This window comes from Lissotriton helveticus, chromosome 8 (assembly GCF_964261635.1).
Source record: "Lissotriton helveticus chromosome 8, aLisHel1.1, whole genome shotgun sequence".
Lineage (NCBI taxonomy): Eukaryota > Metazoa > Chordata > Amphibia > Caudata > Salamandridae > Lissotriton > Lissotriton helveticus.
The window spans coordinates 1,431,469,013-1,431,613,191 of NC_136069.1; positions in this window are offsets into that span (position 1 = coordinate 1,431,469,013).

Genomic DNA, 144,179 nt, shown 5'->3' on the forward strand with positions numbered 1-144,179 from the left:
CACTTCCTGCACACAGCAAAGCACAGCCCTCTCGTGCACTGGCTTATTGGACACTTTGGCGCAGGCTGGGACCTCCCTTCTTTAGTGACCGGCACTAACAGCAGCAGACCAGCAGCAGGCCAGCAGCCTGCCATTTTTAATAAGCGCCTAGCCTGGCTTCGCACTGACCTCGAGGCACTTCTTGCTTCGCACTGGCCTCCAAGGCACTCTGCTCGGGTCACTTCTCTGCGTGCCCCGGTTGTGGGGGATTGCAGGGACTCCCGCTCAGCTGCTGATGCTCACCCCAACTCTGGGGAGGCAACTCTTCACCCCTCAAGCTCTGGCTGCTGCAAGTCTCCTATTGTGTGTTATAATCAAGAACAGGCCCCTAATCTGCAAACAATGTCCATGCCCCGCCCCTCTGTGCCTGCGTGTAGAAGAGAGAGTGAGGCGAGGGTCCGATTACTGCCCGCGTCCAGGGCCCCTCATGTCACCGGCCCGGCTCTGTGCCTCAGCCGCCTCCTCCCTGATCCCGGCCTGCCTCGGACAGCCGAGAGAGGGGGGGCCCGGACACTGGGGCTGGCACAGGCCATCAGCAGCAGCATCTTGCAGCAGCTCCCCAGCCTTTGGTGGGGGGTCCTCTGTCCTGTCTTAGGGCAAAGGTTTTCTTCACTTTTAAACTTACAGTTGAGGCCTGCGCGTATTGTAAACTCCATGCCGGTTTCTTTCTTTATCAATAAACCCCCCCCATCTTTGCATCCACGAGTTTCTCGAGTGCAATCCCCATGTACTTCCTGTGACCAGGAGGCTGCTTCCTACTCATCTGCTGCTCTGATCGGTCTCTGACCGTTTATAAACAAGAGGCATGTGAACTCGCATGGAAGCCCCACACGGTCGGCCCCGCCACACACACTAGGGTACACAACATCACATTTTTGCAAATGGCAAAAAAAAATTGCGATTTCGCAGGAAAATCCACAAATTCGCGGATTTTTTTGCCATTTCGCGCGAATTCGCGGACCGCGGATCCGCAAAATTCACCCATACTTACTAGCAGCCTTGCTTGGTAAGCTTAGTCTGAACAGTGAGTGCCGAGGCCTTCAAGGTTATTTCAACACAGTGGTTGTTGTTCAGACTGATCAGCGTATGTTCTAGACATAACAGATATGCAGCTGTGGCCACCTCTGATTTTGGCACGTTTACTAATGCACTGCGTAGGCATTCTCACACACACTTGGAGAACATTCGTATGCTGAGAGCTTGTGCAGAATTTTATGTGATCCATTTCTGCTAATACCAGAGGTATGGGGCCACCTATGTAATCCCAAAGAGACCTTCTGGTGATATAAAATAACCTACTAGCAAGGGAGGGTGAAATATAGGTATATTTTCAACCTGTTTCCATTTAGCATTATAACATGCTTTCTCCCTTTGTATTTTATGAAATAGTAACTATGCTGATAATCTTGTTGCTTATAATATGTCTGCTTGCATTATCTAAGATACTGCGCATGAGAACACGGCATTAGAAATAAATATTTCAAACTTGCACGTGTCTTCATTTGCTCCCTGTTTTGGACTGGTTTGTTAGTATAACAAAAGAGTGTTCACGTGTCCCACATTGCCTGAGGTAATCTAAGTTCCATGTTCTGTGTTGTCTAATCATTGAGGTTATGGAAGAGCCAATGAGACACTGAAGCTAGTCTGGTAAGGAATTTGGGGTAATAAGGTGAGTTTTGGCACACCCTAATTCATTGAGGTCCTGAGTCTCTGTGCACAGTTCTGTGTAGGAGCAGAATCCCTGCTACAGCTGCTTCACAGTAGTGCATTTATTTACAGGTGTGTACATAGAAATTTTTTGGCAGTTCTTGGAACAACAACCCCAACATTGTTCAAGTCTAAGGATGTCCAGACAGCATCCACTCACACCAAGGGCAGAAGATGTGATTCCCCTGTCCTCATCAGCATGTCAGTGCCCGCAAGAAAGGCAGCACAGTGCTGACAAGGGCCTGATGAAGTCTCATCAAAGCAATAACGTCGCTATGGAATGCACCCATTGATGCAATGTAAAAGTCTTGATTGTGCTCCATGAATTGGAGGATGGAGCAGATGGCCCCCAGCTGGGTGACTTCTTCACTGGTCAGATTGGCTGGGCTCTTGTTGTTGCCTCTGCCTTATGACACCAGCAATATCAGCTAGAAACTGTTCCATTCTACGGAGCACTGGGTAGGTACCTTTGATTGCCTCAGAGGTGTCCTTACAGGGACTGAGGCACCCATGGACACCATCTATGGTGCCTGCGATGGTCTACATCCCCGCAGGCACCTCATATACCAGCTGCCACTGGACTCCTACCATTCACCATTGAAAGTCAACTTGGGGGTGTTCAAAGTCCAGAGCTGGGCTTGGGCTGTCACATGGGCATGTCCAGTGGTAGGTGGTTCCTCTGGAAACCCAGAGATTCAGTCATACCTTGTCGTGATCAGAGAAGGTGTTTGAATGGAGTCTAGGAGTTGCTCAAAGGGGTGAGTTGTCCATGGGGGGCAGGATGTCATCGCCAACAGGTTGGTTATCCAGGACAGGTTGGTGGTCAGGAGGATGAGTTGTTTCTTCCTCTGCAATGAAATTGTAATATATTAATGTTGATCTATGCTGGATGTTGAAATGAGTAACTTTCACTGACATACAGATGTTATTAATATTCACTTTTAATTCAAAATTGATGTGTAGGACATATGTTACTAATAGGAATTGAGACCAAGTTTCACTTAGTTGCCTCTCAGATGGCATTATCTCTACATTGTTCACAAGACCACTGTGTGGCCGAGGTGAATGTTTGGGTCATACCACACATTGCAACACAGTTGGTCAGCTTACTGGCCTGCCCTGCCGGGGAGGGTAAGTTGAGGTAAGGCCACATTTGGCTTGGTGATTGCTTTTCTCTTTCTAGTTGACTATACTAAATAAAAATGTCACTTATTGAAACCACTACTCTGCACATTGCATTAGGTTTCCATGGTGCCTGCATTTCCTCCACCCACTACTCAGACCACAGTTCCTGAGAAAGTATTGTGGCCTTGCTCATGTATTCCTTTCAATTCTAAACTTTGCCTTTCACACAGCACATGACACCAGTTTGCCTTGTTGTGCTGTCTTGCATGCACATTGTGCATTCATGTGGCCAAGGGCTCATAATTGACATGCATCCACACAACTCTTACAGGTAACAGCCCTATTATACTGCAGGTATATGTAAGGGCATGTACCTACCATGGGTTTCATATTCGTGTACACTCATTATGATTTCAGTACACACACCAACTCTGAGGGGTTCAGCTCAGTCAAACTAGGAAGGTTGCTACTACTGACGCTCACCTCATTTCATCATTGCCAGATTTGGTTATCTGCAGAGTATCACACATCGCTCAACTCAGCCCCACTCACTTGTACCTGTAAATGACTCCCCTGCAAATCTTCTTGTCAGGGAAACAACTTTCTGTAACTCACTGATGGCACACACATCATCCACTGATTCTCATGTGGCACCAACACGCCCAATGTGAGTCACTATTTGCAAATAACCAACATGGCTGCCTGTATCTGAGGGCTATCAATTAATTAATCAGGAACTTTAAAGCACACTACTCATCCGAGAAGTAGCATCCAGGCTTGTCGCAGACGCCCTGAAAGGGGGTGATGTCCGTGGTTTGGCTGCAGGGTTTGGTGAATTCCTGGATGACGCTGAAGAGTTGCTTGGAGTTGCTGTAATTGGTGCAGATTTTATTGTGGATAAAGTTCCTTTTGGTGGTTCTGATGCTTTGGTGGTATTTCATCATGGCGTCCTTGTAGGTGGTGTAGTTATTTGGTGTCTTGCTGTTTTTCCAGTTATTTTCCAGGTGTCTGCAGGTGTGTCTGGCTTCTTGGAGGTCGGTGATGAACCAGGTGGCTTTCTTGGGGTGCTGTCTGTCGGAGTGGGTAGTGGGCGAGCTTGTCTGCGCAGTTGGAATTCCCTGGCTGTAGGTTTGGCTTTGGTTGCAGCAGTGGGGGTGTTGCTGTTGAAGGTGGAGTTGAGTTGCTCCTCAGTGACTCTGCTCCAGTTCCTTCAAGGAGGCCACAGTGCTATGGATCAAGCTGTGGCCCATATGCTAGTAGTAATGATATTCTGCGACATGTACCTAACCAGGTTGGCCACACAACCAGGCCCATACACCTCACCCTCCAAATCACTAAGATTTGTCCAATCGATGTGGAAACCTATCTCATTCTGTCACTTCGCTATTCCCTGTTTGACATTCTCCTGCTCTGACTTATGTGACATTGTCTTACATTTCTCTTTTAAAAAACCCTCCTGATTCGTCCTACATCTTCACCAGGGTCCACGTCGCATGTGGGATGCAGTACACCAATGCCCTCTTCAATGGTATCCCTTCCCAGTTGCATTACAAGTCTGACACTATCTGACAGAGCAGTGTACGACTTTCGCCCCGCTACCTTTCAGGACACATGTCTATTTGTGTGATTCATTGGTGCCCAAAGTGCAAATGCTCCTTTTTCATGGTACTCTTCATTACCCAGAGGACCTATTCTCAGAACTGGAACACCTTTTATCCAAGTCACCATTGGGCACATTTTCCCTCCTGTTGGAATGACATTTACTACATCCACCATGTAGTATTACAAAAGAGAAAGGTGTGCCCACGAGCATAACAGTATGTTCTGCTCCAGGAACCACTAGGGAATAGTTGGGGTGGCGTGAAAAGTGTCCAAAGAATCAGCTCTGTGAAGGGAACTGAAAAATAGTATGAATAAATAGGAAACAAAGGCACATTTAGTCTATTTAACTATGCATGGTGCCTGAAAGTGTGACCTGGTGCACTTCCTCAGTACCCTGTGTTCCCTGTTCTGGCACAGATTTCCGTCATGCCTTCAAAGAAATGTACCCAGACTTAACAGTGAAGACAGAAGTAATAGGTGATTTAGTATCGTAAATAGATGCAGTGTTTCCATGTGTGCACGTGCTGGTTTTCAGGATATCTGCATCAGATCAGGAATATATAAACTAATTAGAATATGTGGTGATATAAAGATTGTATTCCAAACCAGCTGGATGTTGAGGCAAGTATGTAATTATGATTGAAATCTGTGAATGAGTGCTTGTTGGAGTTCTGCATGACTCTGCTTATGTCATTAATTGCTCATAAGGCCTGTGCTGTTGAATTCCTTCTGTGCATGTTGTATGTTCTGTGGAATATGCAGAAAAAAGACATGACAAGCCACATGCACTCTGAGGACATCATTAGCTTGCCATTTATTCCTGCTGATAGATTAGTGTATTTCTGTTAACATGGTATGGGGCCTGTAGAGCCTTCAAACTTACACCAGGCTCTAATCAGCAGTTGTTAGTAGACAAGGATTATGTGGTTGAGTCAATGAACAGTTTTTGGCACTGCTGGGGTTGGGGAGATTTGTGGTACTGGTGTCTCCCAACATTTTTAGTGCTATATTGACAAATTTGGTGAACCCAATAATCCTAGCCTGTTCCATTTTTCCCGCAGTAAAGACCGCCTGGCTGTGAGCATTGCGGGACATACACAAACTATGTGCTCCATTGTTTCGGAATGGTAGCTGCACATCCTGCATTTAATGCTGATACTGGGTTGGCGCTGTTCAGGAATATTCTTTAAAAAAGGCCACTCGCCCATCCTCAGAGCAATAAGCATTTGTTTCCAAAAAAGTGCAAACATGCTTGATAAATAGGGTGACTCAGCGCCTGGTTTAAAATCAGAAATCACTGCCCAAGCGTGTTTCCTTCTTGACAGTGTTTCCCTGTCTGAGTGAAAGGACCACATCCGAACGCTCTTCTTGATGACCGTCTTTAGCGCCGGCTGTATATGTAATGCAATATGGCAGGTCTCTGGATGTATATCTTGCAATACCTTGGTTTGTGGTGTGCCAAGTTTGCTAAGTATATATACTGTATTTTTTATCATTCTGTATTTGATTTCCGCTGAATAAAGCAAGCTTTCATACCACTCTTCTTATGGAAGGTTTCTTATATGTTGCACTATAGGTGTTTGGCCCTGGAAATGCTGTCTAAATGTGATTTTTGTGTGTTTTTGATTTTGCAAGTGTCCTGTGTATTTTTGATTATGCATGTATGCATTTGAGACCTTGGAGCTTTTTAGCCTAGTCTACTAATAATTATATATTTATATATTAGGGTGGGTGTTGTCAAGCCAACATGGTGGTAAATTAAGGTTTGCCGTTGCTTTTGGTGAAGATGGTGTATTAAACAGCTTCTTCTGTACTATTTGATTAATACATATTCAGTTGGTAAAAGAAGAAACCTTTTTGACTACGTGCTCCAAATGCATTATTTTCACTAGTTTGACATTGCTCTGTTGTGCCACATTGCCTTTGTTATTAGTCTGTAAGGCTTAAGAAAAACGTATAAAATCATGATTTGGTAATTGTAAAAACAACATCAAATAACGAGCTCGTTTAAAAATGACCTACTGATCGCCTGCTGTGGGGTTTGAGTCAAGACTCCAGAGCCCAGATCTCTTAAGATCATTTAGTATAGAAGCTTGCTGTGTAAGTGTATATGATGCTATTGTTTCTTGCAAGGATCCCCACTTAGGGTTTGGTTACGAATGGCCCCTGTGATCCGGATTGCGCCAGTTAACAGGGATACTGATTATTTCATAAACTACAAGGCCCTTGGAGTACCTGGACATCTTCAAGGATTTCAGGGACTGAAAGTCGCCAAAATCTTTCAGAAGGGGGGCAGGAGGGAGGTGAGGAGAGGGATGAGAAGTTATCCTTTTGACTTTAAGGGGGTTGTAGAGTGCTGTTGATAAGAAAGACCTTGCATCTGTATTGATGACTGGAGAAGGCATCATGCACGTTCCCCAAAAATTGGAAGGGGGTCGAGACGTCACACGAACCACGTGACTGTGTGATATAGTTCCCTCTGTCGTTCTGGTTGTCTTGCATCAGCCGCATCAGAAAAAAAATGCAACATGAGTATCTATTTTATATTGAAAACTGAAGTAAATGTGTAAATGGATGTGGAGTGAGCTATTTCTCTGGCGCATTTTAGTGCACTTAGAACGGGTTGCAAAGATGTTGTTGTCTGGATATGGCGAACAGAGGCAGCCCCTACAGTGATGCAAGCATTCACAAAAATACACCTTTAGCAAAAATGCATAAAACGAAAATAGTTTTGAACATTGAACAACATATAATTTGAGGCTAATTACCTTAATGGAGAGAGAAAGCACTTTCCGAGGAAATGTAAAAACAGGATAGACTAATAAATAATCTTCGAATATAACAAGGTAATTGAGGCTAAAAGCTTTCTGGTGATCTATTAGAAAATTGGAGTGGAGCACAGAATTGTGTATGGCAGTTCAATTAGATACATGTTTGAGAAAATACTTGAACTAGTTAAGCTGACAATGACAGCATAGCATCTAGCCAAAGACCAACATAAGTCATTTAATCAGATAATGACCCAGCTTTAATTTTCACAAAAATCACATGTAAAAATAGTGTGCTTTAAATTTGCCCAGCGCATGATTTGCCTTGTAAAGCGAAAAATGCTTTGAAATAAGGGTTTCTTTGTGAAACATTGAAATTACATCTGGATCATGCTCTGCAGGCTTCGCACCCAGGAAATATGGAGCAACTGTTTCACGTAACTCTGTGCAGGTGGTAACCTGCCTTCACTTTAAAGAGGGGTTAGTGTTCCCCAGAAAGGCAGGTACAGTAAGGGACTGTAACTACCTGCAGGGGATGCTTAGAGGGGTCCATGGGACCACCTTCCCCCTCCAGAGGGCTGCTCTCAGGGGGTGCACTGACAGTGCACCACATTTATGTTATGCACTGTGAGTCTGTCTCCTCAGGAGCTGCTTGCCTCTAAGCCCACATCCATATTACAGCAGGGGCGCAGGTGCAAAGTGACTGCCTCATTTGCCTGATGCCATTCCCCCATTCAAATGAGGATATGCCCTTTCACGATAGCACTGATGTTACATGTGTATCAGCACTGCCCATATTATAGAAGGGGCCTCACAATTGTGTGTGGCCTCTTTTGTTATTCTGTAGGGCACCTGGGCACACAAGGTGGGTGCACATGCCTGTAGCACCCCCAAGGCACTAGGGGTAATATGGCACCAGGTAATTACCCTGAAATCTATAGAAGTAAAAAACGAGCAAGGAATTTAGTATTAATGCTAATGTTCATGTAAGCAAATGATGCTAAAGTGCTACCTGCTGAGTGCTGGCATAGGCCTCTAAGCACTAATGAACCCATTCACAAACAGCGTTTTATAGTGTATTTAATAGCACTACAATGGTGCTAAAGTAGTGCAAAATGCAATTCTCAAACCTACATGAGGATGTTTTTCATCCTCCTTTTCTATCTCTTTATGTGTTGATCTATCCACCACAACTGCAAAGTTTCCAGACGTATGTTTTAGAAGCAATTGTAGGAGATACAGAAAGCAGTGGTGCGAGAATGTGGAGTACTAACTCCTACATCAAAGGGATTAAGGAAGGTGTAAGGAGGGGGTTTATAGATGTACCTGCACCAATCCACATAAGAATAAACCCATTCCTATTCACAATCTGCACCTCTAAAGTTAGTATTGCTGGAAAGGACCCAAAACAGTCTTAAAGGTATTCCAACTGAAAGCTCAGGTAAGTCCTGCAATACACATTGCCAAACACGGTACTGCAACACCCTCCTGTAGAAAATATTGATGGCAAGGGCTTAAAATCAAACTTATTAGGAAATAATGTTAATTTGAATTAAAGTATTTAAAGTAATTAAAATATAAAGAAATGTAATACAATATATATATATAGTATAGTTAGGACCTAGTTTCCATAGGAAATCCGCAACATTCTATTGGGAATAACTTTGGCGCCGGTTGATGAATCTTTGAGAATTTCTAAAAGAAGATGGCCCGCTCCGCTCCGCTCCTTCCCTGAAAGTTTTGGGGGGATTCGTGAAGTGGGGGTTGAGAAAAAAGGGGTGTCCCAAAACGTGTTTTCCCCATGCAATTTTCCATAGGACGATTAGAGACGGCTACAGCCCGAACGGCTGAACGGAATTACAAGAAATTTGGCACAATGGTAGAGTCTGATTCGCAGATCGGCCTTTTGTTTAAATGGTGTAAATCCCTCCAGTAGTTCCTGAGAAAAAATGCATATATCTGGGCGGAGCCTAACCACACATCTCATCGTGAGATCTGATTGGCTATCAGCACTTCACCCAAGAAGTGTTGGCAGCCATCTTGGGACCAATGTACATGATAGCTCCTCATTAAAAAGCATTGCAGTTAATAGTAGGTTTTAGGACTTTAGTTACATTATAAATCATTTGTTGATGGTACCATACTCATTTTAGGAATTGTGGTGTGTTTTAAGGGGATTTTACCACGTGAAAAAGCCTTCTGCTGGGATATCATGAATCATGTTTGAACGAAAACTATTATCTCATGCTTTTCCCACAGTGGTTTGGAAGGGGTTCTATAAGCTAAACTGAAAGCATATTTTCTGTAAATTCACATTATCTTTCTCAGTCAGGTGAGAATGAAGTCTAACATTCTCAATAAAAGATGTGCATCCATCAAGGACAGAGACTCTCAGTTGATTCCTTTGTGTTCCACTGCAGCTTCCCAGAGTATTCTAAAGAAAAACTAGAGCGCTAACAGTCCTACTTATTACAGAGGTATGGCACACCTGAAGCCTTCTTGATTGGAATAAAGTGGTAACTCTTAAAACATTTAATTTAAAAAGGAACAAAATGAGGGGGTATATTTTGCCATTGAAAGTATGATTAGTGCTGCAGAAAGAAAAATTAGGGCACATTTTGAGTGACTTCTCAAATCCTCTTCTATTTCATACAAATATTCTGACATGCAGGCTCCCAAGATGGCCACCAGAGACAAAAGAGCCCAAATGTAGCCCAAATATCACCCAGATGTAGCCCAAGTATAGCCTAATGACAGAATGTCCCAGAGTGTTCTAAAGAACAACTAGAGCGCTAACAGTCTTACTTATGACAAAAGTATGGCACACCTGAAGTCATCTTGATTGGAATAAAGTGGTAACACTTAAAACATTTAATTTGCAAAGGAACAAAATGAGGGAGTTAATTTTGCCATAGAAATTATGATTAGTGCTGAAGAAAGAAAAATTAGGGCACATTTTGACTTCTCAAATCCTCTTCTATTTCATTAAAAAAATTCTGACATGCAGACTGAAACATGCACTTTGAATACCAGCAGCAGACTTCCCTGGTGAGCAGTAGCTTTACTACAGTGATCTAATGAGCAACTAGAGTGCTAACATTCAGAATTTATGGCAAATGTGTAACACATCTGAAGGCCTTCTTGATGGAACCAAAGTAAACAAGCATTGAAAATGCAATAGATCTCGCCCTCGTTTAAGTTAAAGCCATTCTGTAATGAGGTGGCTTTTTAGCTTTGCTTTTATTAGTGTTTTTCAAACTTTCATGTAAATAACATGCATATGTATGCATATATGTATATGTATGCATGCATTTATATTTGTATTTATATAGATATGCAGATTATATATGTTTATATATGTATGTATATATATATATACACATACATATATATAAATGCATATGCATATATATGCATATATATATATATATATATATATATATGTATGTGTATATGTGTGCGTGTAGAGAGAGGTAGAGAGGTAGAGGTGTAGAGGTAGAGGTGTAGAGGTAGAGAGGTAGAGGTAAAAAGGTAGAGACTAGTAGAGAGAGAAGTAGAGAGAGGTAGAGAGGAAGAGAGTAGAGAGTGAGTAATAGAGAGTAGAGACTGAGTAGTAGAGAGCAGTAGAGAGAGTAGCAGAGAGTGAGTAGTAGAGAGTAGTAGAGTGAGTAGTAGAGAGTAGTAGAGAGTGAATAGTAGAGAGTGAGTAGTAGAGAGTAGTAGAGAGTAAGTAGTAGAGTGAGTAGTAGAGAGCAGTAGAGAGTGAGTAGTAGAGAGTAGTAAAGAGTGAGTAGTAGAGAGTAGTAGAGAGTGAGTAGTAGAGAGTGAGTAGCAGAGAGAGAGAATAGTAGAGAGTAGTAGAGAGTGAGTAGTAGAGTGAGTAGTATAGAGTAGTAGAGAGTGAGTAGTAGAGAGTGAGTAGGAGAGTGAGTAGCAGAAAGTAGTAGAGAGTGAGTAGTAGAGAGTGAGTAGTAGAGAAAGAGTAGTAGAGTGAGTAGTAGAGAGTAGAGAGTAGTAGAGAGTGAGTAGTAGAGAGTAGCATATAGTGAGTAGAAGGGGGTGAGTAGTAGATAGAGAGTAGTAGAGAATGAATAGTAGAGAGTGAGTAGTAGAGAGTAGTAGAGAGTGAGAAGTAGAGAGTGAGTAGTACAGAGTAAGTAGTAGACAGAGAGTAGTAGAGAGTGAGTAGTAGAGAATGAGTAGTAGAGAGTGAGTATTAGAGAGTAGTGGAGTAGTAGAGAGTGAGTAGCAGAGAGTAGTGGAGAATATTCCAAAGTTTGGCACAGCACCACTTGCACAACAAGTCCAATCAAATCATATCACTTAGAGTCCTTATTGAAGCGCTGAATCTTGGTGTATATTCAAAGGCTTTTATTTTCCTTAAGTTTATGTACCACAGCCAGCCGACGTGTTTCATTCTGTACAACAGAACTTCTTCAGGGCGTTCTTATTTCCTTCAAGTTATGTTGGTATCCTGTTGTCATATAACTAGATATTTCTTCCAAATGTTAGACAAGTCATAAGTACATTCTTATTCAAAGTGACTAGGTATCAATTTTACCCACACAATTCGGGCAGACTTGAGTAATTTATAGCATCCTCAAAGTCAGTCTTTCAAAAATTCCAAAGTATAGGACATGATAATCCAAATCCAAATGTTTCTCACGAAAAGTCATTTTCAATCATTCGGAATATCGGCGTTTGGGCAGATATGACCCACGTACACGGTTTATTACTTTTCTTGAGAAACGTTTTGATTTGGATTATACTAGTGTGTGATGAGGTGTATTTGATTGTCACATGGATGATGTCATCAGTGATGAGGTGCATTTGATTGTCACATGGATGATGTCATCACCTTCCCGTGCACGAGCTGCATGCTGATTGGCTGCCACTGTCAACACTGTCAACACTCCAAAACAGAAATTGATGGCAGCCATCTTGTGCCTCGGTAGACTGAGGCACACGAAAGCAGAAAAACAAATGTGTAGAACTCAAAAAGGGGGCAGGGTAGAAGCACCCTGACCCCCTAGGCCTGCTCAGACAATATTTAAAAAAATAAAATAAATGTAATATGACAATTTTGTGATTTACCAAAACAGAATGAAATATGTCAATCTGAATGTCATTTTACTGTTGTATACTGCGTGATGCTCAACTTCCTTTAAAGCCTTGACAAAAAAACTAGTTGTTGTGACCAAGAAACTGTGTGTGGTCGAAACAAGTTTTTTTCTGCGGTAAAAAATACCTGCATTTTGATCTGGAGTGGCTCAAAACTTTTGCCGTAGTTGGAGATTGTTCTTTATTGGTATATATATATATATATATATATATATATATATATATATATATATATATATATATATATATATATATATATATATATATATAACAAACAACACTCTGAGATCAGGAAAATCTTTAATAAGAATTGGAATTTGGTGAGGGGGGACCCAGTAATTGGGGGTTTGGTGGCCAACAAACCTGGATTGACATTCGGAAGATCCCCTTCAATGGCCAATGCCTTGGTCAGCAACAGTCTTGACACTACAATTTCGGGCACTTGGATGGCCTTAAGCAAAGGTTTTAAGAAATGTATGTCGTGCAAGGCTTGTCGTTTTGGCATTAATAAAACTCACTATTCAAGTCCTTTTAAGAGTAAACCAATACCGATCAGCAAAAGATTGACATGTAAAATGGAATATGTGATCTATGTGCTGCAGTGTCCATGTGGGCTTTTCTATGTGGGAAGCACCCGTTTGCCCGCCCATAAGCAGATTCTGCAGCACATTAGAGCCATTTCAGGGAAAGACCAGGCATAACCTGTGGCCCGGCACTTTGAGTCTAAACACGAGAGTGACCCTAAAAAGCTCCAATATTTTTTAGTTGACACCATCTTAGCCTTGAAACGTGGAGGAGATAGGGAAGCCAAATTACGTCTCTTAGAGACGCGCTATATATTGGAGTTAGACAGCAAAAGCCCACGGGGATTAAATGCCAGCGAAGATTTATACACCTGTCTTTAGATAAAATTGGTCTTCAGTAAATTTGAATTGCATGAGGAGTTGCGATGGAGCCATGGCAGTATGTCTGAGTAGCAGGTTAAGAGAGTGACCATTTATTTAACTAGGACAATATCACAATGTGTTTATTGCCTAGAAAGATGTTCTAACATTTATGTTTGGTCAATAACAGATTCGGTTGTTTTTAGCACTGTAGAGAAACATGATGGTTTTAAAGCACTTGCACTAATGAAATACACACACACGATCTACAGCACTCTGGGAGGGCATTGACATAAGGTTATAAGAAAATAATTTACTGGATGCTGCTCACAGGTTGAAAATGCTCACATGAGCTTAATTACGAAAGCTTACTGGAGGTACCTGTTAGACTAGTTGGCCCCTAGGGGACCTCTGGATTGAAGAAGAATTAATTCCCCAACTTAAAACCCGCCACAGGACATGTTTGCACACATACCACTTGTAGCGCCACCCCCTACCTTCACCACTGTGCAAACATGCCCCGTACCGCATTCTTAGTTGGGGGATTAATTCCACTTGCATACTGGGGGTCCCTGGGGGCCAACTATCCCACCATGAGCCTTCAGTATGGGCCAGGGGGCTCCCTTGCAGAGAGGTGTAATGAGGCCACGCCCCTTTTTACACCTCTCTGCAACGCAGTCCCCTGGTGCACACTGGAGGTTCCTGGTGGGCTAGTTGGCCCCCATGGACCCCCAGTATGCATGGGGACTTAATCCCCCCAATTTAGAATGTGGTATGGGGCGTGTTTGCACAGTGGTGAAGGTAGGGGGCGGGGCTAGAGGTGATATGTGTGCAAACATGTCCTGTGGCGCGTTTTAAGTTGGGGAATTAGTTCTTCTTCAATCCAGAGTTCCCCTAGGGGCCAACTAGTCTAACAGGTAACTCCAGTAAGCACCACGGAGCTGCGTTGCCCTGAATACCTGTTTGCAACGCAGCTCCCTGGCGCATACTGGAGGTACCAGGTGGGCTAGTTGGCTAACGGGGGACCTCAGGATTGAAGAGGAATTAATTCCCCAACCTAAAGGCGCCACAGGGCGTGTTTGCACACATGTTACCTCAGGCCCGTCCCCTTCCTTCACTATTGAGCAAAATATTCCTGTAAAATCAGCCGAACTACGAATTCTGGTTTTCTCACTTGTTATCACGAGACGTCAGTACTGCATCCTTAAGCCCACTACTGATCCTGAAAAGTAATTCTAACCATACTTAGAGTAACTTGAATTTCCTTCCATAGGCTAACATTGACTGGTTTCACTTGGAAATTCTGTGTGGAATTTTGGAACTTTAAAAAATTCCTCTAAAATCAGCCGAACTACGAATTCCAATTTACTCACCTGTTATCAGGCGAGAACTCAGTGCTGTATCTTTCAGCCCACTATTGATCCTGAAAAGTAATTCTTATCGTAGATACAGTAACTTGAATTTCCTTTCATAGGCTAACATTGACATGTTTTACTTGGAAATGCTTCCAAGTGTGGAGTTTTGGAACTTTAAAAAATTCCTCAAAAATCAGCCGAACTACGAATTCTGATTTACTCACCTTTTATCAGGAGAGACCTCAGTGCTGTATCTTTCAGCCCACTATTGATCCTGAAAAGTAATTCTAATCATAGTTACAGTAACTTGAATTTCCTTCCATAGGATATCATTGCCTCCTATATAACACATATATAAATTTAAAAAATATATTAAAAAATATTAAAATTTCAATATTTTTAAAAACATTTATTTGTCAATTTATATAAAAATAAGTAATTTAATTAAAATAAAAAAATATGTAAAAATAAATAATTGAAAATAATGCTGTAAATCAGTATAAAAAGAATATTACAATTAATACATTTAAAAATTATAATTTACAAAACTTTTCAAATTCACAAAAAAAAACATAGGTTTCAGCCACGTTATAGTTAGGAATTAGCATTTAAATAACCTTAGAAATTCAATGAATAAACCATAGGTTTCAGCCACGTTATAGTTAGGAATTAGCATTTAAAAAACCTTAGGAATTCACTGAAAAAACCATAGGTTTCATACATGTTATAGTTAGCGGGACATTTCACGCATACAAAGCCATTGAAATTCCCCCGTTATAGTTAGTTCAGCTAACTATAACTCGTGCGCCTGCAATGCACTGCTGATGACATCACATATTACATCACTCATGACATGGTCAGTGACATCACTCATGACAACACTGATGACATCTCAAATGACATCACTGATGACATCATCCTCGTGAAAGAGTGGCAGACCTCCTCTCACCCTAATATAACCTTTGATACACACATTCAAAAATAGAAATGGAGATACCAATACCAGTTACAACATACACATACACTCATTCACCAATAGTTCTACATAGTCACTCACACATGTACTCACTCATCATATGTACTCTACACCTATACATCCTGTTACACACCGACACTCATCCATAGAGTTACTCACACACATACTCACACATGCAAATAAACTATCAAACATTAATTTACTTACATATACAACTATACACACACCACTACACTTACTTCTACAGAAACATACACATAGTTGTTCTCTTAAACAATCATTTATAGAAACACATACTTATTTATACAGTAACTCTTCCAATCTCTCACTCTCACATATACTCACTTATATACATCAATACTCACATATACTAGTTTAAAACAAACTTACTCATAAAGACACTATTGAGACAGTCATTCACTCACGAACACACCCATACACAAACTCAATCACTCATACAGTTCTGCACACATGCTGTCTTCAAAACACATACAAATAGTGACTCACTCATTCATGCATCTATGCGGTAAGTAATATCCCCTATCGAACCATACAGACACTCATACTGATACTCAAAAAAACAACTAATAACCCATATACCCACTCATGTAGCTAGTCACCAACCCATGCAGCCACATATACACAAAGTGAGACACTGATACAGATATTTACATATTTAAACATTACTCGCTAATACATGTATTCACTAAGATACACTTAATAAGTCAGTCTTACAATCATTTTTACTAAAAAAATCCATTTAGACACTTATTTACACATTTATTCTTCCATCGACCTTTAGATATACATATATAAACATATTTATTTTTCAGAAAGACACACATTCACTGGATGATGTCATCAGTGATGTCATTTGAGATGTCATCAGTGATGTCATGAGTGATGTCACTGACCATGTCATGAGTGATGTAATATGTGACGTCATCAGCAGTGCATTGCGGGCGTGCGAGTTATAGTTAGCTGAACTAACTATAACGGGGGAATTTCAATTGTTTTGTATGCGTGAAATGTCCAGCTAACTGTAAATGTACGAAACCTATGTTTTTTTCAGTGAATTTCTAAGGTTTTTTAAATGCTAACTCCTAACTATAATGTGGCTGAAACCAATGGTTTTTTCAGTGAATATATATATGATCAAGAGGTTCGGCAAGAGGCTTTTTTTTACCCTGCTGGGCACCTGAGCTGGAGTGTGGCCCATAACCAGCAATTTGGGGCATCACTTGATGTTAGAAGTACCTCTGTCACTGTTCAGACACTGCTATGGGCTACACCTACCAGCATGCATCTGCTCGACAGGAAGAGCGTGAGGGGCGAGTACATCCTGCACTGGAGGAGGAGCTCGATGACACCATCATGGGAGCGGTCTAATTACCACCTATATGTCATCTGACCCCCAGAGCGAGCGTGGAGTTCGTGGAACCGTCCTGAGCGTTTCAGGAACTATTAGCACCACGCGCCAAGCAAAATCAATAAAGCCACTTGCCTATATCCTCAGAGTTGTGTCGTGCCTTATCCTTTCCTGGGAGCGGGCATTGGACCCATATATATATATATATATTCACTAAAAAACACAGATTTCAGGGACGCTATCGTTACTGCGACATTTCACTTGTACAAAACCAGAGAAATGTGGCCGTTATAGTTCGTTCAGCTAACTATAACTTGCGCCTCTGCAATGTACTGCTGATGACATCACATATTACATCATTCATGACATGTTCAGTGATATCACTGATGACATCATCCAGTGACTGTGTGTTTCAATAAAGTTTAAATATGTTTTATATATGCCAAGGTGTATTGAAGAATGAGTGGGTGTATAAGTGTCTGGATGGATGATTTAGTAGGTGCGTGACTGACTGTATAAGTGAGTGATTACATTTGTCTTACTAAATGCATGGGTTAGTGACTGATACAGACATTCACACGGTTTAGTTTGTCAGTTGGTGTGTAAGAAGTTGCATGGGTTGGTGAGAAGCTAAATTCGGATCTATATGAGTCATTAATTGGTTGTCCGAGTACCTCTATGGGTCCCTGTGTGTCTGTGTTGTGACTCTGTGCATAGATGTATGAGTGGATGATTCACTGGGTGTATGGGTTCAAGAGTACATCTGTGAAGGGCTGTATGGATGGGCAAGTGTGTTGTCTTAATATGTGAAAGGCAGTATATGTGAGTATTTGACTGTATAAATGACTATATGTGAGAGTGAGTGATTGTGAGAGTGGCTGCATGGATCCGTATGTGCTTGTCCTAGTCTATATATATATAAACGAATGTATGTCTGTCTGTCTGTCCTTTATGCATTACTACACCATTCATCCGATCGCCATAAAACTTTTTTTTAAATATCGGCCCCCCAGGGCCCTCATAATCCTTCGAATACTGATGTATGCACCAGATGGAAAAACAACACATCGTGGCCGCAAGCACTCGAATAAATAAATAGAATTAAAACACCAGTCATCCGATCGCCAGGAAACTTTGGGAAGTTGTTGAGTACACTCCCGCGAATGTTTCTGGCATACATTTTTTTTAAATATCGGCCCCCACACGGCCCTCATAATCTTTCGAATACTGATGTACGCACCAGACGGAAAAACAAAACATCGTGTATCCACAAGCACTCGAATAAATAAATGGAATTAAAACACCATTCATCCGATCGCCATGAAACTTTGGGAAGTTGTTGAGTACACTCCCGCAAAGGTTTCTGGCATAAAATTTTTTTAAATATCGCCCCCCAGGGCGCTCATGATCTTTCGAATACTGATGTACACACAAGACGGAAAAACAACAAATTGTGTATCCACAAGCACTTGAATAAATAAATTGAATTAAAACAGCATTCATCCGATCACCAGTAAACTTTGGGAAGTTTGTTGCGTACACTCCTGCAAAGGTTTCTGGCATAATTTTTTTTTTAAATATCGGCCCCCCCCAGGGCCCTCATAATCTTTCGAATAATGATGTACACACCAGACGGAAAAACAAAAAAATCGTGTATCCACAAGCACTCGAATAAATAAATAGAATTAAAACAACACCTTGAAATGTTTTCCATATTAAAAAGAATAAGTTTCAATAACAATGACACAATGTAAATTGAATGTTATCATAAGGAGTTTCCTTGAATTTCCTTTCTTCAGAGATCACAGCTAGTTATTGTAAAAGAGTGTAAGTATGTGTTTGTATATATTTGAATAAGTGAGGTGGTGTGTGTATAACTGTATGGGTGAGTAAATGGGAGTATGATTGATTCTTTGCATGACTGACTAGATGTGTGAGTAACTCTATGCATGAGTGGAGGTGTGTGAGTGTCTGTATAGATGTGAGTGCATATGATAATGCCGTATTGATGGTTGACTGCATGCATGAGTGACTGTATGGGTGAATGAGTGGATGTGTGTGTAGACCTATGATTTAGTGAGTGATTATGTACTAACTGGTATTGGTGTGTCTATGGTTTCGGAAATGGTAGTCTGTATTTTAGAGTGGGCGTATCAAAGGTTATATTAGGGTGAGAAGAGGTGCATCAGATTGTCATGTGGATTATGTTATCAGTGATGTCACCAGCGATGTCATTTGAGATTTCATCAGTGATGTCATCAGTGATGTTAATGACTATGTCAAGAATGATGTAATATGTTACGTCATCAGCAGTGCATTGCGGGGTGCGAGTTATTGTTAGCTAGACTAAATATAACAGCTGAATTTCTCTGGTTTTATACTAGTGAAATGTCCAACTAACTATAACGTCCCTGAAACCTGTGGTTTTTTCAGTGAATTTATAAGGTTTTTTAAATGCTAATTTCTAACTAAAACGTCCCTGAAACCTATGTTTTTTCTGTGAATTTCAAAGGTTTTTTAAATGCTAATTTCTAACTATGCCTACATAGGTAGCACTTGTGAAGAAAGAGGAAGAAACTCGCTGAAAGAAGCAAGACAAATGCAGAGAGAGGCAACAGAAGTCCAGAAAGATGAAGAAAAGTGCAGGAAGAAGCAAGAGATGTGCAGAAAGAACCAGGAGAGGATGCTAAAAGACACTTTGAAAACAGTGAAAAAACCTACATACACCAGGGAACACAATGCTTTGGGGTACCCCTGTGATTAGCATGCCCTCCTCTGTATTTGCCAAGAGTTAGTGCCTGGGTCATTGCATGAGTACATGAGTAGTGACTGGATGATTAGAGTGCTGCAAGGACAGTGCATGGTGATTTTATAACTGCTTGGGTTTTGGCGGAGTGATTGGATAAGTGCATAGTGCTGGCTGGTTGATTGGAGGAGTGCATGGATAGTGACAGGACGATGGCTGGACTGCATGGGTACTGCCTGAGTAATTGCAGGAGTGAATCAGTAATATGTAGGTGGTTAAAGGTTTGCATGGGTAGTACACAGGGGATTGTAGCAGTGCATGTGTTAGTGTCTGGATCATAGCATAAGGAAATGGTTACTGACTGGATGAAGAGAGTACTGCAAGAAGAGTGAATGGTGAATGTATAAGTGCTTGCCTTTTGGCGGAGTGATTGGATAAGTACATGGTGCTGGCTGGGTGATTGGAGGAGTGCATGAGTAGGGACAAGGAGATGCCTGGACGGCATGAGTGGTGATCAGGGTATTGTAGCAGTGCATGTGTTAGTGCCTGGGTCATTCCATTAGGACATGGGTACTGACTGGAAGATTAGAGTGCTACAAGGAGAGTGCATGGTGATTTTATAAGTGCTTGGGTTCTGGCAGAGTGATTGGATAAGTACATAATGCTGGATGGGTGATTGGAGGAGTGCATGGATAGTGACAGGGGGATTGCTGGAGTGCATGAGTATGACCTCGGTAATTTCAGGCGTGAATCAGTACTGTGTAGGTGGTTAGAGGTCTGCATGTTACTGCACAGGGGATTGTAGCAGTGGATGTGTTAGTGCCTGTGTCATTCCATGAAAACATGGGTACTGACTGGAAGATTAAAGTACTGCAAAGAGAGTGCATGGTGAATTTATAAGTGCTTGGGTTTCAACGGAGTGAATGGATAGGTACATGGTGCTGGCTTGGTGATTGAAAGACTGCATGGGCAGTGCGCAGGTGATTGTACCACTGCATGTGTTAGTGGCTGGGTCTTTGCATGAGTACATGGATAGTGACTGTATGATTAGAGTACTGCAAGGAGAGTGCATGGTGAATTTATAGGTGCTTCGTTTTGGTGGAGTGATTGGCTAAGTACATGGTGCTGGCTAGGTGATTGAAGGAGTGCATGGGTACTGACAGGGCAATGGCTGGACTGCAGGGGTAGTGCACAGGGGATCGTTGCAGTGCATGAGTTAGTGCCTGGGTCATTCCATGAGTACATGAGTAGTGACTGGATGATTAGAGTGCTGCAAGGTGAGTGAATGGTGAATTTATAAGTGCTTGGGTTTTGGCAGAGTGATTGGATAAGTACATGATGCTGGATGGGTGAATGGAGGAGTCCATGGATAATGACAGTGGAAATGCTGGAGTGCATGGGTACGACCTGGGTAATTGCAGGAGTGAATCAGTTCTGTGTAGGGGGTTAGAGGTCTGCATGGGTAGTGCACAATGGGATTATAGCAGTGGATGTGTTATTGCCTGGGTGTTAGACCTGGCACCTTGGCGTGGGTCTCCCTTCCATTTTTTGCTGTTGCCTCATGTGTTCTTGCTGGTGTTAGATGCTTTGGGCACTGTGCCACTGCTGTCCAGTGCCACAGTTCAAGTGCCCCCTATGGTAAATTGATGTATGCATTAGTGACTCCATAATTGCCTGATTTGGTTTACTTGTCTGACCCTAGTACAGTGCACAGAGTGTGCCCAGGGCTTGTAATCCAAATGCTGCTTGTGGACTTGCAGCACTGGCTATGCCACGCACAGAAGCAGCCTTGTAAAATGAGTCTCAGGTCTGCCATTGCAGAGCCTTTGTGCAGTCCGGTACTGCCATGCAGACTGGGCAAGTGCACCCACTTGCCAGTCCCTAAACCTTCCCTTTTCTTCATATCAGACACCCCTTTGGTAGGCCCAAGAACAGGGTGCATTGTAAGTATAAGGTAGGACAAGCCCTGATGCGTGTAGCATGTCCAAATAGTGAAGTACAGCTATTTTCGTTTTTCACTATTGCAAGGCTACCTGTTCCCCATAGGTCAGAATGGGCAGTTTGAATATTACATCTTATATTCCTAACTGACTCAGGGAACTAGGGAGAAATTCGAGTTTTGTATGCCTGAACTCAGAATGATAAAATACATATTTTAATGAATTTGGTTTTAACATTCTGTGTTTGGAAAAACCACTTTTGAAAAGTAGGAATTTTCTTGTCTAACTATCCAAGCCTGCCTCTGCTAGGTTGTGTATTCCTTGCCTGGAGTTTGAGTGACAGGGGCTGGGGGATTCCAGGAGACAGGGTGAGTCAGCACAGGGCTGAATAGAGAGATCTACACGTAGATGGGTGGGAAGAGTTGCACCTGGGACCTGAATAGGGCTGTGCCTTCCCTACACACTGCTGGCTCCCCCTCCTGTGGTGTGTCTGATGTCTCTGCCCTGCCCTGTGAAAGGAAAGAAGGAGACAAGTAAACAGAGTGCTCCAGGACTGATCAGAACTTGGTTGGACTAGGCAAAGGCCTCTCTGCCTACAGAGAACAAAGAGAAACTTTGTATAAAAAGGGGGACCCAGACCCCAGAACTTTAGATTACTTTTGGTAAATGAGAAGAAACCGTTGCTGAGGAGAGGAACCAGAGAGACGGAGGAGAAACTATCCCTAAGCTGAAGTGCTGCTTGGGGGATTGGCCTGCAGTAGTTGTCTGACTGCCAAAGAAAGGAGAGAGGAACTTTGTGTGTACTTTCTGCAACTTGAAAAGTATCTCCAAGGGCTTGAAAAAGAACTTGCTTCCTACTGAAGTCTCAGGGACAACAGACTTCAACCTCCAGGTCCCCAAGAGTTCTTTGGAAGTGCCTGCAGTTGTGTTGGGCTTTCTGAGGGACTGCGTGTCGCAAGGAGCTGGAAGCGTGCCGCCGCCACAGCCGCTGTCATCGCATCACTGAACAAGGGTGTCTCCGCTGTAGCTGTCGCATCGCAGAAGCATCTTGCAACACCCTAGAAGCGTGTCACCACCACAGCCGCTGTTGTCGCAGCACTGGGACTCCAACATGCTGTATTTAAGGCGATTGAACATGGTACATGCATTTGAAAATTGGATATAACTGGTTTCACCATATACAAAACGGAGAAATAAAATGAGAATCTTGTGAAGAAATTTGGCGTGAATTTGATTAAATCGATTGTTATCTTCACCAAATGGTGGCAGCATCCCGTAACTGGTATTATGAATTTCAGCGACCTCTTGTTTCAAAGTATAGCGCTCCGAGGACAAAGCGCATTCCGGGACTGCTCCTTTGAAAATGACAAACTTGTGCATTTGAACCAAATTGGTGTGCGGGACATACCTTATTTTTTTCATTCACAAATGCTTTACACACAGCCTCTGAGATAAGCCTGTCTGATCGTGCTAAGCTACCAAGGGGGTGAACAGGGGTTATTTTAGGAGTGTACCCCCTTACCCTGACTAGGTGCAAGGGTTCCTATTTGGTCAAAGGTACCTACCTCTGCCAACTAGAGACCCCCAAATGTAACATTGGTAGTCAGTGGTGAGGATTCTGTACTTGCATTTGTGACTCATATACAGGGATTGGTGAACACAAGTGAGTGCAGACCAAAACGCAACCACATAATTTTTGGTAGATTGTTTTTCAGGGATTTTCTATTTTTGCAAACTGCCAAGTTTAACTACCATGGAGAAAGAAGCATTCAAAGCATCTGTTGATTTTGATTGGGAGAGGGAGAGACTATAATGGTACAATGTGAGACAGCTGAAGCGATTCTGCAAGAAATTTAAAGTTGTAATAACCAGGCTCACCAAGAAGGATTAGTTCCAAAAGGCGCTGAGGGCCTGGATAGAAGCAAGGAAAACCCCTGAGAATGAGGAAGGGGATGAAAATGCACATGAGCAGCTGGATGGGCCATTGGGTCCATGGGGGAGGAGAGCCATCTCCCAGCAGGTAGCAGTGTTTCTGCCAAAGGTCTGTCCCCAGAAGAGCTGGAGGACAGTGAAAAGTATAGGATGCTTGAGATGGAGCTGACCAAGCGCAAGTTAAGTGGGCAGTTGGAATTTGAGTTGCATACTAGGAAATTGGCCCTAGAGGGAAAGAGGATGCAGTTGGAGCAGAGAGAATGCTCTTCTATTGTGGGCTTGCGGCAGCAGGCTGCAAGCCAGGCAGCAGTTGATCAGTCTGGATCACATTGGATATACTGGGAGAATGGTCTCCTGTTTAGTGAGCCTAAGGTTGCTGAGCGTGGGTCAGCCCGTGTGCTGGTGGTACCCCAGCGCTTCAGAGCCTTCCTCCTGGGGCTGGCTCATGATGTGCCATTAGCAGGACATTTGGTACAGGACAAGACCTTTGAGCGGCTTGTCACCCACTTTCATTGGTCCCAAATGTGCAAAAGTTCAGACACTCATTGCAGGACATGTCAGACTTGCCAGGCAAGTGGAAAGAGTGGGAGGAAGCAGAAGGCTCCTCTTCTGGCATTCCCTGTGGTCAACATCCCCTTTGAGTGGGTGGGTATTGACATTGTGGGGCCATTGGACCCCAAGACAGCCATGGCCAACAGGTTCATCCTGGTCTTGGTGGACCATGCCACCCGGTACCCAGAAGTCATACCTCTGAGGACAGTGACGGCCCCCATGGTGGGACGGGCACTGATGGGTATTTTCTCCTGAATGGGATTCCCTAGAGAGGTAGTGTCTGACAAAGCTACAAACTTCAATTCCAAGTATATGAAGTCCCTGTAGCAGGAGTGTGGGATAACCTACAAGTTTACCACTCCTTACCACCCCCAAGGAAACGGGTTGGTTGAGAGATTGAACCGAACCCTGAAAGGAATGATCATGGGTCTTGAGGAACCTATGAGGAATAAGTGGGACGTCCTCTTACCATGCCTTTTGTTTGCATACCGTGAGGTACCCCAGAAATCTCTAGGGTTCAGTCCCTTTGACATTCTCTATGGTCACCCAGTGAGAGGACCTCTGAGTCTGGTCAAGGAAGGCTGGTAGCAATCTCCCAGGAAACGTCCCCAGGATGTATATAGCTACATGCTGGCCTTCAGGAACCAAACTAGGCATTTCAGGCAATTTGCTGAGGGGTTATCTGGAAGCCAGCCAGGAGGAGATGAAGCAGTGGTACAACGAGAATGCCACTCTGGTAGAGCTTCAGCCTGGTCAGAAAGTGTGGTTCATGGCCCCAGTGGAATCCTGCGCTCTTCAGGATAAGTGGACCGAACCATTTGAGGTGGTGGAGCGCAAGAGTCCTGTTACCTACTTGGTAGACTTGCGGTCTCCCAGGAACCCCTTGGGGTTCCTGCATGTCAACCGCCTGAAGCCCAACTTGGAGAGGTCCAAAGTGGGCAGGCGCTTAGTGACAGATGCTGGAATGGAGGATGACTGAGCCTCTTCCTCACCTCCTGTTGGTGACAGAGGAAGATGGGTCAGTGGATGGTGTGAACCTCTCTTCCACCCTGACCCCTGAGCAACATAATGACTACCACTAGTTGCTGGGACAGTTTTCTGATCTGTTCTCCCTGATCCCCAGTGTCACTGATTGATGCATCCATGATGTGGACACTGGAGATAGTCTTCCTGTAAAGCACAAAACTTACAGGGTGACTGACAGGGTGAGAGCTTGCATCAGGGGGGAGGTCTCAAAGATGCTTGCGTTAGGGGTGATTGAGTCCTCTAACAGTCCTTGGGCCAGTCCAGTGGACTTGGTCCCAAAGGCTGCCGCACCGGTTGCCACACTGGAACTCCGGTTCTGTGTGGACTACCGAGGGCTCAATTCAGTCATGAGGACTGACGTGCACCCCATCCCCACAGTTGATGAGCTCATTGATCGGCTAGGGGCTGCACAGTACCTCAGCATGTTTGAACTTACGTCTGGGTCCTGGCAGAAAGCCTTGACTGATGGGGCAAGAGAAAGGTCTGCATTCTCCACACCAGATGGGCACTACAAGTTCCGGGTTATGCCTTTTGGAATGAAGAATGTCCCTGCCACCTTTCTGAGGTTGGTCAACCAAGTGTTGACTGGACTGGAAAAGTTTGCGCCGCCTACCTGGATGAAATCACAGTGTTCAGTAACAGTTGGGAAGAACATCTGCGCCACCTCTGGGAAGTGTTGATGGTGCTGTGAAAGGCAGGCCTCACGATCAATGTGAGTAGGTACCAGATCGGGCAGGGTTCCATGACGTATTAAGGAAACCAGGTTCGGAGTGACCAGGTGGCGCCCCAACAGCCCAAGATTGAAACCATCCTGGCTTGGGAGCCCCCGAAAACCCAGACAGAGGTGAGCGCCTCTTTAGGACTCACTGGGTATTACTCTAGGTTTGTCAAGGAGTATGGCAGCACTGTTGCACCCTTGACAGAGCTCACTTCCAGGAAGCAGCCCAGGAAACCTGTCAGAAAGCTTTTGAGGCCCTGAAAACAGCCATGTGCACAGCGCCCATGCTTCTGGCACCCAACTTCTCCAGAGAAGTTATCTTTCAGACACTTCAGAGCATGGTGTGGGGGCTGTTTTGTCACAGATGAATGGGGAGGGCCTTGATCAACCCATAGCCTTCATCAGTAGGAGGTTACTTCCACTGGAACAGAGATGGAGTGAAATTGAGCATGAGGCATTTGCTGTGGTCTCAGCACTGAAGAAGCTGAGACCATACCTGTTTGGGACTCACTTCCGGGTTCAGACAGACTACAGGCCCCTCAGATGGTTGATGCAAATGAGAGGTGAGAATCTAAAGCTGTTGAGGTGGTCCATTTCCCTACAGGGGACGGATTTCACGGTAGAACACCGCCCTGGTACAGAACACGCGAATGCTGATGTTCTGTCCAGATTTTTCCGCCTTAGTGATAAGAAGTCCCAGGAGGTAGAGTATTTCTCCCCAAATTTCAACTGGAGGGGACACATGTTAGACATGGCACCTTGATGTGCATCTCCCATTTTTTGCTGTTGCCTCATGTGTTTTTGCTGGTTTTAGATGCTTTGGGCACTGTGCTACTGCTGTCCAGTGCCACAGTGCAAGTGCTCCCTATGGTAAATTGATGTATGGATTAGTGTCTTCATGATTGACTAATTTGGTTTCCTTGTCAGACCCTAGTACAGTGCACTGAGTGTGCCCAGGGCTTGTAATGCAAATGCTGCTGGTGGGCTTGCATTACTGGTTGTGCCACCCACAGAAGCAGCCTTGTAAAATGTGTCTCAGGTCTGCCATTGCAGAGCCTGTGTGCAGTCTGGTACTGCCATGCTGACTGTGCAAGTGCACCCACTTGACAGTCCCTAAACCTTCCCTTTACTTCATAACAGACACCCCAATGATAGGCCCATACTTACCTTGTAAGTATAAGGTAGGACAAGCCAGTGTGTGTGGCATGTCCTAATAGTAAATTACAGCTGTTTTCATTTTTCACTATTGCAAAGCTACCTGTTCCCCATAGGCCAGAATGGGCAGTTTGATTATGTTATGTTATGTTATGTTAATGGGCATTTGTTAAGCGCACTGTCACCGTGGGTTTCCTGGCGCTGATAGGACACTGAGACTTAGCAGAATGAACTTTATTGGGGATGTGAAAAGAGCAGAGTTTTTAAAGACTTCCTAAATGATGCAAGGGAATATGAGGATTTAAGTGAGAGTGGGAAAGAATTCCATAGCTTAGGGGCCAGGTGAGAAAAACTACGGCCACCTAATTTGGTAAGCTTAAACCGGGGAGTGACTAGGAGCTGGAGGTGAGTAGACCTCAGAGTTCGGGAGGGGCAGTAGGGGGTGGCCAGGGACTTCAAGAAAGCAGGAAAGGGACCAGTCAAGGCTTTGAAGACCAGGCAGCCGACCTTAAAGGCTATTCTTTCTCTGACTGGTAGCCAATGTAATTGATGTAGTAGGTGTTTGGCCGACTGCCATCTGGGGATTTTAAATGCCAGTCTGGCAGCCTGGTTTTGAATGATCTGTAGCCTAGACAACAGGGATTTAGAAAGGCCGAGATACAAAGAATTAGAGAAGTCCAGGCGAGACATCACCAATGCTATTAAAGCTTGTAGCAGAGCTTCAGGGGTCAAGAGGTGGGCGGCTTTCCGTATCCTGTGTAGTTGGACCATACAGGAAGATTTTACAGCGCTCACCTGGGCCTTAAGAGTGAGCTCAGAGTCGATAATGACGCCGAGACTCTTTACACAGCCAGCAGGGGGGGGAGATGGACCAAGCTCAGGTGGCCAATATTGAGGGCCCCAATGGGAAACGCTTCTCCCAGGAAGGAGGAGCTCAGTTTTCCCAGGGTTGAGCTTTAGCTGATTTTGGTTCATCCAATGCTGGATGTGTATCATGACCGCCTTGAAGTTGGTGACGGCGTCAGGGGAGGAGAGGGGAAAAATAATTTGTAAATCGTCCGCGTAATTAAATACGGTGACGTCCCAGCTGCCCAGGGAATGGATAATAGGCTGAAGGTACAAATTAAAAAGGAGGGGGGAGAGGGAAGAACCCTGAGGGACCCCACAAGATGAAGGTGCACTGGTGGCGCTGAAGGGGCCCAGACTGACTGCTTGGGATCTACCCTCCAGGAAGGATTTAACCCAGGACAAGGCAGGCCCGCGGACTCCGGCGGACTTGACACGGTGGAGTAAGATGTTGTGGTCCACCGTGTCGAATGCTGCCGACAAATCCAGTAGGACCAATGCCTGGGGGCGGCCTCTGTCAGCATTACATCGGAGGTTGTCCAACACGGCAAGGAGCACAGCCTCGGTGGAATGGGCTGGTCTGAAGCCGGCCTGGTTCATTTCCAGGAAGTTGGACTCCTCGATGAATTGCAAAAGGCAAGTGGTCACATGTGCCTCCAAGATTTTTGACAGGTAGGGCAGGAGAGAGATGGGCCGGTAGTTGGCGAGGACAGCTGGGTCCGCGCCAGTGCTTTTTAGCAAGGGCACCAGTACAGCCTCCTTAAAAGAACTAGGAACTGTGCCGGAGTTGAGGGAGGTGTTGAGAAGGGGTAAGATACAGTGCGGAAAGGAATGACAGATGTCGCGGAACACAGAAGGGGGACAGCAGTCCTTGGGGGAACCAGATTTCACCCGAGTGGCCAACTTGGCTAAGGAGTCGGGATCAAGTGTGGGGAAACAGATCAAAGTAGAGGTGTTGATAGGAGGAGCTGCAGCTGTTGCTGAGGGAGGGGAGTGAGAGATGGAGTTTTTAATTGCCAGAATCTTATCAATGAAAAAGGTGTTCAAGGCATTGCAAGACTCTGCGGAAGGGGGCAAGTTCGGGAGTGTCCTGGTGTCCGATGTGAGTTCGCCGAGGACCTTGAATATCTCTTTGGATTTGTTGGGAGCTGTAGATATTCTGTCCGAAAAATAAGCGACCTTGGTAGTGGTGATGGCTTTTTTATATGCTTTGCGTGCGAGCAAGTACACCTCCCTGTCTATACTGAGATAATTGCGCCTCCACCTGCGCTCCAATTGGCGCAGCTCGAGGTGTTGTAACTTCAGAGTTGAGTTAAACCATTTATGAGATTTACTGTGGCGGGAACGGGGAAAGCGAGACAGGGGGGCGAATTTGTCACTAGCGGTAGTAAGCCAATGGGCAATATTGGCGTCCAGAGTGTTGACGCCAGAATTATTGCTGGGTGGGGGCTGAGTCTCCGCAAGGAAGGAGAGAAAGGCAGGGGAATCAAGGGCGTTCCATTTCCGAGCAATCCCGCCCTCCCGCGATGGTGGTTTGGCCAAGCCCTTTACAGAGATGGAAGAGTCGATCACCGAGTGATCGGACCAGACGCAGGTCTGGTTTACATCTTATAATCCTAACTGACTCAGGAAACTAGGTAGAAATTCGAGTTTAGTATGCCTGAACTCAGAATGACAAAATACATATTTTAATGAAGTTGGTTTTAACATTCTGTGTTTGAAAATACCACTTTTAGAAAGTAGGTATTTTCTTGCCTAACCATCCAAGCCTTCCTCTGCTACGTTGTGTATTCCTTGCCTGGAGTTTGAGTGACAGGGGATGGGGGATTCTAGGAGACAGAGTGAGTAAGCACAGGGCTGAATAAAGTGATCTACATGTAGATGGGTGAGAGGAGATGCACCTGGGACCTGAATAGGGCTGTGCCTTCCCTCCACAATGCTGGCTCCACCTCCTGTGGTGCGTCTGATGTCTCTGCCATGCACTGTGAAAGGAAGGAAGGAGACAAGTAAACAGAGTGCTCCAGGACTGACCAGAACTGGTTTGTAATAGGCAAAGGCCTCTCTGCCTTCAGAGAACAAAGAGAAACTGTCTATAAAAAGGGGGACCCAGACACAGAATTTTAGATCACTTTTGGGAAGCGAGAAGAAACCTTTGCTGAGGAGAGGAACCAGAGAGACAGACTATTACTAGGTTGAAGTGCTGCTTCGGGGATTGGCATGCAGCGGTTGTCTGACTGCCAAAAAAAGGAGAGAGGAACTTTGTGTGTATTTTCTGCAACTTGTGAAGGATCTCCAAGGGCTTGAGAAAGTGCTTGCCTCCTGCTGAAGTCTCAGGGACAAGAGACTTCAACCACCAGCTCCCCAAGAGTTCTTTGGAAGTGCCTGCAGTTGTGTTGGGCTTTCTGAGGGAAAAAATGGATACAATGGGTTAATTATCTTGCTGCAACAGACGTTGAATACGTTTTGACCCCTACTTGAAGACTCAAGAATTTCTCCAATATGAACAAGAATGTCCTCTGCCCACTGAGATTCTGCCTATAGAACAATACGGATGTATAATTTATACAGACGGATCAGCACAACCCGCGATTGGGGGAAAACAAGCTTACAGTGCTGCATGCACGATTGTTAAAGGTCGCTGGCGCGATGGTAAATTCAGACCTATGGTCACAAAAACTCAATCCCTAGGAGACTGTACAGCTCAGCGAGCTGAATTACAGTCTTTCAAGATGGTGCTGAAAAATACAGATCGCGAATTCCCTACACTCATAGTGTGCGATTCGTATTACTGCGTTCAATCTTACATTGAATATCTGCAGAACTGGGTTTAACATGGTTTTAAAAACACAAAAGGTGGCACAATCAATCATAAAATGCTTTAGGAACAAGTAGTTCAATTACTGAAAGAACTACAAAAGACTCACGTGATCCATACACTGAGTCATCAGCGTGATGGCGTTCACGTTGAAGGGAATTCATTGGCTGATGAAGCCGCGAAGGCAGCTGTGCAAAACTGCTTCCGTAGCGGCAATCACTCGTTCGAAAACAAAAATAGACAGTGATATGATGCAAGCTGTCACTGCTTCAATAAAAGACAGAGGTAAATCATTACCAAAAGGCTTTCCACTCAAGTTCTCATATATAACTGATGCAAATAATGTTCCGTTTGCTCGAATCCCTGGAGTGGGGGGATAGAGTAATACCAAACATGGAACATAGGTTAGGACTAATATTAGCAGCACATGAAGGGCTCGCCTCTGCACATGCAGGTGTTTCTGCTACAGTGTCGTTATTAAAGCAAAGATACTGTTGGCCGCGCATGAGGAAACAGACCAGAAACTATGTTTTGGAATGTGAAATCTGCCAGAAAATGAAAGTTTCAACAGTGAAGCGCCCGGCGCAGATGCCCCTTCTAAATTCAGATAAACTATTAGCATGTGTTTACCTGGACCACTGTGGTCCCCTACAAAGGGATGGTAACTATAAATACATCATGGTCGCAGTGGATTCATGCTCAAAATTCATTTGGATGTGGCCTCAGCGCTTGGCTGATGCCCAAACTGTTATAAAAGATTTGCAAGTCTTTATCGGCACATACAGAATCGGCATGCTACATTCTGACCAGGGTCTAGCTGTTTAGCTCTAGGGCTTACAAGGAGGCCATGGCCAGCTTGGGCGTTGCATTGCGGTACTCAAGTCCATTCCATCCTGAGGGAAATTCGAAAGAAAAAACCGTGACATAAAGCAATCTATAACAGCTAGGGTATTAGGTTCGGGTGATGGGTGGGTCAAACATCTAATAAGTGTCCAACGTAGTCTTAATAACCTGCCAAGAAATTCTCTGGGTGGAATCACTCCATATGAAATCATTTTTGGTACTAGAATGATGGTCGAAGACCTTGATCGTCATACTTCAGTGGTAGAACAAAAACCCTTTGATATCAAAGATCGTTTGGCTGTTTTACAGGACTTAAACGAAACAAGAAGAAGTCTAAGCAACACCGTACAAAAGTCAACGACCACTGAAGAAAAACCACATGTCCCAGCAAGACCTATCTGGATTCCAATGATTTGGGATCTGGTCAGAGAAAAAATAGCGGATAAGAAGGAATTTGGGTCTTCTTACAGAAAACCAGTACCAGTACTAGCAATCCACGGATCAACAACAGTGTTAATGCCGCCACTTGCTGGAAGAAAGGAGAACCGGTCTGTATCAATTGATCTGATAAAACCACACCATGTGGCCGATAATAAGTAGTAGGCCTAGTGGTCTCCAAAGATGTAGTAGATGACCAAATCTTGCTACCATCCAAGAGGTTCAAACTGAAAGACTCATCACTTCTGTAGAATCTGCAGTGAGAAAAGAAGGATTATGCAACAAAGCCATGGAACTTGTGCCTCTTGAAACCCAAATAACAGTTTGTCAAGAAACTTGTGTCTACAATGATGTAGCATCTGACTATACTAACATGTCAAGGGAACAAGCAGCTCCAGTGATTTCCAATAATCCGGATGCAATACCAACAATTGATAGAACTGCCTCTGGCTATTTCATCAACTTCTTTACCTTTGCTGAGGATCCCAGTGAGCCTGAAACCACGCCAACAAACAAAACTTTCAAGGAACAAGTAACAGAACTTTTTTGCCAGCTTACAAATACATACCTGGTATCACCATGAGCTGAACTTTGGATTGTGTTAGGTGTACTTTTTTCCTATTATGGCTCATTCTTGTTTTGAGTTTCGGAAAGCTGATAGATAGGAAATATGGTAAAATGGACACAGAAAGTAAGAACATCGACTTGCTGCTGAAGCCACACAAATCATCTCATTGTGAACAAAGAGATCTGTCATCAGTGAACATCACAGCCGTTCCTTTACCTGGTGAAATAGCATGGGATAGAACTGATTATGACATTTATGGCCCAGTAGAGCTGCTGAAGATTCTACGCCAATTTAAGGTTTCCTTGAGCGATTTTGTTTCACCGAGTACATTTTCTGATGATTGGGACTTTTAAACTGTTAATGACATGATGGCAGACTTAGAAATGTCAGCAAAATGTGCATAGCATGAATACTTAAAGGGTTCATTAAATTATGAAGAAATGTATTGTTTTAATCATTTTGGTCATCATTATCTGCACAAATCCGCAAATCCTAGAAATGTATTAACTTATAATCAATGGGAACATTGTCCAACGCCACCAAAAGGTAGCTCTAGAACATTCTATGAAAAATGTAGATACTTCTCAGGCTTCAATGTCACAAATCCAGAAACTTTTTACTTTAAAAATATTAATAAGACAGGCATGAAAAATATGTTAACTAATACTAAGCAAATTTATTCTGCGGCCTTTTATGCTCAATTGTCCACATTAGGCTTTGACTTTTGGAAGGACAGCATTGAGCCGAAAACTGTCTGGGGCACAAAATACTGCCAGGTACAAGGTTAAGAAGCATTGTTCAGAACATGCATCATCCCAGAACAAATAATGGTCTTAAATGAAACTGTTCAACAGACATCTTGTCTTGGCCTGGTTAAGATAAAAGATTTAAACAGGCCCGCCATACCTAAGCCCACACCTGATAGTAATAGAACTACAGATGAGGAGGTAGACGTAAATTATATTTTACAACAAAACAGAACTAATCCGGAATGGAAACAATGGTTAATCTAGCCCACAGACACAAATATTTGTCAAGATAGATTTCTGAACAAAACACAAGGGTTTACAATAACTAGGCCAGATCCAAGATATGTCCAGAGACAACATCCAGGGATAATAACAACTTACAGGAAAACTGTGCCTGGAATGGCTACAAAATTCCACACTCCCAGAAATAACACAACACTTAACTTTACTTAAAAATGTCATTGACTTACGAGAATTCCTACTTGGGCCTCGCAAACCACGTCATAAACGTTTCATATTCAGCGGTATTTACGCTGCTTATAATGAAGCATGGAAAGTCACACAAATGAAAACTGCAGAACGAATACGAGAAATTGATTGTATTAATTTAGAGAAAGCACTCTCTGTAGTTGACAAAAGATTAACAACTCTGTCGTCCAGTATTTATTCTTTGGACAGCATTGCATCCTCTGCCATAGACATAATGGAACAAGACTTGCTAATGTTACAACATGGTTAGTCTCAATTACGTTCTATAATGCTGCTAGGCTGAACGCTACAAAACCTTTGTTCTGGCTATGTGCCTTGGTGTCTAATCAACACCAACGTCATTGTTTACTGTATTTAACCTTACAGATAAACACATCTCTTTGGCACAGAGAGGAGCAGAATATACGGTGCTGATCATAGAAAAACTGGAGAGATTACCATTGACTGTTTCTGAGAAACCAGCCGTTGAATGGATAATACATGACACCATCATGATACCAGTGACGATTTTCCAGTTTCAGTATTGCTTAAAACACATACCAGCAGGCCTGTATGAAAGGTTGGGTAAAGAGTACATAAAGTCGACCTGGCATTTACCATACACACACAAATGTTGGAGTGGGGAAAAGGAGGTATTTCTTAGTGGTAAAAATTGCAAAACCACATTAAGTGGAACACTTCTGTGTCAAGGCCTTAATTTACATGGAGCCTGTGAGGGTTCTTCAAACAACTTATCATGCCACCTGCAGGGTTCCTAGGCAGCAGTGATAGATCCAATTTTTAGGCAGCTTTCCAATGGAAGCTACATAATGCTGAATGATCACAGCTGTTGTGGAATGGTGCCAGGGACAGCCTATCTCGTTAGTGTGTCAGCCAGGGTCACTTGTTGTATGCAAGTATTGTTTCCAAAAACTAAGACAGACGTGGAGTCACCACTATGGCCTTCACTGAACATTTCTTCTATACGAATTGATACTTTAAGCAGAATGAAAGCCATGCTTTTACAAATAAACTGTGCCACTGACCTCGTCCAGAGAGACGTATGATCTGCAAGTTTCAAGGTCCTCTGCAGGGATACATGCATTATTATCAAAAACTGCCCCATACATTTCTCAGAAATGTTAGGTCGTATCTTAAACATGTCCGATACCAGTGGCATTGTACATGTGTTTAAGATGATTTTTTAGGGACTGTTAGCACCCTTTGAAGCAGTCCTGGGCATTTTTCCTAACTTCGTGCACTCTGTGTTCGGTGGCCTGCCTCTCATCTTGAGATTGGTAGCAGGGATACTATTTCTATTCCTCATGCTCCGTCATGGCAAATACAGTCACTAGCGATACCCAAATTACCATGGAGAATGCTCTTCTGGTAATGCAGTATCGTGAATGCATAATACAGATCCTTCGAGTGGCTTGTTTGAGAGATCTGAATACCACATGGTTCCTGTCATTCAGACCAATCTGGCAAGATTGCATCTTACCTGTTCTACGATGCCTGCTTTGTGGAGAGGAATGCGTGTTGGATATCTGTCTAACACTTCCATCTGCTATGCCAACGGATGTCGACGCGGTACTTGGTCCGGTAATGGCTCATGTATTGTGTTGGCCACAAAGGCTCCCAATCCTGATGACGGCATTCATTGAGATCTCACTGGCAATTCCAGCTGTAGGTGTGATGCGAGGACCACCAGGCACACAGGTACCATCAACTGCAAACATTGCTAATGTGACAGACACTGACGGCGATGCTTCTCATCTGTGTATGATTGATCTACTTAATGAAGGTTCAACTTTCATCTACTGTGGTAGACGATTTCTTTGCCAGCCTAGACAAATTAATGTTTTCTCCTGACACCGAGAATAACTTTTGAAGTTAGCACACAGCATTCTTTCAACTCTGAAATTCGACCTTCAGTTTTTCATAACAAACCTTCTAACATTGGGACTCTAGCTTTTTTTTTTAACAAAATATTTTGGCCTTTTTCCAAACACAATGAACTTTGGCACAAAGCAATCTGGTTAAAGTAGAACTATTTGTACAGAACAAGAATTTGTTGAATACTTCCTAGAAACAATAATTACCTAATTGACATACCAAAACAGTTTGTATATTCTGCTATGGGATGGTCTCGACTTTTATTCTGTAAATAAGAGCCATTTCATAAATGTAATTTCGTGATTCATTCGGTTAGCATTTCCAATATGATATTATGTGCTTACGATGACATAATTGCCTTTTTACGCGATCAGTACAAATGCTAATTTTTCTTTCTTCGTGTACAACCATTTCAGAATGCATTTTGTATGTATCTTGTGGTGGGATTGAAAAACACATGCTCTAGAATATGTTTTAGTGCTTGAACTTAGTTGAACATGATAAACGTGGAGTAGCTGTTGTATTGCATTTTAGGACCCTACTGTAATTTTCTCGATTCATGCCCTTATATAGGTATAAATCACCATATCCTTATATAGGCATAGAAATCATAACCATATTTAGACATAGCTCATGCAGTCCAAATAAGGCAGGTCTACTTCCACTAGTTCTGAAAATCCACAACGATTTCTTGGAAAACTCGACTTCAGCAGCTAGGGACTTCCCCTTGCTCGCATACTGACTTGTCCAAGAACTCATGGAGTTTTCAAAGAACTGAGACTCTTTGATGATGTTATTATGTCCACCTTTACGTCAAACTCAGCATCTTCAAGGTATGAATATGCCCACACTTGCCATAGCAAGCACACGTTGGTTTGGAGCAGTTCGACTCTCTACTTGCCCGGCACATCCTGCTACAGCAAGTGCCAAAGGAAGCCGACCCTCCAGCAGACGCACTGAGAGAGACGCTGTCTTTTCTCTTGCCGAGAAATCCAACTCCAGTGTTAACAAGTTACCCTTGCGGGTTGTTAGGAAATCGAGTCCTGAGCCTGACCTTCTTCATTCTAAACTAAGGTACGGAGCTGATCTCAGGTCCTTTTCCCTGACCTTTCCAGCCCCCCCCCTCTTTCTTCAAGTATGAGCTGTGGTTCCCTATTTCGATAGGACCGTCTTCAGACTGGTTTTTGGTAGTTTTTCATAAAACATAGGGGTATTGTGACCTTGTTTATTCTAAATTCATCCTTCCTTTTCTTGATTATAATTTTTTGATATCTAAATATTTTCAGTACTCTGGACGTGATAGGAGCTGACCGTTACTATCTGCTCACCCACTATAATCGCGGATTTGTTTGTCCACTGGAGACTCCCTTTTTTTATGGTGAGTGTATTTCACTTTTTATATTCGATCGACACAGAGCGTAGGGGTTGGTGTATTTTTCCATCCTTGCCAATGTCCCCCTCCTTCCTTTCTAATATTTATTGGAAAACTTGGTTATGTTCCATCCCAGGCTCCGAGGATCACCCAATTTGTGGGATGACCACTTTCCTTCTTTGTCTCAGTCTCCGATCGTGCCGTATTATGCCCATGGTGTTCTATACAGAGCAAATACATATCTCTCGATATCTTTTTCTTTATTCTTGTCTCCTTTTTTTATCTTGTCTTCATATTTTACTCATTCTATTTTTCTGAACTTGTTCCTTCTCGGTTTTCTTTTTTTATTCCTTGGTATTCTAGTTTCTCTGGATTATGTTGTTATCTTCTTCTGTTTTGAATATTATGCATTATTTGCAAATGTCCATTTATACCGAGCTACATTATTTGAAAATAATCCTATGGATTATAACATGAGTTTGCATGACTTTAAGTAAATATGATCTGCTCCTATATAAGAACATTAGAGCTATTTTTGTACTAGAACTATGTTTTTAGCCTGTACATATATATGTGGTATGTGAATCATGTACTTATCTATGTTGATATTTGTATATATATATATATATATATATATATATATATATGCGTGTTCTTTATATTTGTTTTAAATGCACATAGTTTGGTGTGAGATTTAGTTTGTACAGGTATTCTATTGAACCTAACTTCTCTCCCATTGATGCTGTGTTTTTAATCCCATTCTGTGTTGTATATATTGTAATGTATATATGTATGTCTTGTGCAATGTTCAATGTGTAATTTATCCATTTGGGTCCTTTCAGCCCTGACGAAGTTCCGCCAAGGAACGAAACGCGTTGGCTGTATAATCGGTTTGGTATAATTACCACAATAAAGAATAGAACTTTTTGGACTAAAGAAGATTCCTTGGTTATATGTCAATGAGTGCGCCTTCCGCAATTTGAAGAAAATTTGTTGACCATATTTGTGCCTTGGGACGACGGGCACGGAAAGTGTGCTGCACCAGAGCTAAATTTACCTTACTTGTGTTGTGGTTGTGCTGAACCTTGGTCAGGTTGTCTTGTTTGTATTTCACAAGGTACAGAGCTGATTAGACCCTTAGAGAAATCTTGGATAGATTCTTGGCAAAGAATACTAAATTTATGCTACACCTCACTTAATTCTTCCCTCGTACTAGACTTAGGTTAGGTACATCGGGGTAGGCATATTTTAGAAGCAGAAGTTGAGTACTTTTTACTTAAACAAAACAGGTGTGTGGAGTACTTTTTAGCCTCTGTTATTTATATATGTATTTATCTATGGTCTAGGAGCCATACAATGCTTGAGAAAGAAAACTGTTCAATAAATACTTTTATTGAAAACGCCCGTCTATCTATTTCTCTGCACCTCTGGTGAAACGAAGCATGCACAAATGACTGAGTAAAATTGTTTCCATGAATCTGAAGATCAGTTTTATCTTGGGGAAACAAAGTTGTCATGTTTACGCGGTTGACAGAAACTAAATCCCTTCTTGTGAACTCGAGAAAGTTTCTAGTGACCTCTGACGTAGCTGGCACTCACAATTAAGTCTAATATACTCGATAGAGACCTAGTAGACATAAGTCCTACGTCACATCTATAGGTATAAGAACTACACTACAATGGAGAGTAATAATGTGGTATGGTAGTCTGTTTTGTTGAGGGGTAACTTCAGGATTAGTCTTCCTCATTTCCGTAGAAGCTAACTTATAAACTCAATGAGACAAAAGAAAAGGAACCACTGAGGAGCACTACTGAACCTATGCAAATTCCAAATTATACGACTATTTGGCTTCACTGACTTTTCCACAATTATACATTTTCGACATTTACCCCATAATCCATCATCTGCTGCATAATCTGCAGATTTGAACAAAATAAAATTGTTTCTAGCTCAAACTTTACAAAAAATGCAGCAACAAGTTTTACAGCATGGTGGAAGGCCCTTTGCAAACCTAGAATGTTCACCTGTAACTTATTACTAAATGTAGGTATTAAAGTGGTACTAATGGTGTGCAAACCACTCTTGCTTCTTTCTGTACCACTCTTCCCTCTCTGCATTTCTGTTGCTTCCTTCTGCACCTTTCTTCTACTTTCTGCACCTCCCTTTTTTCTGTACCTCTGTTGCCTCTTTCAGCACCTATCCTGCCAGTTTCTGCAGCTCTCTTGCCTCTTTCTGTACTTCTCTTGCCTCTGTATTTACCACTGTTCCCTCTTTCTGCACCTCTCCTGCCTGTTTCTGCACCTCTCTTGCCTCTGTCTGCACTTCTCTTGCCTCTTTCTGCACCTCTGTTACTTCTTTCTGTACTTCTCTTGCCTCTGTCTGAACCCCTTTTGCCTCTTTCTGCACCTCTGTTGCTTCTTTCTGCACTTCTCTTGCTTCTTTCTCCAAGTCTGGGCATACCTGTCCCACTCCGGGTGACAAATGCAAAAAGAACAATTGATGGACAGAATGCAGGACAATGTCATACACTCACTCCTGTACAGAGATCTGGGCCTAAATCAATTGGTCTTTGCTTACCATGCCATTCCAGTTTGGACCCGTCCATATGCAAATCAGCCTTGACCCTGTGCCCAATGGGAACAGTTCAGCCCAAACTACCAGGTCATGTTTTCCCTGGACTGGAAACAAGCATCCTAGGACCGGTTGTAGGCTTTCATCCCTCATCATCCATGGTAGCTTGACTCCAGTGGCATGGTGAGCACCGGACCCATATCTGGGCATACCCGTCCCACTCGGGTGACAAATTAAAAAACAAAAATTGATGGACAGAATGCAAAACAATGTCATAGATTAACCCCAGTACAGAGATCTGGGCCTAAATCCATAGTTTTTTTGCTCACCATGCCATTCCAGTTTGGACCCAGCCATATGCAAATCAGCCTTGACCCTGCGCCCAATGGGAACAGTCCTGCCCAAACTACCAGGCCAGGTCCTTCCTGGACTGGAAACAATCCTCCTATGACCAGTTTCGGGCTTTCAGCCCCCATCAGCCAGGATAGCTTGACTCCAGTGGCATGGTGAGCATGGGACATGGAGCCCGAAACGCGTCTGGCATTCCTGATGGAGGGAGAATGCGCTGTGCCTTTGTCCACAATAAATGAAGGAGATAATTTCATCTGTGTAGGCATCTCTATTGAAGGGCAAGTTGGTGTTTGGACATTGAATTTCCGGCGTACCTCGCCGCAGAGACACCCAGCTGCTCATTCAGCGGCTCTGCAGCGCCGGTAAAATTAGAGCTTTGAGGAGTTGAAATGCCAGTATTGTGGAAGAACGACTACAAATGGCACTACGAGTTTCCCCCTCCACAGAACCCACTGGGGGAATACAGTTTGCTTGCATGCAGCCCCACAGCACCCACTTTGGTAATGTAATGGACTATAGGACCCATAAAGCAACTCTGCGATGTGAAGTCCCACTAGGGCGGGGCCTGACTGTTTAAAGCCCACACAGCTGTTGGGAAATTGTTCTCAAAGTGCCTGTGACCAAGGGCATGGAGCCCGAAACGTGTTTGGCATTCCTGATGGAGTGAAAATGTGCTGTAGCTTTGTCCACAATAAATGAAGGAGATAATTTCAACTGTGTAGGCATCTCTATTGCAGGGCAATTTGGAGTTTGGACGTTGAATTTGCGGTGCGCCTCGCCACAGAGACGCCCCGCTGCTCATTCAGCGGCCCTGCAGCGCCATTAACATGGGCGCTTCAAGGAGTTGAAATGCTGGTATTGTGGGAGAACGATTACAAATGGTACAATGAGGCTACCCCTCCACAGAACCCACTGGGGGAATACAGTTTGCTTGCATGAAGCCCCACAGGACCCACTTTGGTAATGTAACGGACTGTACAGACCCATAAAGCAACTCTGCAAAGTGAAGTCCCACTAGGGCGGGCCTGACTGTTTAAAGCCCACACAGCTGTTGGGACTTATTCACAAAGAGCTAGTGACCAAGGGCACGGAGCCCAAAATGCGTCCGGCATTCCTTATGGAGGGAGAATGTGCTGTGCCTTTGTCCACAATAAATGAAGGAGATAATTTCAACTGTGTAGGCATCTCTATTGCAGGGCAACTTGGTGTTTGGACATTGAATTTGCGGCGCACCATGCTGCAGAGATGCCTCGCTGCTCATTCAGCAGCCCTACAGCGCCCGTAACATGGGCGCTTCTAGGAGTTGAAATGCCGGTACTGTGGGAGAATGATTCTAAATGGTACAATGAGGTTCCCCATCACAGAACCCACTGGGGGAATACAGTTTACTTGCTTGAAGCCCCACAGCACCCATTTTGGTAATGTAACGGACTACAGGACCCATAAAGCATCTCTGTGAAGTGAAGTACCACTAGGGTGAGGTCTGACTGTTTAAAGCCCACACAGCTGTTGGGACTTGTTCGCAAAGTGCCAGTGACATGGAGCCCGAAACGGGTCTGGCATTCCTGATGGAGGGAGAATGAGCTGTGCCTTTGTCCACCATAAATTAAGGCAATATTTTCAATTGTGTTGGCGTCTCTATTGCAAAGCAACTTAGTGTTTGCACATATATATATTTATATATATATTACCTACTGGCGATAGCCAGTAGGTATATATAGTTTGGATTGTTTTCCATAGGGAAATCGCAACATTCTATTGGGAATAACTTTGGCGCCGGTTGAGGAATCTTCCTGAAATTTTCCTTAACTTTGCCTCGCTGCGCTCCGGTCCTTCCCTGAAAGTTTGGGGGGGATTCGTCAAGCGGGGGCCGAGATAAAAGGGGGTCCTAAAACGTGTTTTCCCCATGTTAATTTCCATAGGGCGGTTGGACTCACTTTTAGACCGAACGGCTGAATGGTTTTCCACCAAACTTGGCAAAATTGTAGGGACTGGTAGCCCGATGTGCCTTTGCTATGTCTCAAGATATCTGCTCCAGTGGTTTTTATGAAAATTAACTTTGAAAAAATATATATTGGGCTACATTGGGCTATATATATGTTAGAGCCCAAATGTTGCCCAATGTAGCCCAATGTAGCCCAAAGATGGCCACCAGAGACAAAAAAAAACAAATGTAGCCCAAATATCAGCCAGATGTAGCCCAACTATAGCCCAATGACAGAATGTCCCAGAGTGTTCTAAAGACAACTGGAGCGCTAACAGTCTTACTTATGACAAAAGTATGGCACACCTGAAGTCATCTTGATTGGAATAAAGTGTTAACACTTAAAACATTTAATTTGCATAGGAACAAAATGAGGGGGTTCATTTTGCCAAAGAAATTATGATTAGTGCTGAAGAAAGAAAAATTAGGGCACATTTTGAGTGACTTCTCAAATCCTCTTATATTTCATTAAAAAAATTCTGAAATGCAGTCTCACAAGATGGCCACCAGAGACAAAAGAGCCTGTGCTTAAAAACTCTGTTAGCAAAGCAGGCATTTGAGATTTAAAAAATGTTTTAATATATAAAAACTTTATTCGCTTATAGAATTAGCATTTAAAAAACCTTGCAAATTCAATGAAAAAACCATAGGTTTCAGGCCTTATATAGTTAGGAATTAGCATTTAAAAAACCTTGCAAATTCACTGAAAAAACCATAGGTTTCAGGCCTTATATAGTTAGGAATTAGCATTTAAAAAACCTTTGAAATCCACTGAAAAAACCATAGGTTTCAGGAGTTATATAGTTAAGAATTAGCTTTTAAAAAACCTTTGAAATTCACTAAAAAAACTATAAGTTTTAGTGGTGTTATAGTTAGCTGGACATTTTACTCATACAAAACCATTGAAATTGCTCCTATATAGTTAGTTGTACTAACTATATTTCGCGCACCCGCAATCCACTGCTGATGATGTCACATATTAGATCATTCATGACATGGTCAGTGACATCACTGATGACATCTCAAATGACATCACTGATGACATCACTGATGACATCATCCACATGACAATCACATACACCTTTTCATACACTATTGCAATTGTTCATCACTCTTTGTAAAATACAGAGTATCATATTTAAATCCATTGTCACAGCAATACAAGTATCTAAAAATCCACTCAGTGATTCATAGATGTATACACACATCTAATCACTTACCTATGGATTCACTCATACATGCTGTCAATGAACAATAGAACACTATCAAAAATACTTATACATCTATATTGACATTAAACAACAGCACGCATCCTATTCACATATGAAGTCATCCTACTCACTTATGCAAACAATGAATCATACTTACATATTTACTTAGCAAAACACTTATACAAACACCACTTCTTCTATTCATTTAGATAGTAAGTCATACTTAGTGAATTATAAAATCATTATTACAAGTATACAGTTATCCATACAGTCACTCACACAATCATTGTGTCTTATGTATACTTATTTATATACAACAACTGACACATACACTGCCTTTTATTTTTCTAGTTTGTTGGACCTGTACCATTGAGAAATATATTTGCTCATCACCACACCCATAAAGATATTCACTCACCCAAACAACTGTTAGAACATGTAGTTTTAACTTCATATATCTACTGAATCAACTATTCACACATCTTTGGACAGTCACACACCCCCCACCGAACCACACACACTTTCACACTCCCATACAAATACTCAGCTAACTAATCAATAACTAATATAGACTTTCACATAGCTAGTAACCAACTGTAGAATCAGTTTACACAACAACTGACAAAGTGATACAGATATTCACACAGTTTAGTCACTATCCACTATATTTAGTGAGACATTATAAATTGGTCAAGTAAACAGTCAATTACACTGCTACTAAATCCTCCATCCAAATATTTATTTATATATATCCACTTATTCTTCAATGCAAATTGCTATATATATAATGCATATTTAAATAACGAAGCAAACCACATTCACTGGATGATGTCATCAGTGATGTCATCAGTGATGTCATTTGAGATGTCATCAGTGATGTCACTGACCATGTCATGAATGATCTAATATGTGACATCATCAGCAGTGGATTGCGGGTGCGCGAAATATAGTTAGTACAACTAACTATATAGGAGCAATTTCAATGGTTTTGTATGAGTAAAATGTCCAGCTAACTATAACATCACTAAAACGTATAGTTTTTTGAGTGAATTTCAAAGGTTTTTTAAAAGCTAATTCCTAACTATATACCTCCTGAAACCTATGGTTTTTTCAGTGAACATATATATATATCAGCTCCGAGAATTCCCCCAAATAGTTGAAGGAACGGTCGCACTCTCGTGGTAGGTTTGGAATATTCTGTTTTATTTTCACAGAACAGCAAGAAGCGTTTCGGCAATCAAGCCTTTATCCACTGCATCTAACAAAAAGTAAACAAGCGCCATTTTATTTACAAATCTCCCGCCTTATTTGCTCGGTGCCTTCCATAAAAATAGAAAGTGGACTGCCGATCAGTGTAGAAATAAGCGCCATCTTAGAATATCTACATATGTACACTATTTACATATAAACCAATCTTATACGTTGTGATTTAAACAAATTATACTAATTCATTAATACATACTATGTATCAATGTTATGGCGCGCAATTGGGCCCTGATTGGGCATAATTACATACTGGCAGTTAATTCCACTTTATGTCACATAATTGAGCCCAGGATGGGCATTCCATAGAAACTCATTAATAAGAACCATTCTCTTTGAAATCGTATCAGTTCGGAAGTCATGATTTCCTAAATTACCAACCAATATATATAAGTAAATACTAATTTAAGTCAAAAGAGACCCTTATGCAGATTCATACAGTTTCATATACACGACAATAAGGCGGGTCTATCCCTTACAGCTTCAAATTTAATAATTACCAACTTCAGTCATTCCACAAACATGCTAACCTAAATGTATTGTATGTATCAAAAAGGACTAGCTAATTAGGGAAGATAGAAGACTCAGGTTTGTACGTAAAATAAGGAGAACGTAGTTTTCCTTATAAAGCCCTCACCCACCGACCTAGTCTGTGGCATGCTTCATCATCGGGCCCACCACAGTGGCACCGAATGTATTGACAGTTCTTCTTCGGTATTCAACCCAAATGGTATGATTGAATGTAAGTCAATAGTATATCTTGATTCAAGTCTACGCAGACTCAATTCCCTGTTTCCGCCACGTTCACTCATAGAAACATGGCCGATACAGAAGAATTTGAGAAGTGTGCGATCACTGTTGTGTATTTCGGAGAAATGCCTCGCTACAGGGTATGAGGGATCCTTGTTTTCAATTGCAAGAGCGTGCACTAGGATTCTGCGTTTGGTTGGATGGATCGTGCTGCCTATGTAAATTTTCATACAAGGACAGACTAGGCAATAAATGCAGTATGGTGTATTGCATGTTAGAAATGTGTTAATTTTCTTCATGCCTTTCATACCTGGAACCTGGTAGGATAATACCTTTGAGGTACTTCTACATGCTTTACATTTTGAGCATGGGAAGAATCCTGTCAGTGCGCTCAATCTAGGAATAAAGGGGACTGGTTCGTAATGGCTCTTGACTAAGTAATCTTTAAGTGACCTGCTACGTCTAAAAGTTACCTGAGGATGTTTTGGTAATCCCTTACCAATTACCAGGTCAGTTTCCAAGATATGCCAATTGCGATATAAAATTTCTTTAAGAGCCCCTGATTCAATTGAAAATGTTGTAATAAATCTACAAGGTTCACTCTCACCCTGAGTAGGTTTCTCTTTATCCTTCAATAAGGATCTGCGTGGAATTTTGTTTACTTTCTCAAATGTTTTGGTCAGTAGGTCATGTTTGTATTCTCGTTCCTGAAATCTGTCGATGGCATCTTTTGCTGCAGCTTCAAAATCATCATTATTGGAGCAATTTTGTTTCAAGCGAATCAGTTCGCCATATGGTATGTTATTTTTTAAGCTCTTTTGGTGGCTGCTATTTGCCTCTAAGATAGCATTACCAGCTGTTAACTTTCTGAACAAAGCTGTACAGATCTTGCCATCTCGGATAAACACTCTCAGGTCTAAGAAGGATATTTCCTCCTGGCTCATCTGCCCACTGAAGGGGATATTAAGTGAATTCTGGTTAAGTTCTTCAATATATGCCTCTGCTTGGGATTTAGGACCTTTCCGTAGGATAAATAGGTCATCTATATACCTATGCCAGGATATAATACAATTTAGCCACTCGTTGTATTTATCCGACCAGGCCACCTCCTTCTCCCACCAGCCGATGAATACATTTGCGTAGCTGGGGGCGAAGCAGGTGCCCATCGCGGTCCCTCTTACTTGACGATAGTGTTGTTTGTCAAAAAGGAAGATATTGTTATTAAGAACAAATTCTGCAAATTCTAATAACATTTCATTATGGTCATTAAGAAATATCATACAGCTTGTAATCCTTTCGCATGTTCAATTACTGTGTAAAGACTAGTTATGTCTAACACAATCATTAGCATATCCTGTTCCCATGTGATGTCCATAATACTCTTGATGAAGTGCGTAGAGTCTTGTATATGAGGGCAATGTTCTTACAAAATCTGACAGGAAATAGTCCACAAATTGTGACATAGATTCAGTCAAACAACCAATAGAGGAGACAATTGGTCTACCAGGTGGTCTCTTAGCATCTTTAGGAATTTTGGGTAGGTGGCAAAAGGTTGATGTAACTGGATGTGGGCAAGAGAGAAATTTAAGTTCATTTTCATTTATCATACTTCTGTCTGCCCATCTCGTAATCAGATAATGATACTGCTGAATGCTAATGGCATATTCGCCTTTTGTAATCTTCCGATAGCAATTTTCATGTGACAACTGGCGAAGTGCTTCTTGAGTATAGAATTCCCTTGTCATCAACACGATATTACCACCTTTATCTGAAGGCTTGTAGATTATATCCTGGTTATCTCGTAGTACTTGGAGTGCTTTTTGTTCTTCTCTCGTCAGGTTGCCTTGTGGAGGAAGTACTGAAGCAGTTCTCTTTTTGAGAAGATCTTGATTAACCGCCTCTTCAAACACATCAATGGCATCATAGCTGGACAAAGGTATATAGGTTGATTTAGGTTTAAACTTCATGAGTACTGTTTTTTGATTTATGCCAAAACTCCTTACTTCTAAAAGATTGGATGTTGGATCTTGGGAGCTTGTTGGTTCTTGGCTAGAAATTACCTGAAGAATTCTGAGGTCTGCACCACTTAGTGTCTCAGTATCTGGGTTGTCAATCTGTTCTGCAGGGGCAGGCATTTGATGTGGGCCCCTTAATTTGAAAATTTCCGCAATTTCAGTTTACGAGTGAACAGGTACAGGTCTATGCGTGTTTGTGTATATTCAAGTTTTTTGGCAGGGCAAAAAGTTAGGCCTTTCTTTAGAACGGATTCTTGACCTTTGGTTAAATTAGTTTTTGTTAAGTTAATTATTGTAAGATCCTTATTTGACTTTACTTCCTGAGGCTTTTTTTGCTCCGGGTTTGGCTGGCCATTCCTTGTTCTTGTCCTGAAGCGGCTGCCTCTTCTCGTCTTTCTGTGACTCTGCCTCTTTGCCCCTGGGGTCTGCCTCTCCTCCCTCGTTGTCTGGAGTTGGCATTAGTTGAAATTCCTCTAAAAAACGCCCCCTGGCACTTAGAGTATATTCTGATGTGCCTGACAATTCTTTCCCAGATAATTCTGTATCAGTACTTGCAGCTGACTCCGACGTCTCCTTTGTTTGAAATTTTTTTGGCCAGCACCTCTCAATACCTTCCTTGGGGCATCAAATTTGCGGGCAAAGGTCAAGATCCTCCCTTGCTCGTAGTCTCTAGTTACATTTAGTATGTTTCCTTTGCTTGATTTTATCTCGGTATGCGATTAACCATGCCTTCATTTTTTCACGTAAATCATTTTTAGCCACTGTGTCTGTACTAGCATCAATTAGTGCTTCCATCTCTGCTATTTCCTTAAAACACTTCTTGCGGTCACTCCAAGCAAACTTAATGAGTATCCTTAACATTCCAGCACTTGCCTCTGAGGTAAACTCTGACCATTCCTCTAATAGTGCGGGGTCAGGATTTTCATAAGATGCAATTGTATAAATTCGTAATCCGCATGGGATGCGTTTAACCTCTAAATAATGTTGCAGTGAGGTTGCCTCCCACCATTTTCGAATTTCACGCTCTATCATGCGTTCTAGCTTGTTGAATTGCGCTTTTAAAGTGTTTGGAGTGCTGTTTGTACTACTTTTTTCAGATCGCTGCATTGGGTCACATTTAAAGACATCTGCTGCTTCCTCGTTGCGGGAGGCATCCGAAAACATTTTGAAATAAGCGGGGCTTAATGTGCGTTGAGTGCGTATACTTTTTCAGGATTGTTACAAGATTTCAACAGGATTCCAGAAACCACTCACTCCTGCTACCGTTGTTACTCTTGCAGTAAACAATTCGAGATACCAGCTCGTATTTAGTTATATATAGTCTTGTTTCACTAGTCACTCGACGGCAGGCAGGCGCGTTCACAGACTCACCGACCTGACAGTCTACCGTAATCCAGCGACGCCGGCTCCCAAAGCGTAGCGGTGCTGTCGCGGCAGTGCCAAAGCTCCAAAATCCACCCGGTCGCCTTGAGCACTCTGGAATGGGTGCGATCCAATAAGCGGCGGTGTATCCGCGAAATAAATCAGCTCCGAGAATTCCCCCAAACAGTTGAAGGAACGGTCGCACTCTTGTGGTAGGTTTGGAATATTCTGTTTTATTTTCACAGAACAGCAAGACGCGTTTCGGCAATCAAGCCTTTATCCACTGCATCTAACAAAAAATAAACAAGCGCCATTTTATTTACAAATCTCCCGCGTTATTTCCTCGGTGCCTTCCATAAAAATAGAAAGTGGACTGCCGATCAGTGTAGAAATAAGCGCCATCTTAGAATATCTACATATGTACACTATTTACATATAAACCAATCTTATACATTTTGATTTAAACAAATTATACTAATTCAATGTTACATACTATTTATCAATTTTATGGCGCGCAATTGGGCCCTGAATGGGCATAATTACATACTGGCAGTTCATTCCACTTTATATCACATAATTACAGATAGATAGATAGATAGATAGATAGATAGATAGATAGATAGACAGACAGACAGACAGACAGATAGATAGATAGATAGATAGATAGATAGATAGATAGATAGATAGATAGATAGATAGATAGACAGACAGACAGGTAGGTAGGTAGATAGATAGATAGATAGATAGATAGATAGATAGATAGATAGATAGATAGATAGATAGATAGATAGATAGATAGATAGATAGATAGATAGATAGATAGATAGATAGATAGATAGATAGATAGATAGATAGATAGATAGATAGATAGATAGATAGATAGATAGATAGATAGATAGATAGATAGATAGATAGATATAGATCCTGCTAGTGGTCGCCAGTAGGTAGTTCAGTCCTAGTTTCCATAGCAAAAGCATTTCTTTATTTTGCCAATAATTTTGGCTCCATTGAAGGAATCCCCCAAAAATGTTTAAACTAGTTTGGCATTCACTTCAGCTGCTGTCTTGAATATTTCAGGGTGATCTGTGGAGCAAGGCAGAGAAAAAGAGGGTGTGCAAAACATTCCTTTCCAATGCAATTTCCAATAAGCATTTTAGACACAACTACAGCCCGAATGCTGAACGGAATTACCAGATTTGGTAGAAAAATTAGCTATTTGTCAAGAATGTGAACTCTATGTAAATCGAGGTAAATCTGTTCAGTAGTTATGGAAATAGTAAGGGAAATCCAAATTTGTATACATAAGGTTGTGGACAGAGCCTGTGAGGAAATGTGATTGGCTACCACCACTTCAACCAGGAAGTGTCAGCAGCCAACTTGGGACTTGGCTTCAGCAGGGGCCCTGAGAACACATCTGGTCTCTTTGGTCTCCCTGGGTCCCCAACAGAGACAAAAAGCATGCTTTTTTTCATTTTTGGGGGAAAATCCCAGCGGATCCGCAACTCCGGTGGAAATTAAAAACATAAAAGCGCTGGGTCCGACGCTATTTTTTGTAGGTCCCAGGAAGAATTCTATTTAAAAGAGGGTGCTCATGGGGCCCATCTCCTAGGACTTATTATTGCCCCAAGAACCACCACCTTGACAGTGCTTTAAGTTAAAAATTAGAGGGGATGCGTGGACTCCCCCAGCCCCGAGTACCATACCTCCCTGGCTTGGGCCAAATAGTTTTTTACAATGAAGGAAGGGTCTGCGTAGCTCCCTATTAGGCCACATACAGCCCCAAGGATCACTGCCTCCCTACAGTGGCCTGAGAAAATAAAAAGGAGGGGTTTTGTGCAGCCCCCCTCATGGAGCCATAAATGACCTCATCGTCCACAAACCCCCAGGGATGGCTCCTGCTATGTCCCAGGGAGCCCAGTCCTGGATATAGTTGTTTGCTTTTGCTTGACAAGAGCTTTGACAGCTCCTGACAAGCAAAAGCAAACCCTCAAGTTGCAGTGGGCTTGAGTTGTCAAATTGCTCCCACCGGCTGGAAGCAGAGGTTTCATCTCTTTCCCTGTTCACATACATGTGGGAGGGGAAAGAGATGAAACGATTGCTCCTCATGGAGGGAGCTATCTTTCCAGCAGCTCCCTCCATACAGCAGCAATGCCAGATCCCGCAGGAGGCGGGAAGCCGGCTGAAACCGCGGGTGCCTTATGGCTCCCCCGTGGTCCCAGGGTAAAAGAACAGAAAAAGGCAATTTAAAGTTCAGAAAATGGCAGAAACGCACAGAAAAAAGGTGAGAAAAGAGCAGAAAGAGGCAGAATGAAGGTGAGAAAACAGCATAAAGAAGCAGAATAAAGGTCAGCCACAAGCAGAGAGTGAGAAAATAAAAGTGATAAAGGGGCAGAAAGAGGCAGAATAAAAGTCAGAGATGAGTAGCAAGAGGCAAAATAAAGGTGAGATACTAGCAGAAAGAGATAAAATAAAGGTAAGAAATGAGCAGGAAGAGGGAAAATAAAGGTAAGATGAGAAATTATCAGAAAAGGGCAAAATAAATGTTAGCAATAAGAAGAAAGAGGCAGAATAAAGGTTATAAGAGAGCAGAATGAAGCAGAATCAATGTGAGAGATGAGCAGAAAGAGTCAAATTAGAGGTCAGAAACCATGAAAGAGGTGGAAAAAGAGGTCAGAAACCAGCAGCAAGAGGCAAAATTAAGGTGAAAGAAAGCAGAAAGAGGCAAAATAAAAGTCAGCAAGAAGCAGAGAGAGGCAAAAGAAAGGGCAGAAAAATTAGCAGGTCAGGCAAAAGAGAGACAAAAAAACAATTAAGAAAGGCAAAACAGGAGTCTTAAAAACATTCAGAAAAAGCAAAGCAGAGCAGAAGAGGCTAAAACAGAGATCACAAAGACACTCACATGCCCACTCACAGACTTAATGAGACACTCATGCACTCACTAACACATTCACTGTCAAAGGTTAGTGGTTACATTTAGGAATAAAATTTTAAAAGCTCTTAGAAATTCACTAAAAAAACAAAGGTTACAGGAATGTTATGGTTAGGAAATAAATCTAAACGACCTCCGAAATTCACTGAAAAAAACAAAGGTTACAGGGACATTATAGTTACGTTCAGATTTCACTCGTACAAAGGCTATGAAATTCTGCGGTTATAGTTAGCTGCGCTAACTATAACTTATGCACCCACAATGCACTGCTTATGACCTCACATATCACATCACTGATGATACCACTCATGACATCTCAAATGACATCATGCACAGAAGCACGCACATACCCACTCACATTCCTATACAACCTCTCACACACCCACTCACGCACCCACACAGCCACTCACAAAACCATTCACAGATCCATACAAGTATTTACACAACTACTCACTCATCCATAGAGCTACTCATACAACCAGTCTCTTACCGATAGAGCCACTCACACAGCCACACACTCACCCATGCAGCTACTTACACATCTACTTATTAATATATACAGCTACTCACATACCCACACACTTACCCATACAGCCTCTTAACACAGCCACACACTCACCCATACAACCACATACATATGTGGGTGGTCCAGTGTGTGAGTGCGTAACTCTGTTATTAGCTGCATAGATGAGCGAGAGGCTGTATGAGTAGCTCCATTGATGAGTGACTGCTAGTGTTGGTGGCTGTATGGATGAGTGAGTGGTTGTCTGATTGGCTGCAATAGTATGTGATTGGATGTATTGGCGAGTGAGTACTAGTGTGAATGGCTATATGGGTAAGTAAGTGTGTGTGTGTGTGTGTGTGTGTGTGTGTGTGTGTGTGTGTGTAGCTATGTGGATGAGTGAATGGGTGTGAGAGTGGCCGTATGGGTGAGTGAGTTGGTGTTTAGTGGCTAAATGGGTGTGTCAGTTGCATTGTGAGTGGCCGTATGAGTTAGTGAGAGTGTCTGTGACTAGTTGAATGGGTTTCTGAGTGGCTATGAGTGGTTGTGTGGGTGCATGAGAGGTTGTATTTTTTTGCAGGTTAATATAGCTCGAGCTTGACCTGAATGTATTGGAGTGCTTTACATGAGCATCAGTTATGTCACACAAGGACAAATTTGTTTTTTGGTAAGAACAGGGAGATTAAGTGATTTGCCCAGATTTACAGGAAACTGAGGCAACGCCGAGGCTTGAAAGTGGTTCCCCAGCTCCAAAGTCAGCACCTCTGATCGTAAGACCACAACATTTCCCCTCTTTCTTGTATGGGGCTGTGAATGGGTGTGTGAGTGGTGCTGTGGATTTTGTCATCTGTGACATCATCAGTGATGTAATTTAGGATTACATTTAATGAAAAATAAAATGTCCCCCACTCGTGGGCATTACCAGCCTTTTTTTCTTGATACATGCTCTGAGGTTTCCAGGAGGTTGAGTGCAGCATGCTATTGGACCCCCAAACATAAAAATAAACATGTGTGTCAACTGTAGAGAAAGGCTTCTGCACACATACATTTATTACATCAAATCAAAACATTATTAATTAATCTCTAAACTGTAAATTATCAAACTGTACAAAATTAAAGAGAAAGTGAAATTACATGCTTTGCCAAATGACCAGTATAGAGCAATTTTTCCCACAAGTCATTTATTAGTAGATGTTTTTGGGGTTATGGAAGTTCAAGCAATAAATAAAGGTGACTTTCAATCATGTATTTATCTTGCCACATTTACTGTGTCTCTAACACAGAGGTCAACTTTCAGGCTTTGTCTTCTGACAAATTGCTTTTCATTTTTTTACCATAGGGAATGGTGTTGACAAATACCTTTCACTAGGCAGTCTGAGAAACAAAAATAAAGTGAATGATGCGACAATCCTGCTGAGGTACACAAAGTCCATGAGGAAAGGCTGTAGGGTGTCTACAAATTGGGTTGTAGTTCTAAAGGTTTTGAGATGGGGCTTGGGGCTAATTTACGAGTCCCCTGTGCTACTGAAGCATCACTTTTTGTGATGCTCCAGCAGTGCAGATTACAAACTCATATTTATCAGGCAATGCAAAGCCACAATCATGGCTTTAAAACAGACAACAAGAAAGGCAAGACAGTGCAAATTGCTGTGTTGCTTCACTCTGCACTCGGGGGGCATTCCATCAGCATTGCAGTGGGTTTTCCCATGCAACACCTATGGATTTTTGATGCTACCCCATAGTTACAAGAGCATGTAAACCTAGGGAAGCCCCAAATCCTTGCGCCTCACAAGGTGATGCGTAAGGAGGTGATTGTATACTTCAGCACTTATTGAAATAACTGATGCAAGAGTGCAACATAGCAGTCAGACTACTCTGTTGCATCAGTGTCTCACAGAAAAAAAGTACAGCCAAAGAAACTACAGAATACTGGAAATGCAAAAAATGTTAAGCACATTATTTGCATCAGAGCAGTATGGATGCCGCATATAAATACAGGGTGAGCAGCACCGATACAATTACAATCCTCCACCCAGGCGCTCATGGCAGCACAAGTACCAGCACCAAATGTACTCCCTGGCCTAACAGCAAGGGCGAGTGAGGGATGACCCAAGTACCCATCCACTTCTAACATGAGGTGTGCAGCATACTTTCATTCAGTGATCTTGCTGCACCTGTGAGAGCTGCTCTGATGTGCGTCACATAGATGGGCAAACTAACCAACTATTTCATAGCAACAGGAGAGACTGAACACAGAATCAGAAAAAATGCCTAACGCCTGTTAAGCTAGCGAAGAAATTGCAAACTATTCCATATTTTACTGGACAAGGGAGATGATAATGACTATGATGCAGTTTTGGCAGTGAATGACGCATATTTTAACTCCCAACTGAATTCTGATTACGAACTGTTCATCCTAAGACAAGGCAAGCAGTAGGAAGGAAGACAGTTCACACTTTAAATGCACATTAAAGAGAATCAGCGAGAACATCCGTCGACAATGACACCAACAAAGAGGTGTGCACCCAACTGAACAAAGGTTTCAGGTCAACAGGCCTCAGATGATAAAGCCACGAGCGGACATATAGGTACTGTTTAAGATATTGACACCCTCACCCCGCAGCAAACTGCCTGCTGCAAGACAAGACCTGCTCTGCATGTGGGTACCTGATTAATTTATTACAAGTATATAGAAGAGGGTGTGGATAATGGGCTGAGTGAAGGTGGTCATTGCCTGCAATCTTAAGATACGTGGACACTGAAGATGATGCATCGTGGTGGACAAAAAGTATGTGGTGCTGTGATGACACTGGAGAGGTGATCAGCAGAGGGAAAAGGAATGAAGACATATCCCTCATCTCATCTAGAGACCAACAATCAATGAGAAACCAGTGTTAAGTCTTCATCCACTGAACAAGAGTCACTGCATGTTAAACCTGACAGGCTTGGTGTGGTCTTCCCCCAAACTTTTTACCTTCATTCCTCCTTCTGCTTGTTGAAATTAGTTTTTGTAGGCTCTCAGGACTCAGTGCACGTTATCACTACCAGGGCCGAGCTGGGGGCTGATGTCACTGTGGTGGGGCTAATTTTGTTGATAGAGACCTGCGTGTGCTACGAAATAAACAAAGTGAAACAAATTTCATTCAGCACACGCAGGTCCCCATCAATGAAATCAGCCCCCAGCTCGGCACCATGCAAAAACGCCCAGTAGCCAGTCCGGCCCTGATCACTACCAATAAGTGGTAAAGTGCTGGTTCTCATTCTTAAAAACATGGTAAATTGGCTTACACCCAACTGGCACATCTATTGAATTAGAAGTGCCAAGTAAAATGGTACAGCTTGTACTCAGAGCCTGCAAATTAAATGCTACTAGTGGGCCTGCAACACTTGTTGGCTCACCCACTTAAGTAGTCCCTCAAAACCTGTCTCAGGCATGCCATTGCAGCCTGTGTACAGTTTTAAACTGCCATTTCAACCTGGCAAAATAAATCTCTTGCTTTGCCTAAAACTTCCTTTTTAATACATATATGTCACCCTTAGGAGAGACCCTAAATACCCCATAGGACAGAGGGCAGTGTATTTAATAAGTTAGACATATGCCTTTAAGTTGTACATGTCTCGATAGTGAAAAACTCCTAAATTCATTTTTGATGTGGAACAGGTATGAATGTCATGTGAATTTAAATGAATTGTAAATTAAAACCCTCTTTAATGGTAAAGTCAGATTTGAAATCACAATTCTTAAAAAGACGTTTTTAGAAAGTTATACTTATCCTAACCATTTGGTGCCTGCAGCCTGTATCCCAGGTCGCCTGGCTGGGTGTAGCTGGCAGTGGCATTTGTGCATTTCTTCCACAGAGTGATAAAAAAGGGGTAGTAGGTGTTGGCAGGATGAGCTATCTTGTCAGGATGGGAGGGACGTAGCTGCCCCACTATAATTTCAAAGGAGCTGTCTCAGCATACTCTCAAAGAACTTGAAACCAGGCTATTGTCACCCCAAACCCATTGGTGGACTGGCCAGGGGAAGGCAGGACATTTCAAAGACAGATGTGTGGTAAGTTTAGAGGTTCCTCCTACTTCAAAGTTGGCACCAGGTATAAATATTAAACTCCTCACGCAAACTCTTCTGTACACTACCCAAACTATGGACATTACAGAAGGACTGCCCTGCTGCTTGAGGCCTGCCCTGCTCTCTGAGAAGGAATACTAAACCTGCTCCAATCATCCAAAGCTACCTCAGTGACTCCAGGGTTCAATTGACTTACTTCCTGTTCTGACGCACAGGGACACATAGAGCTCCAGAGTTATACCTGCAACTGCCCAGCTGACCTGCTGCACTAGACATGCCTAAACCTGCAACTGGACCTGCCTGTGCCTGCAGGCCTCTGCTGGAGTGAGTCCCTAATCCCCAAGAGGTGCCTCCCAGAAAGTGGCCCCTTGCCTGGCCTCAGCAAGTACTCCTCCCTGCATAGCTTTGAGTTCCATAACAATCAATTCAGGGCAATACAACCAGAAGTAGGACTTGTCAAGACCTTGCATCACAGCTTTCACAGCCCCTGATTGGTGGATTCATCAATACCAACACCGATCAATGCAACCTGACACAGGACTTTGCATCCCAGCCTTCGCAGCTCCTGATCAGTGGCCTAATCCGAACTGATGCAATGTGAAAATATTTGACACCGGACCACGCATTACAGTCCTCACTGCTCCCATCATAACTGATGCAGTGCAATGCACCTTGACTCACTCCTGTCAACAGCCGAAGTAAAGTTCTTTCTAGGATTGGAATGAGAAGGGGGAACCCTATACATTAATGGGAGTATATTGGAAGTAGTTTCTCCATGAGGCAAGCAAGGAGAAAGAAAACTAAATAAAATAAAAGTGCGAGTCTGCTCAGGCAAAGACAATTTCACATGCACTCATCTACATTAAGTAAACTTATACATGTGATTTGGCTTCCATCCTTAGAAAAGAAAATCCACACAACTTTTCCAGAAGCACTACTAGAGCACTGGGCCTGTTGCATAGTTTCTTTGAGTGATCTTAGAAACGTTTTGGAATTCCTGATGTTTGTAAATTTGAAACTGGGTAAAGTTGTAAGTGTAGGTTCAAGAATTGAGAGCATTGTGCCGAGGGGCGTAGCTAGAGCTTGTGGCGCCCGGGGCTACCCCTCAGATTGCCGCCCCTCACTCGCATGATACTACTTCACAGCAAAAGACTACCACCAACCATCACCTCTCTGCTACCCACCAACAACACACTAACGTCCCATTGGACCGCCTTAAAATATCTCTGCATCACTTTGCCACTATATCATCTCAATACTCTCCCACACCACCACGCTGGCAACCCCACCTCAGCCCTAGACACTCCCCAATCAACACACAACCACCTCAGCACTACCACGTAAGCACCTTCCAGCACCACAACACTATTCACTACCACCCAATGCAAATCACAAGTAAGCCAAGCACTACATTTCTCCAACAATATAATCTAACCACATTACAGCATGGCACAGTCGCAAAATAAATGCCCTGCTAACCCCGACTGCAGTAAAACTGGTCTAACAATACCACCTTCCTCTATTCCACCACAGCGCTATCACCAGTACCATAGCAATACCACCTGAGAGACCCATATTACCATCTGTCACTACCAAACTACGATTCCCCATCACTCCACTACATAATCCCTTTCTATTACCATGTCATATCACAAGCAGAAGCACCCCCTCACATTACAACCACTTCACCTCTGACAGCCACACTATCCCTGTTACACTGCCACCTGACTCCCAGCTCAGAGTACCACACACCTACCCCACCACTCCACTAACTTCCAGGAAAGTCCACCACTGAGCCCCAGCATCACACTGCCACCTGGTGAAGTAACAGTCCAACACTGCACAACTAAGCTAGCACAAAATTAATGCATCCCTCACCCTTACAACGCCACCACTACAACCAGCAAACCAGGTCTTTCTGCTGCCGAAGCGACGTGGAAGCCACCAGTCTCCCACCTCAACAGGACTTGGCAAAACCAAGCAGTGGCTGGTACTCAAGGCAACATGGGAGCATGGGGCTGGTGAATGGAGAGGACAGAAACGATCTAGCTTTTCCTCTGGATTATCGTGGAGAGACTGGTGTGCTCTGGATTTCACAGGATTTCTTGCTTATTAGAGAGAACAGTGTTAGGCGACACAGTAGCCACATGAAATGACACACAATATGACATCCCATCCTAATAAATTACCAAGAAACAACATGCGATGAACAGTGGCTTGTCGACCCAGCGCTGTGTCTTATCGTCCTTGGCGCTCCCTAAATGTAATCAAGATGTTTGCCATTCATATTCTTAGTGATGGCACTGCTTTTGTCCACGTTCGCTATTTCTAACCAACTTAAGATAGTTACGGGCTTTTTAGGTAGCACTTTTTCTACTCTTATTAATGTCCTATTGCACACGCATGCAATAGTGTCAATATCATTTTAATGTAATTTTTCCTTGCAGGTTGTCCAAGGTGAATTCTGCAGTAACATGCGTTTTAGAAGTGCATAGATCCAAAATCTAACGGCAGAGTGCAAAACGAGTGTGGGTGCTTGTTGGAACCGCTAAGTAAGAGTGTAACTTGGTGCCATCGTGCACGGTGCAATCATTGTAATTGGACGGACGGTTCTTTATTCTTTCTCTCTCTCACCTTGAATTATGTCATAGTTGCGTGCCGCAGCCACAGACAGTAAAACAGCAGGCTTCAGGCAAGAAGAATGATCTCCACGCACTCCGACTCCTCGACACCACGAGGGGCGAGCGTAGGGGGCGGTGAGCGCGTAACGCGTCACACTGTTGCGGTGCGGCGATGGCTGGCCAAAAATGTCCTCACAGGGCCGTCATTGGTTGGGCTCGCGCGCGCCGTGCAGGCTACCACTGATTGACGGCCCTGGAAGACTCGTGTGAGCAAGGCTGGGAGGGGGGAGCCAACAAAGGTCTGGTTCACAGATTGGTGATGAGTTGATTCAAACCCATTTCAAGTTACAGTATTTATTCAATTGCATTAATCGATGTATTCAGATATAACTTTATGCCATGCAATCCCTAGAAATTGTCTGTGCTAACTTCAGATGGCTGGGTAACGGGTTTAGCAAAGTGATGTGTAAAGCGCCCTACAGTCACAGAGGCCGCCGCGGCCGCAACGGGCCTCGGCCTCCAGTCCAGACAGTCAGTGCCGGCCGCCGGCGCCTCAAAAAAGGTGCCGCCTCAAAAAAGGTGCCGCATGAGGTGGACCGCCCCCCCCCCCGCCCTCCCCCAGCTACGCCACTGATTGTACCCTGTGCTTCTGGGTAGAGATGTAAACCAGAAGAAGAGATACTTCAGTCCTTTTGACTAAGCATGGCGACTCAGAGGAATATATTCTTCAGGCCGAAGATTGGTAGAAGTTGCAGGTTAGGGACTGGTGTACCTAGGCAGTGTTGCAAATTGATGAACCATTGTCCCTAGTGTGCCTTTTATTGTGGTGAATAGATTTCCCTAGGATACAGGTATGAGGTTAGTTCTCTTAGGATGCAGTGCAGTCTTTTTGGTTAACATAGTGCGTTGTGTTATAGTACCCTATTATGCAATATAATGTTTTGCTTTACTATCACAGCTGCTTCTCTTTTCCCAGCATTGTACTCCACTGCATTCATGTTAGGGGTCAAAATGTCAGCTCCCCGAATGGAAAACGTGGTCATGTCCCATGCCCATGGCTGTCATCTGTGCAACTATTGTTAATCATCTCACTGACTTTAATAATGGCTGTAAAAAATTGGGTTACTGGTTGAAGGGGGTAGAACCCTACTCCAGCAGCAACCACAATCCTTGTCATGGTGAACTCACAAGCAAACCCAGAAAAACTTGGGCTCAACCCTCTGGTAGCTTGGCACTAATCAGTCAGGATTGACTTAAAGGTAGAAGACTTCATGCAGCACTTCAGACAGTAATAAAGTGAAAACAACACAAGAGAAATTCCACACCAATTTTGAAAGATAGAGTAAATTTTAATAAATACATCGGGATCAAAATTACAAAACTTCAATCAGTAGAACTGGAAATATCCAATTTTAGAGACTTCAATTAAAAAAGCAACAAAAAGCACAAAGCGCAAGCTGTGGTTATATGTTCACGCAAAACCGGGACAAGGTCACAAGTTCAGGCCAACTGCAATGGAGTTCGAGTCAGTTATAGAAACCCACATAGGCCCGCTGAACAAGAGAACCTTAAATCATGGTGGCGAAGGGATACTGAGTCCTGTGCTGAGGATGTGTAACGCAGCAGAGGCGAGGCGATGTCCGGGCGAGGAGATGTATTGAATAGCAGGTTCTGGCACTGCCTTGGATGAGACAATGTCCTTGCCAAGAGATGCGTTGCCCAGCAGCAGTTATGAGGCGCTGCATTGGGCGAGGTGATGTACTTACATGGAGATGCATTGCATAGTGATGGTTCTGATGGGTTGCAAAGGGTGATGCGAAGTCATTGCATCAGAGCATCTGTGCAGCTAAGACGATGTATCAGTTCAAATGGTGATGCATAGAGCAGCTGATGTGATGCTCTTGTTCTTTTTCAGGAGAAGTTGGTTCCACAAAAGGGCTGGCAGTGCCCTCTAAGGGCCACTTCCAAGGGTCTAGGATTGGGATGGCACCACTTGGGAGGGCATGACTCACAGATGGGAGTTTCCAGGTGCTGGGTACCAAGTTGTTGGAAGCCTGTTGTGTCCCTGAGCAAATAGAACAGAGCCACCCAATAATCCCCCCGGGACTGGGTATCATAAATAGTAGAAGCAAAATGCCCAGGAAGGAATCATTTCAGTATTAATTCAACGTTATTTGTGTCACAAACGTGCACACTCAATTATTGTAACCTTAGGGACTCAAATGAAAAAACTATAGTTGTATCAAAAATATATACATTCTTTAATTCTCAATACACAGGTAGCTTTTCTCAAAGGTAAAAGTCTGGCAACAAAAATACTACCAAAATAATCACAATAAATACAGTGGTAGTATAGAAAACACCTTTCGCATACAATGTGGACAATTAATACAACCACATTCAAGTGAATTAACACAGTAAAATTCACACAATATGTTCAAACGAATTTAAAGGTTTTTTGCAAAAAAGGCGTTATGCGTCGACGTTTCAGTCCTCGTTGGTCTAACTGATCCTTAGGACCATCTTCAGGACAAAACAGTTGCACAGGAATATCTAATATAAACATAGTAACAAAAACATAAATAATACCCTAAGGTACAAGGAGAATTATGTAGTCAGCTCACAACACAAAAAAACAACAAATGAAATATCCAGCGACATGCAGCTAATTAAGCCACCGCCTAGTGAATATATCAATCACCACATCACCCATAACGTGCATGATTTGAACCAAAGCGTGATCTATCTAAAATGAATTCCAGACACTACATCTATGTACATAAGAGTATAGGATATAGACCGTGAATTACTCACATGTCTCACGAATAAGACCCAATGATAGTCTAATGCAAAATGAGAAATGAGACAATCAAGTGAAAATGTCGTAATAGATTGATAAGTCGCTACACCTTATACTAACAAAAGTACTACTCACGTTCAAAACAAGCCAGACTGGTCATCTAAAGAATAACACCAAAGAGACATCGTTACTAAGGTGTGCCTCACATCTGACCAACCAAATTAGTATAACACCCAAGTGTAAGAAGCAAAAGCAACTTACGTAGTAGTAAGCCACCATACAACCTGGGGGTATGAAATATTGCATAACGACATTAGTTCACAGATAAATACAGAAGAAAAAGGGTAAGAGGGGGTCTAAGGGTAAGTTTAACGACCTAGATATCTCATAACCCAATAGTAACCACAAAAAAACTGACAGGAGATACTAAGTCAAAACACTAGTGTAATGTACTAATCTTAAAGCTAACTGGAAAAGTGGGACACACCAGAAATTACAAGTGGCTGAAAAACTCCCATCAGACCACCATAATGGCGGGGTATCGTCACTTGGGATACGGATGGTAGATCCAATCTTACCCAACCCATCAGGTGATGGTGTAAAGATGGATTCAGAAGTAACCCTCTAGCCAAATGTATTTCAATGTGGTGGTGATGGTGTACAAAGTGAAAAAATGTGAGATAAAAATAACTACTGTAACAGAAAATATGTTTAATGGGCACTGTTACAGTGTTAAGGTTAAAATGACGCTACATAGTGTGAAAATATAACTATGTAAAAGCGTGGTGCAGAGTGGTCGACATGTTTCAGCTAAGGATAAACTATATCCAGCTTTCTTCAGGACCGTGGTGTTAAATACACTGCAGAAGGTCAGTGGAAACTAAATAAGTGAGGCAAGCGAAATATCGTGACAGGAATAATCCTACCAGAACCTTGGATCCCCAATGTTGTCTGGTGGAAAAACCAGTAGATTATCCTCCCTGTGGAAGAAGTAATACACCAAATATGTGATATTGACATGTGTTACCAGTCGTCACAGTATAGCAAAGAAGAGAAGTACACACAAAATGCAAATCAGAGCTGAAAAGTCTCATTCTCTTTGTCAGAGGCCAAAAGTAGTCCTGAATTTGCTAAAAAAAATTAGTTATTATCATATTACAGTTTACAATTCAGTACTCACCCAGCTTTGTGTGGGAAGTAGCCCCACCTCACCGGCACCCGCTCGGGAAAAATGAGGCCCCGCTCTGTTAAAAACATGGAAGAAAAATAAAATATATCCCATCGCAATATAAATTAATTGCGATGTATTTCTTCAACTTCCAGAATATTTTAACAATCCCCAGTTGTTCCTGACATCGACACCCCTGTCCCCTAGACCAAATGGCTAGAGAAACCTGCTCCAGACAAGAGACAATACAACACACCCAGTTAGTTCAAAGGGGTTAAGCTAGCAAGCTCTATCTAAAGAGAGGGGTCAATTTCGAGATTGATCTAGTCGTGAGAGATTGGGGCAAACTCGAAGGTTTTGGTAGACCACAATGGAGAGTGGTTCGGATACACAAAGCTGATTTAGTCCAGTGTCCACTTACCTTCAGGCTTAGAAGAATGCTTAAGAAAACATGTCTTGAGAAAGTGAAGTTCTACTGGCCAAGGCAGCAGGTGCTGTCTGAGGAGGCAGCTTTGGTTTGCTGCTGGACAAAGTTGTGGTAAAGATTTCTACATTCAGGCTTCATCTTTTTTTTTTGGAAGTTTGGAAGTCAAAGATCGCAAGCTAATGTAGCTGCAGGTTATATCTGATGAGGGCTGCAGGAGGCTGCATACCATTCCATAGAGGAGTTACTGGAAAGAAGTTGCTGCTGTGAAGATTAACATAGTGCATACTACTGTGAAGTCAGGAAACCAGCAATGTACATTGGCCAGATTGGCAGGCAGGTAGGCCCCAGTCTCCAAGCGGTTCTCCAAGCACTTTATTGCAGAAAATTGTTTAAGCTCCAGGTTTTGTATTTGGTCCATCTTTGCACCCTGAGTACCACATCCAAAGGTCAAGGACTGGAAGGACATCACTTGCAGGATCAGGAATCACTCAGGCAGGGTTCAGGTGTGGGTTAAAATGGTTGGAGACTATTATTTTCCTGAGGCTCTGATCAGGAGGCCAGACGACTAGCCCTTGGATTCACTCTGGTAGTCCTGTGTTCAAGCATAATAGCAGGTCTTACGCAGCAGAGCAGTCCTCTGAGGGTACAGGGCAGGCTTCAGGCAGCACAGCAGTCCTCTTGGTGCAGGCTGTCAGTATTCTGAAGTACACAACATGCCACAGGTAATGGGGCAGTCCTCTGAAAGTTCTCTCAAGGTTCAGAAGTGAACTGAAGAGTGGGTATGAGGGCCCTAACGTTATACCTATAACCAGCTTTCAAGTTGAATAAACTTTTGATGATTACCACCTCAGAGGTGTCAGAAAAATCCTGCCTCCCTACCCTGGTCCCAGGTGGTCTGGAGTCACAAAAGGCTAGTGTGAAGTTATTTGTGTGTGTGCAGAGGCACTGTCTTTGAAGTGCAAGTGAGGCTGTGTACAGCTATGCACCTCCAGCTTGTCAGGATGGTCCATCATGCTAACACCTACGCCACTATTGTGTGTTTTCTGGGAGGAATACACAAAGGCAATTAACACCTAGTAATGTGACCCAGATTCAGATTTAGGTAACTTGTTTCTGGAACATTTTAAGATTTTTTAAGTTATTTTTGGTATCTGTAAGTCAATTTTACAGACTGCACAGTTTTAGCTATGGAAATACAGTGATTCCTAAATAATGACTGTTGTGTATGTATTCATACACGCGCATACACTCGTGCATTCACTCTTTGTGACTCGCGCATGTATTATCTTTCAAGTGTACATTCACTGTGCGCGACTCGCGCGTATGTTTCCTTTTGAGTTTATCTCGTGATATGTTATTACTTGAATATGCATGCCTCGCTACCCTGTACAGTTTGTTCTTGATGTATTCTATGCCTTAACTGTTTCTGTCAAGTCAGTTACCGCTGACTACTTGGAGCCTTCAGTTGTATGCAGGGAGTGCTTCTTAATTTACCAATAAACTTGCTTTTATTATCAAGATCTCTGTGGATATTTACACAACAATTTGGCGACGAGGGACGGAGCATTTTTGGACCTTTTTAAGAAGCATTTCCTGGTTAATTCTACATTTTTAATTTTTTTTGGCTTCCCAAGAACATCGAAACATTTCATTAAATACTTCGTTAGGATCTCCAGTACCTGCAACGGAAACGAAAACTAACGATCCGAGGTTTGGAATCCATTTACCCTTCTTTCTGCGTGTTGAAGTGCATCTCTGCAACAGTTTTCCTTCACGCCGGTGAATATTTTCATCTGTACTACGCTTGGATGATTTTGGGCGGAAGCGATTACTGTACTTCCTTTGCGACGCTACTCTCCGTTGGCTAATTCATGAAAATAAAAGAGGTGACTTCATTTCTTTTTCCCGTCTGTATCCAAATACAGTTAAAAAAACTGTGATATTCGGCTTATTAACAACGGAGCGGAAATTGAAAAGCAGAAAAACGACTATGATTAAAACAGAGAAGTGTTCATTTTCCTCTGGGATCGTTTGACTGTTTCTTCAACAACCAAGTACTTTAATTTTTCTCATTGGCAGTGCTCTTTAACAACCATTTATTATTCGTTTAATTACAAGAGAGACAAGTTGTTGTTACCTGGTGTAATTTAACTTTCTAATTCCACTATTATGTGTGCTCAAGGTTACACCCTCTCTCCACCACAAAGTTATTGGTCAGCTGGTAGCTCTCCTTGTATGCCCTGGATTGAATGGAAGGCTTATTTCTTAAATTATATTGAAACATTAGATGCCAATGGAAAAATGAAAGCTCCGGAAAAGAAAGGTATTTTCTTACACTGCTTGGGACCTGAGGGGTTAAAAGCCTTCAATCAACTACCTACATCACAAGCAAGTGGTGATATGAATGTCTTTGATAAGGCTATATATGATTTTGATAAATACTGCTCTCTTAAAGTATGCATAGGAATTTCTAGATATAAATTCTTTCAGAGGAAGCAGTTGAGTGAGGAATCTGTCGATAATTTTGTTTCTTCTCTAAAAACTCTGGCGTTAGATTGTAAATTTGGTAATTTACAAGAAGATCTCATCAGAGATCAGGTTGTTATGCACTCCAGTAATGACACTATACAAGAAAGGCTGTGGATAAATGGTGATGAAAACTTAGATTTTATAGTATCCATTGTTAGGAAAGCTGAACTTTCCTGTAGAAGTGCACAACAAGTTAAAGGCAAAGGTACTTCAGTTAGTAAAGTAGTTATTTCAAAGATTAATCACAAGTATGATAATAAAAATAAGGATTTTTCTAAAAAGAAACAAATATTTTCCTCCAAAGGAAATTCTGAGGACCTCAAAGGTAACTTAAAGTGTTTTAGATGCAACAGCAAATCACACTTAGCAAATAACAAAATTTGTCCAGGTTTAAAACAGAAATGTTCAAATTGTGGCTTAATGGGGCACTTTACCTCTGCTTGAAGAAGGAACAAAGTTAACCAAAAAGTGAAATGTATTGAATTGAGTGACAACAGTGATGATGAAGATTTCACAAATGACTCTAACAACTGTTATTTTGTTCTAAACATAAAAGAATCTGCAATTCTGAATGTGAGTGACACTACTATTAAGAAAAACCCATTATGTGATATGGTTATTGGAGGGGTAAAGATCAACATGTATGCTGATTCTGGATCACCTTATTCTATAGTGTGTGAATCTGTTTGGAAAAAACTGTTTGTGCCAAGACTAAGTAGTCACTTAAAGAAAAGTGACATCAACCCCGAAGGGTATTCGGGTGGAAGGATAGATATTTTAGGGTTCAGAACCTTAGTATTCAGATTTAAAAACAGAAAGTGTATTGCAAAATTATATGTCTCAAAGAAGGGTCCTTCAGTGCTTAGCTGGTTTGACTGTGGTAAACTTGACATCGTGCTGGACCCTAATAGTCCCAATCCTGTGATGTTGATTGATGAACAGAATGGAATATCTTCTCTGATGTTAAATAAGTTCCCAAATGTTTTTTCAAAAGGCATTGGGAGGTTAACCAACTTTAAACATGAAATTCGTTTAAAAGAAAATGCTTGTCCTAAAATACACAAAGCTAGAAATATCCCCTTTGCCGTTAGAGATGAAGTCAAAAGTGAATTAGACGCTTTGGTGAAAGAGGGCATAATAGATAAAATAGAATCATCTGAATGGGTTTCGCCCATAGTGGTTGCCAGACGGACTAATGGCAAGGTAAGACTTTGCATTGACCTTCGCCATCTCAACAATAATATTGTTGTAGATCAGTTTCCCCTTCCCCGTATTTCTGAGATGTTATCTGTTGTTAGAGGGTCAAAGTTTTTTTCTACCATCGATTTATCTGCTGCGTACCATCAGATAGAGTTAAATGACAAAAGTAAAGACCTGACTGCATTTGTTACACCTTTTGGGTGCTTCAGATTCAACAGAATGCCATTTGGTTTAGCGTCTGCGGCAGCAATTTTTCAGAGAGTTATGCAGGACATTTTAAAGGATTGTAAAAATGCCATCTGTTTTCAAGATGACATTTTAGTATTCAATGATGACAAAGACAAGCATATTACCACTCTAGAAGAAGTTTTAAGTGCACTCAACGTACATGGCCTTACCATCAAGCATGAGAAATGTAAATTTGGTGTTCATTCTGTAAATTACTTAGGCCATGAACTCTGTGAGGACGGAATCAAACCAAAACCTTCACTTTTAGAAGCCATTGAGTCCGCTCCTCATCCTCAGTCTAAAGATGATGTGAGATCTTTTTTAGGTTTAGTCGAGTTCTACGCCAGGTATGTGCCTGATTTTTCATGTAGAACGTATAATATCAGACAATTAATTAAGAATAGAGTTGTTTTTGAGTGGACGAATGAATGTGAGAAGGAGTTTTGTGATGTAAAGAGTGCTATTTGCTCCGCAAGTGCACTTTCTTGTTTTGATCCTTCTTTGCAAAACATCATCACTACTGATGCTAGCTCAAAGGGCTTGGGTGCTGTGTTTACTCAAAAAACGAATAAAGGAAAAGAAGTCATTATTGCACATGCTTCCAGGGCACTTACGCCTGCTGAAGAAAAGTATTCCACAATAGAAAGGGAAACTTTAGCATGCATTTGGGCCTTGGAACATTTCAGGGTGTTTGTCTGGGGTAAGGAATGTATTCTGAGGAGTGATCACAAACCTTTGGTACGGCTTTTTACTACAGAAGGCATGTTGAGAGCCTCAGCTCGCATTGCACGCATGTCCATGCGTTTACAAGACTTTATTTATAATATACAATATGTACCTGGTAAAGAAAATGTTTCTGCGGATTTCTTATCTAGGATGCCTTTACCCATTCAAGAAGATTTACATAATGAATGGGATGATTTCCAGATTGCCATGATTCATGATGAAGGTCCTATTTCGATTGATCAGACCCTGTGGAAGGAGAAATTTGAGGATGATGAGGTTTTAAAGAATGTGGCTAATTACATCACTAGTGCTTGGCCTGATAAAAAGTGTTTAGATTCAGAGTTGAAAAGCTTCTGGGAAGTGAGAACAGAGCTTTCATGTTGTGAGAACATCATTAAAAGAGGAGAACGTATTATTCTACCAATAGGTGTGAGGAAAGTTATAGTTTTACAAAGCCATGAAGGTCATAGTGGCATGGTCAGAACCAAACAACAAGTTAAGCATTTATTTTGGTGGCCAGGGATGGATATGTTTATTGAACGATTAGTTAGGAATTGTGTGGTATGTGCAAATTCTGATAAATCTCTAGTTACCCTTAAACCAAATATGGGTGCGCACACCATTCCTAACAATCCATGGGAAACTATTGCGATAGACATTATGGGTCCCATTGGTTGTGAATCTAAGTATGTCATTGCAGCTATTGACATTTTCTCTAAATGGCCTTTTATCAAAATTGTTCAGAAAATAGATACTGATTCTGTGCTAAGTTTTCTAGATAAAGTTTTTATTGAAGAGGGACTACCAATAAAAATTATTTCTGACAATGGTGTACAATTTAATTCGAAGAAAGCCAATGATTATTTTTCAAGACTTGGCATTACTCATTCCACTACTTCTTTATATAACCCTAGTGGGAATGGAGTAATAGAGAGATTCAATAGGGTTCTTAAGGGTGCCATACAGTTTACTGGTAACGATGACAAGAAATGGGAAGTTGAAATATTTAAGAAAGTCTGGATGTACAGAACAAACATGAATCCCATGACTGGATATTCTCCCTTTGAAATCATGAGGGGAAGAGTTCCCAGAACTAAGGTGAATCTGTCGTGGTTGATCAATTCTACTTCTTCAAACGTGGATTTGAGTAAAGTTAAAGAAAATCTTATTCGCACCCATTGCACTAATAAAAAGTACTTTGATGAGAAATTTGGTTCAAAAAAGGATCCGACAGTGGAAGTCGGTATGATGGTAAAGGTTAAAAAACCGTGGAAGGTCAAAAAAGGTGAAAGTTCGTTCATGGGCCCTTTTGAAGTTTTAGAGGTATTAAAAAATTCTGTGAGATTGTCAAACAATAAAGTTTGGAATCTCAGTAGAATTGCTATTCTCAAGGCTGATAAGGATGTTTATTGTAAAGAACCTATTTCTGAACATTCTGATCTGTCATATTTGGATGAAGATTTAGGTGAGAGTGAAGCTTGTGATGATACAGCTGCTATACCCTGTTGTTCAAGTAGTTGTTACACCAATCAAAATACAACTGCAATACCCTGCTGTTCAAGCGATAGCATTACCAATCAAAATGTTGATATCCAACATAGTGTTTCTTTACCTAAAAGAACTACAAGAAAACCCAAATGGTTGTCAGATTTTGTTGCTTACATAACAGGCAAAGTTTAAATTTCAAATAATTTTTGTTGTTTTTTTTTGTTTCATTTTATAAGGGAGGAAGGAGTGTTGTGTATGTATTCATACACGCGCATACACTCGTGCATTCACTCTTTGTGACTCGCGCATGTATTATCTTTCAAGTGTACATTCACTGTGCGCGACTCGCGCGTATGTTTCCTTTTGAGTTTATCTCGTGATATGTTATTACTTGAATATGCATGCCTCGCTACCCTGTACAGTTTGTTCTTGATGTATTCTATGCCTTAACTGTTTCTGTCAAGTCAGTTACCGCTGACTACTTGGAGCCTTCAGTTGTATGCAGGGAGTGCTTCTTAATTTACCAATAAACTTGCTTTTATTATCAAGATCTCTGTGGATATTTACACAACAATGACCTTGCTTGTAAAACTAAAGACAGGAGAAGTGAGTTTCTGTGACTACATTGCCAAACTGTGTGCCCAGAAAGCCTACTTTCAATTTAAGGATTTTCCATTTGACAAATATTGTGACCCTAAACAAAGAATCTTTTCGCTCTATCACTCAATATTCCTTAACAACAACAATATAATTGCCTCTTGGTGCACTAACAACCTCAATGTCCTTTCAGATTTATTAAATTGTTCTCAGTTTTATTGAATGCTATTCACACTAGTTATGGTATTCAGTGCCTGCTTTTGAATTTGGTGAATGCAGAGATGTCTGCCAGCCTAGTGATCATTCTTGCACTTACTGGGTCCGCTGTCTCTGTGGTTCCATTAAGTATACTGAGAGTGTGCAGTGCGGCTCCATCACCAAGACGGAACTGCATTACCATTTATAAACCAAACCGGGATTTAAAAAAATAAAATAAAAACAATGACTTCCTTGCCACTGCAGTTTTTTCTCATGACATGGGGGTCATCAAATGTTTTTTACTTTTACATACTGCCACGTTTTGGGTGGCGGTTTGGAAAAGTAAAAACTGGTAATGTGTCTGCCCACTCTAAATGTAACTCTCTCAGGCCATTGGAGGGGTATGTAGGTGGTGGGGATGGAGTAGCCTCTGCCACCTACACGCTGAAGGTCTACCTGCCTGCAAACCAGGCAGACGGATGGTCAGTTTGGACGAGACTGTGCTCTGCCACCTCTGTGAAGAAGTACCTTCTCCACTACACTCTCTAAAACAACCCCTTTATTTCTTAAATTGAAATACACAGTCAATAAGTAATTAACCCTTGAAATTTAAAAAGGTTTGTCATAATTTCCATGCCATATATTGAGTGATTGCATGATAGACCTTTCAATGTCTGGGCTATTACTTTGTTTACTTACCCGAAATATTTTGTGGCTGAAGGAATGCACACATTATTTACATGTTTACCGCAACACCTCCCATTAAACACCTGCATCATGTTCATCTCTCTCATTTGGCACGCAAAAGTACTTTATATCAGAATAAACCTCAATAACTTGCTCAAGGACAAATATTTGTTCTTTATAAACTAATACGCATTCTATATTGCAGGTGCATATTTTATTTAATGATCTAATTATTCCATGCGTATGGAAAATGTGCAAATGCATAATTATTATAACTTACTCCCAATGTAGCATTCACTACTTGCATGGGATACTGAGAGGAGATTCTTTCAAATAATCAGAAAACAAGTTAGTGTAATAATATTTATCCATTATGTGTTACTAGGTATGTTGCACGTTACATGTTATAGAAACTAGAAGAAATATGGATCTGGCTCAAAAACAATTGCAGAGTAATGACAAAAAACTGGAAGGCTCTGGTTTAAATGAGGCATAGACTAAAGAAGAAACAATGGGGGACTCGTCAAACAATGTTTTCAATTAAGCATCTCATTGTCCATGGGGACTCCACAAACAAAAACCCATTAGTCTAGGACATTGTGTTGATACTTTGATATTGGTTTTCATAATATTACAAATGGATACCATTTATTTCTGGTATTAACTGGAAGCCACCGAAAAAAGACTACGTGATGAGCCTTATTAAACATCCATTTTTAAAGACAGTGAACACTTTTCACTGGCGTAAACTATCAATCATTAAGTCCCGAGTTTCATTCAAAATGAATCAGAGAAATTAAACCAATTTATTATAGTTTTTGTAAACAGAATTATATTTTTATGAATGTCCTGGTTAAAACCTAAGACAAGTCATTAGAGCACACAAAATATACCCTAGGGGATAATTAAAGTCAGATAGAATAATGAGTAACATTACAGGGAACAAAGGCTGGTTCACAAAGGAAAAGGTTTCTGAATGCAATGTTGTGCACAAAAGAGCACATGCACTGATTTGGCCTTCCGGAGATTGGTGAAAAGATTGTTTATGTCTTGGCATGCAACATCAGTATTGTTTCCTGCTCCGTAATATAAACACTCCTGGAAAAATGGTTTGGAGCTCAAAAGCGCGCATGCCTTAGCTCGCCACAATGCTAGAAACGTTAGACTGTCTTAGCTCTTAAACAAGGAAATATAAGTCTATATATTTCCAAAAAATGGGAGAATAATTTCTATTTATCATAAGACAGCTATGAATCTATATCCTTTTAAAATCCTTACTTTTGTGTTGTTTGAACCAAACTCTTTATACAGCCTAAGCGTTTTACAAGATTTCTAACGTATTACCAATTTACAGAGATGTACGCCGTGGGCATGCACCCATTTAAAGATTGATGCAGACAGTGATGGGTTTCTTTCCTGAAGACAAAACCATTAAAGCAACGGTTTCTTTTTGGAAACTGGGAAATCATTGTCCTTGGTGTGCTAGCTGTTTCCTCTCAGTGCGTGGGGGAATATCGTGCTTTTCCTTGCAGATTTAGGGCCGGATGTAGGTCGGTCGGTAACGGCCGAAAATCGCTATTTTCGGCCGTTACCGACCGAGATTCACAAAATGGTATGTAGGGCCACATATTTTACAGATTCGGTAAATTTACCGATCGGTAAATTTACCGAATCTGTAAAATACCGAATCGGTATTTTTACCGATTCGGTAACAATGAGATGTAGGTGGGACTCTTCTGAGTCCCACAAGCCTTACAGAATCGGTATTTTACCATGAAATCCAACTTCATGGTAAAAAACCGATTCCGGTGTGCATGCACATTTGTGCATGCACACCTGTGCCATATGACAGGCAGACCTGCCCTTAGGGCAGGTATGCCTGCCACATGGCCCCCGAATCTTTTTTGGGGGTGCTAGAGGGTGTCAAAGTGACACCCCCTGCACCCTTGTCAAAATCGGTATTTACCGAATCGGTAAATACCGACCGGTAATGCCCCATTCATTCCTATGGGCTTCAAAGCCCATAGGAATGAATGGGGCATTACCGGTCGGTATTTACCGAATCGGTAAATACAGATATTTACCGATTCGGTAAAAGGAACATCTGGATGTTCCTACATATCCACCCCTTAGATTTACCGATTTTTAATTACCGAATCGGTAGGATTCGGTAATTAAAAATCGGTAAATCTATTTTACCTACATCTGGGCCACAGTGGTTGCAGAGAGAAAAAGGCCCCACCGTAAAAAGGGCAGGCCTTCTATGTCCACATAAGCTAATATATGTCTCACCAACAGGGTGCTTCCGAGAGCAGAGACAGATGTGGTACTTCCGTTAGAAACACAGATTTCAGATACCTTTAAATGTGAAGGGAGAAGTAGAGGACAGGCAGACATGATATTTGTCAATCCTATTACACTCTGTCTATAAATCGGACAACTACGTCATCAGGACCACTTGCTTGATTTCTTTCAGACCCTAACTCAGTTGTCTTATGCCCATCCTCCCCCTTTGAGCTCAATGAATGCTAATATTTCTGCAGACACCAGTCTTTTCTTTTCGTAGATGGCATCATCCCCATTATTACAATTGTGTGATTTTGTGGTCTTAGTACTTTCTTAATAAATATAGATTTTCCCCTTTTTCTACTTAGTTCCTAAAAAGTTGAGGGTGGGAAATTCTCAAACGTTTTGTGCTGTTCCCATGATGCACTGGGCCAGGGACAGACTAATTTGCATACAGCCAGGTTTTGAAACTGGGATGGTGCAATGAGCTAAAAAACGGTGTTGGATCTAGCCCTGATCTCTTGACTGGGTGAGAGTACTCTGCTTAATTCAGAGACTCTGTCCATCACCACCCCTTGTTGTAAATAATTTTGTCCACCCTAAGCGTGGAAGGGTATACTCAGATGTGAGTCCCTTGCTCATTGCACCATCAGGATTCAAGCAAGCCGGGCCGAAGACGGCTGTAATGCCAGAAACCGGTCCCCGGAAGCTTGTTTCCTTCCCAGTGTAAGAATTGGCTTTTGTAGTCTGGTCTGCCCTGTTCCCATGATGCACTGGGCCAGGGACAGACTAATTTGCATACAGCCAGGTTCTGAAACTGGGATGGTGCAATGAGCTAAAAAACGGTGTTGGATCTAGCCCTGATCTCTTGACTGGGTGAGAGTACTCTGCTTAATTCAGAGACTCTGTCCATCACCACCCCTTGTTGTAAATAATTTTGTCCACCCTAAGCGTGGAAGGGTATACTCAGATGTGAGTCCCTTGCTCATTGCACCATCAGGATTCAAGCAAGCCGGGCCAAAGACGGCTGTAATGCCAGAAACCGGTCCCCGGAAGCTTGTTTCCTTCCCAGTGTAAGAATTGGCTTTTGTAGTCTGGTCTGCCCTGTTCCCATGATGCACTGGGCCAGGGACAGACTAATTTGCATACAGCCAGGTTCTGAAACTGGGATGGTGCAATGAGCTAAAAAACGGTGTTGGATCTAGCCCTGATCTCTTGACTGGGTGAGAGTACTCTGCTTATTTCAGAGACTCTGTCCATCACCACCCCTTGTTGTAAATAATTTTGTCCACCCTAAGCGTGGAAGGGTATACTCAGATGTGAGTCCCTTGCTCATTGCACCATCAGGATTCAAGCAAGCCGGGCCTAAGATGGCTGTAATGCCAGAAACCGGTCCCCGGAAGCTTGTTTCCTTCCCAGTGTAAGAATTGGCTTTTGTAGTCTGGTCTGCCCTGTTCCCATGATGCACTGGGCCAGGGACAGACTAATTTGCATACAGCCAGGTTCTGAAACTGGGATGGTGCAATGAGCTAAAAAACGGTGTTGGATCTAGCCCTGATCTCTTGACTGGGTGAGAGTACTCTGCTTAATTCAGAGACTCTGTCCATCACCACCCCTTGTTGTAAACAAATGAGACGCTGGCCAGCACAAAATGGGGCATATTATCTAAGAATTGCACTAAATACGTTTAGCGCTCAAAATCCTATCGCCGTCTATCGTCGATTTGCATCGGCCTGTTAGCGGCGTATTATCAATGCCCAGCTAACAGGCGATGTCCAAACCGGCGATAGACGGTGATAGTGAACATTAGCTCGTGAAAACAAGCGATGTTTTCACGCGCTAATGTTTACCTTGTGAATATGGAGGGTTGATTCAGCATTGCAATCCACCCCCCCATGCAAAATATGGGTAAGAGCCAAAAATAGCAGGCGTTGGGAGACCTGCGATAAACAAGTTTATCACAGGTTTTTGTCTCCCAACGCCTGTCACGGGCCGCCTTGAAAATAATGCGTTCCCACCTCCTAATACATTTTACATGTAGTTGGACGTGGGAACGCCCACTTTGCATGTCATTACCGATGTTTTATCGCTGACATGCAAAGTGGGGCGGTATGAGGCTTGAGGCAGGTGTTAGCATGCCCTTGTTAATAGGGCGCTAGAAGTATCGCCGCTTTCTCTGCACAATTCACCGAAAAAGCGGCGATACTTCACCTTGATAATATGGCTCAATGTGTTTTCATCATTCACGTTCCATTGCAAAACTTGTTTTGCCCTGGAAAGAACACGAAAGTAACGCAAATCAGCCCGAAATGCTATTTTGCATCAGTTTGCATCAAAGGGGCATTACATGGGTGGCAAAGGTGTTCCCATTCTACCACCAATGCTTTTTGATGCTAAGCCCTATCGTCTAACATTAATAGACAGGGTTTTGCGCCAAAAATGAATTCCGCTGAAAAGCTGGCATTTTATTTTATTTATTTTATGTTATTTGTAGAGCGCAACACTCATCCCAAGGGATATCAAGGCGCTGACAACCAAATTTCCTGGTAGGTCTGCAAGGCTGTAGCTTAAAATTTAGGGAATAGGTGTGTTTTTAATTTTTTCCGGAACTGGATGTAGTTAGATGTGAGTCGTAGGTCTTGGGGGAGCTCATTCCACCTCTTGGCTGCTAAATAGGGGAATGATCGTCTTCTTGTCCTTACTTTCTTAATATGCCTTGTTCTGGCAAAGGCTAATTGAAGTGACCGCAAACTCCTTGTAGGAACATAGAATTCAATCTTCTCCTGAAGTATTCTAGGGCCTGTTTTGTAAAGAGCTTCATGAGTGTGGCTGAGTAGTTCGAATACTGCTCTTTGGCACATCGGCAGCCAGTGCAGTTTCATCAAACACATTGAGGCAGAATCAAACTTCCCCATATTGCAGACAAGTTTTGCAGCCGCATTCTGCAGCACCTGTAGTCGTTTAAATAGGTGCTCATTCATGCCTACAAATAACGCATTCTCATAGTCTAACAGACTAACCAGCAAGGCTTGCATCACAGATCGTCTGCAGTCTAATGGTATCCAGGGAAAAAGTCTGGCCAGAAGTTTCAAGATAGCAAAACCTTTGCCACAGAGGGACCGCACATGTTCCTTCATGGTCAGGGCATCATCCATAATGATGCCCAGGTTTTTGGCATGTTGTTTTGGAGTTGGTGCGTTGCCTAGAGTGGGTGGCCACCAAGTAGCGTCCCACAGACGTTTGGCGCCACCAAACAATAGGATTTCAGATTTTCCTGCATTCAGCTTTAAGCAGTGCGTGTGCATCCATTGGGCCATCTCAGAGAGACAGTTGTGCAGCTTTGATTTAATAATGTCTGGTTTTTCGTCCAGGGCCACCATCAGTTGCGTGTCATCCGCGTAGGAGCAGATGCCAATGCCCCACTTCCTACCAATTTTAACCAGTGATGAGATATAGACATTGAATGGGGTGGGACTTAGTGAGGCCCCTTGCGGGACACCACAGCCGATGGGGCTGTGTTTGGATTGAAATTGACCGAGATGCACTGATTGTGTTTGGTTGCTTAAGAATGAATGTAGCCAGCTCAGTGCATTAGAATAGATTCCTTTTTCGTAGAGGATATCCATCAGGCTATCATGAGAGACCGTGTCGAACGCTGCAGACAGGTCCGACAGTATCAGAGCAACTGCCCTTCCTTGGTCAGTGCATAATCTGACACTGTCCAACACTGCCAGCAGCGTTGCCTCTGTACTGTTGTTTGCTCTGAATCCTGTCTGAGATGGATCAAGAAGATGATTTGTTTCCAAATACTTGGACAACTGCCCATTTACCAATTTCTCTAGGATCTTGGAAAGGTAGGGGAGCTGGGAGATGGGACGATAGTTTTCAGGATTGAGGACATCTGTTCCTGCGTTTTTTAGAAGGGCGATTACTGAGGCATGTTTTCATATATCGGGAAAAATGGCAGTTCTTAAGGAGTTGTTGAAAAGCTGGGTAATCAGTGGGCAAAGCGTTGGGGCGATGTGTGCGAAAATGAAGTGGGGGTAAGGGTCTAACGGGGATCCAGATTTCACTGTGCTCATTGCCTTCCGGACCTCGTTGTCTGGGAGGGGTGTAAAGTTACCCATAACCGATGTGGCTTCCGGATGGGGAGTTAAAAGAACCTTATTTATTGTATTAATTTTACTATGGGAACTAAAAGTGGTTTAGATCTGTCTTATTTTTTCTGTGAAGAATACGCTAATTCTGTCGCAGGCCTCTACTGAAGGGATTAAGCTTTGGGACATGCTAGGCGGCTTGCTGAGTTCTTTAACAATTCTAAAAAGTTCTATAGCTGAATTGCAGCTCTTGTTGATGCGCAGGGAGTAGTATGTTTTTTTGTGGTTTCTATAGCGAGATTATAAGATCTAAGCTCGGACTTATATCTTAGTTTGTTTGCTTCATATTTAGACAGCCTCCATTGGTGTTCAAGTTTCTGACATTCCCTCTTAAGACTTTTAAGTTGTGGGGTATACAATTTTTCCGTGTGGGGCCGTTTCCGAGATTTCCGAGTAGGGGCCAGTTTATCCAGAGTTCGGTAAATCTCTGTTTAAAGATTGGCTGCTTCTGTACATACTGTGGTGTCAGCTGAGATCTCTAAATTAGCGCCTGAGAAGTGTGTTGCAATTGTGGATTCAGTGACTAACCTCCAAGCTCGATTTGATGTTTGATAGATTTCCCTGGGCTTAGTTGGTTTAGCAGGTAGACCCAACGTGAAAACTATGAGCGAATGATCTGTCCAGAGTAGTGGCTTGATCTCTTGAATGTCTGTAGCTTCAATGTTGGAAAAGAGTAGGTCAAACGTATGACCAGCTATGTGGGTGGGTCCTTCTATCCACTGTTTAAGATTAAGAATCTGCTTATCGCTCTCCAATTGAGAGGCAGCTAGATTGTCTTTTTTCTCATAATGTATATTAACTCTTTCCGTGCTGATGACGGAACCGCTCCGTCATCAGCCGCGGTGGCGCTGTGCTGATGACAGAGCAGTTCCGTCATGGCCCGTCCGACGCGCCTGCGCGGCGCTGATTTCGCGCCTGCGCGGCGCGTTCTATTAAGCAGGCGGGGCCATGATGGAACCGCTCCGTCATGAGCACAGCTCAACCGCGGCTGGTGACGGAGCGGTTCCATCACCAGCATGGGCGCGCCACGCAGCCCGCCCGCCCTCTTAGCGCTGCGGCGGAATAGCCGCCGCAGCGAAGGTGTTAAAATTTCCAATTACCAAGCAGTTTTTATATTTTAGGCAGGTTGGAAGAAGTTGTGTAAATAACTTAGGGCCCGATGTAGGAGCCCTAATACCGGTCGGAAACGGCCGAATTCGGCCGTTTCCGACCGGTATTACGGTTTTCTTATGTAGGGGGCTACAGAAGTACAGATTCGGTAATTTTACCGATTCTGTACATTTACCGATTCAGTAAAATACCGAATAGGTAAATGTACAGAATTGGTAAATAGAGATGTAGGTGGCACTCTGAAGAGTGCCACAGGCCTTCAAGAGTCGGTATTTTACCACCCAATCCAATTGGGTGGTAAAATACCGAATCCAGGTGTGCATGCACATCTGTGCATGCACACCTGTGCCATGTGACACACAGACATGCCCTTAGGGCATGTCTGTGTGCCACATGGCACACAAGCCTGTAATTGGGGTGCTAGAGGGTGTCAAAGTGACACCCCCTGCACCCTTGCAAGAATAGGTAATTACCGAATCGGTAAATACCGATTCGGTATTCCACATTGATTCCTATGGGCTTCAAGGCGCATAGGAATCAATGGGGGATACCGATTCGGTATTTACAGAATCGGTAAATACCGAATCTTACAGATTCGGTATTTACCGAATCAGAATTACCTACATTTCCCCCCTCTAATGTACCACTTCTTAAAAACCGAATCGGTATGATTCGGTATTTTAGAAGTGGTAAATTAGATTTACCTACATCGGGCCCTTGGTACTGAGGTCGACTTGGTAGGATAATGAGGCCTTCATGGAGTAATTGGAAGGGGAGAATTTGATATTCATCGTAAGAGGTTGCTTGCACTGGAAGACAGGTCAGATAGTCTTTAAATATGATAGCAACTCCCCCTCCCCTGTTTCCAACTCTGTCTTGTTTAATAATTTTGTAATTTCTCCCTTCATTTCCAACTGTGCATGTGTGCTGCATTGCACAGCAGACATACAAAGTTGAAAGTTTTTTTTAAATATGTCTAGCCATAGTGTTTTGAACAGGAAGGGTACTCTTCCTATACAACACCTATGGTAGAAGAATGCACGCACCCTAGCTCTATGATGCTAAGATGTGTGCCAGGCGCACAGAAGCTGAAATCAGCTCCAACGCTAGGGAGAGGGAAGGTGAGAGACATTTCTCTATAAATAGGGGCTCTCCTGCTCTCTCCCTGTCATGCAGCACAGAGCAGCATTTGTGGCTGCTATGCTGCTTTCCTGGACACCTTTAGGAACCTGGGTCACAGTTTCTGAAGTCCCAGGTTGCAACACAGGTACTGACACTTTTTGATTGCTGTATTCAGGCAATTACAAGGGAACAATTTGCCCAAGTAACTCTACCATGCTAAACTGATGGACTGGGAGACAACTTTTTATCTGCATCACGAACAGAAAACATTAGTACTTTAATGTAATTCAAAGAGGGTGTAGGCTACAGCATCTCATTGTTTACAGGAAACAGTACACTATTGTTGTCTGAGACAATTTACTATTGAGAAAATATGTCAGATAAGATAAAACAATGAATATTGGGGGTAACTATTTTAATTTGATGTGCTGACTATTTATATGGTGCTTCCTTAAGAAACATCTAAGACTTCTATAGAAGTGCGGTCATGTCTCTTTAATACTAATAACTACTCCTCTTAAAAGTAGGCCTGGGCGGTGAACTCCTCTCCGACCGTGAAACTTTTGGAGTTTTCTGCACTCCTCGCTCGCACTCCTCAATGTCAAGTTGGCGAGCACAAGTGAGGAAAATCAACCTCCTGGCGACATTTCTCAACGCGGGCTCTTGGATTTCTCAACACGGGAGGTCGCAGCCGGGCACTATCGCTCATGTTGAGAAACGTTCTCTTCACGTTGAGAAAGCTGACACTCCAGTAGGAAATGTAGCCAAGTGGCAGAAAGGAACCGGTGCTCAAAATCTCTGCGAATGGCATGACTCTGACGGACTCCAACGCTTGCAGACTTTTTTGTCACTTTGGAGAGTTCTGCATAGCGGAACTCTGCAAAGTATGCCCAGTCCTAGTTAAAAGTCAACAACTAGATTGTAATGCTGTAAAATGCTGTAATAGTTTGCCTTTATTTGGGAACTGTGTCTAATTATCTAATTGCATACATTAATCAATCCTGCTAAATATTGGCCCTCTCCTTTGAGAGTCTCAACATACAGTCAGACAGTCTCATGAGAACTTGATCAATCATGCATGAAATAGCTAAATGTTTCTTACCATATATATATACCCTACTCAAATATATATATATACCCCATGTCCAGTGATATATATATATTTGAGTAGGGAGAGTTATGTTGAGCTGTGATCCATTATTCAGCACTTTGAAATTAAACTTTGCTAGCAGTCTGCACCATCACACATGGTTCTTGTAGGATTCGAAGTATGTTGACTAGGTTTTACACATGAACTCTTAGTCCAAAAGGCCTCATCATAATGCCGATTCCTTATGGGGTTAACACAAAAGGCCTCATATAGCTCTCCAAGGTCCAAATGCTCTTCTTTCAGTGTGGCACTGGAAACTTATAGAGTTTGCAACCATCTCAACGGGGATTTTCCCTGGATGCCCCTTCCTGCAGCATGAATGAATGAATGAGTGAATGTACATTTCTAACATGCACAATTACCCAGGAAAATGGTGTCCTCACGTTAGGAGGAACTAGCAGCCAGAGGACATGAAGGCGGCACCTCAGGGGAAGAAATCTGCAGTGGACTTGGGCCACGATGACTCTGCCTCATGGCTCCACTACCTGAGGACAGTTCACTTTGCTTTTACTTTTCAACATTCACATTCTCCTGACTTCAAAAACTGTAATCTGACTTCTCCCCACCCGTCTGTCTCTTTGTTATTGTCAATATTTTTGTAGTCTTCATTTGCAGTTTCTTAAGTCCCAGATGCTATCACCAAAAGTCCATGAGTTAGAGAACAGTTCAGAGTAAATGTGCAAATCTACACACTGCCCGTGTGTGTAAATGTGTGCGTATGCAGATGGGTGTGTGCATATCTGTAGTTTTAGCTCAATGTCAACATCTGAGCCACTGAAAAATGGTATTTTTAAAATTAAAAGAGAATCCCACATATTTTGTAGCCTCTCTATTGCAAATGTTTTAGTGCATGCAGTAAAATATGCAATCAATCAATCAGGGGGTTTATAAAGCACAGCTACTCACCTGTGAGGGTCTCAAGGAGCTGAGAAGGAGGGCTGCTGATCTGTCAGGGCGCTGGGCTTGAGTCGAAGATCCAAGTCTTGAGATCCTTCCTGAATTGGGTCAGCGACGGGGATTGCCTGACATGGAGAGGCAGGGTGTTCCAGGTCTTGGCGGCAAGGTAGGACAAGGATCTTCCTTCAGTTCTGGCATTGTGGATCCACGAGATGGTGCCAGGGCCAGTTGGGTGGAGCAGAGGTGTCTGGTGGGTATATGGAATGAGAGGGCATGTTTCAGATATGCTGGTCTTGCATTGTGGAGGGCTTTGTAGATATGTGTGAGGAGCTTGAAGGTGATTCTTTTGTTGACTGAGAGCCAGTGGAGTTCAGGGAAGTGTTCAGTGGTGTAACTGTGGTGGGGGATGTTGAGGACCAGACTGGCTACGGCATTTGGAATGCTCTGCAGTTTTCTGAGGAGTGTATGGGTGATTCTAGTGTAGAGTGTGTTGCCATTGTCAATTGTGCTGCTGATGAGAGCATGGTTGACCGTCTTTCTGGAATTGGTGGGGATCCATCTGAATGTCTCACGAAGTAGGCGAAGCATGTGGAAGCAAGATGAGAATACTGCGTTGATCTGCTGGTTTATTGTGAGTGAGGAGTCCAGTATGATGCTGAGGTTTCGTGTGTGGTCCATGGGGTGAGGGGTTCCAAGTGCGGTAAGCCACCTAGAAGTCATCCCAAACTAAGGTGGTGGATCCCATGATGAAGACTTCAGTCTTGTCTGAGTTGAGTTTGAGGCATCTGTCCTTCATCCAGCTGGCAATGGCTTTCATCCCGCTGTGGAAGTTGTTACTGTTGGTTTTGGGTTGGTTGGTGAGGAGAGGATCAGCTGGGTGTTGTCGGAGAATGAGATGATGTTGAGTCTGTGGTTCCAGATGATGGGTGGGAGCTGAGCCATGTAGATGTAGAAGAGGAGTTGGGCTCAGGTAAGAGTACTGGGGCCCTTTGCAGCTGATCTCTGTGGGTTCATAGAGGAGCAGTGGTAGTCTGACTCACTGTGTTTGACTGGTGAGGAAGGAGTGGATCCAGTTCAGGGTCTTGTTGCGGATGAGGGTGTCGTGGAGTCTTGTAATCAAGGTGCAGTGCGAGATGTTGAAGATGTCCAAGAGGTCCAGAAGGATGAGGGCTACGGTTTTGCCCCAGTCAAGGAAGGAGCTGATGTTGTAGATGTTGGCAAGAAATATAGTCTCTGTGCTCTGGTTGATTCGGAAACCTGATTGGGAGATGTCCAGGACATGGTTCAGTTTGATGAACTTGGAGAGCTGGGCGTTGATGGTCTTCCTGATTACCTTGGTTGGGAAGGGGAGCAGGGAGATTGGTTTGAAGTGCTTGAGGTCTGTTGGGTCAGCAGATAATTTCTTCAGCAGGGGGTTGATCTCAGCATGTTTCTAGTCAGTGTGGATGGTGGCGGTCTCGATGAAGCAGTTGTTGATGTGGAGAACCTTGTGGGAGATGGAGGTGGCTGCTCCGTTTAAGATGTAGTGCGGGCATGGGTTCAAGAGGGCTCCGGAGTGGATGTTCTTTATGGTCTTGAGTGTGTTGTCTGTGGTGAGTGGGGTCCAGTTGAGCAGGATCTGTTGGGGTGTGGCATGGTTGGATTTGGTGATTTCGGGCATGGTGGGTGTGTCTTGGGTGTCAGAGCTGTTGAAGATGTGCCTGATCTTGTGTTGAAAGAAGGTGCCAAATTTGTTGCAGGGGTGTACAGAGGGTAGGATGTCTGTGGTCTTGCAGTTGGGTCTGGCAAACTCCTTGACGATGGTGAAGAGGGCCATTATCTTAGTGTTTGTGAGGAGAAAGTGGTGTGCGGTGATGGCGTTTTTGAAGGTTAAGTGGGTTTCTGGGGTTTTGTAGTTTTTCCATCTCTTCTTGATTCATCTACAGGTGTGTCTGTACTCCTGTAGTGCAGGGGTGAACCAACCAGTTTTCTTGGAGAGTTGCTTGCCGGGTGGCAGTGAGACTTTCCACAGTGACCTTGTTCCAGCTATGGTAGGGGGACAGTGAGGGCGGTTGTGTTTGGTGGATTTTGTGGAAGTGAAATGCAGGCAGTGGTGGTCCGTCCAGAGAAGTTTGGCGGTGTGGCTGAAGGTGATGTTCTCGCTGGTGGAGAAGACGGGGTCGAGCATGTGTCCGGTTGGATAGGTGACCAGCTGCTTGAGTCCTATGTTGGCGAGGTTCTCCAGGAGGGATGCAGCGTTCTGGTCATTGGGGTTGTCCAGGTGGAAGTTGAGGTCACTGAGAAGAATGTAGTCAGTGGATGCGAGAGCCTGGGAAGCGATGACATCAACAATGATTTGGTGAAGGGTGGATGGGGGCCTGAAAGGTCTATAGACAAGGGTGCTGCTGAGGGTGTTGTTGGGTTTGGTTTGGATCTGGAAGTCGTTGGGTTGTCTGAGTGGGTGGTCAATCGGAGGGTGTCTGTGGATGATTGTGATGTCTCCTCCTGGTCAGTCGGTGTGGTGTGTTAATCTTGTAGCCATCGGGGATGGTAGTTGCGATGTACGGGCCAGAGCTAAGGTTAGTTTAGGTTTCCGTGAGGAATTCAAGTTGGGAGAGACAGAGTTGAGGATGTCACAGATTTCTGTGGTATACTTGTGAAGGGAGCGTGTGTTGAGGAGGATGCAGCTGAGCCGGTCAGGTGCGCTGTTGGTCAGCCGGGCAGCGGGAGGAGCTGGAGTGCAAAGGTGGGCGAGAGTGCACATCCAGTTGTGGCAGGAGAAAGGTCTTTGGGTGTCCTCCGGTGACGTGAGGTGGCAGGTGTAGTGGTGTGGTGTTGAGGACCAGGAGGGTGCTGGCATCATATCGGTGGAAGGTCCAAGGACCAGGGTGTGTGGAGCAGGGCACGGTCCAGGCGCAGACGGCCGCAGACGGGCTTGACTTTGGCACACCTTCGGCACTACAGTGACTCGCCCACTTAGTGTGCCTGCTGTGCAGCTGTGCAGTGGACACCATTAAGTAGTGTGTGGGGGTCTGGACAAGTGGCACTGGAGGGAGGCAGACTCTGGGGGATCACTGCTGCTGGGGAAGAGATTGGCAAGAAAGAAGGAAAAGGGGACAAAAAGAGAATCCAAGAAAAAATGCAGAAAAGGCAGAAAAAAGAGAGACAGAGGGCAGCCCAGCAGCAGGCCAGAAACGCTCTACCACTATACTACCAGGGATGAGGTGCAGGCGGGTGCCTGGGGGTGGAGGAGAGCCTCGAACCACTAACATGAGGATCAGATGGTTAGCCTCAGCAGGGACCTCAGGGGAAGCAGCGACTTGGCAGAGCTGCGCAAGGAAGGGAGCAGTCCAATATTAATGCATGCACATAATCACATGCAGTCTCTGGGCTAGAGGCTTTTGTGCTTGAGCAACTGTTACAGATTGTGGTGTCTTTCGCATTAATGATCAGGTTCCACACAGACAGTAGTGATCAGGTCCGGTTTATTCACCTCAGCCATCAACAGCTCAATCATAACTGTCAACTTAAGAACCCCCAAACAGAGATTCTAGATGGCATCCACAGCAAGATTCCACATGTAACCAGGCGTGATGTCACACATCTTCCCTCTTTACAACAAAGAAATCTTTAACAACTAATAGAAGAAAACAAGATAAGAAAAAAAAAAACATTTCAAAAGGGTAGACCATGCTGAAAATAGAACCCAGGTAACACAGTCTTTCAAATACACTGGTAATCTGTGCACCCTCTGACTCCTCCTTCTGTCTGTAGCAGGTAAAGAACCTGACCTTGTAAGAGACAAATCACCATCAGCAGAAGAGGAACTGAAGTGAGCACAACCAAGATTAGGATTGGAATTAACACCACACAACTCTTATTCCAAATCCTTCCATCTTCATTTTTCACAGCATGTTTGAAAATCTTTACAACTCTTCTCATTTTTGTAAACCTTGACCAGGGCTGACACCCGACAGTTGCCCTAATATTCCCATGGTCCCCAACACTCAAATCATTATTTTGAACACATTTTTTATCATCAAAGTATATGTATCTTGACAATTGCTTATCACACTCTCTACGTCTCCAATCGCTGAACTGATCGTCTTTGAGACCTTTGTCAAGACTCATCCACCCTGGACAGAGCTTGGAATTTGAGGCTCTTCCTCTGAACAACTCAAAGGGTGATCTTCCAGTGATCATGTAAACACATATGATAAGCTGTGATCCTATCTTGTAAAACAACATTCCAGTTCAAATTACTCGCTCTGGCTAATTGTATAAACTCCTTAAGAGTCTTATTGACCCTTTCTACAGCCCCATTGGTTTCTGGGTGATAAACAGAAATGCGATTGTGTCTTATGAAACACTCTTTCAAGAAAGACTGGAATTCAGAGGAACAAAACTGAGGTCCATTATCAAAGAGAATGCAAATGGGGAAACTTTCTCTCTTGAAAAGTTCCTCCAGAAACTTCTTGACACTAGCTGAAGAAATATCCCTGATGAACTTACTTCGATCTATCTGGAATACAAATCCAGAAGCACATTCAAATAAGGGGTTTCAGACACACCATGCAAGGGTCCAACAATGTCGATGGCTATCTCATCCCAAGGGTAATCAGGTAACTTTCTGCAGACCATAGGCATCTGTTTAGTTTTGAGTATCTTATCACTGAAACAACATTCCATGAAATCATGAACCATCCTTTCAACCTCCTTATCCATCCCTGGCCACCAGAAATGCATTCTCAAGTACTCCTTAGTCTTCACTATTTCAAAATTATCAGAGTGCGCATGACAAAGTAGCTTATTACGCACACCCAAAGGAGGAACAAGTTTGGTACCCCTCACAAGAATGCCATCCACACCCGACAATTCCTCACAAACTAAAGACCAAGGCTTCTCAAGATACTTGTTTTTTTCCCAACCCAAGCAATTCCATAACTTTCCTAATTTCTTGATCTTTTTCAATTTTGGTTTTCCACTCTGACTCATCCACAGCACCCAACATTACTTCACAAACATTAACCATGTGAACCACAAGACTCACATCATCCATATCCACAACATTAACATTGACCAACCGCGATAAACAATCAGCAGACCTGTTGATAATACCTTGAATAAAGTCTACATCAGCGCCAAACTCCTGAAGTTAAATAATCCACTTCTTAATCCTTGAGGAGATAGAATCTAAACCCTTTTTCCCAAAAACCTCCGTAAGAGGTTTATGGTCCGACAGGACCTTCACCTTAGTACCCTAAATCAAGTTTCTGAAATTCCTCAGTGCCCAAATGATGGCTAATGCCTCTTTCTCAATTATGGAATAGTTACGTTTCGATCCCCTCAAACACCTAGATGCACAAGCAATCAAGCGTTCCACTCCATGGTTCTTTTGAAGCAACACAGCTCCCAAACCCTTTGCTCTAGCATCCGTCAAAATAAGAGTTCCTTCTCCAGGCATGAAAGCTTGTAAGGAAGGAGCTTTAATTAATTCTGCCTTTATGGAGACAAACTCTCTGGCACACTCATTACTCCAGTCAAAAACCACATGTTTTCCCGTAAGCCTCCTAAGACTTCTTGTCTTGTCAGCATATCCTGGTATGAACCTACTGTAGAATTCCACCATACCAAGAAAAGAGAGCAACTCCTCTTTGTTGGAAGGCACATAGATCTTTACAATGGATTTGACCAGATCTTCTTTAGGAAATACCCCATGTCCAGTGATACAATCACCTAGATAATTCCCTTCTTCCACTGCAAGCTTGCATTTCTCCTTCTTGAGAGTGAATCCAGCCCTCTAAGACATACAAGAACTGCACAAACCCTAGAAAAATCCTCTGCCTTGATGCTACCATAAATCAACAAATCATCATGATAGCACTTCACCCCTGAAATGCCCTTAAGTACGTTAGACATATTCTGTTGCAAAACAAATGCCGCAGAGACAAGCCCAAATGGCATCCAACGAAATGTTAAGGTTCCCATAGGTGTCACAAAGGCTGTCAAGTTCTGCGAAGGTTCATCCAACTCCACCTGATGGTAAGCGGAGGCAAGATCAAGTGTGGTGAAGTACTTAGCACCTGCCAAAGTGCTAATCATCTCCTCAATATTGGGCAGAGGAAACCTATCCATAATTTCCTCTTTATTAAGCGTGCGTAAGTTAATGCAGAGGTGTAACTCACCACTGGCATTCTTGGCAAAGTCTATGGGAGCCAACCACGTTGTCGCCTCAACAGGCTCAATAACTCCCATGTCACCCAAGCACTCAATCTCTTTCTGGACCCCTGCTTGTTCGTTCAAAGGGAATCTCCTAACCTTTGCAACAAGAGGAACAGCACCTTCTCTCAATTTAATATTATGTCTGTACCCTTTCAAAAAGCCTAATTTGTAACCAAAAACATCAGCAAATCTTTCAGCTATAGCAGAGACAGAATCATCGACCACTTGAACTTGGACTTGTGGCACAGCATTAGGAATCAGAAGAACACCAAACAAACGTTGATGAGGCCACCCTAAAAGTGCATCCCCTCGCTTGGCTGCATAAATTTTACCAGCAGTCATATGTTCACTCAGTTCAATGTAAGCTAAACAATAACCAAGCATTTTTATGGGTAAACCTCCATAACCAAGAGGTGAGACATAACTTTTTATGAGAGTAACCCTATCTTTAAAATGTTGTTCATAGATGTCCTTACTAATCATGGTGAGATGCGAGCAAGAATCAAATTTCAACTCATACTCACACAATCAATCGTGACCACAAGAGAGGGATGTTTGGTTTCCAGAAACTCAGCCAAGAAATATTCTGAAGAAAGCTTCAAATCACGGAATTGGCAGGCATCCCAATGTCTTGCCACTCCTGCTCAGCAACTTCCACGAGCCTTGACAGAGGGAACCAGCTGTCAACCTAGATTAGCTAGAGTTGTTGCAATAAACATACACAGGGGCATTCCTATCAAAGCTGCAGAAAACCATTCTTGGGAAATGTAGTTCAGTAAAATAACAATATATACACAACAGTGAAAGCTAACAGGTTTGATGAGAAATACAGGCTCACTGGGCAAGGAGGCACAGCGCTTTGACAACCAAATGGCCAAGCTGAACCAAAAAACCCAATTCAAGTTTTAGGAAGCGATTGACATGTTGAGAGCCCTTGTCACTGACAGCCACAGCATGGAGGACGTATATACTTTGTAGAATAATCCAAACAGCGTGCTGCACCTTTCCATAAGTCCTTTGCGTCAGTTAATGGCCCAGATCCATTTGAAGCCACACGAGGAGAACATGATGCTCAACAACTAGTTGATAGACGGAATGATTGAAGAAGGTGTTGTCTACTAACCTCTTCGATGCTCATGACGGCTCCCGGCCGTCATAAGTCACGGTGGGCATGTGCTGATGATGGCCGGGAGCCGTCATGACCACGCCCGTGTTTGGAATGTTCAGCACTGCGGCGAAATTCGCGCCGCAGTGATGAGGCTAAACTTCAATGCTGGGATTTGTTCTCCTACAAGTTTATGGCACATGCCTTATATTTTGGATGCATGCATGCAAATACATATCACACACATAGCATTTATTATTGCAGGCATAAAGTGGCAGGGAGCTTCATAAAAGAGAAATACAAACAGGTTGGAGGGACGTGACACATTTCAAGACTGGAAGATCATTAGATAGATAGTAGCGACTCTGTGGAAAAACAATCTTTACCTGACAAGCACTACAGGCAGAAAAGTAGCAATTGACACACTAACCACCCAGCACACATCACACAAGTGACCAACACACATAGTGTTTCTTCAAACGTCATGCAACAACACAACCAGGAAACATCCTGCATTATGTAGATGGGAAAGACAAGCAGCTGGAGCAGGACTTTCATGCTGAAACTGACAAGCAAAGGTATCATAGTTCCTGTTGCTACTTCCTTGACCCTTCCCTACTCCCTCTTGCCAAAATCTGTGGGCACTTTCTCTGAAAACACATTCCCCTTTCCTTTCATGGATATAACAGATGTTTGCTCTTGCTGCCTTCTAGCGGCTGCTGAGCTCCCTGTGGGAGTCAGAAACAGCTGTTGTCAGTGAAGTCCCACACTTACCTTCCCTACAAGTTTCTTTATGTGTGGTTGTTGTTTCATTCCCCTGACCTCCCACATGACACATCAGCAGTTATGAGGTAAGACTGCTAGGTCACCGACACGATACTGCACAGCATCAGAATGCCAGAGTCCAGGTTCCCCTGACTGAACCTGTTCCACAGCAATGATAGACAACTAGGGGTGGGACTCTGTGTTTATAACACCTGAGTAATCCCAGGCTTATTTGTATTTAATTTATAAATCCAGCAACAGTTTTCTTGATTTTTGAATGCTACAGTTATAGCCAAGTGTTCAAAAAAAAATTGAAGTACCTTTATTTCAATCACTTATTCTAATCAGGTATTGTTGGAGTCAGTCATTATGGAGGTCGAGTTTGCTATTTAAAATTAAAAAATAAATTAATTTGAAAGAGACTTGTATAAAGTCCTGCTAGTGCTGCTGAGAGATCGGTATGAGAATCATGGACAAACTCTAACAGTAAGACAAACTCTGTGGACTCGAGACTGAGAAAAAACAAATGCCTTTTCAATCAAAGCTTGAGGAACTAATGTACAAAAAAAAGTGGCTCCAGTGTCAAGACTTAGAAGAAACCAGAGCATTGTTTCTAGGATGTTTCTGGTGCAGAAGCAAATAGGAAATGTTTGCCTGGTCACAGATTTGGAGCACCTACACAAGCACACCCTGAATCTTCACATCTTGATGGATATTCCTCAATTAGTGCTTCTGTTGGTGACTTCCCTAGACATATTAACCTCCCCTGATATACATGACGCATGTCTGCATGAACCAATTTGTTTGCAAATCCATATGTTCCTTCGATTTGTGTACTGTGTTATTCACTACAATTTGTGGTCCTGAATTGAGTTTTTCTCTGGATTGGAACAAATCACATCTTGTACCATCTCAAGATTTACAGCGAATTGGTGCCAGGTTTCCAACAGATCTGGACAAGGTCTTCCTTCCTGTTGATAGGGCCTACAAACTTAAAACTCACCTTCTAAGATTTTATCAATGCAGAGAAGCACCACCTCTGTGTTGGCTATGGTTGCAGGGGGACAAGACAGCAGCCCTTTTGCTCATTTTATGGCCCCATTTACACTTAGGGATTGTAGTCCGGCATATTCTCAGATTTTGGTCTCCTTTGAAAACAGCCTCATGTTCCTTCTTTCATGGTGAAGAAAGAAGGTTGGTTGGCTCATTCGTGTATTACCCATGATGTCCCATCAAACATTTAGTTGATCAGTTAAGGTCATAATAAAGGTCAACAGCAGAGGTTGGAGGCGTGCCTTTCAGTCTCTGTCAGCCAGGTAAGATGCTTAAGATGAAAAGCAAACCGTTGTTCAATTTAAAGGGAATTGGCAGCACTATGGCAAACACCCTCTGCAGGGTCATTTCTTAGTCCCTGGGCTTTTGTTTCTTCCTCCCAGCTCTTCTCAACATTATTCATGAATTTGAACTATCCATTATTGGGTGTCTTTGCTTCCCAGAGCAATGTTTTGCTTGTACTATTTGGCTTCCAATTTGAGGAACTAAAATCTTGGTCAGTTGATGCTCTTGCATGTCAGTGGACAAAGGGTCTTCTATATGATTTTCTTTTGGTTTAATTGATCCAAAGTGTACTTCCAAGGATTTGAAATCTAAATGCATGGATTCTAACCATCAAACCACTTTGAACAATAATATTTTGATTCTCTATTCTTATCTAGATATCGGAGGAACCAGAATTGATTCTGTCAATGTCTCCCCCTTTTCTGAGCAGTCATATCTTCTTTCTCAGGAGGCTCTGATTGATAGCATGTCTCTTGAGAGGTTAGGCCTACAAGGGAATGGAGAATGTGTCTTTGATGGAAAGCTTGGCATTACCTTATTAGAGCAGTTAGTTAGTTCATTTTTATTGTTTTTGTTAATTAAAACAATAACAATTTTACAAAGTTAATACTAGGTACATTGCAATTTAGTAACATCATTAAAAGTAAACTTGGTGAATAATATAACTTTTTTCCCACTGCGTTAAAACTTATGTTGTAAGCTGGTGTGCAGAAGACAGAAAAATTCAAACAAATTGCCTACTGGGTTGGTGCTTAAAATGGTCTGGTAGGTCTGGTTTATCGCTTCTTTGTGCAAAATAGGCAGACATTGTATTGTATGGGCCGGACCAACCACCAACAGTCCTTCAGGTTTGTCTGTTGCATATTCTCTACTGCTAAAGGAGACATATCTTTGTATATCCTATTGCTAAACAAGATAAAATACTGTTAATGTGCAAAATGAGTACATTCATGGACCACCATCCCTCCATCCGTCTGGCCAGATGAATTTGGGGAAATCCCCGCCCCGAAACCAGAAATTAAAACTTTAGGAGTATGGCTAGAACCCGAGCTGTCGATGAAAACTCAAGCTACCAAGACAGCAGGGACCTGCTTTGGCCTAATGCGCTCCATTCGGAAGATCCTTCCATTACTTCCTCCCCTATCCAGGAAACTCCTGGTTCAGGGACTAGTACTGGCGCGGCTGGACTACAGCAACATGGTATACCTCGGAGCCCCAGAAGCTACCATGGTTAAACTCCAACGTACGCAGAACGCAGCCGCCCGGTTACTCTGGAATCTCCCTTCCAGAGTATCAGCCAAACCAGCAATCCAGGCTCTCCACTGGCTTCCAATACGCCAAAGGGTCGAATTTAAGGCCCTGTGCACTGCACATAAACTGCTTAATGGGTCTGGCCCTGCCATTCTGAGAGACCTGGTCACTCCCTACAAAGCTCCCAGGTCCCTTCGCTCGGAGAATGAGAACCTGGCCAATATACCTAGACACCGGAAGACACGTACTGGCGGCCGTCGCTTCTCGGTTAAAGCATCCACCAGATGGAATGCACTTCCCCGCTCCCTTCGGCTTGAACCTAATCATCTGATTTTTAGGAAAAAACTTAAAACGCTGTTGTTCCCTAAATAGAGTCCCTCCTTTTCTGTCCTCAGATCTTCATAATTATTATAGCGCGGGGATGCCCTTGGGTCACCAGGCGCTTTTACAAATCGCTAAAAAAAATAAAAAAATAAAAAATTCATAATATAGCAGCTGGTGAATAATGGCAGAATAAGCAATGCTGTAAACTTTGTGAGGTATAAACAATCAGTGATAATCCTTCTACTTTGGCTGTTACAAGACCTGGAATGATCTCCCGATCGACATCAGATGTGCCCCACTCTGCACATCTTCAGGAAGACCCTCAAGACCTTGTTCCTTGACTGACCAGAGTAGCTCCCACACCAAGCATCTGCCGTCCCTCACGGTTGAGTAGCACACTTCAAAATTCCCTGTTTGATTGATAGATTGACTATATGGGGGATCTTTTAACACTTCCTATCCGTATGCATGATAGAGTGCATGATAAGGGCATTTATAACGTAAGTTGGAAAAGTTGTGTCACTGTGGCCCTCGCGTTGCTTTGCCAGTAATGTTGTCATGTAGTAAAGTTATCCTGCACCACGCTCTTCATGCAGAGCTAATTCCAGGAACTTGACAATTTTGGAATTTATCTATGGATCGCTGGGATTAAAACATGTCATATTAATGCTTCCCTGTATGTACCAATATCTCTTTCAATGAAACTTATCTTTAAATATTGTACCTGAGGGTTAGGCAGATGAGGACAGATGCAAATCATATGGATACGATACTCTTCCTGATCGATGCTGTACCTACATGCTGCCAAAATGGTGTATTTCCATGCTGGTATAGCTGCTAAGGATGATATATTTCTCAAGCGTAGAGACATAAAGCTATGTTTTATGCATGCTGGGAATGGGATGGACAAATATTGTGAGGGGGAGAGTGAGTTATAATGCTTTATAACCACCAATGCACATGAGTGGATGCTAAATTGATTTTGACTTCTAAAGAGGATAACAATTTTGTGGGTCTGTTGGTTCCCCATTTGAAGGCATTAAATGGCACTCCTAGCGCCCTTAGTTCTGTTGTGCTCAATAGTTTAATAGAAGTATGCAAATAGTTGTGATTTTCCAATTGCCGTTTGTTTTGGAGCACTGATCATAAGGCTTGCTTTCTTTTTTCAGGAGCACTGCTGAGGAGCACTCTAGTTTCTATTGCTGCTGCTCTTCTAACTAGAGCTTGCTTGACTAGGCCAAATTCTGGAAAAATGCATGCATATTTTGGGCCAGAGTAATAAAGGCATGGATTTGGGCAGACCACCTTTGCCTGATGTTTTGTTTTTGCTGCATACAAGTTCTTCTTGCATTGAGGTATACACCCAGATATTTATAGATTGTTACTAAATCAAGTTGAGTATCACTTAGTAGGAATTTTGGAGCACAACACAGATGAGTGCAGACTGATATTGTTTTTGTTTTTGCCACATTTACCCCCAGTAATAATTTTTTGCATAGTGACCAGTGCATTTGGCGATTGTTGTAGGCCCACTTTTGTTTGGCTGAATAGTATAATGTTGTCTGTATATGATAAGTGGGTGAGACGGAGAAGGCCCAGGCAAGGAGGATGGGAATTTGCCTGATCAAGGCAGGTGAGAGGTCTACCATGAAGAGATTAAAGAGGTGGGACGCTAAAATGCACCTCTGCTCTAGGCCTAGATATGTTGGTATCTTTCTAGACAATCTTGTACCATCTCCAATTTTTATTTGTATCCAGGTGTCTGAGTACAGAATATAGATTGCTCATATAGGGTGTCTGGTAGGCCATATTTCTTTAGTTTGTGCCACAACAGCCTTTTCATGCAATTGAATGCAGCTTTAAAATATATAAAAGTGCTAATTTGTTTTTAGACTGTTTGCATTGATCTACCAGAATGGTGGTGATTAGTATGTTTGTTATAGTGTCCACTTCTTTTCTAAAACTGGTCTGGTTCTGTGGGCCTCTGAGTTGAGAAGGGTAATAATTCAATAGTTTGCAGGGTTTGCCCTGTCCCCACCCTTGTAGATCGGATTTATAATGGATCCCAACCAACTCTCTATAATAGTGCCATTTGGCTGGTCTTCTCTGAATAACGTAGCCAGTGTTCTTGACCAAGATGCTGTGTCTTCTTTGAAGATTACCCGTGGTAGGCCGTTTGGACTGGGGGCACCTTCCTGATACCCCTCACATACAATTTTACACATTGATGGTGGGGAATATGTTGGTCTGTCTCCAACTGAGTCAGAGGTATAGCTTGCTGAGGGTGGTTCCTGTTTCTTTTCTGTGGGATGCTTCGCACAAAGGTGTGTTTGATCTGGTGGTGTTAAGGTGAGACAGCCAAATTGATTCTGAGATGTTAGAGTTATTTATACTTCTTGCTGTTGCATTAAGGCTATATATGGTTTCCCAAACATTTCTTGGTTTGTGTAGCATGGCATTATGTATCATATTTGCCCAAAAGTCGTCCTTCGCTATTCTTTTATCTACTGAGGCCTTTCATACATGCAAAGGGCAGGCAGTTTTGAGGGATGCATTTTCAGTTGCCTGGCTAGCTTCTTTTCTCCCTATTCAACTGAATACAGCATTTTAAGAGAAGAGTTTTCAATCTTTTCCTGCCTTGCAGGACTGGGAACTTCTGTGCTGGTGATGTTGAAGTTTGAATTGATAGAGCTTCGCCAAAGACTGACCAGGTGGTAATGCAATGTTCCATACGGCTAATGCATTTGATCATTAGCTATTTGGCTAGTGATGTGAGGTCTGCTATGGTTTCAATTGACCATCCGACCCATTTTTAATGTGCAGTGGTGGTCAAACCAACTTCTAGTTAAGCTCATGTGTGTGTGCATGAGACTCTTGCTATTAGCAATAGCTGGCATAAGTGATCAATGCATTAGCTGTTTTTTATTGAGATGTGTATGACCAGTGGGATCAAGGACACAATAACAGGTGTGTAGTCGATTAGCGTTCATGAGTTGGGGCCATGATATGTGTAGTTTGATGGGTAATCATCTGGGAATCTTCTATTTATGACCCTCATTTTGAGAAATTCTAGTGTGATGGCTAACTTCTCACCTTTTAGATCTTGTTGCCTGCAGTTAAATGTGGCCTGGTTCGGGGCTTTCCAAAATCTATTAGCAAGGTTGAGTATGTCATCGTCCTTTGTGGTGTACATTAAATTTGAGTTGAAATCCCTGGTAATTATTATACCCCATAGACTTGTAGCTGGATATTGTGGCTTTCTTTTTGGCGGTGATAGGGTGACTATAAATGTTACACAATAGTACCGGAGGTCTATTACCTGGGAACTATTCCAAAGTTTAATGATTTGAAGGCTGGGATCAACTTGTGGCAATTCTTCCCGGACGATGTTTAAGAGGAGGGATATGTAGACTGCAAAGCCTCCCTTGGGTCTTCCGTATTTTTTTGATTTGGTTGCCAGAATTTGGTAACTGAAAAAGCCTTCTATCTGAAGGTCTATCACTGACCAAGTTGCTTGACGGGCGATTATATTAATGTTTGTCCAGGTCTGGTGGGGTACCATCTTGAATTAACGGTTTTACCCCTGCTACATCCACAAAAAAAGCATAAAGCTTCTGGTTCAGGTACTTGAGGGTTTCTTGTGGAGTGTGGGGCATTTATATCTGAAGAAAGCCATTCCCATCTGTGCCCGATTTCGTTTTTCCATGGAGTATCCCGGCTTTGGCCCTCCAAGGGATAGGGGAGGTGCATCCTGCGCCCCTCAGAAGAGTAGAGTAACATAGAGTAAAGAATAGGATAAGGAAAATGGCTACTGCAGTTATGAAGATTACTGGTAAATAATCTAATCATTAATGGCACCTGCAAGGTGGCAAGAATTACAAAATCTAATAGATATGCAAGATGTGCAGTTGAATAAAGCTTTACTCTTAACTGTCACAAACTCAGTAGATGTTGGTTAACAAGAAGACACCGTAGATAGTGACTTGAGCATGTGCAACAAACACAATTTATGACAGAACTGTTTTATCGATCAAGAAACAACTATGTGTTGAAGCTAAATGCAGGAAGTCATGAGTCGATGTTAGACAGATGAACAAAACGAACCCCGATTTTCCATCAAGTGACAAAATCCTTCAGAAGTCTTAGGTCAGATGTGTATGGTGCTGTACCATCTTCTCTCACTTTAGGAGATGGCACTCTTGCAATTGTCCTCGTATTGTGCCATGAGGCTTCCACTTCAGAGTTCACTGACTACTTGAATACATCAGAACAAACTCTACTATATGGAGTAGACTGTCTACCCTTGTGGCAGCATTGTCAATAGCTCCCCTCTTTTTCTCTACAAACCAGCAAGACTTTCACAAGATCGTAAAAAATTGTTAGGAGGAAGAATTTTCCTTCATTACAATACTTACCTCTCATATTCTCTACTACTAGATTATGGAAAAAGACTAGCCTCTCTACTGAGACCTTGCATGAACATTAGTGTGTTAGGTAGAGTGTAAATAGACACTACCTTTCCATTCACACATTTCCCAGGACCAGTAATATCCATAGTAGGGTGGAGAGAGTACTCACCTCACATATAAGACCTCACTATTCCATATTTGGAATATTATATCTAGTAGTAGAATGGGGTCCCCTGTCCATTCACAGTTCTCCCCAGGATCACAGAAATATACAGTGGTTTTTAGGAAAAACATTGTCTTCTGCACTGAAACCTTTCTCCAGGGCAACTTGGATGTACAGAACAATGTAGTGAAACAGTGCCCCCTGTCCTCACAACTCTCCTTAGAACAACAGTGATGTGCAGTACTGTCTGGGAAGAGGCTCATCTCTCTACTAAAAAATCCTACCAGGGTAAGAGGGTCTCTCATAGAGTTTGAGAGAAATTAACCTCTCTACTCACACCTCTTTTCAAGCTGACATGTATGCATAGTAAACTGGGTGAAGCAACTGCCATGTTTCCAGAGACAAGTCTCTTGCATTATCACTCTGAGAGGTATAGTATGAGGAGATACTGGTCTCTCTCCTGTGATGTGTGTCTTGGATAATGCTTTTGAAAATTAGAGTGTGAAAGGTGGATTATCTTAGTGGTCAAACCTCTTCCCAAAATGACAGAAGTACAAGTATAGAGTTGAAATCCCCTTTATGCTAAAAAGTATGTCTTACATAGAATCTATATAGACTGTGATAGGAGAGCACACTACCCTCTCAGGCGAGACTTCTCCACAGAATAACATGTGCAAATAAAGACTGTGGGTAGAAACTGTTCTCTCTGCACATATCTCTCTTTAAACTGAGGAATGTCTATAGTCTATACTAATATAATAAAGAGAGAGCCCAAACCTTTGAGGCGGGTAATCTCAGGAACCACTGCACCAATCACAACATCCAATACAGCGTTGGAAAGGGCAGTTGCAGCAGAAGGACATAGGCTATGCATACGCCCACCATATACATTGAAAAGGTAAAAGAACCGTGACAGCAAAGTAGTCCCTTGTGGGTGTGTCTGCATTGTGCTGTGGGCGTGTGCTGGGGGCGTGACAAATGCTGGGGGCGTGTGGTACGTTCCGCCCTTCATGCCATGTCTCATATCGTGTGCTAATCCCACCCTGCTCCCTTTAAATACCCCTGTACCCCATAATCACAACCCACCCTTACTCCTTAAAATACCCCAACACCCTTAAACACTAACCCATCATAACCCTATAAATATACCCTGTACCCCAAAACCCAAACATATCCCTAACCCCTAATTATACCCCTGTACCCCAAACCCCAAACCTAAATCTGAACCCTATAAATACCCCTGTACCTCAAAACCCAACCCTACCCCCTAACCCTAAAAATACCCCTGTGCCCCAAAACCCAAACCTAGCCCTGAACCCTAAAAATACCACTGTACCCCAAAACCACCCCTGAACCCTAAAATACCCCAGTACCCCAAAACCCAAACCTAGCCCTGAACCCTTAAAACCCCCTGTACCCCAAAACCCAAACCTACCCCAGAACCCTAAAAATACCCCTGTACCCCAAAACCCAAACCTAGCCCTGAACCCTAAAAATAACCCTGTACCCCAAAACCCAAACCTACCAATGAACCCTAAAATACCCCTGTACCCCAAAACCCAAACCTAGCCGTGAACCCTAAAAATACCCCTGTACCCCAAAATCCAAACCTAGCCCTGAACCCTTAAAATACCCCTGTACCCCAAAACCCAAACCTACCCCTGAACCCTAAAAATACCCCTATACCCCAAAACCCAAACCTAGCCCTGAACCCTAAAAATACCCCTGTACCCCAAAACCCATACCTATCCCTAAACCCTAAAACTACTGCTGTACCCCATAACCCAAAACTATATCTGAACCCTTAAAATATCCAAACACCCCAAAACATATACCTCAGTACCCCAAAACATATACCCCTATACCCATACTTACCTTATCCAAACATTAAAAAAAACATGCTTTTACTATTCATGCATTTACAACGAATTTCGTTGTAAATGTATGAGTGGTAAAAGCATATAAAATGTAATGCCATGCGTTAGAATGGCATTGCGGAGTCATGGTACTTTCGTAATGAAAGTATGCAGAGTGATGGTATGCAGAAAGAAAGTTGCGGAATAATGGGTGTTTACTCTCCCCCGGTAAGTACATTGGTGGCACGGCGGCCCACATCTCCAGCAACATAATGATATTTTTTCACCACTTATTTGAAAAATGCACAGGTCTCTCTCATTGATGGCCAGCACCGACATACACTTTTAGACACACCTCCCGTCACAAGTTCTAAAATTGCGAACTTTAGAGCTGGGGAGCTACGTTCGAATCTCGGCATCAGCTCAACATCCTGTTATTCCAGGCAAATCGCTTTGTCTCCCCGTGCCTACCACAAATGAATTTGTTCTTCTGTAATGTAAATTGTGGTCATGCCATGTTGTCGAGTTCACGCTATATAATATTGCAAGGAAAAATAAAGTAGGGAAACTCAAGTTCACACACTACTGAACGCGCACTCTTAAGTGCATCAGCAGTGCACTGTGAATCGGAGCGTTTCACAGGCCTGTCACAGATAAGAAATGCTATCAAAACGAAATCCTACAAAACAATATACTACTGGCCGGCAGCAATTCATACCCGGACAACGTCGGGACGGGCTGCTAGTAGAGTATACAATGGAATATCCTCTCTGTGCAGAACTGTGTCTTGGAAAACTCACATCCATATTTAATTGTACATACATATGTAATGGCATTAGTCCCTTAACATGGTACTGCCAGTTTTACAGAAACTTGCAATACTATAAAAAAAAATTAAGATTTATATTAAGGAAACTAATCCAAAACAATAAAAAATTACAGCAAATGCATTAACAAAAAATATAATCAACTATAACATGACAAAAACAAACACTCTCTGAAATTGCTAATATTCTGCCACCAGAATGTTTGATTCAGATGACCATCCTACTGCTATTCCTGCAACTCAGCCACTTTCAGCCACCCTAAAAGTCTTTGGTGTGGCAAATGTTTTGAATAAGGCCTAATGGGAAAAACATATATGCTAAATATGCAAAAAAGAGTTCAGCAGGGGCCACAGGAACAGACAATACATTGTGAGAACCACTGGGACGCAGTGACATTTGAAGGCTATGCACCCTCAATGCCTTGCTCGGAATTTATTAGCCCATGCCGCAGAGCTTGATAACTCCTAAAGAGTGTTCACCAAACTGAATACACTGTGCCTGAAGACGTAGGTATTGCTGAATAGCACAATAATCCTGCTTCTCTTTGCTGCTTACGAAAGCATATAATTATTTCCTCAAAGACAACTTTTTTATTTTCCTCCTAAAAAAAGCACAAAAAAACTAAAACTTAAAATTTACATACAGGTCAATAATTTATAACAGTGAAACAGCAGTACACTTTATAAAGACTTCTATGTTTCTTTCAACACAATCACATATTTATATCTAATGCACCAGTAACGTGTTATTCCTTTCTCAAGATAAAATTCCACACCTTCACCCAGGGCACTTTTTTCACAAATAATGTATAACATGCCATCACACCTTACAAGATATCAAACAATATAAAGTTTTCATACTGATCCATAATTGATAACAGTGATACATCACTATATACTGTAAAGTTGCATTGCATTTTTTACCCACAATCACATAGTTATATATACTATACCACTAACACTAACGTCATATTCTTTTCGCCTGAAAAATTCCAAACTCTCACCCAGTGCACTTTTTTCACAAATAATGTATACCATGCCATCACACCTTACAAGATATCAAAAAATGTTAAGTTTCATAATGATCCATACTTGATAACAGTGTAACATCACTATATACTGTAAAGTTGTGTTGCATTTTGTAACCACAATCACATAGTTATATGTACCATACCACTAACACTAATGTCATATTCCTTTTTCTTGACTAATTCAATAACCTCAACCAGTGCATTTGTTTCACAATTAAATTATAACATGCCATCAAACATGGTTCCATAAAAGTTTATTAAGTAACACATTCCTCTAGACACACCTTGCCGAACAGTGAATACACATTATAGCCTTATCGCCACTCAAACATCTCATAGGGATAAATATATCCCCACATATGTGTACTGTAAAGTTGATAAAATCACAAGGCCTTGTATTAACAGATTGAAGATTCTATGTTTTATAATTTCTGAAACACTCCGTCTTTTACTTACAACTACATATAGATTGAACATTTCATTTTTTAACACAACGTCTACTATCTCTCTACATTCTAAACTCTACCTACTCTCAATACCTATATCAAAAAACATGCACCTCTAAAAACAGCTTTTAATTCACTAACCCTTGCATAGACTAAGTATACCAACAGTAGCGCACTCACTGACACTACTCAACAAATTTCCTAAAGAACATTTTTAACTACCTGTACCTAGAGCAGTTTCCTATGTCCAACTGAATGCCCTCTGAGTTCCAAATTGAATCAATTCTGTTGAACACAACTCCACCAGGCTTCCTTCTCCTCCAAATCACTCAATCACATCACAGCATTTTGTCAACTATGTAATAAGAATGTTAATAAGTCTTGACCCTTTTTTTCTACTTCTCTCCATTATGATCTTGTGAGTCTCTTACAGGATCATAAAACACTATGAGGCAGGCTCAGTAGTTTTCCTTCAAGACATACGAGCCTCTTGCAAGATCACACGTGTCTCTATAACAAGCTTCACTTCCTGAAGCTGGTGAGCTACTCTCATGAGATTCTCGTGGAATTGCACCAAATATGTGGGGAAATAGTAGTATATGGGATAGAGTGTCTTCACCATTGAGACCTATCTCTTAAATGACGTGTGTGCAGTAGGGTGTGGGGAGACAGACCCCTGTCTTAGATGACAGGTGCACATAGTAGTGTGTATGGAGGGACTAGCCTCTCCACTGAGACTCCACTCTTTGATGATGGTTGTGCATAGCACGGTGTGAGGAGAGATTGGTCTCATCCCTCAGACCTCTCTCTTACATGAGAGGTGTGCATAGTAGGGTATCTGCATCGATTGCCCTCTCTTTCTACACCTTTCTCAGCTAACAATAGTGCAAACTAAGTTGGTTACGTGGCCTTTCCTCTCCTAACATACCTGTCTCTCAGATGGCGGGTTTTCATAGTAGTGTATATAGAGAGAGACTGCCTCTCCACTAAGTCCTCTCTCTCAGATGACAAGTATGAGTGGTAGGGTGTATACATGGGCTAGTCTCTTCTGTCAGACCGCTGTCTCAGATTATGGTTATGCATAGTCGGTGTGCACATGGAATAGACTCTTCTTCCGGACCTTTCTCTCAGATGACGGGTGTGCATAGTAGGAGTGTGGAGAAAGAATGGCCGCTCTGCTGTGATCTCTCTCTTAGATTACATTTGTGTAAAGTATGCTCTCTCCAGGGAATGTCCAGGGACTGTCCTCCCTGCTAACATGCCTCTATCTGATAATGGGTGTGCATTGGAGGGTGTGAGAAGAGACTATACCCTACTCAAATTCTTACAAAGCTGATGGGTGTACATAGTACACTCTGACAAACACCATCTCCAGTAATATTCCTTCCTACAGTAACAAGTGTACATAGCATAGTGTATTCAAACATCACCTACTCCTTCATACTTTTCACGATACCATGGGAGTCTTACAAGATCGTAACATTTCTTTAAAATAGGGATTAACTATAAACTCATTACACTACTTTTCTCTTATACACTTCCTCACACAAACAAGGACCACAATGTGCATTCTTACTAATAGAATATATTGAGAACTCCTCTACTCCTTTTTACATTTCGCAATCTTTCGAGAATCCAGCATGAGTGTAAAAATGTGTTAAAAACAATATACATTTATTAGCTTCACATTAGTTAGCCCTTAGACACTTCCTCTCCATCAATCAATCAATCACACAAAAAGCATTTCTAGAGCGCACCACTGCCACCCCCGGGGTCTCTGGGTACTGTGTCTCAGTCAAAGAGCCAGGACTTGGGTCTCTTTCTGAAGTCTGCCAGCAAGGGGGGGGCTATATCAGGTCATGGCAGTGATGTAGGAGAAGGAGCAGCCATTTTTGTGGCTGTGACAGATGCAAGGGGTGTGCGCAAGGGCGAGTCAAGAGGAGCACAGGTGTCTAGAGGTTTGGTGGAAGTTCATACGGTGGTTAATGTTAGCAGGTCCATGGACGGCTTAGTAGGCGTGTGTGAGGATCTTGAAATTACATCTCTTCTGGATGGGGTGTCAGTGGAGGTCTCTCAGATGGCAGGCAATGTGGGTTCATTTGGGAAGGTCAAGGATGAATCTGGCAGCAGTGTTCTGTATGAGATTCTGCAGACCATGCAGAGTGTGGAAGCATCAAGAAGTGATTGCATTAACTTGTCATTTCGTGGTCTGCTGGCTGTTGAAGTTGATGCCAAAGTTGTGTGCCTGGACGCTCGGTGTAGATGCAGGTCTAAGTTTTGCAGGCCACCATGCATAGATGTTGTTCTCAAAGATCAGTACTTCAGTTTTGTGAGGGTTGAGTAGGAGGCAGTTGTCTCGCCTCCATTTGACAACGCTAGTCATCGTGTTGCAGAAGTTGGTTTTGGTGTTGGAGGGGTTCTCGGTGAGTGAGAGGATCAGTTAAGTGTCATCTGTGTAGGAGAATATGTTGAGTTCATGATATCTGAGGATGTCTACGAGGGGGGCCATTTAGATGTTGAACAGGATGTGGCTGAGGGATGATCCTTGTGGTATGTTGCATATGATGTCTCAGAGTGTGGAGGTGAAAGGCAGCAGTCGGATGCTCTGTGTGCATCCTGTTAGGAAGGAGGTGATCCACTTAAGGGCGTCTATGTTTAAAAAAAAAAAGCTTTATTGGCATTTTCAATATAGCAAACGTACCTATAAGCACCATTTTGACATGTCCAAATTGTAGCATTTACAGGTTACATCACACTGTTTGCACGAAACACATTTTGAACCCCTCCCTTTGCTCCTACTGTTCCAGAAACCTGCATCATATTGACCCAAAAAACACCACCATCCCAACTCCCCCCACACTCCCCATCCCCTCCCCCCTAGTCAGCAACTGTTTCGTCAACTAAACTCTCTGTCGTCCAAATGCGGTCTCTGCATGCTGAGTCACTTGTTTCATTAATCTCCAGTTGTGTGTTACCCAGAGTCTGTGGGCTGTCTGTCCCCATCTGTGAGGGTTACACAATAGGGGGTTGTAAATCTGCTATCATCGCCGACCATCCCTGGAGGTTGTCCTCTAATTTTTCGTCTCTCCTAACATGCGCCATACGGACCCTCTCTGCTATTACCCATTCAGTCATGTCTTTTAGCCATTGGCCTAGCATTGGGGGCAACGGTTTTTGCCATTCGATGGCAATGCGTCTCTTTGCAAGTATTAGGCCTAAACTCTCAAATGTCCTGCTCAATTTCCTATTTTTTGGTATTGGTAAAAGACCCAATATTACTGTCCGCACTTCTTTGGGAGCCTCCCAAACTGTGGCGATTCTTATTTTTTGTTGAACTTCCACCCAAAATGCCTCCACTGATGGGCATGTCCATACCACATGTACGAAGTCAGGCCACGGGGTTTGGCATCTGGCACATGTATTGGAGCGCTCAGGGTAAATTTTACTGAGAGTTTGTGGGGTAAGATAGACCCGATTAACAAAATTGTATTGTATTAATTTAAAGCGGGCATTGGAACTCCCTCTTTTTACCCCTTCATGAATCTTACACCAGTCCTTTCGTTACAAGGGTTCACTTATCGTTTCTTCCTATCTCACCTGAAGTGGGAGTGGTTTGCGCGGCAGGTCCTCACGGATTGCTTTGTAGAGATGGGTTATCATATGCCTCCCATGCGCCATAGACAACATCACCTGTAGGATTTTGGTTACCGGAGGTTCCTCTGGGAATGATGGCCATATCTCCCTGGCCACCTGTAAAATCTTTGCGTATTGTAAACCAAAATGCGGCCTCTGCATTTTCCCATGTGACAAACTGCCCGTTGTGATATAGGTCCCCCATAGACAGGCAGCCTCCTTCTTTCCATTTGTGAATCAACATTGATTGCGCTATTTTTGCAAACCCTGGAACTACCCATAGAGGGGCTTCTGGTGCAAATAGTGCATGTCTCACTACTTTTCCAATCATAATTTCCCAAATCTCTGCTACCTGGCGAATAAGGTACAGCTCAGTGACAGGAACTCCTTTACCCTTCATCAACAGTTCTGGAAGAGGACCTCCCTCGTATGACCCTTGCAACAAACTCTTTTCCCAATTCTCCTGATCATCCAACCAGTGAATGGAATGCTGTGGGTGTGCAGCCATATAATAAAATTCCATACATGGGACTTCTACCCCTCCCAACTGCCATGTTTGCTTTAGTGCTGACAGGCTAACGCGTTTAGGTTTGTATCCCCCACATCAAGTCTGTTATCAGGATATCCAGTTCTTTAAATATACCAGACGGGATTGCATACAATGAGTTTTGGAGTACATATGAACATCTTGGTACTATAATCATTTTTGCAACCACAAAGCATCATTAACTAAGGAGATAATAAGAGACTGTTTGATGCGAGACCAGGGAATGAATATTCCATGGTTAAAATATGTGAGGGAGTCCTTGTCAGACCTGGGGTGTGTAGATTTCTCTATTAATCCAACAAAATGATTACCGCGGGATAAGGCCTATGTCACCTCGGTATTTACAAAATATGTGGCTGACCGGAGGGAGGCCAGTGAATTGAATAAACCCTCTGTAAGAGCGTATATTGTGACCAAATCTTGTTTGGGCATGGAACAGTGTCTGTCTTTAATACACAATGCTCAAGACAGATTTTTAATGACACGCTTCAGGCTAGACCTATTACACCATAGTCTAGCGGTGCCGGCAGGCTACACTAGGTCCACAGAGTTGAAGGATCCGTGTGGCTGCGACCAACGGTCTCCGCAGGATACCCTCCACTTTGTGTTACTGTGCCCTTATTATGAAAATCCTAGGAAGCGTTTTTAAAAAAAACATTTTAAAAAAGGGGGTTTTAAGCAGGCTAAGGTTGTTTTACTGTTCCTGAAATTCTCCTCTGAGGTGTTAACTCTTTTTTCTACTGTGAACTTCCTAAGGTTGGCATTGCGCTCGAGAAAGACAAGATGTGAGGGAGTGACCAGAGTAAATTTATTACTATGAGGTTGAGAGCCCTATAAATGAATTGTGTGGGCAAGGGTATCTTTTTATAGAAATGTAAATTAATTAGGCCTACCTGTTAGTAACATTAAATTTTGCACTAGTGTCAAAATTTTAGTCAAAGATGCTAATCCCTTTTTAAGGGTTGTTTGGTATATGAATTTGCAGCTGAAATTGTGTTTAATGTGTAATTTATGCTTTTAAATGTTTTTTCAATGGCACTTTTATGGTATTGTATTGATACCGAATAAAGTTTATATATATATATATATATATATATTATTTTTTTTGCGACTGCTACCTTACCCATCAATGACAAGGGCAAATCCCTCCAGAAGCGCACCGAACCCCGTATCCCTTCAACCACCCTTCCCATGTTAAGACCCAAAAAGCGCTCCGCTGGTTGTGCCGATCTGATCTCTAGATATCTAGGGGAGTCCCTCGTCCAGGGCAGGCCCACCTCTGGCAGCGTATCTGGCGGTCGACACGACAAACTACCCAGAGGCAGCAACTTCGACTTCTGTAGATTTACTCGAAGGTGAGATACCCTACCGAACTCTTCCAACGCCGTCAACAAGACCGGGATCCGCATACATTGAGACCACATGTCGAGTGTTCCCTACCTTAATGCCCTATTCCGCTAGACGCTTTATGAGCAGCTCTGCTAATGGTTCCATAACCGGTACAAAAGGGGATGGTGATGGACGGAGCATCTGAACCAATCAAACACTCACACCCAGTCAACAGATCTGGATTTAATTCATCACCGTTCTTTAGCCCATTCTGCCACCCCAGTTCAGACATGGCCATATGCAAATCAGTCTGACCCTGTGCCTCATGGGAACAGTCCAGCATGTCTGACCAGGGGTGGTGTGGTGAGCAAAATAACGATGGATTAAACCAAGATCTGGGACTGGGTGTGAATGTTTTGCCATTGTGCAACATTCCGTCCATCAATTGTTGTTTTTACATTTGTCACCCCAAGTGGGACGGGTATGCTCAGACGTGAGTCCCGTGCTCTCCATGCCACTGGAATCAAGCTATCCTGGCTGATGAAGGCTGATAGCCAGAAACCGGTCCTAGGATGCTTGATTTCGGTCCAGGGAAGACATGGCTTGGCAGTTCGGGCTGCACTGTTCCCATGAGGCACAGGATCAAGACTGATTTGCACATGGCCATGTCTGAACTGGGCTACTGTGGTGAGCAAAATAACGATGGATTAAACCCAGATCTGTGACTGGGGGTGAATGTTTTGCCATTGTGCAATATTCCGTCCATCAATTGTTGTTTTTGTTTTTACAATGGTTCCATAACCATCACAAATATTAAAGGGGAGAGTGGACACCCCTGCCTCGTGCTCCTCCCAAGGTGAAACGATTTGGAGATCCTTCCACCAGTCTTTACCCTCGCACTGGGCCTAACATAGAGCAGCTGTACCCAGTTTCTGAACCCCTGGCCCATTCCCATTTTTTCGAATACCACCCATATAAAGGGCCATGCCACAGAATCGAACGCTTGTTCGATATCTAGAAGAGCTTAGGCATGCTTCCCTTGTATCAAAGTGGGGTCATGCCATACATTGGCTAAGCGTCTCAGGTTAAACATCGTGTCACGTCTTGGGAAGAATCCCGCCTGATCCGGATGGATCAAATGCGTCATATGGGGAAGGAGTCTGCTCGGCAAAACTCCGCTCAACAACTTCACATCAATATTAAGAAGTGAGATAGGTCTGTATGATTTAGTTAGTCGTGGGTCTCTGTCCTGTTTCGGGATCATGATCACTAAAGCTTCACGCATAGAGTTTGGCAACCTCTTCTCCTGCAAGCCCTCGTGGTATACTACCGCTAGGCAGTCTACTAAAAGTGGTGCGATTTTCGGATAGAATTCCGCCGGGAAGCCATAGTTTCCTGGCGCTTTCCCAGATTTGAGCTGTTTAATAGCACCCAGAATTTCCTCTCATGTGATCAGCCCATCTGCTCCTTCCCCTCTGCCAGTTGGGGTAACTCCACTCGGGCAAAATATTCTGCTATTTCAGCAGACTCAGGCCCATCACCCCCGCCATATATTCAAGCCAGATGTTCCGCAAAGAGATCTGCCATCCCCGTTTGTGTATACACTAGATTCCCAACCCCATCCATAAGTGACAATATCGGTTCCGGCGACCTTTCCCTTTTTAATTGTCTCGCTAACAAGGTTCCCGATTTATCTCCCTCCCGGTGTAGCCGCTGCTGGTAAACCGTATTGTCGTGCTTTTCCAGCCGCCACCATGCCTCCATCAATGCAACCCTGGTCTCACATCACTCCTTCCTTCTCAGTGAGGTCTTGTGTAACCTCTTCTCAAGGACAGCAAGTCTACGTTCCTGCTCCTTTATGTCTTTTATTAGTTGCCGCCTTACCCCGTATGTTGTGTGCATACACAACCCCCGGAGGACCACTATCATAGCATCCCATTCATAGACTCTATTCGATGCCGACCCCCAGTTTTCTGTGAAATATGTGTCTAGCGCCGTCTCCACAGACTTTTCGAACGGGAGATCCAGCAAAGCTTCTGCCCTAAGGCGCCACATAGGAAAAGCCTGTTGTGGTATACTGCCCGCCAGGCAGAGTAAAAGCGGAGAGTGGTCCGAGAGATATCGTGCTCAGTATGCCACCCCCTGTACTTCTTGGGCTAGTGATGATGAGACCAAGCAGTAATCTAGACGGATGTGTGTGTTCATGGCTTGCGTATGGCATGAGAATGTTTTGTGTGTAGGGTTGCGTGCTCTCCATATATCCGTAAGCTGCATGTCCCTCAGCAAGTCCATCAGTGAGCTAGTCATGCGCGGTTTTGTAAGAAGTCTTGGCGGCTCCCGGTCAAGGTTGCCATCAATGACACAATTTACATCTCCAACCATAATGGTCGCCTCACCTATAAATGGTGCGGCAGCTTCTCCGACAGACGGGAAGAAAGACGGACAATCGACATTCGGGGCGTACACATTAATAATGCATACATTTTTCCCCTCTAGCGTGCCATGCAAAATTACATACCGACCCTCCGGATCCACTATCTGGTTCAAACATTTAATGAGTTCTCCGGGTGCCACCCATATCAAAGCGCCCCTGGCAAAACCTGAAAAGAAAGTGGCGTATAATTGGCCTCTCCATCTGCGTTTCAAACATGGTAGTGCATTCCCCCATACATGAGTCTCCTGCAAGCAAGCTATTGACACCCTGAATCTTTTCAAATAAGCATACACCCGTCTACGTTTCTCGAATGCGGCCAGCTCCCGAACATTCCATGTGAGAGCCTTCAAAGTTGAAGATGCGATTTCCACATTACAGTTTTACCCCCACTACCTCCTGGGAACCCCACCCCCCTTTTTTCCAACCATGTGTATACTCAGACAGACCTTCTCTCATACCTAAGCCGAGACCTCTGTAGCTGCATGAACAACCGACTTTCCCCCATCCCTGAACTTAAAGAACTCTCCCCTTCCTCCCACCCTCTGGGCAACCCGGCTGCTTCCCCCACTCCCTTGATGTGGCAAGTCAGGGCTCGACGGAGTGCCCCATAACCCCTACAAACAACTTACAACTGAACAATGGCTATAGCTCTAGCGGTTTCATATCACCACCCCAAGCCACCGTAAACGTGTTAACTTTGAGTACCAGTATGTCACCCCAATAGAGAAGCGATCGGACAGACAGACAGACAGTCGGTTACAAGGCTAGCCTCAAGCTCCCAGCCCATGGTCCGGTCCCTAAGGAGGCATGCTCAAAGCCACCCGCCGGTTACCATCACTTCAACATTCCACCCCAACTTGTTGTATCCAATGGTTTACACTGCCCACAGTACATTCACTTATCTGCTATTGTTAGTCCTTCCGCTTCTTTTCATTTTAGTTAGCTAGTTCTTTTCCCTTTGTATTCTTTTTTGTTTCTTTCCCCTTTGATTTTCTTTCTATTGAGTCCCCCACGCTCGTTGTTTGACTTGTGCTTCTTAACGTCCCAGTTCAACTCGTGCCCCTGTCACCAGAAGGGTTTCTGGGACTACATCCTGCGACCCTCTGTCCGATTCTCGACCTGCTTCCATCTGGAGTGTTCCGTCTGGGTGTACTCAGATTCTACCCAGAGTGCTCTCACATTCCTCCTGTGCCTTTCGGGCTGACTGGGTAACACCTCTTGCATGTCCGCGCCCCCGCCATCTATCCGCACCATCACTAAGTCCCAGACTCATATCTGACGCTCCCATCTCATCAAGCCAGGACGATGCTGCCTCCGGCGTCTGAAAGAAGCACGCTCTTCTCTTGTGCTCCACCCGCAGTTTGGCCTGGTAGAGCAAACTGTATTTCAGTCCTATTTCCGGCATCCGGCGTTTTAAGGCCAGAATTGTCCGACTTTCCTCCTGGACCCGTTGGGTATAGTCCGGGAAGATCGCGATGGAGCGTCCTTGATACTGTATTTGGCCTTTCGTTCTGGTGGCTTGGAGAGTAATTTCCTGGTCTCTAAAATTAAAGAGCTGGGCTATATTCGCTCTCGGGGGCGCTCCAGGGCGTGGCAGTGGGCCCAGCGCTCGGTGTGCTCTCTCAATACTGAAGAATTTGGATAGTATGTTTGGGGCCAAGTCGCTGACAATCCAGTTCTCCAAGAATAGGTCCGCAGCTGGCCCTTCTGCTTTTTCTGGGAAGCCAATGAAGGGCAGATTATTTCTCCTTGAGCTACCTTCTGCATCCTCCGCCCGCTCATCCAGCTGCACCACCCTTTTCTGCAGCCACATCATTGAGTCTCTGAGTTCTCGGACCTCCTGTTGCATATTTTCCACGTTGTGCTCTGTGGCTGTTACCATGTCTGACACTTTGCGAAGATCGCATCGTAATAGATTCATCTCTATTACAGCGGCGTTGATCCTTTGTACCACCTCTGCCTTATATGCCTGGATCGCCGCCATAATCTCCGCCAATGATGGGGATGTGTCTGGTAGCCGACTCGGTCCATCCCCCTGGTCATCTGGGTTCGCTGCTGCTCCGGGTGGTTCCGTGTGGCACGGCTGCGCATAGTTAGAGATTTTGTTAGTTTGGACTTTTGTGGTCTTGTCGTTCACCATTGTACCCGACAGACACAGGACCCCAGTGCTCAGCCAGTTTCCAGCTCTGGCACCCTCTAATAGCTTCTTCTTGGCGGGGCGCCTGCACCCTCTTTTTTCAGGTGTAGACCACGGCCTCTCTACCCGGCCAGCCTGCGACTCAGCCCCAGGTGTCAGCTTATCTTGCTGCCTTCAATTTCCAGGCATGTAGAATCTTCACAAGGTGTCCCTGCTCTGCAGACGCTTCCCTGATTTGCAACTAGCTGCGGTGCCCCTCTCATGGTCTGGTAGGGCCTGGTGAGTCCCCCAGCACTTGACATGTTCCGGCGCCCATTTTTGGGGTATATCCCTGTCCCTCCGCGTCTCCTGTAAGGCCTGCCGACTTGCTTACACTTTGGCAATCCAGCTGTCAAGTCCATCGGGCCCGTGCCTCTGTGACAATGCAGTTGTGGCTCCAGCCATACACTTTTCTCTCCTCCCAGGTGTATGAGCAATGGCCCGTTGTTACAAGCCCTCTCACCTCTAGGCCCCCGGATGAGGGGTGGGACACACCAGCACCGCCCGCCAAACTCCTTTCCTTCTAACCAAACTCACTGTGCTGCCGGGCGTGCTGGGGCCTCTGTTCTGCCCTCCTGCTGGGCCGCCCTTCGTGTGCTCGGGGCCCGACCTGAACACTGCTTGTTTGTCGCACTTCGGGAACTTCACACTGTTCGCAGTCCTTTAGGCACCAGGGGCGACCCCCCGCCAGGCGGCCAGAGCATCCAAAATGTAGCGCTCTGCCCGGGGCCTCAGCATGATGGCGCCCGCAACTCCTGCCGACTCAGATTTCCCAGCGGCTGTTACAGACGGGGACGCTGATTCTGCTCCTTCTATGTATGCCTGAGGGCAGCGGCGATCTCGTTCTTCCTGGTGGAGTGTTTTGTGCTCCTGAATTATTATGGATAAATGCCGGATAATTATGCACCAGCGGGAGCTCCGGCAAACATGACTATGCCGCCATGCGTCCAAGCCACGCCCCTTGCTGTATGTCTATGTTGTAGAGATTGTTGATCAGGGTGATGTAGGAGTTGGTGTTGAACACCACAGAGAAGTTGAGGAGGAGCAGGGTCACAGTTTTCTCACGGTAGGAAAGTGTTCTGATGTCAACTGTGGAAGCAATCAGTGCAGTATCGGTGCTGTGGTTGGCATGGAATTGTGAGGCATCCAGTAGGTGGTTTTGTTCCAGGAATTCAGTGAGCTGCTGGTTGTTGGCTTTCCCAAGTATTTTGGCCAGGTAGGGGAGCAGGAAGATCAGACAATAATTTTTGAGATAGCTGGTGTAGGCGGATGCCTTCTTTAGGAGGAGTCTGACATCTACATGCTTCCCTCTGTCTGGGAAGGTTGTTGTGGAAATGGAGTTGTTGAGGATGCTCGTGAGTTGCTTGCTGATTGGGTTCATTGCGATGTTGTAGAGGTGATGGGTCGGGGTCAGTGGGGGTCTATGACTGGATGGGAGACAAGATGGATGAAGTGGTTCGGATGGTGTACGGAGACCAGGTAGTGAGGGTTTGGCTGATATTTTCTGGTTGGTTAGGGGTAGGTTGGAGGTTCAAATTGTTGTAAATGATAGTGATCTGGCTGTGCAATTAGTCTGAGAGAGTGCCACAGAGTTCTTGGGAGGGGGGATGGGGTTCTCTGTGGCTTTCGGGTTGGAGAATTCTTTGACTATTTTTAAGAGTTCCTTTTTTATAGTTGACCACGGAGTTGATTGCACGTGGTGATGGCTGCTTTCTTGGATTATTTGATGTGTTGGTGATAGTTTCTGAGGGCTGTTTTTTAGTTGCATCATTTCTCAAGTTGGTGGAAGTTGCGCTTGCTGGCCCTGAGTTGTGGGGTGCACCTGCTGGCAAATTTGGGGGCTCTTGATGGATTTAGTAGATTTCAGTGGTGCAACTCTGTCGGCGCTGTCGGTGATCCAAGCTGCGAAGTTCTGGGCTCAGCAAAACCCTGAGCGCAGTTTAATAGTGCAATATGCTAAAATTCAAACATAGTGATCGAATCTAGATTGTCCGATGCCTCTTATAGGCATCACAACAGAACAATATTTGAGTTACACAGAGTACAGTAACCTCCACCAGCTTCCCTGCTGTATCTTTTCCACTTCAATCCATGTACTTCATCAAGTATACTAACTGTGGGAAAAGAACATCTAGAAACAATTCAAAATGTGGATTGGTTTAACCTTCAGAAATTGTAGGGAATTACTGAAATAATGTCACAAGTGGTGTTCTTTTGGAAAGATGTTTTAAAGATCTTATGTTATTTTTTACCTATTATCAGTTTTCCCACATTGCCTGTGCCCCAAAGCTCAGATCAATACATTGCTGCTACCTGTGCTTTACAAATAACCACCCCAATGATGTGAGAAGTAGATTTAGATGGGTGGCCTGTTGTTTCTAAGAATGGTCTCTGGATTATGTTGGAACACTACTCTACGCTGTATATGTAGGGACCAAGATAGCCTTCAAGCATTTTGCCTAGATATACAAATTTGGCCACTCACTCAAGGCTTTTCTGCTGTAGATTTTGCTTCCCCTTATAGGACTTTTGAGGTCGGATAATCATATGTTTACTTTTTTGCGGAACATTTTTTTTACCTTTATCTACCCATTAAGTATTACATTTATTAAGAAGCGTCTGCAAATCCTTCAGGGTTTTGGAAATCAGCAAGGTGTCATCTGCAAATAATAGAGCAGGCATGGGGGGTCCCATCTAGTTTTAAAAACTCACTAGGACCATCTGAAAGAGAAGCTATAAACTCATTCGTGTACAGTGTGAATAATGTAGGTGAAAGTACACAGCCCTGTCTGATTCCCCTGTTTATTTTTATACTATCAGTTAATTCCCCCTGTGGCGCCAACCATTGTTGCCAACAGTTGTCAGTGTGGAGGCTTACCAGGAGATCTAATAGCTATGGGGGTATGCCTTGCTTCATTAAACAGTCCCATAACTTCCCTATAAGCACAAATTCCTAGGCTGACCGCAAATCTACAAAAGCTATTTAGAGATGGCTGCCACCGAGCTTTGTGTATTTCCACCTTACAAGGGTTAGTCTAAACACCTGGTATACAGTGCTTACTTTTCCCCAAAAGCCAGCCTAGTAAGGTGGCATGATCGACTTGTCCATTATCCAACTAGGACACTGTTTAAAATTTGTCTGGCATACATTTTATGTATGCTGTCCAGGAGGCTCATTGGTCTATAGTTCGCAGCATCATGTTTCCTACATTTGTAATAATTGGGAATGATTTCAGATCCCTTCCATGAATCTGGAACTTGGGCACCTGCTGCAATTACATTACTGAGCAGATTCACATAGGGGCCCAGATTGAAAAATCATGCCTAAACAGGTCCACCAAGGTCATATCAGGACATGGGGCTTTGTCATGTTTAAGAGACTTGAGGGCCGTTATTGTCTCATTCATGGTAAATGTTATTAGGGTTGGCTTACTTTTAACCATGGGAATAATTTGCATAGAGGCAGTAAAGCGTCAACTTCAACTGCTTGAGTAATAAAATATATCCCAGTTTATTTCCCTCTTTGGTTTTTAATGTAAACATTGATGTTAAAGGAGTACAGAGAGCAAAATACGTTGTCCATGTTGGCTGAATTGTTAACTTAAAATGACTTGTGAATTCAGAGGGTGCCATAAAAATTAGTAAAAAATGATGAAATGCAAGGAATTACATTTTCTTTGTCGATCTATTTCCTTTGATTTGTGTTGAATATTTCAAATTTAATTCAGTTTCATGGATGTACTGATCGAGAAACCATATTGGACAGTTCTTTTAAGTTTCTTACTGTGCTTCAGTCTTGTCCACAGACTGCGTTCAGATGGTTGTTATCCAGAGCCTATTTAGGAAAATATCAATAGTTACAGTGGGCGTTGACGTCACACTTTCTTTACATTTGGTTACCTTTTATGTCAGTCTCATTTGCTTGTTTATTTAATGCTTTTCTTCCTCTTTTTTTTCTGTACCACCACTAGAACATAGCTTCTTTACCATCCTTGTCACTGTTTGACTTGTTTCCTTCCTCTGCTGAGATTCAGGGAACTACCTATTTCTTTCACTTTAGAACTCCATTTAAATGCATATGTTATCTTGCAGCTACCCCTCATGTGCTGCTTCTCACAGCAGCATGCAGATCATACTGTGCTGTTAGACTACTTGGCGATTTTCCTCCAGTATTCCCAGCAGCGGCTCCGCCGCATTGGCGGAGGAGCATCACCGCCCTTGCTGGGTGCCAGAAAGCAGACAGAAACGTGAAAAATAAAATTGTATTAAAACTATTTTAATAACATTTTATTTTTCTTTCTGCTGCAGGCAGCCAAGTCTCGGCGAGGCCATAACAAGTGCAAAAGGAGGAGTAGTACACACTGTAAAGTGCGCATGATGGTTTGGCCAACTGTCTAAGGCCGTCTAAACCGTCATGCACACCTTGATCTCTCTCTACTGAGCTGTTTTGCAGCTGGGTGAATTAGAGGCACAGGCTTCTAGGATGTGAAAGAGTGCTAAACAAGCCAGCTCAGGCCAATCACGGTGCTGCTCTCATGAGAGCAGTATCTTGAGTGACATCTAGGAGCCTGTGTAATGTGCAGGGACTGCGAGTGCAAGAGTCTTGAGAAGGTGGCCGGCAGCGCAGCAGCAGGTAAGTGCTTGTTTAAAATGTATTATATTGGGGGCGTGGCTTGCGCCCGACGAGAATGGTGGCGTCCGAGTGAGGCTCCTTGGTGTCTCCGGCAGGCCGCGACTTTCTCGTGCCGTTCCAGCGCAAGTACCCACATGTGAGGGCGTCGGAACCTCCGCTCCTCATTTCTTGACAACTTTGATCCTGTTTGGTGGTGTCTTTTTGACTTTATAAACGATGTAAGTTTCCTGTTCATTATCGCCACCTCGCGGCTGCCATTTTGATTTTTCCTGCATCGCGCTGTAACGCCAATCTCTCCTTCACATCTGTGAGAGTCTGTGGCACTTTATTTCTCTCTTCTTCATTATGCTTCTCCTGGCTTCCTGCTCCTCCATGGACATCACCTTCTAGCCTACTCATGCATTTACTCTTATTTATGCGAACTTTCTGAGAAACTTTATTTTGGCGGCCATTTTGTGCTTCCTTTCCCATCAGCAATTCCACCATTACTATTTTTTGGGGGGGGGCGTTTTTTCCTCTTTATGGGCAGAATTAAAGGCTCTTCGTCTTATAAAGCGCAAACGAAGCACATATTTATCAAAAACTCAAAGCTTTTCACTGAGTTTTCACGTTTGCGGGACTCCATATGCTCCTCTCAAGCAGACGACATGGCAGCTCCTGATCCTATGCTGGTGAACTCTGGCAAATCTATCACCAAACACCTTAGACAAAACCCTCCTTCACCGCCTAAATCTACCTCCCCTGTCTCCACGGAGATGCTTTTGGAAGAAATCAGGGCACTACGTCCATTTATGGAGGACACCAGCGCAAAGCTTCAAGTCCTTACAGACTTTTGGTCTCAACTCGACAACAGAGTTACTGCAGTAGAACAATCTGTTTCCTCCATTACAGATGCTTCTGCAAAATTCTCTCCTCTTCCCTCTCAGGTCTCCGTCCTTCAACGCCAGGTGGAGGAACTTGAAAATCGTATAGACACAACAACCTCTGTATTTACGGCCTTGAAGAAGGACAGGAGGGGTCCGACCCCCTCACTTTCTTTAAATCTTTTCTTCCCAAAGTTCTTCATCTGCTAGAGAACACCAGGCTTAACATTCAATGAGCACACAGGCTGGGTCGTCCTTCCTCCTCTACCTCCCCCTCACAGAAAGCAAGAGGGGTGATCCTGTACTTTTTGGAGTATACAGACCTTTTGAAAGTCCTATCTGCAGCCAAATCCTCTTCACGTATTACCTGGTCCGGAGCCACTATATTTTTCTCCCAGGATTACGCCAAGGTTACCGCCAACAGAAGGAAGGCCTTCCTGGACATGAGACCTGCTCTTCGTGCCATGGGTGCTCGTTATGGCCTCTTTCACCCATGCCTCTTTAAAGTCACCTACAACAACAGGACAACGACTTATGAGGATCCGCTCCATCTTCAAAGCTTCATAAACTCTCATCATACCGACGCAATGGATTCCTCCTCCTCAAATGTTGGCTGATTATTTGTTCCTTTTCTTTGGTTGTTGTTTCGCCCTGTTCGGTTGGTCGCTGGTGTTTCGCATGTATGACGCATTTTTTCTGCCTTGTCTGATTGTTTACCCTCTTTTCTTGTTCTTGTTTTTTACCCCACAGTTCTCTCCCTTCTTCTGATGTGCTGCCTTCCGGTCCTCCGTTTTGCCTCGCCCCGATGTGCCATACTCCCCGTCTGGTTCCTCCCTTCCCCCCATTTCCTTGAACCCTTCCTTGTAAGTATGTTTCTCGTTCGTGTTCTCATTACATGGTTTTTATGTATCATCTTCTCATCGTTCTCTCCTCTTTTGCTTGCTCTTACTCTGCCCTCTTTTTTCCCTTCTCTGCCTCCACCTTTTCTTCTCACTTCTTTTCTTCCTCTTCTTCCTCCATGCCTTTTCTTTTTTCCTCTTTCTTCTGCTCCTACCCTTTCTTGGCTCATCTTCTTTCCTCTTTCTTTTTCTATTTTCTACCTTTTTCTCTCTATTGTTATTTATTCTCATTTGCAATATGGCTCAGTTCTATGCTTGTTTATTGCATTGTATGCTTTTTGTGCAAAGATAATTCTCTCCTCCAGTTACATTCAGAATCACTTCATGGAATGTTAAAGGTTTAAATAGTCCAATTAAAAGACAACGGGTACTTTCCCATTTGGCCAGACTCAAATCTGACATTGCCATGTTGCAGGAGACTCATCTCTCTGATATTGAAGCCTCTAAGTTGAAGCGACTCTGGGTCGGCCATGTGTTCTTCTCCCCAGCTTTAGTGAGGAAGAGTGGTTTGGCTATTTTAGTTCATAAGAAATATACTGTTTCAGTTTCTCATCAAGAAATAGATTCCGATGGTCGTTGGGTTTTTCTAAAACTGTTAATTGACAACATTCCTATTGTTATTTTCAATGTATATGCTCCAGTTTCTGTGGACAATAATTGTTGGCCTTCTATTTCAGACAAACTAATTGCTTTAGATGACAATTACATTATTTTTGGTGGCAATTGTAACCAAGTTCATGATCCTATTCTTGATAGACACTCCCCCGTTAAATTTATCAAGTCTAAAATGCACTCTCAATTTACCTCTACCATTCGTCAAAAATCCCTGACAGATATTTGGAGGCTTTGTCATCCAGACCTTCAAGAGTACAGTTACTTCTCCCCTCCACACAAAACACAATCCCGTATTGATGATCTTTTTCTTAGTAAACCCCTTACCCAGTGTGTCCGGTCTTCAGAAATAGGTTCCATCCTCATATCTGACCATGCCCCTGTTCTTGTCGATTTGGACCTAATCCCCTTTTCTCCTCCCTCTGGCAGATGGCGTTTTAATGATTCCCTTCTTGCTGACCCTAAATTCCCTGGCCAATTCAGTTCTTTTGCTGAGGAGTTCTTCACTACTAACTCCACTCCTGGCAGTTCAATGGCCATAGTTTGGGATTCCTTCAAGGCAACCGCGAGAGGTTTTATAATAAACTATGTTTCCCGGAAGAAAAAGGGTTTTGAACATCAATCCTCTCTTCTTCTAACCAAGATAAAAAAATTGGAATACTCCTATTATCATTCTCCCACGGACTCTTCTTTGAAAGACCTTGTTTCAGCCAAGGTTGCTTTTAACAAAATGTCTACGGATGCTGCTGCTTCCTATCTTTTGAAGAGTAGTGCTCGATACTATGGAGGTCAGAATAAAATGGGGAAACTCCTGGCTAGCTATCTAAACACTCGGCAAGAAAGGACCCGGATTGCTTCTATAACAGGTTCTAATGGTACTTCTCTTTTCAAAGATGCTGATATTCTACAGGAATTTGTCTCCTTCTATAAACAACTTTACACTCCCAAATCTTCACCCCTTGCTTCTGACCTGTCCTCTTACTTTCACTCAATTGCCCCTCCTTCTTCTTCCCATATTGATTTTCATTCACTTGAAGCAGACATAACCTTAGCGGAAATCTCTCATGCAGTTTCAGTTCTAAGGCTTGAAAAAGCCCTTGGCCCGGATGGTTTCACTATCGAATTTTATGCCCATTTCTCGAAAATCCTTCTTCCACATTTGTACCTCCTTTTTAACTATTTCATTACCACTGGTTCTTCTCAGGGCACTTTTCAGGAGGCTATGATTTGTCTGATCCCTAAAGACAACAAAGATCCCACATACTGTAAGAATTACCGTACCATTTCCCTTGTGAACACGGATTATAAGATTTTTGCCACAATGATTGCTCTACGTATTGATCCTATATTACCTAAACGTATTGGTCCTGAACAATCTGGCTTCGTCAAAGGCCGTTTGTCCTCTGACAATTCTAGGGTTTTCTTTAACATTCTTAGCAAAGCTTCTTCTGCTTCCTATCTCCTTGCGGCCATAACCTTAGATGCCGAAAAGGCGTTTGATAGGATAAGTTGGGACTTTATGTTTCACGCCCTTACCTGGATAGGCCTTCCTCCTAAGCTGATTTCTCTGATTTCCCTCTTGTATTCTGGCCCCAAAGCTTCTATCTTTGCTAATGGAAAGATTTCTGATTACTTTTCTCTCTCTAGAGTGGTTCGACAGGGATGTCCCTTGTCCCCCTTACTGTTTATTGTTGCTCTGGAACCTTTTCTAACAAGGATCCGAAAGGACTCTCGAATCACTGGATATAACCCTGGCTCTACTCAAGTCAAATTATCTGTTTATGCGGACGATATTCTTTTGTATTGTTCCAACCCTGAATCCTCCTTGCCACCCTTTCTTAGTCAGGTCAATGCATTCTCGTTGGTCTCGGGTTATCGCCTTAACCGTGATAAGTGTGAAATTCTGTCCCTTAATATCTTATGTCTCCACCATTACTTTGATAAATCTGGTTTCTTCTGGCAACTGACCAAGGTAAAATATCTAGGCTTATGGTTTACCCCTTCTATCTCGGACACTTAGAAAGCTAACTTTGACTATATTACCAAGAAATTGTCTGACAATATCTCTAGATGGCATCCTCTATTTCTCTCTTGGTGGGGTAGGCTGGATTCAATCAAAATGATGTTAGCCCCTTTCATTTTATACTCTCTCTCCATGATTCCTGTTAGAATACCGGGATATTACTTCAAGCGATTGGATTCGCTCCTGCTGAAATTTCTCTGGAAGGATAAGCCTCCTCGGATTGCTTTGTCTTCCCTTAAAAAGATAAGGCAAATGGAGGCCTCAAATTCCCAGATTGTAAATCCTACCATTATTCTTTTATCCTCAAACAAGCCTCCCGTTGGTTGTCTACGGATATCCCTGCTCATCCTCCAGTTTGGCTATCTATGGAAAAAACTCTCATTTCGCCTTTTGACTTTCCTGAACTTCTGGCCTTCTCTGCTAATATTGCCGTCTTACACTCTCCTTTCATTGCCCACTCCTATCATCTTTTGACTCCCTTATTGCCCTCCTCTTATCCCTCTCTTGCTTTCTTATCTCTTCAACCTATCTGGCACAATAAATTACTTTGAATTAAAAATCGCTAATTTTTCTGGATATCTTGGAAATCTAAAGGTTTAATGTGGATTTCCCAACTTCTCGTCGACAATACTCCCCTAACCTTTGCTGACCTTCAAGCTCAATTTCTTCTTCCTAACTCCTTTAAGAAACAGTATGACCTTTTACTCCCAGCACTTCTTCAATATCTTCAATCTCTCCCCTCATCTTCTGATCTGCCTCCCCTATGTCTGACTCTTTCGCCGCTTCTGGATTCTTCCCCCTCGGCCTCCTGCATCTACAACGTTTTACTTGCACCCTCTACTCGCCTTAAAACAGGGACTGAATTGGCCTGGGAACAAGAGTTATCATTATCTAGGCCAGTCTCCTTATGGGACAAACTTTGGGTAAAGATTCATAAAACGTCAAGAGCTGCCAATATAACTCAAACACTCTATTTCATTTATCAACGATTATTATTCTCCCCAGCTAAGTTGGCTTCCTTCACCCCCGAACTTTCCTCTAAATGCTGGTCCTGTCCCTCTCCACATGCTGATTTATTTCATATGTTGTTTCATTGTCCCAATATTGCCTCCTTTTGGCAAACAATCTGGTCCCTTATAAACATTATTTTCAACTTACTGCTCCCTTTTTCCCCCTCTAATGTCCTTTTGGGTTCCTTATCTCCGGCTTTGCCCCAATCCCCTTCTCACTTTAAATTACTGGATTTACTCATAGCCGTAGCGCTCCATTTGATTACCTCCAATTGGAAATACTCCACAAAAGTTACTTACTCTGCATGGTGGAATGCTATTTGTTTTAATCACAGACTAGATACCAACTACGTTACCCCTGTTTCCCTTGCCATTAGGAGGGATTTACTTTGGATTCCTCTTACCTCCTATTTATCCACACTCTCCATCCCTATTTCGTCCATCACTACTACTATTGCCACCTCCTCTGATGAGGTCTGTAAACCTCCATGAGTATCCCTTAGTTGTCTTTTTTGTATAGTTTTTTGCTTATCTTTTTTCTCAAATTGATATGAACTGTTTTTCACTTCATCTTGTTCTTGCTATATGACTGCATACAATGTTATATCTGCATATGTTACATTATTGCATTATTTATTTATTTATTTATTTATTTTTCCCCCATTTTTCTTCTCCTTTTCACCTGTTTTCCTTTTTTCTCTTGCTTAGAGATATATGTTTATTGATTCCATTTCATTTTATATTTACATTATATTTTGTATCGCCTTCATATTTCTCTTTTCTCTTTTGATGCATTGTTACTGCTTATCACTTTTTCCTTGGTCTCAATAAACTTGAACTGAAAAAAAAAAAAGTATTATATTCCCCCTACCCCCACACCACCACCCCTTACCCCTGCACCACCACTTGTTATGATAGGGAGCTGCTACTGGTTGTACCTTAAATAACTTGGATTCTTACTGCAAGAGCAATGCTTTAGAAATAAACCTGAAGAAAACCAAAATTGTGTACCTTCTCTCGGATCCATAAGTAGCGATCTTGGACTTGGAAATTAGGCCTACAGGTAGTCTCCAGTGTTATCTCATATAAATATCTTGGCGTTGAAAACCAACCTTCAGGAGCAAGTAAACTGAATATGGAGTTGCTTCAACAAAAGCTCAAAGGGGTGGCATTTGCTCTAAATAGGGTTGGGGACGCTTTGATAGCCCCTTCCCTTTTTCCACTTTTGAGGGTCATAAATGCTAAAAGTTTGCTTTCATTAGTCTTCGGGCTTGAAGCCCTCCCATACAAATTGGGGGGTGGTTAAATGTAACTCAATCAAGATAATACAGGTCAATCTTTAGATTACCATACTCTTCACCTGGAATTCGGTCTCGCTGAGCAAGTTCTAGCTCAAAGATCAAACATACTAAAGTTTTGATTTGAGTTAAAAAAGCAGAGCCCAAGAGCTTCAAGTTTCATCTTGACAAATATTTGATTAACTCAACCTCTACGCCATGGCTCAGCGCTATTGAGGATGCCTGTTAGGAACTTCAAATAGTGCCACCCATGTTCCTGAAGATCTCTTTTGCATTCTGTAAACATCCATTGAGGAAAATTGTCAAAACCTTTCGGGGTAGGCCAATTTTCATATTTTACAGGCCATGTCACACAATCCATTTGTAGTATCCTCCTCCATGGAGCCACTGCCGCAACAATACCTATCACTACCATTTTCCAAGTCTTAAAAAATAAGAGGCATATTTACAAGCCCCTATAGCCACCACAGCGTCACTTTTTCTGACGTTGTGGTGGCGATAGGGATTTTGTCCTATTCAGAAGGCAGCATTAGGCCACTTAATGCAGCTTAAAGCCGCTCTGTGAATAAGGCCCGCTTTCATGCTATACTTAGCATGAAAGGGTAATACTTAGCATGAAAGGGTAGGCAATTTGTGTAGGCATTGATTTTGATGCTGCCCAATATTTTTACAAGGGCATCATAAATATGGGGCAGCGCCAAAATTAGGACCAGGGAAAACCTGGTCTTAACCGCATGCGTGCGGGCGGAATTCCGCTCGTACGCTGAGATTTTTAAAATCGCATGTAACGTGACGACCTGGGCTCGTCATGAGCGTGCGAGGAGGCTACGCCATGACGAGCCCAGCTCGTCATCAGCGTCGAAGGGGTTAAACAGGCGTGACAAGGGGAAATGTTTTATTTCTCCTCGTTTTTGCTGTTTCTATTTGTGCTGCATTGTGCAGCACACATAGAAACAGCAAAAAAGGCCATTGATTGTTTATGTGAAGGAAGGTGACCATTTCTTCACATAAATAATCAATGTAAAAAAATTACGTTTTGCAACTTCTATGTGTGCTGCATTAAACGTTCTCGTAAATATGCCCCAAAAATTCTTGAGGCTGAGAGTATTGCTTATTTGATGCAGGCAAAATGGTCCAGGTTTGGAAACGTGCTCCCCTGGACTGCTCCTGTCACTTTCGCTCCTATTACAAAGAATCTGTGGCCCATGTTTATGAATCTGTCCACGTTTTGAGCAGGTATGAAGATTTTTGCTTATGCCGCCATTTCTCGAATTGAACGTTTGTGCCTGTCAGGAGGCCGTCGGTCACTGCTTTCAGGAGTTCGCCTGCAGATAGACGGCAAGATTCTCTAAATTCATGGACAAGTTTGTAGAGAGAAAGACCAAACCATAAGTGGCAGGTGACTGGTCCTGTAAATATAAAGACAATGAACTGAATACGTGCGTCTGCCTGGAGGTTATTAGACTCGAATCCCAGGTATTCGATAGATTGCCGACCGAAGGTGACATTTTTTCTGAGCGCCTGGGCAAAGCGCAGAGGGAACGAACCAATTGCAAGAGGCAGGCGACTGTGTCTGCGAATATAAAGAGGTTGTTGCACAGTTGAATTTCATTTGATAATCTACTTTCTAGCTAGGAGTTGCTTTTAAAATTCAGCTGATATAAGACGTCCTAGTTTGAGGGATGATTCAGTGCTCTTCAACCGGAGGGCGCTTGTCCTATGCGTTGTTGAGGCTTATGATCAATGTTGTTTTAAGGTTTTTGTATGCAATGTGTAATAATGCTTTAAATGTCAGGCTGGCGAATGGATTGGTATTGTTTCATCTACTTTTGAATGGTTGTAATTGAGTTGCTGATGCCACTCTTAAAAACACAGACCCTTTCACTCACTATACCTCAGCCTCCACACGCTTCTCAGTCTGGATTTTTTTCATATCATTGTTCAACCCACCTTTGTCCCCAAGACTGGCTTTAGAGCTCTTGGTGCTACAATAATTTTTTGAGCCCCCCCCCACCCCCCCTTCACTGATTCCCTCATACCCACCAGGCAAAAACGTGCCCCCTCTCTTTCCATTGGCCCTTTTTCACATACATTTCCTTTGTTTTAAAGCACTGGTAAAAGCTGGCTATACTAATAAGAAGGTATATTTAACCATGCAAACCCTTTTCAGCAACAATATCAATAGATAATGAAAGGCTGGGGAGAAAAACAGAATGTCCTAACCTATTTTATGCAGTTTGCATGCAGCTCTTTGATGACAGTTTGTTAAGTCACTGTTCTATCTATATTAGGGTTGTCTCTTATGAACTGTGGTAAGAAAAAGATCTCTCGGACAAAAGCAGTAATCCACTCAATAATCCACATAAAATACAGATCTGTGATGTGCACACTACGCTTTCTTTACAGCAGGCATATAAACCTTCTGCGCTACTTCATGGCGAGCCAAAACCAGCACTAGACAAAACTTTAATCTCTCCTTAGCAGTAATATTAATCAGTTATCTTCACATTTTTATTGCCGCCAGAAAACTGAGCTCAGAAGAAACTCTACTGCAGGTGTTTTTTAATCGTAAATTATTGATAAACACAGCGTCTCCCTTACAGGTCAGAACCCATTGCAACCGCACCACTCGCACTGCCCCAAAACCTGCCCTGTTTGTCCCCAATACCCTACATTGCTTTCCCTGCCTCTCCCTAACAAGCTTTTAATTTTTTTCCAAACCTTCTAATGATATTTTGCTCCTGCCTCCTTGCTCTTGCCACTATTTGGTGTTTTATTTTCCTCACCTGATCTACCTTTGCTCTCTCACTTTTCCGTGTAGCATTGTTTTTAACTTTCTTTTGTAGGGATTGACAGCTACAGTTTGCTGCCAGGCAAGCCCTTTCTCCAAAAAGTTGTTTTGCACAGCTTTTGTTACTTTTTTTTAATTGACTGTTTCAATATGTGTACAACGTCATGGAACAGGGATAAAGAATAACACTAAGATGTTGCGTAAGGCCTTTTAGTCATGCATGCATGGTGACATGTGGCCACACATAAGTCAACATGCTGGGCTGCCACAGCATCGTGAAGCATTTCAAGCATGCGTGATGACGCATGCAGATGTACATACTATTACACTTTTTTTATTTGCTAATCCTGTACACCATCAGAAAAAAAACATCTTGTATTTTTGTGCAGATGGTAAACATTTGCATAAAGCAATTTTGGAAATACCATCATGTATTAATTGGTATCCAAACATTGAGGCCTACAGGCTTTGCCAATACTCTATTTTTATACAAAGGAGTTGGTGGATGAAACTTCCATAATTTATTGTTGCATTTTTTTTTTAAATGACACATAATGACATGAAATGCAACACTACCTGTCAGCACTATATTTTAGTGCAAAATACATTCACGGAGCATTTTAGATGTAAGTGTAGAAACCATCTTTTATTAGTGATACCAAATGCCTAAGGTTTCAGCCCAATTAAGTTGACATAAAAAACATCAGACAGATGCTTGTACTTTTCCGTGGTTTAGAAGTAAAGCTGATTTTTGCCCAAGATAGATACGAGAAAAGAGCAGGATGCTAGCTTAGCTGCAAGTATTTCAGCATATCATATTTACAAATATTTCTGGTATGTGCTACGATATTACAATTATTTCTATGGAAAAGTACGAGAGCTAATACATTGCATTACAGTGGAAAGTCCCAAGGCTTCCACGTACTCAAGATACATAGTCAGCAACATTATAGTTGGGACCATAAATGGTATAAAACAGTCTAGGCCTTTCCTGATTGGACAAATATCTGCTGCTTAATTAGTGCTACGTGCATTATGTTGCTGTTTCCTCTGTCGTTTTTGTCAATAAAAGCTGTCAGAAACGTTACATCTTCGGACATTCAGTTGCTATGCTGACTGTCTCTGTGCTGCATGTATTTGCATTATCTTGTTGTTTTCCAATACATTCTGTTCATCTAATGTGCAAACAGAGAGTTGAATTTTTGGTATTTCTCTATTCTTTATTTCAGCTTCTACAGAAGGACATGTTTTGCATTAAAAACTCACGTTTTTGCAGTTCGTGTTGTTCCCGGCAATTAAGTTAATGTTTGCCACAAACTTGAATATTGCGTTAAATGACGTGCTGGTGTAATTTCAGGAATTTCACATATCTCAAAATTACCAAAGTGAAGCGAGGTTAACCTCTTATAATGTAAGTGTAACATAGGCCTTGAAAATATGGACCCTTAGCCATTGGAATGAATTGTTTGTTTTGAGAAAACCCCATAACATTTGAAATCCATAAATGGAGGCATTGCATAAGAAGATGAAATGATAGAATAAAGGCCTGTGTCATATAAACAAAACAACATCAAAATGATCATTTTAATAAGCTATCAAAGTAGCTTAGTTCCAAATGTCTGGGATAACTGCAGACAGGTCGCTAATGGAGCAATTCTGAGCTGCAGCACAACTTAAGGAGAAGAGTCTCTTATCGGCAAATACTCTCTGATGTATATTGATTTTTGTTAGCACACAGTCCATTCAGGGAGGCAAAGTTTGATCCTACACATCTGCTTTTAATGAGAACAGACTTTACCAATATGTCTCATTCTTCCTTGTTCCATTTATTGCAAAATGAAGCAATGACTCCTTAGTTAGTATTTTTTAGAATCCCATCTTACACAAAAGTCTTTTTTCTCTCACTTTCTTTCTCTTCCTTAAGTCACTCGGCCCCTGCCAGCCAAACATCTGAGAAGATGAGAAGCTCTGCCTCTTGCTTTTTTTTCTCTTCACAAGCATCCCATTTTTATTTGAGATGGATTTCATAATACTTGCAATCTGGAGTGTTTCCTGATTGTTGGTTTAGGCTGCCCCTGCAGCATGGCCATTGAGACTTCACTTTTAGGTGTAAGCATGGTGTTGCTTGTCAAGGTTCTGAGGTGACAGTTAAAATATGAAGTGTCATTCAGTGCTATGTATTTGTTACTTGGTGTACTGTACCTGTAGATTGAGTTTAGGAAGAACCCTTATAAGTGACAGAAGTCCAGAGGGGCTAATGTAATGGGTCGACCTTTTATTTCTTCTATCTGTAGCCAAAAAGCTGTAAAACTTGGGAGCTTTAGGGTGGTCTTCCCCAAAAGTTATATCTGATAGCCTCACCTTTTTGCTGATTTCATTTTCTTGGCCTCAGGACTCTGAGCATTTTACCACTGCCAACCAATGCTAAAGTGCATGTATACTTCTCCCCTAAAACATGGTCTAATTGTCTTATCCACAATTGTCAAGTTAAATTTATGTAGCAGAGCGCACTACATGTGCTCAAGGCCACTAAATGAAATGTTTTAAGTGGGCCTGCAGCACTGATTGTGCTACCCTCATAAGCAGCACTTTAAACATGCCTCAAACCATCCACTGCAGAGCCTGTGTCTGCTGTTTACACTGTGATGTCAACTTGGCATTTACAACCCGTTGCCAAGCCTTAAACACCCCTAAGGTAGGCACTAGGTAGCACATTAGGCAGAGTACTGTCTAATTAAAAGATAGGACATACACTTTTAAGTTTTTTATATCCTGGTATTGAAAAACACCAACGTTTAGTAAATAACTTTTACCACAAAACTTTTTTTCCGCAGGGAATCACAACACAGTCGTGGCAAGGACTACGTTGTGATTCCGCATACCATTACTCGCAAGTCGGAACAACAACTTGCGGAGGGGGGAGGGAGGTGTTGGATTTAAAATCCAACCCCTTCCCTAGTGTCCACAAAGACTGGGGTTGGAATAGTAAATTATACTATTCCAACATCCAGCGCCCCGTCCCCCCCGCTCCGCAAGTCACAACCATGTTGTGATTCACGGCGGGGAAAAACACTGTGGGATAAGGAGATACATTCCCAAAGTTTGTGTTTCACTATTGTGAGGCCTACCCCTCTCATCGTTTAACATTGGGAATTCCTTATTAATATAAGCTGTAATCCCTGATTGAGAAGGAGTAGCCCTATCATGTTTCGCATCATTGGAGTTGCATTGGTAAATCCACTTTACTGGTAAAGATGAACTTATCACTACCCTTTTAAAAAATCCCCTTTTCAAAAGATGGACTTTATCGGCTCTTAGCTCTGGGTGCCTGCAGCCTGGCTCCAATGCACATGTGGGTTAGGTGACAGCTACACTTTGTGCATTCCCTCTAGACTGCCACACACAAAGGAAGGTTAGGTGTGACTGAGTGGCCAACCACATTTTGATGAGTCATCCTGGGCAGAATGAAAAGGAGGAGCTGACACACCTGAATAGGCAGTGTCTATCCCGGCACAAAGGGCTGCATACCCCCTATGTAGTGAGTCTGGAGTCAGAGGTGGGAAGGAGGACCTCAATGCCCTTCAAAGCCCCTCTTTGAAGTCACCTCCTCATCAAAGGCCCTACTAGGTATAATTACTGCCACCTTACAATTTTTTATTGGGACCTGTGCATTTGCTGATTAAATTTGATTTGGAGTACCACTGTGCCTCATTTTAGCCCCCTCTGCAGATCTTCCTCACAGTTCTTACTCACATCTACACTATGAGGCCCCATAGCCACACCTCACTTTATGGCTTGGGACTTAAAGTCCTCCAATAAAGAGCCCCCCATAGGGTGACCGTCAGCCATTTCAGCGCCGGCCTGCAGAGAAGCATGCCCTATGATGAAGCATGAAACCCACCCGGCCCCAATTCCCAAAGTGGGAGATAACCTGTCTCAGCCCTAGGGATACTTTGATATTCCGACCTGGCCCCTGCCTCTTAATGAACTGCATACTATAGTTGATATCCTGATTCCCCTGGGGCATGTATACTGGACCTACAAGTGTTCATAGTCCCTTTTCTTCTGATATATGTATCTGACTTTCCCTGACTTGGCTTGTGGTTCCTGCTTGGACATGGTGCATACCTCTGCCAACCAGAAACCCAATTTCTAACAGAGGCGCTCATATGTTTATCAATTTCAAAGTAGTCTTTATTCGATTGTTACATCATAAAAGACATGCATCATAATTTACAATAGATAAAATACATGTGTTGTTTTAAAATAATATAGTGCTGTATTAAAACAATCTAAAACCATATTAAATCATTTATACAAAACTTCATTTAAAAATTATTTTACAGGGTTACAATAAATCCTTAGTTAGGTAACCATAGTAGTTCGGGCACAATAGGTGGATACACATTTACACACAGTTAATAAGGGGGCCTATGGTTTTACGCTAAGCCTAAATTGAGTTGATAAACCAGGCTCTTAAAATCCAAGCCCATCCTATGTATTTCGCCACACCAATTACAATCACGGGCGACAAATCTGTCTTTAGTATCCTGCTAGCATTTGCTGCTGAGCGTGTTCCCAAGTTTCTACAAACTGGACTCAGCCATTTTTTTCTAGGGGCAACATACAGCGGGCAGACAAAAAGAAAATGATTTACACTTTCACCTTGTCCTGGGCACCTAGGTGAGTGCCCAGGCCCACCCTTGCCCCACGTTTTAGTGAACTCCCTTAGTGGCAATGAACCGCATCTATATTGGTGAAATATTTTACGGTCCAGGGGCTTGGTTATAATATCCCAGTATTTTTCAAAGCCGGGGACATTCTTCATAACAACAAATGTACCAGTAATGTTACTAGCAGTCAGTCCCGAATGTCTCTTTTCTACAACCCAATCCCAATATTGTAATTTCAAATCCTTTTTGGAGGGGAAGGTTGCAGTGTCGGGGTTTAACCATGGGTCTCCTTGCCCCAAGGCACACAAGGTAGTTCTTAGGTCTTTGAACCAACCTATATTAGAGGATCCAGGAAGATCCCTCACCTCAATGCATGCTCTTGCATAGAGCTGGAATTCGGGCGTTGTCCCAAGGCGACGCCAGAATGCTAGTGGGCGCAATCTGGCTAGGTCCTCCACAGGCTGACACCCAAGATCATACAGGAGTGGGATCCGTGGTGTTGACTGCGGGAGACCAATAGCCACCCTAAGGAATTTATTTTGGGCTACTTTCAGGGGATCAAGATTACTGTAGCCCCAGAGCTCCGCCCCATACAAGACGGAGGGTAAAACTTTTATTCCATAAATCTTCATTAGTGGGGACATGGGCCGAGTGAAGGAGCTTTTGTGCTCTTTTAGCAAGGCTCCTCCTATCTGCGCATGCTTTAGTGCCAATAGGTCAACCTGGTGGGACGAACTAAGTGTCTCGCTAAATGTAACTCCAAGGTAGGTAAATAGTTTAGTCTGTTCCAGAGATATGCCCCCCATAGTAACCCTAGCTGTAATTGGGGTGTGACCTCTTAGTACCATAAATTTAGTTTTTGACATTCACCTCAAGCTCATGCTCGCAGCAGAACAGTTCAAACCTTGTTAGGGCCTGTTGTAGACCCTGCCTGGTCTTAGAGATTAAAAGGGTGTCGTCTGCGAACATGAGCAAGGGGATTTTCATTCCAGCCAGGGACGGGGCAACAGTGGGGTGATTGACAAAATAATTAATAACCCCATTTATAAATAAAGAAAACAGGGTAGGAGCTAAAACACACCCTTGCCGTACACTTTAGCGACTGGAAATCTGTCCGTTACCTCCCCTGGTTTGCCCCAACGTACTTGGGCAAAGGTTTGAGCGTGTATATTCACCAAGAGGCGTACAAGAGGAGCTGGCATACCCAGCTTCACTAGGCAGTCCCACAACTTTGCCCTTGGGACAAGGTCGAATGCAGACCTTAGGTCCACAAAGGCTGCGTAGAGAATACCTTTGCCTAGAATGACAGTCTTCCAATAAAGAAGAATGAACCGAAAAGCCTGGTCTAGGGTACTCACATGGTATCCAAAACCAGCCTGGAGTGGTGTGAGAATGTTAAACTCACTAATCCAGTCCTGAATCCTGCCAAGAACAAGGCGGGCTGAAATTTTTTGTACCTTTGTACCGCGTCTATAAGGCTGAACGGCCGGTAGTTGGAGGGAACCGACCGATCGCCTTTCTTGTAGATTGGCAGGATTTCTGCCCCAAACCAGGACTCGGGGACCTGGGCACCAGAGGCTAGAGCATTAGCCAAATAGACTATATAAGGGACCCAAAGATCCTGCTCCTGCTGAAATAAGTCAGCTGGTATACAATCCGGGCCTGGTGCCTTGCCCCTTCGAATAGATTGCAATATATGTTTGACTTCACAGCTCGTGAACTTGAGAGGAGCAACCAGGGGAAGACAGGGAATATCAACCTGGGCACTACTATAATTCCTAAATTGTTCCTCAAAATAGCATACCCACTGATGTTGGCCAACCGAAGCAGGGCTTGGGCTATCTTCCAGGGATTTACCCCATTTTAATAAATGCCAAAACTGTCGCATATTCCGAAAGATACATGCTTCGGTTAGTGATATCCACCGTTCCTCATCCCAGTTGGTTTTAGCTTTATGCTTGGCATCTTTATATGCCTTCCTACAAGCCCTAATTTGGCTATGGTTCTTTTGCTTTATTGTTTTAAACAGATCCCCGTGAGTCCGACGACATTCCTCGTCAAACCAGGTTAAAGTTTTCATTTTACCCTCCTACCCTGTTTGGAGATAGACTTCACAAACAGCTTTTTTAACTCCAGGAAAAGACTAGTGTGAATATTAGTGATTAGTGCATTAATATCTTCCTGTGACTCACAGCTAGATAATTCTTCCAAGGAGTTAGATACCAGAGATCTAATCCCCTTACGTGCCTCTACATTAACTGACATTTTTGGCCAACGTACCCTTCTCATATCGTTGCTAAGTACGACTTCAACCTGAACGGCATTTGGCCTACAACTCTCAGACCCAAGAAAACTGTAGTCCCTTAGTTCCACCACCAGCGGATCATGATCACTTTCCGGACGGGTTGTGACCACCATATCCTCAACTGCAGCCCACAGCTTCACATCCACTAGAATATAGTCAATACGGCTACTGTGTCTGCCGTTGCTGAAGGTATGTCTACCCGCCCTGTCGGATCGAACTCTACCATTTAACGCTCGCAGACCCTGGTCCAGGCACAACCCTTTAATACATGTAGCGGATTGTGTCCATTTCCCAATCGGGGATAACTCAAGCTGGTGAATCCCCCAGATCATATCTTCAGCCTCTGTGAGTGAGCCATCATCTAGACTCAGGGGTTCAAAACAGGAATTAAAATCCCCCATCACAACCGTAAAACCATCTACTGTTGCACCAGACAGGAAGTCGTCCAAAAGGTGGAGGGTTGGAGAGACCCTTCCGCCCTGGATACCCCTAACATATATATTAATCAATAGAATGTTAAGGCCTTTAGAGGATCTTATACTAACCATTAATATGTCAGGGCTATCAATTGGTACCTCCTCCACTCTAACGCCCTCGTACTGCCGAACCCAGGTAGTCAAACCTCCCATAGCACGCCCTCTGTAACCTTTAATTGCTGGTTTACTGAAATTTAAATAACCAACAAAAAACACAGATGAGAGTGCCCAGGTTTCCTGGAATGACCAAACATCGCCATGTTGTATAAAATCCACCCAGTCCGGGATACACATACGGGACTCAAGCCCAGCTATATTCCAACTACCAAACTTGGTGCCGCTTGAGTCCGCCGGGGCACTAGTTTTGACCTTTAAGTGGGAGGGTACTGCATCCTGTGGTAGAGGAGCTACATTTTCATCAATGATCCCCCTATAATTTGATGTTTCCTGTAGGGGTACATCGTCACTCCTTTTATCTGTTTCAACCGCACCGTAAACTACCAACACAGATTCCCGGCAACCATTAAAAGACCCTCCATTATGACCAATCACCTTTTCATCACCCTCTGAAGTCACTACAACCTCAACCTCAACATCTGTTTCCAATTTCTTACCCCGGGACCCACCAGGAAAATCATACATCCCATTTCCACAGAGCAATGACTTATCGTTAGATGCTACATCATAAGGGGGGACTTTATCTGGGATAGAAAGGGTACCCGTACAGTCTAGGTTAACCACTGGATCTGGGACTGGTAAACCAAGTCAATCATTAGAGTCCAACCCCGAATAAGGTTCATACAAGTTGTTCAGCGGGGTGTTCCAATACTCATTGTGTTGGGTATGGTTAGTATGGTTATTTGGTAAAGGGAAGTGGCTGGGAGTATGACGGCGGGGAGGAAAGGGAAAGGGAACGTTGGGATTATTGGCAGTGCGAGAAAAAAGGGGTGTGTAGTTAGCCAAGTTCAGGAAGCAAGTGTTTCCACTTGATCTGGAGTGGACAGGGGGTCTAAGCATAGCCTCTGGGTAGAAATAGCTTAGATTTCGAGTGGAAAGACCTCCTTCTTTATTACCTGGGTACCAATCCCTTATGTGAGAGACAACTCTGTGATCCTTAAAGTTAATAATCACAATGTCTCCATCTATATCTTTCGGGCGAAGGCCCACCCAATTGCATCTTCTTACCGAGATAATATCTCCGTTTAAGTGAGCAGAGAGGGGTCTATTTGTTCTCAGCCAAAAGATGACTTTGTTTTTCAGGTTTACAGTGTGTTCAAGGTTTCCATTTGCGATCGGGGGAACACCAGTTAGAAGGATCACAAAGTTTGCCGATTCTGGGGGTAAGTCCACTATGGTCTTACGGTTTGGGAATGCTCTCTGGGTTATAGTTTTGGTTTTATCTACCCCTGTGAGCATAGTTGGCTTGTTTGTAGGCTGAATCGGTTTAGTTGGAGCCGTCATGGACTTCGCTTTAGCTGACTTGGGTACTAACGTTGATTGGGTTGATGTTAGGGGGGCATTGGTATTTTTTATAGTTATGTTTCCGTTATTTTTGTGAGGCTTACTTGAACTCAAAGTGGTGGAACTAGACTGGCATTTCGGTTGGGACAGATCCTTAGAGTTCGTTGAGTGGGGAATTGTATTCGGATCGGCAGTTGCTAGGAGACAATCCATTTTTCCCCAAAATCCTAACTCTCTCCATAAGTGGGAGCATGTTAGATTTAAAAAGTTGGTCGAAGAGTTCAAAGGACTCTTTTTTAGACATAGTTGGTATTTTATCTTGTGGTGGTGGTAGGGAGTGGGTACCTGGTGAAAGCTCCCTCACGGGAGGAACAATTTGTTTAGTTTTGGGGTTTACTAAAGGGGGTGGAGAGCCCAGGTGATTAAGACCTTTTCTTTTAATCCCGCCCTTTCTCCTTTTTTTTCATGGCGGAGAGCGAAAAACCCTACGAAGATTCATGGGTTTAATTCCGGTATCACTATAGGTGTGTGTCGGAATTATCTCATTAGGTGCTACAATATCTATTGAATGGTTAGAGAAAGTTGAGTGGAGTTGTGGAGCTACGGTCGGGAGAGCTGGGGTATTTAGATCAATAAGGTTATTAGAAACAATAGGAGAGCTGTTTATATTGACCTCACTATTGTCACTATTGATATCAGAATGAGCAGAGGTTGTGTTGTGGTCGCGAAAAATACTAGGGATACAGTCAGTACTGAATAGATCGACATCTCTGTCCAACCTACCAACACTTCCCAATTCTTGTGTGGTGGTAATTAGGTCTAGTGGGGAAGTCTTTGGTTTGTTTTTAAGTTGTTCTATAGAGCGACGGCGCTCAGCACGTTTCTCCACTAGTAAGAGTTCTTTGTCGATTTCCTTGTTTGCCTTCTCAAAGTATTTATCGAGAGGCCCAAGGATCGAGACCCCAACACAGGAAGGTAATGAACTAGACATGACTAGGGAAGACCTTAACATAAGGGGTACCCCGGGGACCGACTAACCTGAACACAACAGTAGGCGGAGTAAGGATGTTAGGGACCGGGCCCAGCCCAGCCCTCTTTGGCCCCTGACGGCCACAGATGGTCCCGCCCTTGCCCCGGGCTTCTCCCGGGACGCTCCCGCTCTGCGGGAAGAACTGGTTACAATTATAGACACTTAGGATGTTGGTGGGACGGGGCGAGCAGGGAGAGCGGCCAGGTGCTGCAGGCTCGGGTTTACCAGGACTCCTGGGAGAACGAGTCCCGGTCCCGACGCTCGCAGCCCTGCACACAATCACGCACCCACAGCTGATAGAGCAGGACCAAGATGAATACCCACGGCGCTGCGGGACCCGCGAAGCGGGTTCAGCGAGGTATGGAGAAAAGAGCACATGAACCACAATCCAAAGTCAATCGGTGATAGCGTCCCAAAGCCGTTTGGCCAGCAGTGCTTTTAAGGTTGTTGGTGGGGCGGGGCGAGCAGGGAGAGCGGCCAGGTGGTGCAGGCTCGGGTTTACCAGGACTCCTGGGAGAACGAGTCCCGGTCCCGACGCTCGCAGCCCTGCACACAATCACGCACCCACAGCTGATAGAGCAGGACCAAGATGAATACCCACGGCGCTGCGGGACCCGCGAAGCGGGTTCCGCGAGGTATGGAGAAAAGAGCACAGGAACCACAATCCAAAGTCAATCGGTGATTATCCTTTTTCAGGTCAATCTTAAAGGAAGCCACACTCACCTTCAGGTCATGATATCCCTGGCAGTCAAATTTGCTGTGATCTTTGTTTATCCATCCTCCTAAAATCCTGTGGTGGGTAATGGAAATGACTCAGTGGACTGAGGATCTTCCAGATGCCACACATTTGTAAGCATTGTCCCCATCACTTTTTGTTGTCTGAATGTGATGTAAAAAGCACAAATGTTATGCCTATACCTGGGTCCTGCACTTACTCCGAAATGGGAAACAAGATGTACCTCCCTGATGCGGCCAAACTATAATTTGCATATGATTGTTTACAAACTTTTGTGGTGCAGTGGGCAAACACGATGGACAGGAATGTGGTGCAAGTAATGGTGGTGTGATTTCTGCATGCAATAAATCTCAAAAAATGTTATTGTTTTAATATGATGCACTCAGTGTGATGGATGTTTAACCAGGTATGGTGGCTTAGTGGACTATACAACAATTGTAGATGCCTGTGATTGACCTTATGGTCAAATATTTAAATCACTGCATGCCTACCCTGCCGTTCATTCTTCTGAGGTGAAATAAATGAGTACCATGAGTTGGGTAACAATAAACTTCTGTTATCCAGCACCAAGACACCCTTTGGGGTGAACATATGCTTCACAAATACACATGATATGTAATTCCCAGGCATTTCCCCCATGCTGTGTCATAGGATCCAAGCTGCACCTAACTAATGGAGCTTAACAAGGTTCAAACTAGTTTGGGGTTGCTTGTGTTTCTATCAGTAGGGATATGGCTTGGTGCTTCAGGCTGAACTGTTCCTTTTGGAGTATGACTAAGACTTACGTGCATATGTCAGTTCCGTTCTGTGTTTGTTGAGGGGGAGGTGGAGACATGAGTCACTACAGAAGAGATATTTCACAAAGCATGGAAACACAAGGGTGAATTAAAGACCCCGTTAATTGGAACACCATTTTGCAAGGAAAGGAGAACGCTGTATAGGAGATTACATGTACTAAATCGGTCGGACTTCTGTCCTTATGTCCAGGCTAACTATGTCTTTTGGATAATAAAGTGAAATTTGTGGTGAAGGTAAACTTTCTACATATGAAAAGCTGCTGAGGTCATCTATTTTTATGCTCTTTCATTTATGAAGATTGAAACTATCCCCTGACTTGAAAAAAGGGAAAAAAGGAAAGAAAATGTCCCTGACCTTTTGATGAATTGTATATATATTCACTAAAAAAACAAATGTAACAGGGGCCTGATAGTTAGGAAATAGAATTAAATAAATCTTAGAAATTCAGTGAAAAAAAACAAAGGTTACAGTGATGTTATATTTAGGCTGACATTTCACTCATACAAAACCAGAAAAATTCAGCAGTTCTAGTTAGGTGAGCTAACTATAACTCGTGCCCCCGCAGTGCACTACTTATGACCTCAAATATTACATCACTCATAACATGGTCAGTGACATCACTGAGGACATCACTGATGACATCTCAAATGACATCACTGATGACATCATCCAGTGACTGTGTGATGGTTTTGTGAAAAAACATCTTCAATGTGATATTTTATATATTTGCCGTGACTCTATAGACCGCGGTGTTGTCGGTAGTTGTGAAGTGCACATGTTTTTTCGAAACTTGGGGACACATACTTAGACATATTTTAATTAATATTGGACACAATTTGTTTATTGACATTTTCTTTAAATCTAACTTTTGGAAGAATTTTTTCAACTCATTTGTTGTTTTGTGTGATTGCGTCCATACCAGAAGTCGTGTTGATGCCGTTAGCCGGAATAAACATGTGTTTTTGGTAAAGTGTGTAACACATATTCATACATATTACATTGTATGATACTCATATGCGTTTAATATCAGTTGATTAACATTTATGTTTGACTACTTATTTTCAAAATAAATATTATTCTGTTCAATTTCCGGTCTTCGGAATGACACTGATCTTCGCGATGATTATGTGATCAGGAAACAAAGAAATGTGATTGAATGATACACTTTTCAATTACAATATTAGGAAGCACACACCCATATACCTTTCTGGTTCACCCTCTGAGAGCACTTCAGTGAGAGAAGGTGTCTGGAAATTTCTGGTGAACTTTTAACATCTTTATTAAATAAATGGCAATTCAAACAACAGAACAACAATAGCGGGAAAGCCAGCAACAACAGGAAAACCAGGAAGTCAAGGAACTGCATTCTGAAGACTCTGAAGATGAGGGACCTCAAAAAAGGAGCATTGCATGGGAGTTCTTCACAATTCCTTCTGTAGAATCCAACACTGTGGCGCAAAAGTTGTCGAGAGGTAACTTGGATGTGTGCATAGGTAGTGCCTGGGTGAATGGATCAATGCATGGGTAGTGCCTGAGTGAAAGGATGAATGTGGGTGATGTGTTGGTGATTGGGTGAGTATATGGAAAGTGCCTGGGTGATTGGATGAGTGTATGGGAAGTGCCTGATTGATTGGATGCGTGCACAGGCACTGCTTTGGTGATTGGATGAGCACAAGAGTAGGGTCTGTGTGTTTGGATGAGTGCACGGATAGTACCTCATTGCATGGGTAGTGCCCGGTCGATTGCATGACTGCATGTGTAGTGCCTGAGTGAATGGATGAGTGTATGGGTACTGCTTGGGTGATTGTATTAGTGCACGTGTAGTGCCTAGTTGATTGTATTAGTGCATGGATAACACCTTGGTGACTGGATAAGTGAACAAGTAGAACCTGGGTAATTAGATGAGTGCATAGGTAGCGCCTCATTGAATGGATGAGTGCAGGGATAGTGCTTGGGTGGGTTGATGAGTGCATAGTTAGTTTGTTGCTGATTGGGTGAGTGCATGGATACTGCCTGGGTGAATGGATGAGTGGATGGGTAGTGTGTGAGTGAATGGATGAGTGCAAGGGCAGTGCCTGGGTGATTGTCTGAGTGCATGAGTTGTGCCTGGGTGAGTGAATGAGTGTATGGATAGTGCCTGAGTGATTGGATGAGGTCATTGGTAGTACCTGGGTGATTGGATGAGTGCATGGATAGTGCCCAGTGATTGGGCGAGTGCATGGATAGTGCCTGGGTGATTGGATGAGTGCATGTGTACTGCCTGAGTAATTGGATGAGTGCATAAGTAGTGCCTGGGTGAGTGGATGAGTACATAGGTAGTGTCTGAGTGATTGGATGAGTGCATGAGTAGTGTCTAAGTGAATGGATGAGTGCAAGGGCACTGCCTCAGTGATTGGATTAGTGCACGGGTGGTGCCTAGTTGATTGTAGTAGTGTGTAGGTAGCACCTGACTGAATGGATGAGTGCAAGGGTTGTGCCTGTGTGATATGATGTATGGATTGATAGGGCCTAGGTGATTGGGAGAGTGCATAGATAGTGCCTTAGTGAATGGATGAGTACATGGGTACTGCTTGGGTGATTGTATTAGTGCATGGGTAGTGCCTGGTTGATTGTATGAGTGCGTGGGTAGCACCTGGGTGACTGGATGATTGCAAGAGTAGTGCCTGGATGATTGGATGAGGGCAAGGTTAGTGTCTTGCTCATTGGATAAGTGTATGGGTAGTGCCTGAGTGAATGGATGAGCACATGTGTAGTGCCAGAGTGGATGGATGAGTGCACGTGTAGTGCCTGGCTGACTGGATGTGTGCATGGGCAGTGCCTGGGTGAATGGATGAGGGCATGGATAGTGCCTGAGTGAATGGATAAGAGCATGGGTAGTGTCTGAGTGAATGGATAAGTGCATGGGTAGTGCCTGAGTGATTGCATGAGTGCAAGGGTTTTGCCTGGGTGATTGTGTGAGTGCATGGATACTGAGTGATTGGATGTGTGTATGGGTACTACCTGGGTGACTGGGTGTGTGCAAGAGTAGCACCTGGGTGATTGGATGAGTACATGTGTACCACCTCATTGAATGAATGATGCAAAGTTAGTGCCTGGGTCATTCGATGAGTGCATGGGTAGTGCCTGAGTGAATGGATAAGCACATGTGTAGTGCCAGAATGAATGAATGAGTGCAAGTGTAGTGCCTGGGTGATTGGATGTGTGCATGTGTACCCCCTCATTGAATGGATAAGTGCAAAGGTAGTGCCTGGGTCATTGGATGAGTGAAAGGGTAGTGACTGAGTGAATGGATGAGCACATGTATAGTGCCTTAGTGAATGGATGACTGCAAGGGCAGTGCCTGGTTGATTGGATGTGTGCATGGTTCATGCCTGGGTGAATGGATGACTGCATGGGTAGTGCCAGAGTAAATGGATAACAAGAATAGTGCTTTAGTGGATGAATGAGTGGAAGGGTAATGCCTGAGTGACTGGATGAGTGTCAAGTAATGCCTGGGTAATTGGATGAGTGCAAGGGTAATGCCTGGGTGATTGGATGAGGCTTGGGAAGTGCATTGGTGAGTGTATGAGCACATGGGTAGTGCCTCAGTGAATGGATGGGTACAAGGATAGTACCTGAGTGATTGAATGAGTGAAGGAGTGGTGCAAGGGTAACTGCATGAGTGTAAATGTAGTACCTAGGTGGATGAGTGCATGCATAGTTTTTGGGTGATTGCATCGTGCATGGGTAGTGCCTGAGTGAAAGGATGAGTGCAAGGTTAATACCCACGTGATTGGATGTATAAATGGGGAATGCCTGGTTAATGCATGAGTAGTGTCTGGTTGATTACATGAGTGGATGGGTTGTGCCTGGGTGATTGGATGAGTGCATGCATTGTGCCTGAGTGAATGGATCACTGCATGATTAGTGCCTGAGTGAATAGATGACTTTATGGGTAGTGGATGGGTGATTTGATGAGTGTATCAGTAGTGCCTGAGTGAATGTATGAGTGTATGGGTAGTGCCTAGGTGAATGGATTAGTGCATAACTAGTATCTGGGTGATTGGATGAGTGCATGACTAGTGCCTGGGTGATTGGATGAGTGCATGGTTTGCATATCAGTGAACGCATGAGTGCATGGGTACCACCTGGGTGATTGGATGACTGCAAGCGTAGTGCCTGGGTAAATGGATAACTTTAAGTGGGGTGCCTGGATGAATGTAACAGTTCAAGTGGAGTGACTAGGTGATTCTGTAACTGCATTAGTAGTGACTAAGTGAATGCATGACTCCATGGGTAGGGTCTGTGTGATTGGATGAGCGCCTGAGTAGTGGCTGGGATTTTAGATACATTCTAGTGCAATTCATGAGTGATTGGATGACTGCTTATGTAGTGGCTGGGTGATTGGATCAGTGAGGCTGTTGTGCCTGGGATATGGTAGTACATGAGTAATAAATTGATGAATCCATCACTAGATTAATGATTTGACACACGTAATATATCTCTACCTTCAACCACTGTGAAAAAATAGAAACAGACAAAAATGTATTCAAATTTAATTTTGAACATTAGGCAACCAAAATACATACAATATTTTTTAACCAATACTTTAATTCAACATAGCCAAATATTTTCCTATTTTCTCCTGTTTTCAGCATTCATACTTGTTCACTTTCAAAAGTGCTTTGTGTGAAGCATCATAATTAGCATCATAATTAAACAGTGGGAAAAAATCAATGGATTGTAAAAAAATATATATATATATGCATAGTAGATCATTGCATTCACTACACGTTTTTTAATACTGGCTGGCTGATAGGCTACTACCTTAATGAAAGCTACTATATGATAAACTGTTTCCGATATTTTAATATCTGGTACAACATGTCCAACAATTATGAAGCAGTCTTATGTTTTGCAAATCCTTTGTAAAGATCGTCCCTGTTAGGCCAAATGATGCCTAAACTGTTCTTAGACAACGTATGAAAAACTTAACACATAGTACTACGTAGATGTTGCTGTAGCAGAAAACCAAAGAGGATTTTTTTTTGTGTTGAAGAGATTTTTCACATGAAACTTAAAGCTACTGGTATTATGTACCTCCATTTACTTTTTATCTGTAGTAACATAATGTAGTGCTCAAATGTTTTATAATTCCATTTCCCTCAGTTAAAAAGAGTCATTCATTTTCAACAGCGTACTGTAGACAATAGCCCTAATGGGATAAATAATGTCTCAGAAACACATAATCCATATATATGTCAACACAATACCACATTTTCTTATCCCAGATTCTCCTTACAACTTCAGGTCTATACATCACAGATATGAGTTTGGTAACTTTTTAGGTAGTCTTGATTTGAATGTCACTTGAATGTCATTGCACTCTGTCCATCCTATTTGGCATCTTAAATATATTGTGTAGAGTCCAGAAGATATACTAATTCATTCATGAAATGTGATTGTTATAGTTGGGAAAGTTGTTTTTGAGATGGAAATTTGTACAGCTTTAAAGTTTGTAATTTCAGTTCCTGATTTACTACCATCCACTCTGCTTCGTTGTAGCGTGACTATGACATATTTTTCATACCTTTGTAAAAACAATGTTGATCTAAGTTCTGACTTGCAGTTAGGACAGGTCATATCTTGTTGGGCGTTTCTAGTTAAATCTTCAAATGACATATCTTTACAATCTGGTAATGTCAAGTAGAGGAATTGTTCAGAATGGATTTCAGTGCTACATGTAAATTAACAATCTTCACGGTTATGGGTCCATTTATAAGTTAAATCAAATAATTCATTGATATTCACATCTTCTTAAAAGTCCTAGCATTCCCATTAGAAATTATTGAGCATCCTGCTGAAGATCTTGAGAGAACACCACTGAACCAGTACAGTCATCAGTGAGTATTCATATTACAGTAGCAGAATGTATAATGCTTCTGTCACTTCTTAATTCTTCAAGTAAACTACTTAGTTGTGAAAACATTCTGTTATCTACCTTCTCTTTAATAGAATTTATATAGTGAGGCACATGATATACTCAATTTATTTACATCACATTTGCATAAAAGTTAATTCCAGATTTATTATCAAAGTGATGGCCTTGTATTTCCTCATTGGACTGCAGTTTTCTTTTCCTACTCCTTGTTGATTTTCTTTCTCTTCATCTTTCTATTCAACTATGATAGTCTACTTTGAGATTTTCCACTTTGGACACATTATTGCTTTTTGAACCACAGGATACTGGCCTAAATGAGGATCACATCGAGCTCTTAACTGAATATACTCAGTCACACAGTTCACATCAGTACTCGCTTTCTTCTCATCAAAATTAACCAGAAATAAAACATACAATGTCCTAATTCGCGGCAAAGGAACACATGGCATTCCTTTTTTAACTACTACCAATATTATCAAGACCTGTATCTTCACTTAAACCTTGCAAATTGCAAATAGTTACTGCATACGCTAAAGACACTGGGAACTGCGTTTCGGGACATGCAAGTCTTTCACAAGTAGGAAAAGTGCAACACATCCACAAATCTGCTCAACTTCAGCAACATCATCAAATTGTATGGTTGAGTATTCCACATAATTTAAGTTTGGATTATTAATACAATTCATAAATTTACCATTGCACAATTACTAGCCCTTCTTCAACATTTAAATTACGATGTAAGATTACACGATCATTTTTACAGCTAAGTAACTGTTTTTCTAATCTTGCAGTTTTCAACACAGACTTTTCTAAACTATCCAATTTTGATTGCAGTTTTTCAGTTAGTAGCACTTTATCACCTTGATGTTCCATGTTATCATTTGCTCTAATTTCGACAATCTCTTTTTTTTGTTGCAATAATTGTTCATTGAATTTACTGCACTCCTCAAGAGTTGGCATCCAACAAACAATAGACTTCTCTTCCTTAACAAAACTGTACATTACTTTAACATCTGAAACATTACTTTGAAACAAATTTTTGAGGAGACGGGTTTGTATATTATCTTTCCCTTATTTGTGAGGACTCCCACTCTTATATCCTTTTGTATGCCTGCATAATGCATATCTAATGCTTGGCCCATATTTTGAATTAACTCTTTGTATTGAAAGTTTTCCAAAATGGTTACATTTCTAATACCTCCTAGTGAATTCCTGTTTCATTATGTAGTTGTTTCTTGAATACAGGTTGTCCTTTTACAGGAGTTGGTTTAGCAGGTCTCCAAAGACTATGAAATGTTTTCCTGCAAAAAGTACATTGTACACCATAATGACTTCATCAATAATTTGTAGCTTTTACAGCCAAAGCATTACCAAAATCACAATACTAACGCTAATTTCTCTGCTTTAC